The following is a 144,179-nucleotide window of genomic DNA, read 5'->3' as shown; positions in this document are numbered from 1 at the left end:
TGCCTATGGAACAGCATCTCCTTGAGGGCACTCCCATGGCCTTCCCAGAGCTCAAGGAGCTCCTTGAAGAGTGCACAGGTTGTAGATTCTTGTCTCCATTGCCTATGGTCCGAGGTCTTTTCAAACTCATTAACCACAGCCATTTGCCAAAAAGGCCTCTGGGTTTTCCTCAGAAAGCACCTTCTTTCTGCCTTCATTGTTCTCATAACACTCATGCTGCTGAAGTCCTGCCCTGTTGGGTTTCAACTCTCTCTTTTCTTCCTTTCCCTCTCTTTTCTTCTCTCCTCTAAGTTGCTGGTTTGGAGAATATCCCTCATCCCTAGACCTTCTTCAGAGGTTAAAGGAGGATATTCACAGTGCTGGATTTCCAAGAATAACAGGTGATAAAAATATATTTCTGGGACTGGGGAGATGGCTCAGTGGCTAACGATATTTGCTGCTCAAGCATGGGAACCTGAGTTTGAGCCCCACAGCCCACATAAAAAGCCAGGCAAGGTTTCCCATGCCTGTAACAGAAGTGCCGGGAAGCAGAGACAGTTAGATCCCTGGGGCTCATTAGCCATTGGTGGTCTAGTCTACTTCTAGGCCTCAGAAAATAAAAGGTAGAGGGCATGTGAGGAAAGACAGCTGTGGTTGTACACTGGCCTCCACATACCTAAGCACACATGCACACCTGCATACATGAATGTAAACACAAACATCAAAAGTAATAAAGAAAAACACGAAAGAATGTTCCCATTCTATTAAGTGAATGAAAAGAATGGAATGAAAAGAGTATTCAAATTTTAACACATGTGGCGATACCTTCCTATAAAAAAAGCTAAAATAAAAGTTAAGTCAAGAAAACAATTTTGAGCTGGGAGCATGGCTTAGTTGAGAAAGTGTTTGCCACACAAGCATACAGACCACAGTTCAGATTCTTAGCACACATGTAAGACGTGGGAACGTTAGTGTGCTTCTGTATTCCCCAGTCTAGGGAAACAGAGACAGAAGGATACCTAGACCTTGCTGGCTAGCACGTCAAGCCAGATCAGTGAGGTTTGGGTTCTGTAAGAGAAATTATCTCAAAAAGTGAGGTGGAGAGAGATCTTGGTGAAGACACACATCAGTGCTGCCTTCCATTTGCATGTATACATACTGACATGTGCGTGCACACACACACACACACACTCATATGCATACATATCATATATATATAGACATACAAAATAAATAACAAAAATGAAAGCAATGCTTTTTGCAATAGCTGCAAGCTATTGGGGCTGGAAAAGGAAAACCCAGGGAATAAACTTAATCAAAGAAGTGCAAAACCTCTACGGTAGACTCTGTACAACATGGATGGTCTCGTCAGTAAACGAAGAAGGGAAATGGGACACCTACAGACACCTACAGAATTAGTGTAGACTACTGCCTCTCATCACATAAAACTCAACCTCAGATGAATCAAAGGCTTAAATACATGACCCAAAAGTATGAAATCACTAGCAGAAAACTAGGGCAAATGCTCCAGAACATAGTGATTGGCAAGGACTATTTTTTTTTTTTCTGATAAGTCCCAAAAGCACAGGAAACTAAAGCAAAACTAGACAGATGAGATTTTACAAACTTATGAAGTTTATAAAAACAACCTACGGAATGGGAGAAAACATTTTTGTTGTGTTCCTATTAGATTTTAAAAGAAATGTAAAGTATTCCTTTCCCACATTAATGAAAAGCAGCCTGTAATTGTCTGTAGATCCCGGAGCCAATCTCAGCTTATTAAGTTTTAAATACACGGAAAAGAACACTGCATTCAAAAGCGGGAGCTGTGTGTTCTCCTGTAACTAATTATCTGCCTTTGAAGCAAAACACTCATGTCTCTGGGCCGTAATGCCTTATTTATAAATAGAGATTGTCAAAGTTGGGCTTGTAGAGCTTGTCGACATCAAAAAGCTATTTCCATACCTTCGCCGTTTTTTTGCTTCTATCAGACCTTCTTTATATTTTAATTTATAAAAAAAATTCTTTATGCATGAGCATGCATGTGGCATGCGTGCTTCTTTCTGCATGTTTATATGTGTGAAGGCGGGTTGCACATATATTGCCCCTGCATGTGGAGGCCGAAGGTCTACGTTGGGGGAATTCTTTGATCATTCTTCACTTTAGTTTTTTAATACATGGTCTCTCACTGAACATAGACCTCACCAATTTGACTACCCTTGCTGCCTGCTGACCCGCCTCCCTGGCACTACATTGCATGCGCGCATTGCCGTGTCAAGCTTTTATGTGGATTCCGGGGGTTTGAACTCATGTCTTCATACTTGCATGCCAGGCACTTATCAACTGAACCATCTCCTCAGCCCAATCTTCTTTATTTTAGGTAGGAATGTTCACTTGGAAATGAAAAGTAAAATATCATAAAAGGGGAAGCTTTTTTCTCAATTTTTATTAGCATTTTCCATGATTATAAAAAAAAATATCCCATGGTAATACCCTCCCCCCGCACTTTACCCTTTGAAATTCCATTCTCCAACATATCCCCTCCCCATCTCAATCAGTCTCTCTTTTATTTTGATGTCATGATATTTCCCTCCTCTTATGATGGTCTTGTGTAGGTAGTGTCAGGCACTGTGAGGTCATGGATATCCAGGCTCTCTGATGATGGCACAGTGACTATGAATGAATAATCTGGATCCCAGTGAATACCAGTATCTACATTAGATTCCCAACTCCTCTCTGCTATGAAAGACCATCACCACATCAGTCAGACTGTCTTTCCTCTACCCTTCCTCCTTTGACCTGGAGAATGTCCACTGGCCCAACTACAAGGTACATTTTATTTCATCTTTAAAGACTTTATTGTTGTTCTCTTGAGTTTATATAATCTCCCAGAAACATTAAACACAAAAAATTCTGAGTTAACAATATTCAGACCCATTCTCTCTTTAATATACTTTCTCAGATTTTTCTCTTCATTACTCTATTAAACCTCCTCAGCAGGGTCACCAATAGCTTCCAGATTTTAAGTTGAACAATGCTATCTTAGTGGTCCTGAGTTCATTTAATGTTTCAGTCATGTGAGATTTATTAGTGAAATTTTCCATTTCCTTGCTTCTTGCTGTCTTCCATCCCTCCTTTTCTCCTTCCTTTCTCTCTCTTTCTTTCTTTTGAAATATTTTATTTTTCCTTATCTATAGGCCAGCCTTTTCTCCATCATAGTTTTTCCTTCTCTCTACTTACTTTTATTCATGTTCCCAAACTTTAAACATCGGAGGACTGCAACTTTCAATTCCCACACTATTGTCTCTTCCATCTATACTAGTTTCTTAATTGAATCATGCTAATTGCATGCCTTCAAATTATTGCTGTAGATTTCCATATATTTATATATACATATATTCTGAAATTGCTATAACTTCTCTTTTTAGTTCATTAGATCCAATTTAATGTCTAATAAATAACACAAGTTTAATATATACAGGAACCAAATGCATGATCTTAATCCCCAAGATTCTTCTTCAGGGAGATGATAAGACCGTCTCTCAGCATAGATATTCCAGCCAGAGACACTGACGCTGTTCTTTCTTGAATGCCCCACACACGATCTTTGAGTGGATGCTACTGTCTTGTGTCCCTCACACGATTTCTAGTCCTACTGTGTCATCTTTCAGCATACACTCAGAACCTAAGCATTCCTGACTCCTCCACTGCTATCACTCTGATAAAATTCACCAGCATCACGCAGAATTTTTGCTCAACATCCTTATTTCTTCCATGATTGACAGTGACATTTCGGTCAGGAAGTGACTGCATATGCAAAGTGCCCCTATAATACTGTATTGGGACTAACAACAATTATTATTACCAAGAGATGCATTAGCATTTCTCATATTATTTGTATTGCTGTTGCTATTACGAAGACGGCTATGCTTCCATTTACATAATTGTAATACTTGGTAATGTTAATAAGCATCTCAAGACAAGCTTTTAGGTTCTCTATGTGAAGCCAAGGGACTATTTCTTGGCTCAATTAATTTAGCAAGATTTATACTTTTTATCATTGTTTTGGAGTATATTCCTACTTATGAAATACTTTACATATATGCCATGTTATGCCAGAAGCAATCTGACGCATCAGCATTAATGGGGGTACTTTCTGATGTTGACACAAGGATGAAACTATCTGATGCATTTGTCAGTTTTTCCTAATACTCAGTGATGCACAGATGTCCATTTCCCATCTATCTTTGGCATCAGAGTACAATGTAGACATTTTTGCCCATTATTTGATGCTATATTTTCAACATCCAGAACAGTTATGCATATGTGATAGACTCTCCTCTCCGTAAGAACTTCCAGTGCTTACTGTGCTGATAATTTAATTTATATTGTATTTTGGTTATGTATAAATATATAAATATATATATATACATATATACATACACACACACACACACACATATATACATACATATATATATATATATATATATATATATATATATATATATATATAGAGAGAGAGAGAGAGAGAGAGAGACCCTTTATCTTCTGCCTAGGATTGTGTGGTTGTGCCTAATGTCAGCATTCTTAAGGAATCATATTCAACTATGTTTGCAAAATATTCTATAATCATCATGCAAAAATAAAGAAAAAGACAGGAAATTTACTTTTATGAAGATGACTTCTTGATTGTTTGCCCCGGTCATTTCTTGGTGCCCCATTTCTTTTATTGATATGTCTCTGTGAGTTCTCCTACATAGCTTTCTTTCCTTTCATCCTCCTACATTTTAGCTGAACGTTTCAAGGTTGACCAAGCAGAACTGAGAGCACTTGTTAGTCTTTATGGCTTAATCTTATTCCTTAATTGCTGCCAACATTCTCCTTCAACTTGACAATGTGATAAGACATTCTCTGAGATGAGAAGCTCCTCATTGTCCACCTTTCTCCAAACCACACATCTGACACCACATTCTTCATGGTATGGGATTTTTCTTTCTTGATCCCTAAAACATTGAGCACCTCTTCTGAGATGTGAAAACCTGAGAGTAAATTTTTGATACTTAGCTTTGTTAATGTGAACCAGTGGTAATAAGATCTGAAGTTTTTAGTAATAGTATATGTTGGTCTAGAGCTTAAAAGAGTGATATACCTGAAGTACCCTGCCTGTGACTTTCCCACTTAAAATATGAGGAATTATTGAAAATTTCATCTTATCTTTGGAAATATGTGTAAACTCACTGAATACAGAAGCTGTGTCTAGCATTTCTGTGTCCAATTGCAGGTAGTCGCATCACCAGATCAAGCATGCTGAAAAGCTCAGCAAATAGTAGCGTAAGGATTTGACTAGTATTAAGATGTCACAGTGAAACTCATTATTTCACATACTACTCTAAAAATTAAAGAAAATAAACTAGGGCTGGTGAAATGACTCAGTTGATAAATTGCTTCCTGTGCAAGACTTGGCATTCATATAACTCTAATATCCGCTTAAAAGCCGGGTACACACCCACGCTAGAGTGGCAGAGACAAGAAAAATCCCTGGTACTTACTATCCAGCCAGTCTAGTCAAATCAGCAAGCATTAGGTGTAGTGAGGGTCCCTGTCTCAGAAAAATATAAGGTGGGACTGGAGTGAGCTCAGTAGTTAAGGCGCTTGTCTAAGGATAAAGCCAAGGGATTCCCCAGGACCTACGTAGGCCAGAAGCACAGAGTGGCACATGCATCTGGAGTTCATTTGCAGTGGCTAGAGGTCATGGTGCACCCCTTTTCTCTCTCTCTCCCTCTCCCTCCCTCCCTCCCCCTCCTCTCTCTTTCTTTTATGACTTTCTCTCTCAAATAAACCTTTTTAAAAAGTGTACAAGATGGATAATGATTAAAGAAGACAATTGATACTGATCAGGCACAAAGTGCACATGTACCTGTATACATACATGCACCTAGACATATATGAGCATGCATACATACAAAACACATATGCAAAGATAGATTAAATAAAAATAATAAAATAGGGTCTGGAGAGATGGCTCAGCTGTTAAGGTGCTTGCTTGAAAAGCCTAAGGACCTGGGTTCAATTCCCCAGTACCAATGTAAAGTCAGATCTACAAGGTGGCATATGCATCTGGAGTTTGTTTGCAGTGGCTAGATGTCCTGATATGCCCATTCTCTGTCTCTCTCTCTGTGTCTCTGTCTCTCTCTCTCTCTCTCTCTCTCTCTCTCTCTCTCTCTCTCACTCAAATAAATAGATAAAACAGTTAACATATATTTTAAAAATAATAAATAATTTGACCAGTCTATTTTAACTTAAAAGCTATACTTTTTAGTGGAATAGCTGATAAATATTATAGTTACCATCACTAAAAATATTTCCATTATAACTTTCATTTGTCCAGACTCTATATTTCTCTACAGTGACCCACCCCCCAACATTGTTCAAAAGCTCTGGAGTTATTAGTGAACACAAGCTATTCATGGATCATCAAATACTGCAAGCGAGGTCATGCTATTTGTAATAACTTGGACACCCATTAAACCTTTCTTCTAAAAATAGATCTTGATGTGACCGTTTCTCTGCAGTCTGCCCATTCAAACCGTGGAAGATAAACAACCATACCCCCGAGGCACAGACTGACCTGGCTATGCCTGTCTCAGCAGCACTGTGGGTCAGAGGCGGATCCTGACCCTCAAACATGACTCCATGCTGCAAAGGTTGTCACCTTGAAAGAAAAAGCGTAGGGGTCATGCTCAAGCCCATCAATTCCTCTGGCTAGAATGCACACTCTTGATTTTCAGTTTCAACTAACTGTAGCTAGTGGTGGAATGAACCAGATGCTGGGACCACCCCCTTTGTCAGGGACTCACCCCTCAAGTTTAACACACACATGTTAGTTATTATCGAGCCATTTTATTAATACGAATATCTTGAGGTTCAAGAGCAACTGAAAGGCAACCAGAAAATGTGGAGTTCATGCATCCCTAAGGGTTTGCGGCAATAATTAATCAAACTCTTTTCTTATTAAAATTAGTGTGAGTGTGGTGTGCGTGCATATTCCTTTGTGTATGTGGGGTTTGAGTGCATGTGAACTCTTAGACATTTTATGAAGTTCCTGCTAGCCCACTCTGTCTCTCTACAGGAAGGCCCTTTATCAATGATTGCCTTGAAGAAAATTATTTCACTTTCTATGAAGCCTGCACCTGCAAAAAATTGAAAGTAAGGAATGTATCTTCTTCCTGGGTCTAGTTCTGACTAAGATTCAGGGAGCATTTGCTACTTTTTGCCCATTGTTTAGCTCTGCTGAGGGTGGACCTACTTGGCCTGGACTCTGTCTTCAGAGAGAAATTCAAGAAGATTCACATTTTCTTTCATTAAAGCTTCTTCCTTCAAGAATCCTGCTCCTTCGTCCCTACTTGCTAAGGAGATGTCACAAGAAAACACGGTCCGGGACTCTTCCTCTAAAGCCAGGGAGCAGGTTTGAGCAGTGTTTGTTCTCTTTGAAGTCAGGTGCCCAGGTTTACAGGTTTGCATTCTCATCATCAGGAAAAGCTGAGCTGCCTGGACCTTGTTCTGGAGGCAAGAGAATGCTGATGGTCAAACACAAGAGCACTTTTACAGGTCCCTGCAAATCTGAATCCAGGAAGGGCAAAGTTACAAGGTATTTTATAACAACTGTGGACTAGAGGAAATTTATAAAGGATCTGCTCTTGGTACTTTCTAAGGTCAATAATCTGTTCCCACATACACAAAGAAAAATAATGCCAGTAAGATTAAACGCTAACAAAATAAATGCCCAACGTTGATAAACGAGCATGAAATGTTTGGCTTCAGATTACGCCTTCCACAGTAAACTTTTTAAAAGTTATATAGTTTTAGTCATAGCCCATATTTTATTATAGGTGATGTGCAGTGTGGAAAAGGAAGATTCATTTTCCTGAGGATGTATTATGGTTTCAAAGTATTTATGGTTCCTAAAAATATCTATCTGTATTGCATTTTTTGTATAGAAAAGGTAAAATGAAAATTTGGAGGAAAGAAATGAGTAAGAAGCCTTTTAAATAGCTAACGTAATAGACATTTCTATCCATTAGCACAGATGTATATCCTGTATATCTCTCTCTCCCCCTCTTTCTTTCTCTCTTTCTCTTATACATACACACAAACAAAAGGAGCAAAGCAAAAGGAAAAAGAAAGCAAGGGTCAGAGATAAAGCTACTTTCATATTGTGTGACATAATACTACAATATTTTATTAGTTTTAAAAAAGACAAATATATCTAACCTTATAATCAGTCACTTCAGCATTGCTTCAGCCACACATTGGCGCGGCACTGCCTGCTGTGTGTGACCACGTGTGCTCATGAGGGGAAGGGAGGCTGTGCTCCAAAGGGGCACTAAATGACGCTTGCCAAGTGCATTTGAGCTACTCTCCACTTGGTCAGAGGATGATGGTGCCATGGGAAAAAGGAAATCTAGACATTGCATCTGAGATCAAGCAAAGAGGAAAAATAATCATTTACTGATCTTTACAAATACCATCTTTCATGTATTTAGTATCTTCTGGGCCCAGTGCATAGTTGTGAAATAATTTCTCTTAAACCACTAGAGAAGTTCACTGTGCGAATATGACCCCTTCTTCATAATTGGGCAGTGGTGTTGGTTTCACAGAGAAACAAGCCAATTTCACTTTCCACTTTCACACAGGTGATGTGTAATAGCATAAGGATTCTATTTCATGTCTACTCCTTAAAAATTAAATCTTTGGGCTGGAGACATGGCTTAGTGGTTAAGGACTTGCCTGTGAAGCCTAAGGACCCTGGTTTGAGGCTCGATTCCCCAGGACTCACGTTAGCCAGATGCACAAGGGGGCGCACGCATCTGGAGTTTGTTGCAGTGGTTGGAGGCCCCGGTGCGCCCATTCTCTCTCTCTCTGCCTCTTTCTCTGTCTGTTGCTCTTAAATAAATAAATAAAAATGAACAAAAAAAATTAAATGCTTTTTTTTTTCAGAATACTGTATTGTCCATTAAAAATAAATAACTAGCCGGGCGTGGTGGCGCTTGCCTTTAGTCCCAGCACTCATGAGGCAGAAGTAAGAGGATCACCATGAGTTCAAGGCCACCCTGAGGCTACTACATAGTGAATTCCAGGTTAGCTTAAGCTATAGTGAGACTCTATCTCAAAAATAAATAAATAAATAAATAAATAAATAAATAAATAACTATATTACTTTTCAAACCTAGGTCTCTTTCTCCTGCCAAGACTTATCATTCGAAGCAGCTAGAAATTTCACTGGAGTCATAGGAAAAGAAAAAGTAATTGGAAATACATACATCTAGAGAAACCCAAGCTCATTAGTCTCAGGAATCAATATGTGCCCTAGACATGTCTTTTTCTAAAATTAGCTGCAAATCCATTAAGCTTGCTAGTTATTGACGGTTTTTCGGACTCTAAAATGCCATGTTCCTAATAAAGAAATCTGACTTCAACCACAGGCTCTGAGAGAAAAGCACTTTATCTAAAGAGTAAAATTACTGAAAGAGCACTTTCAGTCACCCTAATGAAAGTCTCTCTGGTTTACAACTATTTTGGTTCTCTCATTCTGTAAAGAATATTTTAATTTCCCAAATGGGAGTCAAAGAAAAACAATGTAGTCAGTATTTTTTGAATAAAAATAGTGGACTTGCTTTTCTCATCTCCTTGCTGGGTGTGTCTATGACAGTCTATATGCAGTTATATTTAATCTTTAAGAGAAAGTCAATTAAGTATGAGGTAGTTGATTCCTGGGATTTAATTTTAAAAAAATGGAATGTTCAAGTACTTTACCAGAACTTGAGTCTACTTGTTAGTATTAATGTATGGTATTACGATGTTTTTCCTGTGGCATGAAGAAAAATATTTTAGTGCTTGAAAGTGTGATTCCTTCTGAATAGTTTGCAGTATTTTTAACTCTGGGATAAAAGCAAGGTTTTAAATAATAATTTATTACAAATATATTGGTAGATAGAAGAATCCAGATAAATTTACCCAACTCTAATGGTATGTTTACATTTTAAGGTAAAAATGAGTCCTAGGATCTTGGAGATCTATGTAGTCAGCTAAAGGGGAGACAGTAAGGAAATAATTAGACTTTAGAGTATATATTTATATTCCATAGTGTTAGACTGAAAAGTTAAGATTGTTTTCATCCTGTCTCCAATGATCAAAAATGTTGTTTCTAGTTTGGTTTGTTTTCCTTTTCAACAATATATACACAGAGAAAAATGTTTTTTTCTCTATTCTCTCAAGAATGGGGCTTTCTCCCCTGGCTTTCATTTACTGTATTGGTACCCAAATCTGGATGGCAGAAAGGTGGAAATAGTTACTATTATGAAAACATTAATGTTTCTTTTGGCCCAGGACATCTTATGTACACAAATATTCACTATCGTTATCTACTCCAGATTTGTGTTTTCCTCCTGTGCGTTATATACCATTATTAGTTATGTCATAAACGTTTACACTATGCCACTCTGCTGTACAGGAGCAAGTGGGTTGGTGTAGATCAGACAATAAATTAGATAAGAGACAGAGATAGATACAGAAAGAGAGTCTGGAAAATAGAGCAAGTAGAAACGTTTTCTATCTATGTAGTTCTTTACCAAAGGTGTTTACTAAAGGGAAAAATATAAATAAACGTAACTTAAATTTATGAGTGGTAAATTAAATGTGTGACTCCATTAATTTCAGATCATATTAATTTTAAGTGAAATGAATATAATAATTCAAATTTCCATAGAATTTTATCACATGTTCAGGATGAAGAATTTGTGAGCTATGTTAACAAAGCAACACCAACATAACCAAATTTTCACATTAGAATGTTATGTCAAGAATACTGAAATTTTAAAAGATATGTCCAGCATGTGCAAAGCCCTGCACATCTCAAAAGTATTTCTGATAGATTATTCTAGTGAGTTTTATGAGTTGATAAAATAAAAATGATCCTTATGTGACAGGTTATGAATAATGAAGTTTAGAATGAGGAAGTGACCAGGGCAGGGAATACAGAGAAAATTGAAAAATCTCCAAGTAGAAAAATAAAATGTGAATAGAAAATTGAATGAGAAAATCATAAGAACAGAAGCACATATTTCTATTCTGTGTAAGAACATGAAAGAATAGCCACAGTTGCATAGCAACCATGAAACCTATAAACAATGTTCTCAAGTTAAGTTTCTTCCCAGCCTTGCCTGTAGCAATAAGGAAAGGAGTGTTTTCTTTCTGTGTAGTCTTTGATTTGGGTTTTATTTTGATATAAACATTTCTATGTGGCCACAGCTGGCCTCTTGCCTCAGCGTCTAGAGTTGTTTTGTAGTTTTTAAGTAATCTGTATCATGATTACATGACTTAAACCTAGGCATTTGTCTGCCCAGAACTCAGAAGTCTGACTACTGAGATGAAAATAGAGGTGGGGGAGGGTAAGAACTCAATTTCTGCACTAAAGTATTTAATGTTCTGAACTTAGATCATTGACAACCAGGAAATGGGAGGAACCACAAGTTATGAGTAAGAAAAACAGAGAAATCCAAAACAAGACTTACAGTCAAACCAGATAAGCCCTACAAATAACAATGAATTCAACCTTAAGGCAACTTCCAGAAGGCTGCACAAGTAGAGAAAATACAAGCATAGCATAATTGAAGAGGCAGAAATTCGATTTAGGAAGAGAGCTCAGAAAGATAGGGTTGCAGATCTAGCACAGAAAGTACTCTGAAATTTTGTGCATTAAACCTTTCACAGTATTTGAATTATAATTGTAGATATATAAGGTAAAACTTCATGGGTGGGGAAAAGAACAACTTTGGGGGAAAGTATAAAGACTGTGGAATTCTAAATTACAAAATTTTACAAACTCACCCTGAATCAGTATTTTGTAAAGCTAACTCAAAGCAGAGCAGAGAAAATTTATTAGTTAGATCACATTAAATGTGTAGTTAAGTGAATAGTAGATCATAGTTGTTCTTTTTAAATTTATTTTCCCCCAATGGGCTTTTTATTTTATTTTTTCCTTTTTTTCTTTTATTAACAACTTCCAAGATTGTAAACAATATCCCATGCTAATTCCCTCCCTCCCCCACACTTTCCCCTTTGAAACTCCACTCTCCATCATATCTCCTCTCCCTCTCAATTAGTCTCTCTTTTATTTTGATGTCATCATCTTTTCCTTCTTTTATGATGATCTTGCGTAGCTGGTATCAGGCACTGTGAGGTCATGGATATCCAGGCCATTTTGTGTCTGGAAGAGGACATTGTAAGGAGTCCTACCCTTCCTTTGGCTCTTACATTCTTCCTGCCACCTCTTCCGCAATGGACCCTGAGCCTTGGAAGGTGTGATAGAAATATTTCAGTGCTGAGCACTACTCTGTCATGTCTTCTCAGCACCACGATGCCTTGTGAGTCATCCCAAGGTCACCACCATCTGAGAAGAGAAGCTTCTCTAACCAAAAATGAGAGTAGCATTCATATATGGGTATGAACATTAAGAGGAGTGCTTACTGGGCAGTTTGATGAGCATGGTATATACATTTAGCCAGACAGCAGCAGACTTTACACCCTAGGGCTCATGACTACCCCTATTGTACATTTTCAGTATCAGGGATGTATTCATTCCCATGGAGCGGGCCTCCAGTCAAATTAGAGGGATGTTGGTTTCCCCCATAATAATTGTGCCACTATTGCACCCATTTACTCATTTGGCATGGTTGGCCAGATAGAAGGCTTTCAGTGTCCACTGTTGAATATCTTCACTGGTGATTTCTCTCTCTCCCATTGAACTGCATACAGCGTGGCTTTTTCCAGCTTTCTATCAGGTGGTCTACACTGGAGTATGAGTCAACCAACATGCTAGTAACTTAACTGAAGATCACAGAAAAGTCTAAAACCATTGAATAAACTTGACAAAGACCAATAACCAACAGTATAAATTCACTATATTTGATATGCAGTACACCTTACTAATTGTAATAAAAATGTGACTAACAGCCAGAATAGGATGAGCCAGTAACAGTGCAACTAGAAATCACTAGAACAACCACTATTCTAAATAACATAAAGATTTAAAGGAACATGTGAAGTTAATGAGAATATAAGTTGTCCAAGTATCTAAATTGTCAGTTAAGTAAGAATAAATAACTTAAGAGCAATCAAAAGCAGATTCAAAAAGAGCAAAGGATATGCAGATTTCAAGGTGAGTCACTTAAAATCTCTAAGTCTCCGGAGTAAAATGAAAATACATTAAAGAACATCAGCAGCATGGAAGTGATTCCTGAGGCATCACCAGATTTATCAGTGTAAGCATCATAGGAATTTTAGAGAGAAACTTGGAGAGAGTTTAACTAAGGAAATGTTAGCTAACAACTCCCTAAATTTGAGGAGAGACATGGGTACAACTTCATGAAAGTTTTCACAAACTCAATGCAACATACAAAATCACAAATCCACATTTAGATATAAAACAATGAAACCATCAAGAGCCAAAGAGAAAGTTTTGAAAGCAGCAAGAGAAAAACAATCATCGTATACTATAGATCCCCAATGAGATGATCAGTGGATTTCTTAGCAAAACCCTTTCAGGACAAAAGAGACAGGTCTGATATGTTAAAATACTAAAAGCAGAAAATTTATAAGTGACAATTAAATTTTAGGCTATGCTATTATACAAAATAAGAAGATATTTAGCTATTCCCTTATAAATAAAAGTTAAAGAAATTAATTTCCTGAATTAGATGATAAAATGAGTCTTTCAGGGTGAAATGAAAGTATGCTTAAAAAATAATGTGAGGCCAGTAAGCTAGAAAGGGAGGAAAAAGGTGAAATTAAGGAGAAGGGTATTGTATATATGCAAGGAGATGAACAGATTACTAATGGTGCAATGCCATAAGTGAGGTCAGGGGAAGGGACTGAGAAAAGAAAGGGTGGGAAAAGGGAATAATCAAACTGTAAGATGCACAAATAAGTCATATGGAAACCTAGTTTTTGGATAATGGCGCACCTAGAAGCCATAGATTGTCACTAGAAAAATTTCAGTGCCAGGGATGGGATACCTTCCAGAGAGTTGTTGGCCAGGGCAGTCCCTGATGCTCCCAAAACATTACAGGCCATTGCCAAGCCTGTTGGCTTCTCACAAGAAATAGATGGCAAGACCCTACTGCTGAAGACCCCACATGCTTTGGCTGCAGGTCACTGAGAAATCATGCTGAAGCTAAACTGAAAATCTCTTCCCTGTGAACCAGCTGACAGAAATCTGGGAAAAGCTATGCTGCATGCAACCCCGTGAGTGAGAGACATCATCAATGGTAATAAATAACAGTGGACATTGCAAGCCTTAATTCTGGACAGCCAAGTCAAATGAGTCAACAAGTGCAATAATGGCATGTCTGTTATGGGGGATTTTAACCACTGTCTAATTGGACTGGAGATCAGCTCTATGGGAGGGAACACATGCTTGGAACTGAAAACCTAGTCAAATGCTCATGATTGGAGAGGTCATAGGGGGAGTAATGCTTGCTATTATCTGGCTAAATTCACATATCATGTTCACCAAACTGCTCTGTGTGCACTGTCTTTACATTCATGCCCATATATTAATGATATCTCACTTTTGGTTAGAGAAGCTTCTATTTTCAGATGGCAGTGATGATTGGGATGACTCAAAAGGCACTATAGTGCTGAGAAAAAATGACCGAGCAGTGCTCAGGACTGGAACATCTTTATCACACCTTCTAAGGCTCAGGGTTCATTGTGGAAGAGGTGGTGGAAAGAATGTAAGAGCCAAAGGAAGGGTAGGACTGCTTACAGGGCAATTTTCCAGACATAAAATGGTTCAGATATCCATGACCTTGCAGTGCCTGGTAATACCTACACAAGACCCTCATAATATGAATTAAAGATGATAACATCAAGATAAAAGAGATAGTAATTGAGATTGGGAGGGGAGGAAATATTATGGATTATGGGCCTGTGAAAGGGAAAGTTATGGAGTGAAGGCAATTATCATGGTGTATTGTCTATAATTATGTAAGTTGTCAACAAAATAGTTAAAAAAATTAGTGTGATGCCTCATAAAAATATGACAAGTATATATTTAATTCATTATTTCACCTTTTATTTGCTTATAGAATTCAAAAATAAAAGCATAATACAATGGATTTACAACATTTCAAGATAAAATTTGTGGCATCACCTATATGTAGTGGGTGAAGGGCAGAAAAGTAAAGTTGGTATCAGCTTAAATTGGAATATTTTAACTTAGGAATATCATATATGATATTTAGGAATATATGTGCATATATATATTCCCAAAGAAATTGTTATAGGGCACTCTAGGTGGGTGATGAGTTCAGTATATTTGGGTCTTGTGTGTGTTTGGCACCAGTGTTTGGGGCTCTTGTATTCCTGGCTGGTGAGGATCGGCCTATGCATTCTGGGTGATGAATTGTTTGGTGCATTTGGCGCTGTGTGCTCAAGGTGGGTGAGGTGCTTACTGTGTTTGGGGTCTGGGCAGGGCCTATGCATGTGGAATGCCAGTATGTTTGGGGCCTGTGCTTTCTGGGTGCCAGCTCGTGTGGTGCCAATGCACTCCAAGATGGTGAGCTGCCCCTTGTCTTTGAGGCCTGTGAACTCTGGGTAGATAAGCATTACAGCTTGTTTGGGGCCTGTGTGCTCCAGGCAGGCGAGGGGTAGATGTGTTTAGGGTCTATGAGCCCACTCAGTGCTGCTTGAGCTCTGGAGGGTTCCCCTCCCCTCACTCACCTCCTACCTCAGCAGATCATTTGGGCCGATAACACCTTCTCTGATCTTGCCATGCCTGTTGCTGGCAGCCTCCTCGAACCGATGCTCATACACAGGCTAAATCCTCTGGCCAAACCCTTCTCCTTACCACCCTCCATGTCCCTCTCCACTGCCAGCATCCACGTGCCAGTGCCAAAGCTTATGGGACACAATGAAGGCAGTCCTCAGGGGAAAATTCATAGCACTAAATGTCTTCATAACAAACCTAGAGAGATTACAGATGAATAATCTAACCACCTAATGGTGTTGGGAAAACAAGCACAATCCAACCATGGGAATTCCACAAAGAGACAAATTATTGAGATAAGAGCTGAAATTAATGAAATTGAAAGTAAACAAGGGCCTCTTAAACAACTAGTGATCAATTAAAAAATCTTAAAATATGTTGAGGAAAATAGAAAGAAAATGTAGCATACCAAAACTTTAGATACAAGAAAGGCATTTCTAACATGGAGAGCTATAAGTCTAAGCACGCTAAATATAGGATACTAAATCAGTAAAGGAAAATTTACATCTAAGTAACCAGAAAAGAAAAACTAAATCACAAACTGGCAGGAGAGTATTATACTAACCTCCTTTTTTAAAATAAAAATATAGTTTTTTTTTTCCTTCACCACACATTGATATTGTGATGATTTTTATAGGCTCCAAATCAATAAGCCCAACTATTCAGGAAATAAAATCTCAAAACACTTTTCATAAGTTGAGCATTTCAAGGATCTGTTGTGTCTTGATGCACAAGCAAGAGCACTTGGCTTCAGATCCACTGCACTCAAAGCCAGGCATGGTGGCGTAGGGCTCAAATCTCAGCATTGGGTGGATGGAGACAGAGAATCCCTGGGGTTCACTGGCTCACTGACTGCCTTGTCTTGGTAAATTGATGGGCTCCAGGTTCAGTGAGAGATCCTGTCGTAAAGAACATGGTGGAGAGCAATTGAGAATGGCATCCAACTTCAACCTCTGGACTCCACAAGCAACATGCACATTACATGTATGCCTACTCACACACCTGCACCCAAACATAAAGGAACCCATGGATACACATGCAAACCTCACACAGAGCATAAATGAAGAAATAAGTGAGTCTCTGCAACATTACATTGACTGAAAGATGTGGACACAATGCATATACACTGTATGATTCCCTTTACTTGACAGTAGAAATATATATATATATATATATATATATATATATATATATATATATATATATGATTTATGTATTCAAGCATACAGAGAGAGTTAGAAACTAGGTATAATGGTGATAGTATCAATGAGTTTACAGGTTAGATGGAGATCTGAAAATGTTTATCCATCTAATGGTCACTAAGTTTCTCACTCCTCATCTCAATGTTACAACACAAATACTACTGATTAAACCTACACTTTCAATAATGAGGAAAACAATGACTATTCTCTGATCATCTTCCCCTAGAAGTTCACATTCTGGTGATATTTCTTCCATTGCTACAGGAATAACCTGCTGGAAGACTGAAGGACAAGTTCTCTACTTCCAACAGCAGATGTCACAATTGCCTCACAAAAGCTAAATGTGTTGTATATTTTTTTAAAATTTTTATTAACATTTTCCATGATTATAAAATATATCCCATGGTAATTCCCTCCCTTGTTTAATGCAAAAGAAAAGGGCATTAATCATTTGAAAATATAGCTTTAAAATATATCCATCCTGCACACAAGTAAAGAAAGACATGAAAGTTGAAGAAGTAGGGAGGAGGCACAAGGCTTTTAGGAGCAGGAGGGGATAAGAAAAGCTAAGGGTGAATGTGATCACAACACAATGTATATCAATGTGAAGTTCTCCAAAACAGAAAAGTTTAATGAAAATAAATCCCTCAGTGCCACCAATGTGAGAATTTCTGTGAGCATGTGTACAGCTCCTCCTTTCCCAGGTACCATGTTTTACATAGATTTGGTAATAAGAAAATAATCACTACTCACCTCGTACTGTGTGTGTGTGTGTGTGTGAAAGAGAGAGGGAGGGACAGAAATATATACAGATATAAAGAGCATCCCAGCGTTATAAGTGTTACAATGTGAAAGATCGTTTCTTCGAGGATACGTGATGTGACTCGATGAGCCTCACTTCTCCTGCCTCTGTTCCCAGCATGCCAGCGTCTCAGTGTCTACTTCGGCCAGCTATTGGCAGCATTGAAATCCCCCTGGCATAGGACACCAATTAAGCTCTTTGAGGGGAAGGGCCTAAAGTGGTACAGGGTGATGTTCGGCTCTGATTTTTGTTTTGTTTTTTTTTTCTAATGGACACAGAGGCAGTCCACGTCCTTACAACTTCCACTGTCAGGGAGGCTGGGGCACAGGAGGGGCATAAGGAATTTAGCCCTAGTGTCTGCAGGCCTGCTACTTGCCCACAGCACAAACTCGATCAATGCAGGGAAAACAAGCCAGGTAAAAGACGCTTATTGTCCCAGAGACCATGAGCAACTCCCCCCCCCCCCCCAGCACTCAGTGGAAGAGTTTCCTACTGTGCCTTTGCTACTAAACACTGGGTCTTTCTTTACTGTCTTTTTCTTGTTTCTTTCTAGGTACTATAGGGCTTCACACATGTGAGGCAAACACTCTACCACTGAGCAACAACTCCATACGTGTAGTTTTCTTTAATGAAAAAGAAAAAAAAAAGATAAATTACTACTCAGTTTTATAGCACTGTACCCAACGCAGGCCCTCAGTTCTAGTTAGCATTATCAGATCCTTTCATGGTGGATGTTCTGAGCTAGGGTGGAGCTCAACCTTAGGATGTGTGGCTAGCATGCATAAAGCACAGGGTCCCATACTTAGCACTGAGAAGCAACGGTTAATGTCGCTTTGTAGGACAAGAGTCATATTGTAGGAAAAAACCCCCACAGGGGGTCCCCACGCTCTGCCCGGATAAGGTGACACCCCAAATCACTCACTCACGAGAAGCGGTCTTGATGCAAACTGCAAGAGGATTTTATTCCAAGCGCGCTGGGGCCCACAGTCGTACACCGCACAGGGGTAGAGGACTGCAGAGCCCCGAATGCAGGAATGGGGTAGTTTTTATAGGGTTTCTAACAAAGCCTGTGCCTTAGACCAATCATTTTCTAATATTAGGAGCCCCGCAGGGTGTTAGCCAGTCAGTTGGTGCCACCCCATAGTTTCTAAGCCAATTAGTTTATGACCTTGGTGGTCAGCGTTTGCGCAGGTCCTTGGGTGGGAGTAGCAGAGTGTGGTATCAGTCTCCTGTGACCTTGGAGGTCAGCACTTGTGCAATTCCTTAGGTGGGGGTAACAGAGTATGGTATCAGCCTCCTATGACCTTGGTGGTCTGAGGCAGGCTGCTACAGCCTATGGTGCGAGTTACTAAGGCTTACAGTGTAGGCTACTAAGGCTTACAGTGTGGGCTATTAAGGCTTATGGTGCAGGCTATTTACAGAAACCAAATAAGTGGTTCACTTCATTACTCATTTCCCATCCTTGAGGGCTATCTCATGCCCTTTTACCTAGTTTTATATTAGGAGTGGGCTCTGATACAATGAGAAGAGGGATTCTTTACTTGCTTCTGACAGAGAGTAAAACCTGGAGTTTGAGGTATGCAGGTGGCCCGCTTAAGCTCCCTTTGGAGCGTGATAGTATTTCTGAGCTTCTGAATTCTTGGGCCTTTCAATATAACTACTGTGTACAAAGAGCTGATCTGGGAAATATGCCCTGGCACATGCCAGATGCAAGTACATCTCCTCCACACTTATTTTTTACTCTATGCTTCCACTGAGCCCACAGAGAAAGTAATATTGCCAAAATGAATAAAAAGCAGTAGTATTAATAAAGCAAAAAGTTAATCCCTGAAATCATTGATGGCCAATGAGTGAGGGAGTTTCCCCACACAAAGACAACCTTTACACCAGATAACGAAGCTGGAGGCTCCTCTCTCTACATTGAAATTGAGGGATGAAATAGAAGCCCGAGCAGTGCACAGGAAATGAAGGGGGCAGGATAGTGTTTGTGTCAGAGCTTGGCCTCATGCTTTTCTGCAATTAGCTAGACTAGGAAATGATACAGGTTACTAGGGAAGTCTAAGGGAAAGATAGTCCCCCCCTACCCTCCGGGGACAGGAGGGGCTTCTTACCCAGTGCTGAAATAACTCTTCAGTCTCAACCATTGTTTGTTAAGTTTGGTTTCAGAGACTGTTGACTCTCTAGGTTTCAAGGTGTGGTACTTTGAATGTCTGTCCACCATAGATTCAATTGTTTTATTAAAACTTCTAACTTGGAGGCTGGGCGTGGTGGCGCACGCCTTTAATCCCAGCACTTTGGGAGGCAGAGGTGGGAGGATCGCTGTGAGTTCGAGGCCACCCTGAGACTACAGAGTGAATTCCAGGTCAGTCTGGCCTAGAGTGAGACCCTATCTCTGAAAACAAAAAAACAAAACAACAACAACAAAAAAGAACTTCTAACTTGGATGCCCAGCAGTCTGGCTGGAGGTGTCCCTGGGGGTAGGACCTGGGGTCCATCCCTAAGGTATCACTGGGGGTGGATCTGATTCCCAAACAAAGGTGCTCAGAGAGGTCGGAGGGTTGGGCTGGGGGTCTTGGTTATTGCTGGTCCATGCTTGCTGCCTGTGCTGGCTCTATGAGTTCTCCAGGCTTGGATGTATGGAAGCAGCTTCTTTCACTACTGATGGAACTTCCCCCTGCATCTATAAGCTTGGAATAAACCCCTTTCTCTCATCAGCTGTGTCTGGCTGGGATGTTCATCATAGTGACATGGAGCTGACTGCAACATGAACTCTGTTCTCTTTTTAGGCCACAAGGACTTCTGGCTTGGGAGGGGATTCTAGTAAGCTGCCATCCTTTCAGGGCCAAGTATGTCCATAAGCCTTTGGTAGAAAAGACAGTACAGCTCTCTTATTTCTCATATTCCTCATACTTGTGATCCTCCTGCCTCATCCTGATGGAGACTGAGGTTATCAGGAATATGGACAATGTCATAAGTTGCTTTTCCATTGAATGAAAATAGAGGAAAAGTTGAATGACTCCTAAAATGGGAGTTGCCAAGCTTGGACGACTCCTAATTCTCAGAAGTTCAGATAATGGTGCTGTCTTGGCAATATTTGCCTCAGTAATGGAAATTGGGAAATCCTGTTGGTAGGATACAATGCTGGCAGGTCTTACAAAATCGCTATGCAACATGGCTTCTCTTCAACACTAGCTCATGCTCACCAAGGAGCATGCTGGGAATGAAAGGTGCTGTGGTGTAACTCTACAGAAACAGCAAAGGCCTTGAGTGTGGACTGAGGCAGAAGAAAGAGTGTATTCAGTCCAATGTAGGGGGTATTTCAGTTCACCATGAGACTGATTTAAGAGATGTGGAAGAGCCACAAGACTGCTGGGGTCACAGAGTCATGACCAGAAGTGGTGGAATGTATAAGATCTTGGGAGTTTCGATGTAACGTGACACAAGGTGACAAATGACAATTTTAAGTCCAAACAGCTGGGGACTTCTGCATAGCCTGAAGAAGGTGCACTAAACATTTTGTTCAGCCAGTGTTACTGAGTATGTCATGTGTGTTCAATAAGCTTTAATTATGGTAGACATCTATTAGTCTTTAAGCTGAAGCTATAACTGAGTACACGAGAGCTTCAATTAGTAAAGAGAAGTAAGAGAAGTACTTGCTTCCAATCTCTGGCTCTTCTAGTCTTTCTGCCATTTTTTTTTTCTGCAATATTCTCTGAGCCTTGGGTGTGATGGAGATCTCTCAAGTAGTGCTGAGCTCTGTGGACATGTAGTGGTCATTGTAATATTTTCAGCTAATACTGATACTACAAGACTAACTATTTTCCATTTTAACAATAACATAATGTCAGGCATCTGGGTCAAAAAGTAGCATCTCTAGAAATTAGTCATGCAATGAGCTCCTGTGTGCTTTAAAGCACCCTCCTAGGTGCATTTAGTACCCATTGTGAGAATCAATAAGCAATGTAACCTACTGTAGCAGACAGCTTCAGGCTCACTGAGATGAACTTCTAAATCAGGTGCAGATATGGAGGGAGGGATATTTATTGAAGCTTACAGACCCAGGGGAAGTTCCATCATGGCAGAAGAAGTTGGCCCCCTCTTAAAGGACCAAGCAGAGAGAGAGAAGCTCCAAGCCAAAAGCCACTCAGCACCACACCACACACTTCAGGAACTCCAGCTAGGCACATATCTTTAGACTGGAATTTTAAAACCACCACCACACCTTAGGGCTGGACCCTAAGATTGACCCAGTGACACCGTCTCCATCCAGGTGGCTACAGATACAAACTACAGTCTAATGAAACACTTAGTATATTGGGGTCCACCTATTCAAACTACTACACCTACCAAATGTGGAGTCAGTCTCTGGGTAATGCCATCAGACTGGAGGACTAAACAAACATTGGACATCCTGGATTTAGCATGTGGAATTGAGTTTGTGTTCTCTGTTTGTCCTGGGTTTTCTATGGACCTGTAACCACTCACTCTGTTTAACCACAGATTCTCTGCCCATGAAATATTCCCATGCATTTCGTTAAGTGTTGAGCTAGGTCTGAAAATACTTTGAAAATTTAAGTATTGAACATCTGTATGGTAGTGGTTTTACTTTAGTTGGAAACAAAATTGTTTCCAAATGTTAAAAATACATGACCTGCAACTATTGGATCATCTTCACATTGCTAAACATCAAAAATAAATGATCCAGATGTTTGGTTTGCTATCTGGAAATTTCAAATAATATGCCTTAACTGAAGATTTCAAATAATGTAGCTTAGCAATGATATTTATTTTAGAATAATTTTATGACCCTAGCAATAACTTTTTTCAGTATAATTTTGTAAATTCAATGGAAAAATATGTGTAATTTAAATTGGTTCTTTGGTGAAATGTCAGTTATACATAAAATCTTCATTGCCTATCTCTAAGTTATTTTCTGAAAAAATGGATCTTCATGACAAAAATGTCGCATTTCAAACAGGTAATTTATTTATTTCAAATTTCCTTTTTTTCTTAATTAAGTAGAAACTTTGTATGGGCAAATCATGTGTTGGTATCGTTCCCCTTCTTCCTGTCCCCATTCCGCTGAAGGTCCTCCCCAGGGGTGTTTACCATGGGGTTGTGGGTTATGAGCTGTGAGAGCAGCAGTCAGTCATGGGGAGAGGGGCCAATGCCTCTGGATACTCCTGCCCACCCTGCGACTCCTGCAATCTTTCCACCTTCCGTTCCACAAAACTCCCTGGGTCTTAGCAGATTTTTTTTTTTTAATTAGTTTTCTATTCTGCAAGTACAGGCAGTTTGGTACAGTACCATTGTTAGGCTCACCTGTGACCTACCCCTCCCCATTGGTCCCACCTTGTTGAGGTATATGGGTTGTGCATTGTGGAGTTAGCCCACAGTTACTGGTATGATACAAGTCTCTGCATGTCATGACCCAACATGTGGCTCTGACATTCTTTCCGCCCCCTCTTCCGCAAAACTTCCCTGAGCCATGTTGGGTTCATTTTTGGTCTTAGCAGATTTTTTTTTTTTTTAAACCTACTTTAGTGTTGAGATCTCCACAACTTCTGGGTTTTTGCTTTGGTATGTTTTGAGTGTCCTTAGTGTCTATCACCATCATCCTGGCATGGGTTGTTTAACAGGACATTTTAGTTAAGCAAGTGCTTAGCACATAGATTTTAAAACTACTTGGAGTTTAAGTACCACCCTTCCTCTAAATATAGCACTTTTAGTGGGTAGATGTTGTTAGGTAGTAAGAAAGGATTTTCCTATTCCACCCCTCCACTTGCCACCCACATCCATATACCTGTGAAATTATTCATTAAGGCATGTTTTTAAGTTGGGCATTAACCAGGATCTTGACTCCTACAGAGAAGCTCAAAAATATTCACACAGAAAGCACTGTATTTTCCTGGTAGTTTATTGAATCAAATGAAGAATGAAGCCTTCCTCTCCTGATCAATTAAAATGTAAGCATTGTAGACTACTCAAAACAAGCCTAGTATATGATGGTGAAAGAATGTGGGAAGAATTATACTTGATAAAATGAAAGTATTACAGATAATTAATATTCCCATGAAACAAAATATCAACTATACATACAGGAGCGAGGTAAGGCGCGGGCCAAAGCTGACATGAGACTAGAACGGCGCTCTCTTCCCTGCGCATGCCTCACTCACCAGCTTGTATTCAATCCCCCTAAGCCATCCTCATAAAATGGAATCAGGGTGTAATTTTGATTATAAAGCTTTGAATCAGTTCACTGATTCAACAATACATATTGAGTAACTTTGTTCAGAGCCTAATTTCATTTGCTCTCCTCAGATGAGAGACAAACTATGCCCTCCGTTTTCAAATACACATGGCCTATTAAGCCTTCATATATGTATATATACATGCTTTGAAATTAATTGTTATACAATATGGTTTAGGGGATGACAAAAATCCATGTTAACTACAGACATAATTGTGTTTATCCAGATGATTTTGTTCAGTGGTTGACTGAATCCATGAACACAGTATCCAGCATGCTGTCAGGGTATCTAAGTGCAAAGGTAAAAACATACAAAACTGCTGGCAGGGTCAGCATTCTTGATTGTTGTCCTGGCAAAGTATCCTCTCAATGCAGGAGACTCTTGTTAATTTCTGATTAAAGAAGAAAAGCAGAAGCAATGGTTATTATAAGTGATAAAATACTATGGAACTTTGGAAATAGAAATTCATAAAATTTAAATGATACAAGCTTCCTGAGAAACCATATCATTGGTTCTAATGAACAGGTGAGGAGAGAAATTCAGTAACTTGTCCCACTAAAAGTAAAAGTCCCACTATATATGTGATAAAATTTGGTTGAATTAAGACTAGAATTTGGGCTGGAGAGATGGCTTAGCAGTTAAGGCACTTGCCTGCAAAGCCTAAGGACCCAAGTCTAACTTCCCAGTACCCATGTAAGTCAGATGCACAAGGTGGCACATGCTTCTGGAATATGTCTACAGTGGCTAAACTGGCCCTGGGGTACCCATTTGCTCTGTCTGCCTCTTTCATTTTCCAAGAAAGAAAGAAAGAGAGAGAGAGAGAGAGGAGAGAGAGAGAAAGGAAGGAAGGAAGGAAGGAAGGAAGGAAGGAAGGAAGGAAGGAAGGAAGGAAGGAAGAAGGGAGGAAGAAGGAAAATATATTTTTTGAAAAGACTAAAATTTAATTGTCTATAGTCCAAGTTGAATTTCTGCCCATGATACAATATGCTTATCTTACACAGTAAAGAGAATAATTACCATTCTAACCCCCTATGGAGTGAAATGGACTTTTTTTAGTTGAGAGAGAGGGAGAGAGAGAGAGAGGGAGAATGGGCACGTCACAGCATCCAGCCACTGCAAATGAACACCAGATGCATGCACCACCTTGCACATCTGGCCTATGTGGGTCCTGGGGAATTGAACCTGGGACCTTTGGTTTTGTAGGCAAGTGCCTTACACTCTAAGCCATCTCTTCAGCCTTGAAATGGACTTTTGTTGATTTTTTTTTGTTCTTTTTGATATGCTATGTTATGGGCCTGGGCACAGTTCCCAGGATCTTGGCACAGATTTACATCATGGCTCACACAGGTGCTACTAAATAGAACTTGGTAAATAAATGAGGAATCCTTGTTATCTCTTAATCATATTGTTCCTTGTAAAGTGACTCTAATGTTGTTTGAGTCAATTATTTTCGGTATCCTATCAAAGTTTCCAGGAAACAGGACAAAAAAATAACTCATTTTATATAATGTATCGTGAATCCCATCTTTAAGATTTGTGTTATTGTTGCCCTTTTAATATTAAGACTCCTTTCAACTATACCAGTGCCAAATTCCAAGCAACTGGGTTCCCTAAAAAAAAAAAAAAAAATACATAGTACTGCAAGACACAAAAATTATTCCTGGATTATGTCCCATTGAAATACATTGAAAGAAATAAAATTGTCAAAATATGCATCATTTTCTTGAACACTATTGATTTTCTGACTAGCTTGACAATTGCAACTATCAGCTACTAACAACGAATGCAAAGTTCTCATCAATCTTTTTCAAAACCATGCTTTTCTTCATGTCACCCAAGCTAGTGTTAAATTTACCATCACCGGGTAGGAAGGGCCACATATTTCAGCACAGATTCCATAAGTCCCGAGCTCACAAATATCAAATTTGCCCCTTTTCTCAAACGTGTGCGTACTCACAACCTCCTTTACATGTGTCTATAATTCTCAGTACAACTGAGTTATTTAAGAAGTGTGAAATTGCCGGGCGTGGTGGTGCATTCCTTTAATCCCAACACTCAGGGGTGGAGGATAGGCAGAGGTAGAAGGATTGCTGTGAGTTTAAGGCCACCCTGAGACTATATAATGAATTCTAGATTCAGCCCAGGCTAAAGTGAGACCCTACCTCAAAAAAAAAACCCAAAATAATATTAATCATAAGTGTGAAATTATTTTGGTTTCAGTGTTTTACAGAACCCACTGGGACATCTTTCTCAAATCTTAAAGGAAAAGTGTGAAGACATTTTGAGGACAGAGTGGAGATGTCGGTCTCACATGATATGATTGGAAGTGTCTCCTCCTCTGCAGGCAGTCCTGGGTCTCAGCTTACAGGTCAAGGGCTCACAGCAAACATCGGTGCACACCTTCAAAATGTACACACAGTCACGGACAGTCTGTAGCCTCTTCCCACTTGGATATATAACAGCCACAAAATGAAATTTTACTTTTTAGATTAAATTACTCTGTACCAATTTCAGTGGCAATCACCAGGGGAATTTAATAAGTAAAAAACCTATTATGCACAATGAAAAATGCTTCTTCTCATATTGCAAATTCAATTACCTCAGAGTTATACAAGCAAATTTGTTTTCAGATATATGGTATGTAAATTAGTAGAAAAAATTCAGGAAAGAATTACTTCTACACTGTTGAAATAATGAAGAAAGGTAAAGGAAAAATTTGAACTCCCAAATCATCTTACCAAGCACACATAATTCTGGTATTGAGGCTGAGAATAGTCCCATGCATAAATGTCATGGATGAATATGCATGTAAAAATTTCAATATGATATCAGTAAACATTTCATTTATTCATATAATAAAATTATATTACAGCTATGTGAGTTGTCTCTGCCAAAAATGTAACAATAGTTTGATGATACAAGATTGATATAATCTATAAAATTAAGAGACTTGGGGAAGAAAACAATTCATATTGTTGTAAAGTTTTAAAACTGGTTGACAAATTTCAACAGCCATTATTGCATTATTTCCAAATACCAAGATGGAACTTAAAAAAATTTAAAAAGACCTAAATATATAAGAGGAATAATAACATTTCATGTAAGATATATGGAAAGATTTGGAAAATTATTTATGTTTTATTTATTTACTTACATTTTTTGTTGTTTTTTATAGTGCCAGAGAATAAGCCCAGTGTCTCCTGCATGCTACATAAATAATCTACCACATCTGTCACTGAGATATACTACCAGACATTATAACATCTTGGATATAGAAATAGCCATTTTTTTGAAAAAATCAGTTGTTTACAAGCCTGAACTTATTATTATTATTATTATTATTATTATTATTATTATTATTGGTTTTTCGAGGTAGGGTCTCACTGTAGCCCAGGCTGACCTGGAATTCACTATGGAGTCTCAGGGTGGCCTCAAACTCATGGCAATCCTCTTACTTCTGCCTCCCAAATGCTAGGATTAAAGGCGTGCGCCACCACACCCAGCTCATTAATTTTATTCAGTTACATAAAAAGAAAACCAAGTGGTCATAGAACAATATGGGAGTTGACCAATATATTTCATGAGTGCAGGGTCTTAGATAATCAGTTTTCTCCCTCCTTCCTCTCTCTCTCTCATTCCCCTCAACTCTCACCATTTCTCTTTATGGACATGCACTGAATATGGGCTACTTGCCTGTTGAAATGGCTATGACTGTGTTCCTCACTTGTCCTCAACTCAAGAAGTCATATAAGAATCCGAGCAAGTCAGAATGTAATAAAGCTAAATCAGATTGAACATTAAAGTCAATCCTTTGTAAAATTCCCTCTACAACTATAATCAACAAGATATTTGCAGTGTCCTTCACAAATGATCAGAGAGGTGAAATGATACAAGTTGCTGAGGTAGCAACTGTTCCAAACTCCTGAGTCAATTTGAGACAGAGAGATAGGATGCCTTTCCAGTATCACAGAGCTGCCGACAGTAATGGGCAAACCCTCAGTTACACTTAGATCCACCAATCATGAGCAGTCATCCTTGGACCAGGCTGTTTAGCTTTTCTTAGCTTTGCTTCCTCTTTGAATGAGGATGAATGCAGTTCCTGTAGATTTATTGGGGAGATGCTGTATCGAAAACGTCTTGTGGATGGTCACATATAAGTAACTTCCTTGATTGTCTTTTTTGTCTTAAAAATAAAAGAAGATCACAGAGAAAGCAGATTCTCTGAGACATCTGATACGAGCCAGGCATAGTGGTGCTCAGCTGTGATCTCAGAACCCAGGAGGCTGAGAAAGGACCCTCATGAATCTGAGGCTAACCTGGGATCTATAATGAGACACTGTTCCAAGAAGGAGGAGGAGCAAGTCAACATAATCCTGTGAGTGCACACGTCAGAGGCATCCGTTAAAGAGATGTCTTAACATTTTACAAACATTAGCAAAATTACAGCCGTTATCTTAGATGTTCTATGCTAATAAACTATTTTTACATGTTTGTGTAATTTTTCCTTTTTTCTCCTTTGCTTTATATGCTGTGTGATTTATACACTAATTTGGTGAAATAGAGCCAATCTTTGTGGAGACCTTACTTCTAGATCTGTAATTGTGACTGTTCAACAAACAATTGACTATGACATTAGATTTAGGAATTTCTGAAGAATATATGTAGAAAGAAAAAAATACATGTTATGATTTATTTCTTTACATTCAACTCCATACAGTCATGCTAATAATCAGAACCTGGCTCGTGAAATGCATTTGATAGGATGACTAAAATCAATAGAAAACCACAAAATGAAAAATATCTATTTCTTATTCTAATACCAAGTTAGAATTTAGCAGGAATTTTCCGAAAGTACACTTAAAAAGAGAAAATCAGCTTCATAATTCTTATACACCAGGAAGCTTTATATAAAACTTCAATAAGTAAAATTTTCAACCTCTTAAATTTTCATACCTCTGGAGAGCCACAATCACAGTCTTCTCCCACTTCCAGAAGTTTGTTCCCACACCGTGGTTTTGTTATTATATTTTCAGGATTCGGTGCTTGCAGAAGACACTTTGGTTTTTGAGATAAAAGGTATCTTTGGTAGTGTGAGAGGCTTTTTGTACTGAAATCCTTGGGGAATTTTGAACTGTAATAGACAAAGACTCGGAAATAGCATGATATGCAGTACCGTGGTTTTTGTATGATAAATGGACATGAGAATCTAACTTACTCTCTGTATAACACAGCTCAGTTTACATTCTAAATTTAGTCACTGTTCAGGACTGTCCTGTGTTATGTATAGTAGATGGTAAATTATGCATAATATTTTAGTTATTTTTCTCAGAAACTCAGAAGCAGAGGAAGAAGGATGTAGATTTCCAAAACAGACCCAGTACTATCCAAAGCATCACCGTTTGTCACACACCAAGGAATGATCACTGACAGGAGGTATCATTGACCCAGCGAGGAGACACGACAGCAAGCTTCTAGGATCAGTAGAGAGAATTATCTTATTCGTGAGTATTTCAAGAACAAGGTCTGCTTTCCATTGTTTCTACCTCACATCTTTTCAAGATGACAGATAATTATAAATACACTAAAATAAATTAGTCAGTTGATGATAAGGATATGTGAAAAGATGATTATTACCTTAATCAGGCCCATGTTCTTGCAGAAACTATGATATCACTTTAAGTGAATGCAAATTTAAGTGAAAGCAATGTGTGTGGTCAGCATGCTTATAATTCTATATTGTCATATTTTAAGACTTTATTTTTTTAAGTTAACTTATTAGTTTTCTTTTCAGCAAATACAGGCAGTTTGGTACCATTGTTTAGGCTCACCCATGATCTACCCCCTCCCATTGGACCCTCCTTGTTGATGTAAATGGGTCGTGCATTGTGGAGTTAGCCCACAGTTATTGGTACGATAAATGTCTCTGCATATCATGACCCAACATGTGATTCTGACATTCTATATTTTAAGACTTTAAAAACTAGTCATAAATTTGACATATCTACACAGACAAACTGGAGGTAGAATTAATGGGATTTAAAACCTTTGGGAAAAACACATGCATAGTGCATCTAAATCATATACAATTTGGGATTATTTTTACTGCCAGATGATACCATCTTACCTCAGATACTGATTCATCACACAGCTGCCAGAGGGACACTTGGTGAAATATGGGACGTCAGCCATACCAAGGACATGGCCTAATTCATGTGACATCACTCCTACTAGAGACACATTATTCTTTCTTTTAGCCTGGAAGTACATGCAAACACCCAATAGTCCTTATTTTATTTGGTTATTTCTGAATCCTTGTCAACATGTCCATAAGAATCATACTTTGCACAGTGAAGCACGAAGCTTCTCCACCTCCCATGTCTTGCTGCTCAATGTTGTGAGAACGTTTGGCATGATTGGCTGCTGCAAACACAACCCCTAACTTAGTGCTCAGTAAATGACTGCTGAGATAACAAGTACTAAGTTCTCTGCAAATAATGGTGAAATTAATTGGATTCTTCCTGGAAAGTACTAACGTGTGCCATAACACAGGCTTGGGCCTATTAAAACAGGTTATGATGTCCATGGCATTAGCAGCGAGTGGCCGCATGGTGGCTCCATACACCTTTCTTCACATGTGACCTTTTGATCATAGAAATAGTTACCTCAGGCCACGGGGGGCACTCAAAGTCTCTTTCTGTCACTATACACCTCTCTCATTCCTAACCCCCACTAAAGTAGGTATCCTCCCTCCGGCAGGGTTGACAGTTCACAACCTAAGGACTGACACATTTTTCATTTTTACTTCTTAATGACGCAACAAATGTTCCCCATGCTTATCTTAAGATAGGCCATGATACCGACTTCCCTAGGGATACAGATGTATAAGGAGCATTAGTAGAAATGGACTCACCCCGATAACGGACACGGAAGAGAGAGAACACAAGGAATTCGAAGCTGCCATTCCTACACGTCCATTGAGGAAGTCAATTCCGCTGTGTAGAAAGGTAAAGAGATCTTGTCATAGTCTGAAGCTAGCACCATTATTCTTGGTTCAAGATGTTAAAGGCTTGCCTTGCTTCCCTGCCCTTTTATTTTCATGAAACTGCAGAACAGTTGCAGCCATTTATCAGCATAATTATGGCCATGCATAGTTATCTCAAGTCCAAAAGCCCATTTCACTGATCCTATAGGGACCTTCTGATAACTCACAGATCAGTTGTTAATGGTAGAACATCGGCCTCCCCACAACTGACTAGGGAGATATCACAGAGCAGAAGTCCCTGCCAAGGAAGCTTGGGAACAGTCATGCACTCTGCCCGTACCTGCCCTGGGCTGCAAGCACTCACCTGAGAAGCTGAGCATGGTCATGGATCTTGTTTTTGCCTAGGTTAGACCGATGCCATTTCAAGAAGTTGCCATATGTGGTGGCAATGCTGGGTTCCACCTTTATCTTATCACCATCAGACCAAATTTCCATGCCTACCAAAGCCACTTGAATATCTATAGTATTATAAATCTGTGGAAAGAGCATTTTTCATGAAGGATCTCAGGATTCCTTTAAGGTTTTAGGGATCTTGATGAGCACAAGTGATGGATAAAGGAAGTGTGCTCTAAGTGATTGATTTCCTCTTTGAAAACAGAAACCTCAGAAGAGTTTGCTAATACATATGATTTTGGCTTGGTGCCAATCCTTGTTCTGTCAAAATTGTCCAGACCTGCTGTCTTTGGCACCATGGGGAAGCTCTGGGCTCATGTGTGGAAACATATGTGCACATGACAAATATCTTACCACATTGAGTAGATTGAGCACCTCAAACACAAAGCTTCTCATCAGAGTCACGTTTCCCTTGTATATCTTGTACTGCAAAATACAAGGTATGATTAAACTAGCAAATTGAGTGAAAAGACTAATGGGGTATGGGATTTCACATTTATAGAAATATACATGTGCTAATATAATAAACATCTAGTTCATCAGTGACTACCTTATGCAAGGCTCTGTTTCAACAAATTCTACTTTAAATGTAAGAGGTTTTTGGTGAGGAAAAATTAGAGATCATAAGTATGACAGTGCAACTCATCTTGTTTGTTTTATTTGAAACAAACACTATATCACAGGCTGGGTTTGAACTCATGATCTTCTTTCCTCAGCCTACTGGGAAGCTGGGATTATAAGGGTGTCTCATATACCTGTCTTTTGTTATTCATCTTAGAGTTTAACAAGTCAAATTAGTAAATACATACTTTAAAATCAACTCAGTATGAATTAGAAGTTGATTAGTAAGCAAAATAAGTTCTAGTATTTTTCTCTGTGTATATGTAAATATTTGTAAGTTATGCACAGACTTCTATTTACCATATATATGTGTGTGTGTGTGTGTGCATGCGTGCGTGCGTATTTAATATACGTGCATATTTGGTAGTTTAGCAATCTATTTTATTTATTTTATTTTGTGGTTTATTTTCCAAAGGTATATGATGTTAAATAACTTACTATATTGTGACACATGAATATTAGATGGGATGGGCTAGTAGAAGACAGCAGAAGGCAGAGAAGCCAAGAACAAGCGATGGACAACATGCACGGTTAGCTACAAATGTGTAGAGCTTGGTGCTGCTTTCTGAGTCAGCAAAGAGGCGTATATCATTCATACTCACAAAGGCATTATCCAGCACCACATAGAGATCAATGTATTTCTGTCCCTGGAGAAAGTCTTCTTGCTTTACAAATAACAGAATGATTAATATTGTTAATAATTATTTTGACCATTATGGATTTAGAAGTTTATATTTTTTTTCTCTGAAATAAAATCCATTAAAGAATAAGTAAGCAAGTGAATTACAGTCTCTGCACATACCAGTCATTCCTGAGCATATGCGTATGCCACATACTATGGATTGGACAAGTGACATATGGTGTCAAAAGCTATGCTCAGGGCTGGGGAGATGGCTCATGGTTAAAATGCTCACTATTCAAGCTCAAGTACCCAAGTTTGATCCTTAGACTCCATGTACAAAAAGCTGGAAGTTGTGGCAGGCTTCTACAATACCAGCAGTCTGGCTGAGATGGGAGGCAGAGACAGAATAATTTCTGGTCAGCCCCATGAATGCAGCAAAGAGAAACAAGGGCTGACAGCTCCAGAGAAGGCCTGCCTCAAACCACGTGGAAATGATGGCCTCTGCCCAAGTGCCATGGGCACTCACAATATGTCTGAACTCATAAACACCCAAAATTAAATGCATATGTAAGTTATACTCACTTTTAGGCTTTTGAGTGATCTAAAAGTTCGAATATGGCTTTGTTTACTGCTGACACATCGCTCAGCGCATTTGTGGTTAGCTGCATCTGCTTCCTTCTGGCTGCACCTGAGGACGGCATGCTCTCCCTCTCCCGTGCTTTGCACGGGCTTTATCAGGTATCCTTGGCCACGGTATGTGAAACACCCTCTGTGAGATACAAACCTTGCGTTTCAGGATGCCCTGACATGCTGAGTTACTTCCTGTTGAGAACTGTTTCAATCTCACCCTTCGTCCCAATTTTGCTTGTAGACATGTCACCCATAGACTTGTGACTAACATTTCTTCCTTAAAATCTGTAGTCAGAATTTGTCCAGTACTAAAAGGAGGCCTGTGCTACTTATCCGGGGAATTCTCAGGCATCGCTAAAATGAATCAGCCCCAAAGAATTTGCAATTTACACCATGAACTTGGTAAATAGTTTCCCATAGTTTAGCTATTCATTCAACAGATATTTCTTAGGTAATTATTAGGATATAAACAATCCTAGAGGGAAAAAGAAAAGGTTTGTAGGTTAGCCAGAGTAACAAATTGAGATTCATAGTAGCTTAAAGATTCCTTCTTCCTGGTAAATTTACTAGTGCAGACATAGAAAATAACTCCATGTGTGGCCATAATACAAAGCCAACACAAAAGCCACCAAAAGGTACATTTGTGAAGATGTTTTGTAGTATGGGGAAAGTGATGTCATGTTATTTATGAACAATGTTCGAATGACTATTACGTGCTTTATTTCATATTCCAACCATGTGGAAGACATGCTTATGTACACACAAAAATGGCTACAACCATGATGGCATGTTAGCATGAATGGTCAATCAGAGAAAAAACTTAATGGAATTCATTATTTCTTCAGCTATGTGTTTCTCCTCTGACTTTTCATTAATTGGGCAAGAATTGGTTGTGTGAACAAAAATATACAAGCGCATATCATAAAATGTAAGTTAAATTGGGAAATTGCGGGAAAGGACTTTTAAGAAAATAAGACACAATGTTTCTAAAAGTTCAGTAGTTGAACTTGACAGTGGGCCTAGATGTCACCAAGGTCCAGAGTGCAGCTTGGAGAGAGCTCGGGCTGATGTCTATGGTTGCAGTTAACCAAGTGATTATAAGGGTGATCATTTGTTTTTCATTTTAACCACATATGTTTAGAAATTCGTACTGAAGAAAAAATATCAAAATACCAAGAAGACATAAGACTCAGGGAGGCTCAATTCTATAGCATGTGATGCTACTTCTTATTTAATACTTTTGATAGTGGTTCTCACCTCAACCCATCACAAGTCCTGATGCTGGCAACAGAGTCCTGTTCGTTCAGGATGTGGCCTTCATAGTAACACTGTTTCTGGAGTGGAACATATATGCAATTTAGAAATACATACATGCATACACACACACACATATTCACATACTAACAACACAAACACTATGTAAGTGCATATGTCACAGTTGGGAAGACAAGTGCCATCTTGAATATGCAGAAAAGCTCAAGTGGTTAGTAGGCTTGACCAGCTCCTAGGGATCAATATAGTGAGAACCTTGCACATTGAAACAGCAAGGCAAAATCCTAGAAGCTATCCTAACATGGGCTTATGATGAAGATGGACATTTCCTCTGTGAAGCAGCCAGTCCTCCTGGGATTTAAGGCATGACTAGCATGGACTGACTTTCCAGAATCAGATGCTTTGTATGCTATGCTAGTAAAAGCAGGCATCTATTTTTCTTCCAGTAGAGTCCTTAGGACTTCCACTGTCATTCTGAAATCCTCAAGCTAGAGGTTTCGTCAACCATTTTCTTTCATCTTTTAGTCTAATCTCCTCACCATACTGAGAAACACAGAATATTTACATAAGGGTAGAAATGCATGTGTGATTTGGGGGTCTGTAACAGCAAAGTCAGGGGCCATTTATATGAAATGATTTAGAGGAAATGATGAGCACCTTCTTGCGATTGACTTGCCACAGGGTCTGAAATTGTGTGTGTGTGTGTGTGTGTGTGTGTGTGTGTGTGTGTGTGTGTTATTTCCTTTAGAAGAAACTTCATCATAAACATTTTTTTCATATACATTAACATATCATCAGCCATTAAAACTGAAGCATGGATGATTTTATTAGTTATTCTCCTCTGAGGAAAAAGATTATAAAAATAAAAATCTAGACAGCCATGAAGTGATAATTTGGATAAGAGAAATGAATAAAAAGTGATTTTACTGCAAGAGCCACTCCTATGCTTTCTCAGTGCCGCTGTCTTGCCAATTGGCTTCCAGATACCTGCATGCTTATGGACTTAGGAAGGCTGTAGAAAAAACTCTCCCCATTTGGAAATCCCTTTCAAATGAGCTTATGTTTTCCTCATGCTCTTCTGTAGTTCACTACTCCATAAGTCTCTGTGTTTTCCAGATAGGCTCTGCATTGGTTTGCCAGATGATGGTTTACCCCAAATATTAAATCCATGATCAATATTGCATATATCTCTTGAAATATTAAATAGTGGAAAGAGACTTCAAGAACCTACAGGAAGGTAAATTCCTAACCAATGGATACAATAGTGGGGAGGGAGGTGTAGATTTTGTTTCTTTCTATGAAAGGCAGCACTTAAAAGCTTACCATTGCTCCTGACTAAGAGAAGTTGGCTATAATGTTCCACCTGCTTTCTCAGCAGCCACATATATATGTACCTTGCTCTCAAGGCATTTGATTCTTTAAGAGCTACCCCTAGGCTTATGCATTTAACAAGGTTGCAGATTCCAGGAAGAGGCCCAGGAACGATCCATAACCTACCATGTCCCAAGGGTTTCTGGTGATGTCCTCTCCCCTGGGTGTTCCAGAGTCATCTAGCCTGAGGAGATGCCTGCAGAGAACAGAAAGCAGCATAATACACTGTGGGTAGCAATGAAAGCTGAGGCACCTGCCATGGCCTTTAGCACTAAAGGAACAACAATGTCTAGGGAGAGACTGGGCTGACATTCTGACCACGGGCCTTTCCCAACATTGAACTTCTGCTAGCAAAGTTAATCAAAGCATGGCGTATGAACCTGAAGGAAGAAGCTCACTCAACTCCTTTTAAGCTGCAGATTCTTCCCCCATAAATGGGAATGGGTGAGTGACAATAGAACTGTTTTATAACAAGGATATAACCTTTGAAGGGTACTGGGTCGCAGGTATGCATTAGGACCAGTATCTCCCAGAAGAGACTTACTGACTGCTATGGGAGTTGATGGAGCCCCTTCCCCTCATATCTAGCTCCATGTTGTACATCCCATTCAGCTTCAGAGATATGTTCCCATAAAAACATCACCAGAGATGCCAGAGTGGGAAAGATTTTCAGTGTAGTGAAAAAATAAAATCAAGAAAGACCTTTGTTTGTTTAGTTCTCAATGACTTACACTTTGCTTGTAATTTCCTAGGGAATCTCAACCTTCATACATACTATGAATGCAAATTACCATCACTGAAAATGAGATACAAATCGGGTCTTCTATTTTCAATTATACTCATTAAAGCTCCAAGAAGAAATTGCCCCATGTTCTATTAATTAAGTCCAGTGATTGCACTTTAAGGAAAATACTTACTTGACTTTTTGTAGGTGAAGGATAATTTTTTCTCCATTTAATATAATCTGATATTGAACTTCAGGTGCATATCTTGCCTGTAAATATTTAATGATACTTTTATTGCATATAATCTAGATTTCTCATTCTATCTAAAATGATTATAATAATTGAAATACATGACTACATAGCATATATTATAACCATTATAAATGCATACAAACTAAACCTGATATCTTATATCTTTATTTATTTTCTTTTTTGAAATATTTATTTTATTTTATTTTTTTGTTTGTTTCTTTGAGGTGGGGTTTCACTCTAGCTTAGGCTGACCTGAAATTCACTACATCATCTCAGGATGGCCTTGAACTCACTGCAATCCTCTAACCTTTACCTCCCGAGTGCAGGGATTAAAGGTATGTGCCACCATGCCCAGCAAATATCTATTTTATTTTGATTTATTTATTTGAGAAAGAGAAAGAGAGAGAGAATGATGCCAGGGCCTCTAGCCTCTGCACACAAACACAAGATGCATGTGCCACCATGTGCATTTGGCTTATGTGGGTACTGGGGAATCGAACCCGGGTCCTTGGGCTTCATAGGCAAGCACCTTAATGAGTAAGCTAGCTCTCTAGCCCATCTTATATCTTTATAATGTTTAAAACAAACATGTGCAATTACATAATAATAACAGAATAAACTAACTCTAATATGTGAACTAGGAATTTGCTTTAGTGTGCAACATTGTATCCTGTGTACCCTAATGCAGCAACAGCAGGATAACAAAATACACATTAATATATAAAACGAAATACAATATGAAAACCACCAAGAATTAAATAAGATGAATATTACAAAATGTAAGTTCATAACAAGGTTTTAAAAAATTGTTTGTTTTTATTTATTTATTTGAGAGCGACAGACAGGCATAGAACAAAAGAGGCAGATAGAAAGAGAATGTGCCAGGCCTCCAGCCACTGAGAACAAACTCCAGATGCATGTGCCACCTTGTGCATCTGGCTTACATGGGTCCAGGGAGTTGAGCCTTGAACCTGGGTCTTTGGGCTTCACAAGCAAGGGTTTAATGGCTAAGCCATCTCTCCAACCCATAACAAGGTTTTGTTTATTCTGTTCCTACACTTTTTCTCATCAAGTGAGCCAGGTTATTATCAAAGAGTGCTTACCTCTTCAGCGTACCTCTCTGTCTGGTTGTTCTCAGTGGGAAGCTTTTTAGGATGAACTATTTCTTGAAGCTCTAATTCACGAACTGGCTTTATAGATGTTGCTGGAGAAAAGAAGAACATTGTTATAGAAGATTGAAAGCATTTGTCTTGGTTTTGTTTGGCTGGTTGTTTTTTAGAAGGACATAAATATAGAGAGCAAGCAGCTTCTCCTCAGAAGTTTCTTCTCCTACTTTGGCTTTGGTTACAAAGAGTTTCTTGCTAACTTCCTCCTTTCTAGAAGGTCATGAGATGAGAAAGAAATCTTTGGTTTATGCATGCAAGCTCTGCATCACTGTGGTTGGTCTTGGATTAATTCTTAAGAACAGAGATCAGTGAGCCTTGATTCTTCCTGTTGCTGTTCTTTTTCCTAGTTTCTTCTTTCTCTGGAATCCTCTTCAAGACTGTGATTTCTGACTTCTAAGCTGTTCACATGGAAGTGATTCCTCACTCTTAGATAACGCTCTATTGTCTGTGACTTCCTTCCTCTGTGGGACATAAACCATGATGTTCCTTTGCTCCTTCATCCATTAGCATTTATTCCTCCAAAACTATAAATTTCACAATAAACAATGCTCTTGTTGAAATCTCCAAAATGAACTTTAAAGTAACAAAGAGCAAGTGGGAAAATCATTTGTAGACACAAGGCACATCTTGATGTGCTTGAAATTGCACCTTATAAATAGTTTCTATGTTTACAAATAGTAAGGAAAGAACTGATTTGGGAACCAGAAGAAGAGGATTGATGTCGCAGATAAATGGCACTCTGCATGTCAGTTTGGCTTTGAATCAGGTATTATCTAAGAAAGAGAAGAGTATAAAAGACAAGTGGATAAAATAATAAAGCTGTGTTTACTAACAGTGTAGGGCACTGGTAGCATACTTTCCTCTTCTTTGAAAATTTTCTATTAGGCAATCCTATTTTTAATGTTGGGTTCTCACCCTTGTGCTTTGAGACAGATTCCTATGCACTATGATCGTCAGAGTGCTGGAGAGGCAAGATTCTATCTACCTGGCTGATAAAAAGAGCCTGGGAGGAAACAGACTAGGAAAAATCCAGTCCTAGTGAGCACCCAAAGTTCCGCTGTGGTGCGTTGTCCTGAGAAAGATGCAGGATGTGTCCATTCATAGTCAAGAGCTGCACTACCAAATATGATTTTGAGAGGGAGTCAGGCAGTTAGGCAGTTAGGGTGACTGGGACATGGAAAGTAAGGGCAGAAATGTCTGTTCCCATAGTCTGTACTTGCTGGAGATCAAAGGATTATCTCCTTATCTCTTGACTGAAGGAGATCTGTTTTTCTTTTTCTTTTTCGTTTTTCTTTCTTCTTTTTTTTTTTTTTTTTTGAGGTAGGGTCTCACTCTAGCCCAGGCTGACCTGAAATTCACTATGTATGTAGTCTCAGGGTGGCCTTGAACTCACAGCAATCCTCCTACCTCCACCTCCTGAGTGCTGGGATTAAAGGTGTGCACCACCACACCTGCTTGTGATCTGTTTTTCCACAAACACCCTGAGCCTTCCTGGGATGAAGATCCCCTTTCCTCATCCTAATGTTGGGGTGGTCAAGTTCAGTCCCCAGAACTTTGTATCATGGCTAGCCTCTTCCTGAGACAGCCCTTATCCCAGATCAACTGGCTGTGTCTCTGATTAACCTGAGCCCAGAGGTATGGCCCACCACCATAAAATTATAAATATGTTCTAGGAGGGGAGGCCAATCTCTCTTGGCAGCCCATTCATCATTTGTGAACCTCCAGGTTCTGGAGAGGTTCCCCTCATCTTGGCCTACCTGAGCTGAGATGAAGGAAGAATCCCCTGGCTCCCACTTCCCATATGGGGATGGGCTCTTTACCCCTTCCTGCCCTCCAATGGCAGGAGCTCTTTGTACTTCCTTTTCTTTCCTCTCTTTTTATGCTTTTTCCAGGCCTACCACTTGGGCTCTCAGACTCATGTGGGTGTATTCATTTTCCTTCCCTTGGTTCTGTACTTAGCAGTTAAGGCTCTTGCATACAAAGGCTAAGGACCTAAGTTTGATTCCCCAGGACCCACATATGCCAGATGCACAAGATGATGCATATATGTGGAGTTAATTTTCAGAAGCTAAAACCCCTAGTATGCCCATTCTCTCTCTCTTAAATAAGTAATATAATATAAAGTATTAAAATAATAATTATCCTTCCCAGTTTTATTTGATCCAATTCTTTGGTTAGAAGTATATACAAACCTAGGGTTTGGGGTTCAAGGAGTTTCCTGAACTCTTAACATCCTACTTTAGTTTTATCAAAATGTAATGTGATATCATTAGTGAAAACAGTCATAGTCCTGAACTCATAGTGAGTTTTAAAATTAATCTAGTCCCAACTCCAGTGTTAACTGTAGGTTTGGGAAAGGTCTCATAGTATCTTATTTTCTATCTTGTTACTCGTCATATCTGTTCCAGTCAGATTTAGGGACATTAGATAATAGCTTTTAACTTTATTTAGCTAATTATTTATGCAATATTTATAAATTAAAAGGAAATCCAATAATGAAACTTTACTGAATACGAAGATCAATGTTAAACAATGTTTTTCCAGAAATGGATATATTATGTTATTCTTAAACTTTAAATTGTAATTACTATGCCTATCTTTTTATATTATCAAAATAAAAGTTAAGGTAAGTACAATAATTCTTCATTTCTAGACAGCACACAACTTACTACCTGTGATATTTCTTGGATATAAAATACAAATATTCATTCAACAGTTATGCATTAAGTGTTAGCATCATGCCATGCATAACTTAAGGCTATGAGGTGTCTATAAATAGAATACACAATGGTCACTCACTTTGTAAAGTTCACAATCTATTGGGAGAAGAGTACATATTATATACAGCCTACATAGGTTCCCTATGTTATAAGTAAACCACCTGTAAGCTGGAAGATAAGTATTATGGTGCTTAAATATATTGGAGCATAGCAGCGTGTGAACGCTGGGGTAAATTGTTACTCTTTCAACAATGACAGTTTAGCGTCATTTGAGTCAGGTGTTCAAGGAAATAAAATTATAATGCCAGAGGTGTAAGTCTATGGTAAAGCAATGTGGCATGAAATATGACTGAGATTCTGGATTAATTCTCCAACAATGGGGTGGGGGGAAGGAAGAAAGAAAGAAAGGAAAGAAGGAAGAAAGGCAGACAGGAAGGAAGGAAGGGAGGAAGGAAGGAAGGAAGAGAGAAAGGAAAAAATGAAATAAGAGATGAGAAAAAAGAAAGGGAAGGGAGGGGAGTACAAATGAAAGGAAGGGAAGGGGAATAAATGGAAGGGAAGAGAAAGGAAATAAGAGTAAAAGATCATAGAATTGGTAGGATTATTGAATGAGAGATAAAATTTGTAGTCATAATTGCTAAATTATATACATCACAAAGTAATGAGTAGGAGCACACAATTTATAATATGGACTAAATGCATTTGAAAACACTTCCCTTAACTGTATGCATAGTGGCATTATTAGTTTAAAACTTATCCTATGTTATCATTTCTTTGTATACCTTACTAGAGCTTAATGTAAGAAACATATCAGAAATACAAAGTATATAGTCAGCCCAAGATTTGGAACTTTTGCACAGTATTATTACACAACTGATAATTTTCTGATGATCTTAAGTATGTCATTAGCTATGTCCATTATCTGTTTTGATATACATATATGTTTATGTAGGGAAATATTCAGGTTCCCAACATTTAACTTTTAACGTGATTACTATGTAATCTCTAGACAATTAACTAATGATGATTTCAATGCACTTTATATGTGCTAGGATAAAGAAGCAGATAGTGTTTATTAATAATTAACCTTAAGGAGAAAATGAGTTATTTTTTCAGGGCTAGTCCCTTTGGACCATGTCACTCATTATACTTTTTAAAAATCTTTCTCAGGGAAATATCCTAAAATGCAGATCTATATAATAGCCTCTATCAATGATCACATCATAAAATAATTGTACTTACTAATAAAAATGTAAATACAGAAATAATCAACTTTGAGTTCATCTATTTTGAAAAAAAAATACTACGTTTTTTTAAAAACATGATTTTAAATTAAATATATAACATTTAAAAATATAAGTGCTAGAATACATGTTTGTTTTATTTTTATGAACATTTGATCATAACATTAAAAGTCACTCTCTAGTGAGTACATTCTTCAAATAGTCTAAATTTTAGATGAAGGGCCAATACATTCATGCTTACCTTGGGTTTGGATGGTAAACCAGAGTACTGAAAGCAGGACCCAAAACATGTTGGCTTCTGCAGATAGCTGAGATGTCCCAGGCAGTTTGAAGTTATAGTCTCCCCAGCTGTCACTTTTATCTTCCCCTAATTTTCTTTGGAAGTTGAAAAAGGAAATAAAGCCTCAAACTTTTCATGTGAGATTAGAAGATATTTCCTAATTGTGTTGAGAAATGGCCAAGAAACTGTAGTGTCAAGATCATGAGATGTTCCTTTCTTATGAGTACTATTTCCATCTGTGGTTATGCACATCAGGACTCACATCTGGACACTACTGCATACTGGTGGGAATGTGTAAAGAGACCAGGGTGTCTACATGTGCATTTACACACATGTTTGCATAGACACACATTTATAAAATACATAGTGCTGTATCCGTATTGTAAGAAACTGTCATAGAAGACACAGAATCTTAAAAAAAATACAAACAAAAACCTATAAGGGCGAATATTGTCTCGGTTTCTTATCAACTACTTTAATCTTCTGCCAAAACTGCACAGAAATGCACAAATATAAATGATCTGGACAGTATTAGCCTCAATACACCACACTTCATAGGAAACATATTTAAACTATCCATGAGTTCTGTTTCATCAAACTAGTATTATTGTTTGATTATCCAGATGTTAGATTTTTCAGTCTCATATATACAACAGAAACTTACTGCATGATAAAACATTGATCAGTATGACCAACATCAAGAAGGGAATTATATTAACATTCTGATAGTTCATTTTCACCTGTCTTTATGCAATAATAAAAAGAAAGAGGTACTAGAGATATTGTTTAGTGGTTAAGGCATTTGCCTGTGAAGCCTAAGGAACCAGGTTTGATACCCCAGTACCCAACATAAGCCAAGATGCACAGGGTGGCACATGTGTCTGGAGTTCATTTGTAGTTGCTAAAGGCTCTGACATGTCCATTCTCTCTCTCTCTCATATATATATATATATATACACACACACACATATATATATCTTCCTCTTTCTCTCCCTCAAAAAAAATTAAAATAAAATGTTTAAAAAAAACATAGAAGCAGTCATCCCAGCCACAGCCCAACCTGTCACCTTGCCCTGCACGGACAAGGTCCTCCTATACTTCCTGCAGGCTACTTGGACCCAGGCCAGCAGGCTAGCATTCCCCCTCCTCCACCTAGATGAGACCTAATAGAAAAGAACCAAGTAGGGTTCCAAACAGAGTTAAATGATCCAGAGGAGAGAAAAAAATAAAAGAACATCAATTATCTAAGCTGAATGAAGATATAAATAAATGCAAGGATGAATCAGAAAATAGCATGAAAAGGGAACTTGACAGAGGGTGGAAACTATACATCAAAAGGCAGCAGAAAATACAAACCAAATTGAACAAGTCCAAAACTTTATAGAAGCTCTCAAGAATAGAGTCAGCCATGTGGAGGATAGAAACTCAGAACTGGAAGACAAAACAGAAGAAACAGTTAATGGGCTCAAAAAGTTTTGTGAACAGAACATGAGGGAAGTGAGGATACCCTTAAATGTCCCAATATTCAAGTCATGGGACTTCCAGAAGGGGAAAAACTTCAGACCAAAGGCATGGAGAACTTATTCAATAAAATTATTGAAGAAAACTTTCCCATTCTCTCAGAAGAAATTCCCATCAAGGTACAAGAAGATAACAGAGCTCCAAATAGGCTGGACCAAAGGAGAAATTCTCCAAGATATATTATTAAGACTCTAAACATTGATAACAAAGAGAAAATAATAAAAGCAGCTAGGGAGAAACAACACATTACATACAAAGGTAACCCCATCAAAATTACTTCAGACTTCTCAATGGAAACCTTGAAAGCCAGAAGGACCTGAAATGGAACATGGCCAAGTCTAAGTACTTATGGCTTCCAACCTAAACTACTCAACTCAGCAAAAGTATCCCTCATAATAGATGGTAAAAGAAAACTTTTTAAAAGTCAGCTTTACAACTACATGAACAGAAAGCCAAACCTACAGAGAGTACTTCAGGGAATTCTCTACACAGAAGAGTCAAATAACCAACCTCATATGCCTACAAGAAGCAGATCAAAATAACAAAACTGAGATATGGAACAAAAAACTACAAAGTCCAAGAAAACTCCCAACCACATAAACTACCACAATACGGCAGGGACTAAATCAAACCTCACAGATATTACCTTAAACATTAATGGCCTTAATTCACCTATCAAGAGACATAAGCTAAGAGAGTGGATCAGAAAATTAGACCCCTCAATTTGCTGTCTTCAAGAAACCCACCTGACCACTAAATATAGACACCTCCTCAAGGTCAAAGGGTGGAAAATGATATCCAAGCAAATGGAAATAAGAAACAAGCAGGCATAGCTATACTAATAGCAGATAAAATAGACTTCAAACCAAAAGTAATCAATAAAGACAAAACAGTTACTTCTTACTTATCAAGGGAATGATCCAACAAGATGATATCACAATTATTAATCTTTATGCACCAAACACAAGTGAACCACAATTAATAAAACAAAACCTACTTGACAACAAAACAGAAATAGCCACCAATACCATCATAGTAGAGGACAATACTCCACTATCAGCAATACATAGATCATCCAAACAGAAAATTAACAGAGAAGTAAGAGACCTCAACAACATTATAGATCAATTAGACCTAACAAACATCTACAGAACATTCTATCCCAAATTCACAGATTATACATTCTTCTCAACAGCCCATGGAACCTTCTCTAAAATAAGTCATAGGGCCAGAAAAACTGCCTCCATATACTTAAGAAGATTGACATAATTTTTTGCACGATATCAGATCACAATGCTGTACTGCTACAAATTAACAACAAAAAAATGCACCAGGAATCCCACCAGCTCCTGGAAACTGAACAACACACTTTTAAAAAATAAATGGGTAGTGGATGAAATCAAAAATGAAATTGCAAAATTTCTAGAATTGAATGACAATGAGAACACATTGTACCAAAACTTATGGGGCACAATGGAGGCAGTCCTTAGGGAAAAATTCATAGTACTAAATGCCTTCATAACAAAGACAGAGAGACCCCAAATCTATAACCTAACCATCAACCTAAAGGCATTGGAAAAACAAGAAAAATAAAACCAAAAAAGATTCAGACAAAAGAAATAATTAAGATCAGAGCAGAATTTAATGAATTGGAGACTAAGAAAATAATTAACAAAATTGATGAAACAAAGAGCTGGTTCTTTGAGAAAATAAACAAGATTGATAAGCCCCTGTCCAACTTGATCAAATGAAAAAAGATAAGCTTCAAATTATAAAAATTAGAAATAAAAAAGGAGAGATCAAAACCGACATAAGTGAAATTGGAAGAATCATCAGGACTTATTTCAAACAACTTTATTCCACAAAACTATATTACATGGTGGAAATGGATGAATTCCAGGACATATACCAACTACCAAAGCTAAACTCAGAACAAATTAATTTTCTAAACAGACCTATCACACCCATTGAGATTGAAAAGGTAATCAAAAACCTCCCTAAAAAGAAGAGTCCAGGACCAGATGGCTTCTCAGCTGAACTCTATCAAGTCTTCATGGAAGAACTAAAACCAACTTTTCTCTAACTGTGCCACATAATTGGAGAACAGGGAAAGCTCCCAACTCCTTCTATAAAGTTAGCATCACCCTAATGCCAAAACCAGGCAGAGAAGCCCAAAGAAAAGAAAACTATAGTCTTATTTTTCTGAATAATTTAGACACAAAGATCCTGAACAAAATCATCACAAACTGAATTCAACAACACATCAAAAGCATTATCCAACTTGATCAAGTAGGCTTTATCCCAGAAACACAGAGTTGGTTCAACATATGAAAATCTGTTAATGTAATACACCACGTAAATAAGGTTATGCACAAAAACTACATGATAATTTCAATAGGTGCAGAAAAGGCCTTTGACAAAATCCAACACTTCATGATCAAAACATTGGAGAGAATAGACATGGTCAGTTTATATATCAACATAATAAAGGCTATATATAAAGCTCCTAAAGCCCAAATAATGCTTAATTGGCAGAGACTGAAAGAATTTCCACTCAGATAAGGAAGACAACAGGGGTTTCCACTCTCACCTCTGCTCTTCAATATAGTAATGGAAGTTCTAGATCAAGCAATAAGATAGGAGAAAGAAATAAAAGGGATACAAATTGGAAAGGAAGAAGTTAAGTTAGCCCTATTCACAAATGACATGATTCTGTACATAACTGAACCAAGAACCTCCTTCTCAAAACTCTTTCAGATGATTCCTTCAGCAAAGTAGCAAGATACAAAATCAACGCACAAAAATCAGTGGCCTTTCTATTCACAAAAGACAAAGATACAAAGAAAGAAATTTGCAACATTGTCCCATTTTCAATAGCAACAACAACAAAATACTTTCACATAACACTAACCAAGGATGTGAAAGACTTATATAATGAAAACATTAAAACACTCAAGAAAGAAATTGAGGAGGACTTGAGAAAATGGACAGACCTCCCGTGCTACTGGATAGGCAAAATTAAATTAAAATTAAATTGGCAATCATACCAAAAGCAATATACAGATTTAATGCAATACCAATAAAAATCCCAACATTTTCCTACACAGAGATACAAAAAAATGATCTCAAAATTCATATGGAATGGCAGAAGGCCTCAGATATCCAAGCATATCCACAGCAAAAGAAACATCTCTGGAGGCATCACTATACCTGATCTAAAGCTATATATATTGTGAAAATGGCAATCTTACTAAAGGAAATATACAGATTTAATGCAATGCCAATAAAAATCCCAACATGTTTCTTCGCAGACATAGAAAAATGATTTCAAAATTCATTTGGTATGGCAGAAGGCCTTGGATATCCTCAGCAAAAAAGACACCTCTGAAGGCTTCACCATACCTGGTCTAAAGCTATATTACAAAGCCATATAGTAATAAAAACAGCATAGTACTGGCATAAAACAGGATTATAGTCCAGTGGAACAGAATCAAGGACCCAGACTTTGGGTCAAGTAACTTTAGCTACTTGATATTTGACAAAGGCTCTAACATTGTAGGCTGGAAAAAAGACAGCATCTTCAACAAATGGTGCTGGACAAACTGGAGAACCACATGCAGGAAAACGAAACTCGATCCACACATCTCTCTATGCACAAAAATCAAGTCCATATGGATCAAAGACCTCAATATATGATCAGAAGCTCTGCTACCACTGGAATAAAAACTAACATATACAGAAGTTCCATGATATCAGAATGGGAAAAGTCTTCCTGAAAAAAATGCCGGGAGCTCAGGAACTTAAACAATCACTCAAACATTGGGATCTCATGAAGGTGAAAATTTCTTTACAGACAAATATACAATAATCAGAGTCGATAGATAACCCACAGAATGGGAGAAGATTTTTGCAGGCTATACAACTGACAGAGGTCTAATTTCTACAATCTACAAAACCTAAACAATAAGTCAAACAAAATGTGGCAAAGAACTTTACAGGGAGTTCTCAGAGGAAGAAATACAAATGGAAAACATACATGTAAGAAAATGTTCATCATACCTAATCATCAGGGAAATGCAAACTAAAACAACTATAAGATTCTACCTTACCCCAAGAAGGATAGCAAATATTAAAAAAATCAAATGAAAACAAATGCTGGTGAGGATGAGGAGAAATAGGAACCCTCATCCACTGTTGGTGGGAATAAAAGATGGTAGCACCACTATGGAAATCAATGAAATTTGAAGAAAAATTGTCAAACTTGAAACAAATCATTCTCAGCAAACTCACCCAATCACAGAAAGACAATCGTCACATGGTCTCACTCATCTGTGGCTCCTGAGCTGAATCTGCCTGAGATGCTGAGATACTGAATAGGCATCTAGAGGACCAGGCCATAGGGAGGGTGGGATGGGAGGGTAGGTTAAGGATGGGGGGCACAAACTTGACCCAAATGGAACTGGCATTATAAAATCCTATATCTTGAAAGACAGACCAAAAGGCTGAACCTTCATCAGGTCCTCATAGGGAACACTTGAATCAAAGGGCCCTGGGGCCCTGGAGGGTATGGTAAAGACTAACCTTAATATTCTCTCCCTCTCTCTCTCTCTCTCTCTCTCTCTCTCTCTCTCTCTCTCTCTCTCTCTCTCTCTCTCTCCTCTTTCTCTTTCTCTTTTATATTACCTATCTTTTTCTTCTTTCTTTTCCCTCAGCACTGGCCTGTAACTCCAAGTACCAGGATATGGTTAACATCCAAAATGAGCTGTTGATCAGAGAGAACTACAAGGTTTCCCAGAAGAAGATAGAGTACTTGATGACCCATCAAAGGTTAGTGGTAAGACCCTTCTTCCAAAGACAGCATATGCTGTTGGCGTAGAACATGGAAATACCTGGCTGGAATCTAGAAGACAGTCAGTCCCTACACAGTTAGGTGTCTAGTGCCAGAAGGTGCTACATGAGTGACTGGGGAAAGTGGCCACCATCTATCCAAACAACTATTGGTCTAAGCTACTCATCAGCAAACAACCTGACATAATGTTAACCCAAGTGCAACAGTGGCACACAGCCACGGTGGGTAACCAACTGCTCTTGAATTGGTTAACGGATCTGCTCAGTGAAACAGAACCTGTATCTGGAACTGGAAAACAAGTCAGAATCACATCTGAAAAATAAGTTCATTCTCCAATATTAATCTCCCACCAATCTTGGGCTACAAGAGGGCCTACACCTACTAAATTCTCGCTAAAATAATAATGGTTATTTCATTTATTCAGTGATAACTTCACTCTCCGTTGGAGAATCTGCTTCTCTTTTTCAGATGGACACAGAACCTGAGGGGAGAATCAGCCCATTACACTTCACCAGTGCCCCAGCTGAAACCACAGTGTAATTGAGGAAATGAGCAAGACTGCTGCTTTCTTGGTGAATCTGGTAGCAGCACAAGGGTGAAGGGGACAGATACAGCAAAGACTCAACGCCTACCAAACCTGATCTCCAGAGACACAGAGGCTCCTAAGACCTCATCACTGAAGTAGACCTAAAATGAACCCAACATGGCTCAGGGAAATTCATGAAAGAGGTGGGTGGAAAGATTGTTAGAGCCACAAATTGGGACATTATGCACAGAGACATTGCATCTTTCCCATAACTGATGGCTACTCCCACAATGCTTGACCCACAATCCCCAATGAGGATGGACCCTTTGCAAGGGTGAGGACAGGGAAGAGGGTAATGATAGTACCATCCTGGCTGTTTACACATTGAATATGTACATAACTAATAAAGAAAAAAATAAAGGATAAAATAAAATTAATCTTATTGCAGAAAGGGTGTGAAAACATGGTTTTTGCAGGGCATTATAAGATTGTTTGTGACATTGAATAGTAAGACATTCTTTTAAGGACCTTAGACTATTGCCTTGTATGCATATGATACATAGGGCCATATCTGTTTCTTTGATAATTTGGCTTAATTTCTAGAAGCAATAGTATGTAGCTTAAAAGGATAAATCAATATCAGTTGTTAATATACATTGACCAACTGATGTAAGGAATTAGTCTCAAATTAAACTTCTACTACAAGGTTTACTCAGTCTACAAACTGATGTTGTCAAACTTCTGGAGTTACTTTTCACTGAATAGTAGGGAATTTACCCCATCAGTATGTTCTTATTACTTTCTTTTGAATTCAGAATGCTCTGTAATCCTGCAATTTTTGGATGGTCCAGAAGACAGGCATTCCACCTATATCCTTTCTGACTGTCATTAAATTTTAAACAATGAATAATATTAAATAATACCTTGACTATGTAATGCTGCAAAGAAATCTTGGACTGACTGCACTAATTCCTCATCAGCTTACATGTTATTGTGCAATATGTTAGTTTTAATATGATTTTGACAGCTCTATTGCTCATTTTTACAATTGTGCATTTTATACCATTGGGCATTGTTTGAAATTACTTGCATATTTACCAAGTTTTTTGCTCAAAAGTCTTGTTGGTATCTATACTGCTTGCTAAAATTGAGCTTTCTTCTTTATGTTTTATTTTTTTAAATAAAACCTTTTGATCAGTTAAAATTTTTAGTAAATCAAGTTTTCTTGGAGTAGACACCAATATTTGTTTTATTTTTCTGAGTATGCATTTATTTTATCCTATTTTTATGCTGGCTTAGCTGAAAGTATAGTTTTACAATATAATGAGTGACTCTCAGATCTTTGGAGATATTATTTTACTTTCTATTGTCAGCTATTGCTGTTCATAATACTGCTATTAATGTATGTAGTTAAATTAACTTTGCTTATCAATTAATAATAAAACAAGTGCAATTTACTAAGTCAGTTTAAAAAGTCCTTAAAGCCATGTTAAATTTGTTTACCCTTAATTCTATGTATTCCCTAGAATGATCTGAAACTATCCTTACTATTGGATTATCCTGAGATAATTTAATAATGGAAAGAGATCCAAAATTATATGCAGTCTGTAGAAATAGGAATTATTGTGTCGAAGTCTGCGTGTTGTTCACAAACATATTTACTCAAGGTACCATCACTATGTGAAAAGGAAAAATAAAATAATACTAGCTGGAAAAGGAATAGCAGAAATTGGTATATAAACAAAAAAAAATGTAAGAAGAAGAAGGGGAAGAAGGAGGAGGAGGAAAGGAGAACTCCAAAGAAGTTGTCTCTACGTAAGTGATATGTGCATCAATATCACCCCTTGTAAAATCAGAATTGAGGAATTAGAAAAATCTTATTTCATTAATATAGTTGAAATCAATGACAACAAATTGTTATATATAAAAATATGGATATGCTGGAATTGAACGACTACATTCCCTATGACTTGAACATAACATAATATCATGTAATAGGGCCTGGAGAGATGGCTCAGTGATTAAATGCACTTCCTGAGCAAGCATGAGGGCCTGAGGGAACCTGAGATCACCTGAATTTGCATCTCCAAATCCCATGTACGTAGTTGGGAGTGTCCACATGTGACTGTAATTCCACTCCCATATTGAGGAGCAAAGGTTGGGGCAGAGGAGGGTATTGTCCTGGCTTCTGAAAAACAGCAAGCTCCAATACCAGTAAGAGACTCCAGCTCAAAGTAAGAGCAGGCGGAAGAGTGATAGAGCCCAATACCAGATATTCTGCTCTGGTCACTAAAAGTGAATACACGGGGCCACTGCCAGGGCATAGACACACACACACACACACAACTATATATATATATATATATATATATGTAAATACTGAGTTCTGGTTTTGGGGGAAAATGAATTCTATTTGAGAAATACTTTTCTCATAAAGTTGTCAGACTTGCCGATTAGTTGGAGGTGGCAACTGAGGGACACCGAGATCTGAATCGGCCTCAGCTTCAGCAACTATGCAGATTTTAAAGATGACAACTTCTAATTTGATAGAATATTGAGAATCCTTTGGCACCCCCTTGAGGAGTCAGCATTGGAAAATAATCAGTGTTTAATCATGTTCAATGAACATATATACCATAAAAGGAATTTGAAATCAACTTCTGGGAAACTGATACTATTTATTGGATGAATGAGTAACAGTCTATAAATTAAAACTGTGAAAATAACAGTGAAGGAACTGTTTACATAATGCATCTGGAGAGAACCAGAAATGGCACATAATACAAACTATCATTGCACACAGTATTCAAGAATTGACTAAACACAGGACTTAACTTATGACCATAAACCATGGAAATCCTAACCAGCATACTCATTACAGAGAATTTCATTCCCATAATAGCTTGCACTTAACATTTTGGAATATTTCATGATAGGGCATTTTGTTGTGGTTTGACGGAAATGTCTAAATATTATCCATCTAGAAATGGAGATATAATTCCAACATCTTCAAAAATTGTGATAATCCCCTGTACATTAAAATCTTATTTTAGTTAACCATTATAACAATAGCTATCAAGATTACATTCAAAGAGTATCAACTTTATTTTATAGGAGACACTAAGAATTTATAATTTATTACAATTTACTTTGAAGCTCTTTAATAAATATCTCCTAATTTACTAAAAGGATTTCAAATATTTAATGGTGGTCAGATTTCATGATAGTTTTAATTATCTCAAGGAAGAAGTCTATTCCAAGAACATGAGAGGTCAGGAGTTGGTGTAGTGAGTGGCAGGTTTGGAATGGGAAATAACATAATCCCCTCCTTGCTCTTAGGAAACTTTTTCTGCCTAAGAAATTGCTTTCTCATGACCAGCATTAGGACAAAGGTCAGGCCCTTGTCTTGATTGATATTTCAGTTGAATCATGTAGTGATTAAGCTGAACTTGTCACTGGTAATCCCTGGTACCATAAACTGTGTTAATGATAATAAGAAACATCAAGTATCTTCCTCATTCACTCCCCACTTTGTATTTTGAGACAGGGTTTCTCTCTGAACCTAGAGAACCTACCAATTCAGCTAGACTAGCCGGCAAGGAAGGCCTAAGGATCCTCTTGTCCCTGTCTCTTTACTAAAATAACAGGTGTGTGTTTCAACATGGGTCCTGGAGTACAGGTTCAGATCTTCATGCCTGCAAGGCAAACACGTAATCCACTAAACAATCTCTCTAGCCCCTCAACAAAACTGTTCTCAAGGGAGTTTTTCCAATTTCACCTAAGTTGCTGGGCTTAACTTGCCATTTTTGCATTACTGTGCAAGTAGCTTTTCAGTGTCCACAGATCCTTAATATCATCCATTCCAGGTGTTAGTTATTCTGATTTCTCTTCGTGGTTGATGTGTTTTGGTAAATGCTTGTAAATTTAACTTTTCTTTACTAATAATATACAACTTTTGTTAATTTCTTTTATTATTGTACTTTGAGGCAACTAGCTCTACTTTTTTTATTTACTTTTTTAAAATTTAGTTTACTTTTTTTTTTTTAATTTGAAAACGTGCACTTTAAACTCATGGAAATAAGAATTGGGAGTAATACAATTCCCAGAACTATCCAAGGGATTGCTATTTAAAAAAAATTTGGGTTTGTTTATTTTTATTTATTTGAGAGTGACAAAGAGAGAGAGAGGAAAAGGCAGAGAGCACGAGAGAGAATGGGCACGCCAAGGCCTACAGCCACCGCAAACGAACTCCAGACGCGTGCTTCCCCTTGTGCATCTGGCTAACGTGGGTCCTGGGGAATCGAGCCTCAAACTGGGGTCCTTAGGCTTCACAAGCAAGAGCTTAACCGCTAGGACATCTCTCCAGCCCAAGGGATTGCTATTTTTAATAATTATTATAAAATGTTTAAAAACACTTCCTTACTCTGATTAACACATTTCTAATGTATTTTTTATTTTCTGAGAAAATATTTCATAACAGTCCTATCTCTTAAAATATATAAGGCATGTTGTTCACCATGCTATCTATCTTTTGCAAATAATGTGCTTTCTGTGGTTACTTAATGCAGAACTTTAAAAAAAATATACTTTCAAGCAGAGAGAGATAGAAGAGAGACAGAGAAACTGGGTGCACCAGGGCTTCAAATGAGCACCAGATGCATGTGTCCCTTTGTGAATCTGGCTTTACATGAGTACTGGGGAATCAAACTCTGCTCATTAGGCCTTGCAGGAAAGTACCTTAATTGCTGAACTATCTCTCTAGTCTGAGAACTTTTAATTAAAAAATAAAATAAAATAAAAGTTACATAAGCCTCCAACTTCATGGTTTTGTCCAAATTATATATAACTGTAGCATTGATATTTTTCTTGCATATTTTCTCAACTCATAAGAGAGATATATAAAATTGACTATTGAGAATTAGTCTATTTTTCTTAATATTTGGTCAACATATATTTTAGGTATTTTAGGTATAATATCTAGTCATACAATGTTGAGATTGTGAATGTCTTCAAGGTGAATTGATTTGCAAGAAATGTCTCTCATCCAGGGATGCAACTCAGTTGGTTAAATGTTTGCCTTGAGAGTATGAGAACCTGAGTTTCATGTTTCATCATCAAACCCATGTATGTATGTATGTATGTATGTATGTATGTATGTATGTATGTATGTATGTATATATATATATATATATATATATATATATATATATATATATCCATCCATCTAGCTATATAGATACACATTATGTAGAAAACATATTTCTTATGAAGAGTATTTGTATGGTAGGCTTTTTAATATTCCCTTTTACACTGAACATTCTTAGGGTAGAGTCATTTTTTTGGCTCTGTAAGATATATGAACCACATGTGAGAATTGATTTACATATAGGGTTTAGTTGATTATTGATATAGAATGAAAAAACATGGTATTTCACCTTGCTGTGTCTTTTTGTGTGTGTTTCTGCTTTTCCTTCTCTTTTTCCTTTGGGGTATTCAAATTACATTCTGTTTCTTTTTTAAATTTCTTGTTATTTATTTGAGAGAAAGAAAGAGGGGCGAGGGAAAAGAATGGGCATGCCAGGGCCTCTAGCCACTGCAAACAAACTCCATGCATGTGTCACCTCATGCATCTGACTTAGGTGGGACCTGGTGAATTGAACCTGGATCCTTAGGCTTTGCAGGCAAGTGCCTTAATCTCTAAGCCATTTCTCCAGCCCAAATTCTGCTTCTTTTCTTATACTTTTCTACATAACCTTGAGACATTTTTTGCAGATTTTTTTTCTCATGTGTGAGTGTGTAGTGTGGTGTGTACACACTTCTGAACCTCACTACACCCCAGGCGTGAGCCTGTACAGGCTGGGCTAGCCCATGTTGGCCTGAGTAGAATGGGGTTGTCACTCCATGGCTCCTGTTCTTACTGTGCCTGTTCTTATTTCAGCCGGGGGTCTTTCTGATTCTGGAGCTTGTAACTGATTTTTGAAAGCTCCAGAAATTCTTGAGTCTTTGCTCCCCTATATGGCTGAGGTTACAGATGTATGTTGCTCCTTAGGGTGGTACTCTAGGGATCTCTCAGGCTTCCTCACAACTTCATGCTTTTACAGGAAGAGCTCTTAACAGCTGATCCATCTCTCTAGCCTACTTTTGTAGACTTTTGCTGTTGTTAAGTATAGAAAGCTAAGTAAAGTATACCAGGTCTAGCTTGATAATTTCATTATAAGGTCACTTAGGTATTCTTCATGATTTATTTATTTATTTATTTTGTCAAATTGAGCCGCTTGTTATTAAGAGAGAATGCCCTATACATTTTTAAGGCATAGCATGTAAAGCACTAATTTCCTTTGTGAAGAATACACCTTGAAATCACTCAGCAACATAATGCACACACTGTCCCTTAACTCCTCCAATCCTAATAACACAGGTAGCCATGGTGGAATATATTTCATAATTCTATTACTGTCTCTTCATTCTAAGTCTTGGTATGAGTTATTATTTCACACAAGTCACTGGTAAACAGTCTATACCTACATTTAGCTTCATTCATATTGATTGCATTTTTGAAATGTTTTCATATTGCTTAGTTGATATCTATACATTCTCCATAATGTGCATATTGATCATGCTTTCATACCCTTATTTTCCCCCAAGCCCACTATTGTATGGATATAAAAATGTAGGCCTATAGTGTTTCCAAAATAGCCAGTAGCCATATCTAGCCATTGATTAATTGATTAAAATTATGTATAATTTACATTTTTAGTTATCCAGCCATAGTAACTGCATTTTAAATGCTTGGTATCATGCAGATAGTAGCTTTCATGCAGCCCAGTAGAGACATAAAATAAATAGAATGTTTCTATCATCACAGGAAGTTCTGTTGTATGGAAATGATCTAGACTTTCAATCAAAGTAGTAGTGAATATACTTCCTACTTTTAGTTGATCATAAGGACTTTGTTTTAGGACACAAACTTTATCAAGGATCTTGGTTTTCTTTATTTGTTATGCCTTTTGCAACATAATATAGATTTTCTTACTCTTACTAAATTAACCAGAAGACTTTAAAATGAGTTTTTAATGTGGCTAGGTTTCTATAATCTTAAGTATAGGAATACTGATCAGTCAAACCCTTATGTTTGTATGGCATTTTGATTAGACACAAAATCTTAGATTTCAAACTGTTTTGTTTTAGTACTTTAAAGGAACATGGACATATGAATACATTTACTATAAATACATAAATTTACATAAGACATTCTGAAGTTTGTCTAAAGATACAAAGACTGAATATAAAGCTATGGTAATACCATGTTATTTTATTTTCCTTTTGATCTCTGTGAACAAGGCTGAGATTTTTATTGGTGTTGCATTGAATCTGTGTATGAATATACTGCTCTGGAAACTTTTTTTTGGAGGGGTGGTTTGAAGTAGGGTTTCACTCTAGTCCAGGCTGACCTGGAATTCACTATGTAGTCTCAGGGTGGCCTTGAACTCATGACGATCCTCTTACCTCTGCCTCCTGAGTGCTGGGATTAAAGGCGAGCGCCGCCATGACTAGCTTGCTGTGAAAACTTTAAGGTCAATGAGGGTCTTAAATTTGTCTCTGCAGTATACTGTAAGTTTTAGAATCAGAGTTTCTCTCTATTTTTTATGTTACCAAATTCACCTTAATGTTCTTAAAGGGAATTCTTTTGCTTTATTCTTTTTCTTTCTCTCTTCTTTTGTTTGTCCTATTGTTTTAATACTGAGGCTTTTTATTAAAGTGAAGTTAATTCCTCTCTACCATCCAAGTCTTTTTTTTTCATATTTCTTGAAATGTTTATTTTTCTAGGACTCTTATTACTTGAGTTTTCCTATTTCTATTTCTATTTCTATTTCTATTTCCTATTTCTCTATAACTTTTAACTTTTTAAGAAAATATCTTTTTTAAAAAATTATTCATTTATTTATTTATTTGAGACCAACAGACAGACAGAGAAAGAGATAGAGAGAAAGAAAGAGAGAGAGGCACATCAAGACCTCCAACCACTGCAAAAAAATCCCAGATCCATATGCTATCTTGTGCATTTGGCTTACTTGGGAACTGGGTTATAGAGCCTTGAACTGGGATCTTTAGGGTTCACAGGCAAGTGCTTAACCACTAAGCCATCTCTTCAGCACTAAAAATACCTTTACAATATTTTATTTTGTGAAGATAATTTTTATGTATACATCCTTCCAATTTGCTGACTTGTTCTTCAATTTTATTTACACTACTATTATCCATCTATTGTTATTCTTCATTTCAATTATTCAATGGGCAACTTGAATTTGCAATGTTATATGCATTTGAAAATAATTTATAAACAGAACAGTGACTTCTTCATTTTTTTCAGTGATTTGAATAGCCAAGGTATCCTTTGGATTTGAAATTCCCAATATATACACATATTTACTAACATGCTGCTGAGGCCAGAACTGAAGTAAAGGCTGGAGGTTCATCAGTTAGAGACCAGCCTGAATTACATTGCAAAATGTAAGAAAAAAAAATAATAATGATGAAAAGAAAAGAAAGAAAGCAGAGAAGAGAAGAGAATGGAAGGGAAAGAAGGGGAAAGAGAAACCAATATATGTACTCCATTTCTGTTAGCAGTGAGAACTTACTGGTGAAAGGTTGTATAATGCTCTAATTTGAGACTCTGCCATGCTCGTGGCTGGGGTTCCTTTCTGAATGGCAGTGACCTCTGTGAGGTGGAGCAAGGAGCCAATTGTCTGCCTATGTGAAGGGCACCTAGGGGCTACTAGGGCTCTGGGTAAAAGGAACAGACAAGTCTCCTAGTTTGATCAACAGCAACACCATCTTGAAGCATTTCTGGTATTAGAAGCAGGAAGAGCTATGTTCCTGATGTTCCTCAGATTTAAGTTTTAATTTATTTCAGAGAGAGAGAGAGAGAGAGAGCGCACCAGGTCTCCAGATACATGTGCCACCTCATGCATACGGCTTATGTGGGTCCTGGAAAATTAAAGCTGGGTCCTTAGGCTTTGCCAGCAAATGGCTGAACCACTGAGCCATCTCTTCAGCCCTGATTTAAAGTTTTGGACTCTGATTTTACTTTGCTTCTGTGGTTTTTCTCTCTTTGATTGTGGTGTGTTTATTTTCGCTTTATGGACACTTTGAATCTAAGTTCTGTTTACTTCTCCGGTCTGTTTATCTCTGTTCTTGAATAGCTTGGCTAACACTTCGGCACTCAGTCTTCAACATGGAGTGCTGTATGTTTTGCATTTCAAGTGTCTCATCAGACTCCTGGCTTTATGATTTCTGTACCTTTCTGTTATTTTTTTTAAGTTTTCTTAACATTTTTTTGTTTACTTTTCTAAATTTCTTAAATTTACATATGGGTAAGTGCATATGTTTAATGAAGAGCAGTGTATATACATACATAATGGTACCCCAAAATAAATAAAACCTTTTGGTTCACTGTAGTCATGATGATCTGATTGAAATATTCTAAATATACCATACCTTTTTATGACTATTATTTAACCTTGTTTCTTATTAAAATGACCTCTCCTTGTTTTCCTTTTGAGGTGTAATAAACTATTATTCAAGATGCTACCAAGAACACCCTTGACAAGCTTCTCTTGCTTTCTTCTGATAAACGTTTCCTCTGTATTCCTATCCTATCAGTCACATTTAAGCAATTTCTCTTTATTTTAGCAATTAGTTTGTCTCTATGATTATTGATATCAGCCTTTATAACTGGGCTAGATAATAGGGAAACATAGATTGATCCTTCTTCCCTTAACATCATCATAGAACATGGAGAAATTGAAAACGTTTATATTATAGAACTAAATAAAACAGTGAAATAAGGACAAAGTGCACCACATGTTAAGCCCAGAATCTTTACAAAAAACATTTCCTTAGTGGGCTTTTGAATGTTTATTACATTCTCAGGCCTGGCACTACTTAATCATGGGTAACAAAGTGGTAATGAGGGATGAGAAATGAATTTCAAGGGTGCTGTCAAATTGAAATGAAGCTTGGTGCCACATCATAATTTTCACAATATGTACATAAAATTGTTGCTGGAGATATAATGATAGAATTTCCATCCTTAGCACTACAGTATGGCAAGTGCTTTTATATGCAAGATACTTTTTCAATGGGTAGTGTGTTAATATAAAAGGAGCTAAGAGCTTGAATTGAAAGATGCGGTTTGATGGTAGAGTTCTTACCTAATATGTAGGAAGTCCTGAGTTTGATAACCAGTATTGAAAATCATTTTATGCATTAAGAGTAATTAAGTGCAGGTCCCTGTTCCAACGCTTATTGATGAAGACGTAAACCACCTACTTTGCATCTCAGTTTTCTCACATGAAAAATTGTGATATATGTTTTCCCATAGGGCTGTCAGAAAGACTGAAAGTACTAGAGAAATGTCCTAATACACTCCTGTATATTTTTAACCACTTAGCAATCTCCACAGCCCAGCTCCTACATGTATTTTGTTATTACCTTATACTATTTAGAGATTTTTTTAATACCCAAAGTTATAATTGGTTGACTTGATTTCTCTAAAAGCTTTGTGAATTTAGTGCCTATTGACTACTGCAAAAGTTCAATGTCATTGCACCCCATTGGTCTAGCACTTGATATATTGGTGCTGATGGATGTGGATTTAAGTTGAAAGGAGGACCCTGACTCAGGGTGTGAGGGTTTGTATGTAAAGTGCCCTCAGGCTCCTGTGCTTGAATACTTCATCCCCTGGTGATGGCAGTATTGGGAAAGATGGTGGAACTTTCAGGACGTAGAGCCTTGCTGGAGAAAGTGTGTCAGTGGGGGCCAGCCTTGAGGTGGTAGAGCTAATCCCCATGCGTTCTTTTTCTCTCTGCTCCCTGTCTATAAGGGTGACTATGGTTTGTTCATAACTGCCATGCCCTCCTTGCCATGATGGACTCTTTCCTCTGCCACTGTGAACCAAATTAAACCTTTTTATCTTTTATAAGTTGCTTAAGGTCAAGTATTTGTTCCCAACAATGAGAAAGTTACTGACACACAATATATGTGGCGGGGGGAGTCTACCAGCATATTAAAGTGATAATACATGATAGTCAAATAAAACCTCGCCAATGAAATATCACAAAAAAAATAAGGATGTATTCCCCCAAGTCTTCCCCCTCTTTTAATATGTGGGATCTGTACAGAGAGACTTTATCTACTGACTCTTAACATATGTGATGTTCCTGAAAACATCACTGATAAATACATATCATCTACCTGTCTAGGCCAAACACTCTCTTTTCTTTCTTGCCTTATATTTTTATACTCCCTGTACACTTTTAAAAAATTCCTTGTTTATTTTTATTCATCTATTTGAGAGTGACAGACAGAAAGAGAAAGAGGCAGATAGATAGAGAGAGAATGGGCACACCAGGGCCTCCTGCCACTGCAAAAGAACTCCAGACACATGTGCGACCTTATGCATTTGGCTTATGTGGGTCCTGGGGAATCAAGCCTCAAACTGCTCCCACTACATTTTTTTGTTTGAAAATTTTCTGTGTTAACAAGAGGCAGCTATAACAGGAATTTGAGACAATCAACTAATGCAAAGCAAATTTCTCCTTAGGAGGGTTCAGTTTTATAGTCAGTTGGCCCCATTGTTTTGGGCCCTTAATGAGGCAATAATTTATAATGGATGAATCAAAGCTGCTCACTTCATGGGTTGGGAGGCACGAAGGGGGCCAGGGTCCTACACTTAGTACCATCAGAATTCTCAGTGACCTAGCGTTCTTCCATTAGGTTTTGACTCTTAAAGGTTCCACCACTTCCCAATAGTACCATGCTCAAGACTAATGTTTATAACAAAGATCCATTCAGCATCCAAATTATAGAATCCTCTTTGGAAACCAAAACAATTATCATTTTTAATCTGTTTTATAGATGAGTAAAGATAAAGATATCCAAAGAGTTTAAATTATTTTCATGAAGCTGAAAAGTTAGTTATTGGTAATACTGGGGCTGCCAATAGTTTCATCCTGCATGTGGTGTGATGTCTTAAGAGGGAAATTTGTTTTTCTATGCTTTCTTATGTTTTTGATTCATTATTTTTCCATTACATTTTCTCTGAAATTTCTTTCTTTATTTATGTTTTCTTATTTCTTTCTTTCTTTTTCCTTTCTTTCTTCTTCTTCTTCTTTTTTTTTTTTAGCAATATGAGACCATATTTTAGCAGATGTCAATAGTAGTATAAAAGCCTCTGTAATAGTATGAAAGACTAAGGGATCTTCCTTGAAATTGAATCTTGGAGGCCCTGTGTCAGGGATGAGCACAGAAGACATGTCTCAGCAGGTCCCATGACAATCGAACAGTTTAGAGGGTCATTGTGGACGTGCATTGCCTTAAAGGGATAAATGCTCTCTGCTGACTCGTAATACTTTGTCTGTGAATTGAGGCTTTCTCTAGAAGAAACACCATGGTTTTTGCTGGCCGGCAGCTGACCTCTTCTTTCCCAGGTATTATTAGGACAGCAAGAGGAAGCTGATAACCACAGTCATATTTTCATCACTTCATTTTTCCTCTCTGAACTTCCTGAAATTTACTTTCCCATAAGAGTTACACATCTAAGATGTCAACATGAAACTGACACAGATACTTGGTGAATTGCTCCCAAAGCAACCACAGATATGCTTCTTGTTAAGAAGGGGATCTCAATAACCAGGAATTTAAAGTTAGGATACACAACAGTAGGAACAGACTATGCAAAATCATCCACCTGAAAATTTTGTCACCAAAATGTACAAGGTACAATGAACAAGGACAGAAGCAATGTTAGTGTGTACCAGATTATGGAGCCACAGAACTTATCTCCAGACATCTCAAGCAGGAACTAAATACATGAAGAGTAATTTGATTATCCTGCTTAAATAATAATGAAATCCAGTAATGAAATCCTAACAAATGCACAACAGAGATAGAACCTGAAAACCCTGTGCTAGGGGAAATGAGGCAGGCACATCAAAGGGAAATGATTATCTAGCCATATTGATAGAGATGCTTAGAATAGAAAATTCATAGAGACAGGAATTGTAATAGAGGTGTCCAGGGGAGGTGGTGTGAAGTGATTGGGAGTTACCATTTAAGAGATGAAGCTATTCTGCTTGGAAAGATGAACAACTCCCCCAAATTGATGCTGGTTATGGATGTGCAGTACCATGGGTGTAATGTCACTGAATTACACACTGAAAACTAGCTAAAATTTTATCTCTTGTAATATGTACATTCTTACCACTTTAAAAATTGTAGGGGAAAGGGCAGGCATGGTGGCAGATGCCTTTAATCCCAGCACTCGGGAAGCAGAGGTAGGAGACTCTCTGTGAGTTTGAGGCCACCATGAGACTACATAGTGAATTCCAGGTCATCCTGGGTGGGCTAGAGTGAAACCCTACCTCAAAAAATGAGACAAAACAAAATAAAATAAAATTTAAGAGCATCTAGAGTATGGAGAACCAGGCTGATGGCAATCCTACCAGAAATTCTGGTTTATGTCTAGAGTAACTAACGCAGACCACTTGTCTCATTCCTGCCACTGTCATTCAGCTGATACTGCTAACGTTAAACCACAACTTGAGCCACCGTGTCACCCTATAGGCAGGACTTCGTAAGGAACTCAGACATATCACACCGACCTCTATCACCAAAGGGAACTGTTTGTCTTTTCAAGGTTATGCTACAGGATAACACTTACTTACACACCTAATTTAAATATCTGGAAGGGGCATCTGGACAGCAGACCCTTGGCTGTGGCTACAGCCACTACAATGAAGGCTGGGAAACAAGATATGGGGTATGTGAAGGAGCTCCGTCTTTACCAGATCTCTTGTGGGTCTCCTCCATGCCTGGGAGAGTGTTAACAGAAGCAGATGTTAAAAGAGAATGTCCGTTGTTGTGGCAGATGCTTGTCATTATCCTGATTCTTGTGAATCATGGTCTTTTAATTATAATTATGCTTTGGTGGTACTAACTCTAATCAGGGCTCTATCTTGTGCTATCAGTCCTAACTTAACCAAGTGGATGGTAGATAGACACTCTTGAAAGCTGTCTGTCCACGAGCCCGATCTCTAGAAACTGAGATAATATATCTCCTAGGACTCAACTGCTTGTGCCTTCAGCCTGCCGTTAGAGACTGATGCACTGGCGTCCCCACTCATTGCTAGTGTTTACTTTGAAAGCCATCTTCCCTGCCAAAGTGAATAGTCTTAGGACTTCACTATGGGTGGTGTGGAGGTGGTCTGGACTTACAAAAGGGCCTTCTCTCAAAGCATTCAGGATAACTTCCTCTGCAGATGCCCAGAGTTTGATTTGTTACTGACTAGCTTTCTTTAGCTCACCAGAATTTCACTTACCTATATCTTCCTATATTCCTTTGCTTATTCTGCCTTTGTGTGCATTGAAATAAACTGGGTCATTGGACACCCACTTGCCTCACTTCACTTGCCACTTTGCTGGCCACTGAGTGAAGCAGGCACCCTCAGAGTAAATTTGTACATAAATATACCTCAAAGTACCCTTTCCTTTTGCTCAGCTTTGGAGAAACTTTGGCATGACAAAAGGAATTCCTTTCTACCATCTTTGTAATGCAAACCCAGTGTGCTTCCCGGCTGCCATCCTTAATGATCCAAGATGAAAATGGTCAGACTGCCATTTTTATGGTCCCAACTGAGCATGCTCAGAGGCATTGCTGTTCATCAACTTTTGGTGCAAGCCCAGCACACCCAAAATTGTTCCTGTCTGCCATTTTAACCCTTTAAACATGTGCTCCATAACCCTGTACCAAGCATGTCTCAAAAATGTGTCCCTACCTTTTCTTAAACTATGACTTTAAATGGACCATGATCAGGAATGTGGCCAGCCCCAAAGTGAATTTCTGTATCAATATTTATAGGTGCCTTGAACAAAAACTCTACAGTCTCTTAATTTGAGGCAGGAATTGCTTTAGAAATAACTCTGTGTTCCTGTTTCCCACTGCAGGTAATAAATCTTTCTCTGCTGTTTTATATCTTGGCTGTACTTGCTGGTTGTGCTTGTTTTTGGCTTTGCACTCACCAGAATGCAAACACGTTGCATCCAGTCACAGTTTCATTAAAAGGATAAAAGGGCCTGACTCTCCTGGAGGAAGCATAATGGATAATGCTTGAGGTTAAAAGTATCAACACGTATTTGAGAGGTGGTCCATTGTGACTACAATGTAGGAAAATTTAATAGAAGTTTTAATTCAAACAAACTTTTTAGAGAAAAAAAAACTCAATTCATAGCAAAACCAGCAAATTTACAGAGCAAACATGCAGTGTGTAAAATATCAAAGGAAATAAACAGAATTAGTAGACCATGTGTCCACTCACCACGAATTGCATTCCCCAGTTGCTGTCCCCATGCCTACACATAAGCTTCACCCTTTCTTGGAAAACATTTCCACTAATGTCATCTTCCTGAAGCCACCTTCCTGCCGTGAGCAGCTTGTACCTGTGGCTAGCTGACATAAGAGAATGAAGTCTTTTTTTCTTTGCCCAAACGTTGCTACATTCTAAGACTCATTCCGCATTCAGGGATGGAGTGGCGCCGGCTAACTCCTTCACTGAGGCACATTAAAGGCCTCTTCTACCTCTACTCTATCCTGCTTCCTCCCATTCCATCACGCAAACAAGATGCATATATTCCTTAATCATTCCTCTTAACCTTTGAAAATCATACCAGCTACAGCACAAGAAACTCCTGGAAGATGAATGAAGATGATGATAGATAGATAGATGATAAAGATATGACAGAAAGATAGATATATTGGTGTGTCATTGTTCATCACTGCATTAGTTTTAACAATAAGTACTTTTTAAAGCCTTCATTGCTGGAGAGGTAACAGAGGGAAAAATGATTAAATATCTTCAAATTAAGAAAGATTGACAGTATAAAACAGTAATATTGAAGATAAGCTAAAAAAATTAACCAAAAATACCAAGTGTATAAAAACCGAGAAACAAGGGCTAGGGGAAAGGCTTAGCGTTAAAACATTTGCCTGCAAAGCTTTTGCACCCTGATTCAATACCCCAGGACCGACATAAGCCAGATGCACAAGGGAGCACACGTGTCTGGAGTTCTTTTGCAGTAGCTGGAGGCCCTGGCTTGCCTATTCCCTCTTTCTCTCTGCCTCTTCCCTGCCCCCTCTAAATAAATAAATTAATTAAATAATTAATTAATTAGATTGAAAGAAATTGATAAACAAAAGTAAGAGATTTACTTTAAAATGAAAAGCCAGGCTCATAGAGATCTCAAGTAGTCAATCAGTGCTCATGAATAAAGAAAAAAAAGTGAGAAAGAAAGAAAGAAAGAAAGAAAGAAAGAAAGAAAGAAAGAAAGAAAGAAAGGAAGGAAGGAAGGAAGGAAGGAAGGAAGGAAGGAAGGAAGGAAGGAAGGAAAGAAGGAAGAAACAAAAGGAAAACAAATGAAGTGAATGAAAGCTAGTGTGGGGAAAGTAAAAGAGACTTACAATGATTATAGCCTTTTGACAAAATTAAATAATATTACCTAAACCTATCAGTATTATGTGAGCCTTTCATTCTTGTACCAGTTACCTATATCTACATAAAGAATTATCCCCAAGCACAGTATCCCTAAAAGAGACAAAACTCATTTATCATCTCACAGTTTCTGTGGCTGTAGAATCTGGGCAAATTCTAGGTGAATCTTCTACTTCAGAGGCTCTTACAGGCCACAACCAAGATGTATTGGGAGAAGAATCCGCTTCCAAATCCACTCAGTTGTTGGCAAAATCTGCTCCCTCCAGGCTGTCACCTGTGAGGCTAAGTTCTTCACTAGCTGCTGGCCAGAGGCCAGGGTCATTTCTTCACCATATGGGAGCCATTCTGAACAATGTGAATTATCCCATATTAGTAAAAGCCTTTTCCAAATTCTCTGATTGCAATCAACTAAAATTTGCTCTTTTCATATATGCATTACTTTGGACAAGGTTAAAAGCATTCCTAAAATTCACTTCTACAACAACAAACAATAACAACAACACAGAAAATGAAAAGAAAAACAGTAATTTGGTGAGGTGCCAAGAAGTATTTGAAGAAACCTCATGGTGCCTCAGTCATGGTGGGTAAGAGCATGGTTTAATCGATCAAGAAAACCAAATTCAAAAATAACTAATGAGGGCAGGTTCACCAGAATACATGAGTTGGTTTAGTGGCAGATGAGTGGAATTCCTACATGCTTAGTTATTTGCAGAAGTAGGTGAATAAGGGATCAAAATCAAAGTCAGCTCTAAGCTATCTGAATTTCTCTGCAGTTGCAGCTGCAGCTTACCTCAAATGCTGGCATTGTGCAGGAAGCTTATCACCAGAAAATGGTGCTCCTGTCTTTTTACCCAGGTTTCCCATCTCCATAAAAGACCTAGGATGCCTCTGCATCAGGGTCAGAGTGACATCATTTAGGAAACTATAAACATGTCCAAACACCACTCCCTGTGATTATATGAATTAGTTCTAGTTCCGGGCATGACAGGTGGCTAGCTGAGGAGTCCTAGGTTTAAGATTTCCAGTTAGTCAATATCAAGAGGGGGGTAGTGGGCTGGGAAGATGGTTCAATGGTGAAAGGCACTTGCTTGCAAAATCTTCTGGCCTGGGTTCAATTCCCAAGGAACCTACAGCACCAGAAAGTGGTACAAGGCCTGGAGAGTTGACTTAGTGGTTAAAACTCTTTGCTGAGAAGCCTAAGGGCCAAGATTTGATTCCCAAAGACCCACATAAACCAGATGCAAAAGGTAGTACCTGCATCTATAGTTTGTAGTGGCTGCAGGCCCTGGTATGTCCATTTTTCCCTCCCCCTCCCAAATAAATAAAATATCTTTTTAAACAAAAAAGTGGAACAAACATCTGGTATTTGTTTGTGGTGGCAAGAAGCCCTGGAGTGCATGTGCGTGCACATACACACAAACACACACAGACACACCCACAAATACACACACATATGTGCAAATAAATAATTTTAAAACCCAGAAAGGATTCAAAGATTTCTGTCTCACACAATAAATCCTGAAGAAATAAGGATATATTTAAAGGCCAGCTAGGGTGTTCTGAGAAGTTCTGATGCTTCACATTGTGGATTTAACAATTACTAAAGATGTTCCATAGAAACTCCTGCATGCAAAGAGAGGCTCCACCCACGAGTGATCTCTAAACTCCACTATTGAGAGAGAGGAATTTGTTTGTGAGGAATTTGTCTATAACTTCATGGGAAGCATGGGAAACAGGCTTCTTGTGTGCAAAGTTTCTCATGAAATGAAAAGCCTATAGAGGAATCATGATGGCAATGTGTGAAACAAGTAAGTGTAAGAAAATGTCTCCATGATAAGGGGAAAGCCGGCCCCTTGACAATGAAAAATACTGCTCTCATCATTACGCTGACTGCAACTGCAAGTGGGAGAAAACCCAACTCAAAATGCTTTGAACAAGAAGGAAAATTTATTGGTTGTACAGCAAGAAGTCCCAACAAAATGTGGGCCAAGTTCCACAGTTATTAATCTACCAGTTTGATAGCAACATTAGGGAGAACAGTTTATTCTTTTTATACTTCTGCTCAATCATGTCCAACACATCATTCTTTTCTTCAGAACACATAACAGCTGCAGCAGCACCAGGTGCCAATATCCAGAAGAAAAAAAAAATGAAATGTTTATCAAAAATCTCCCAACATACCTTCTCCCTCATCCCATTGGGCATATAAAAGAAGGGTTACCCATTCACTGACATGGAAAATAGATCATTATAACTGACTTGGATTGACAGATAATTATACAAAATAGAATCATATTTTGTAGAAATGATCATCTGGATAAAATTAGGGTTCTGAAAACAGAGAATGGAAAAGGGACGTTTGGGAGCCAATCAACAACATCTATTCTACCATCTGTCAGCTCTGCTGAGGTTGCTATGAGCGCTGTGGTTCTGGTGTTGACAAACCATCTGATTACTTTTTTAAAGCAAGCACTTGGATATTTTTCAAGCAATCACAATATTTAAATGTTGCTAATAAATTCAAAACATTTAAAAACATTATTTGGCCACATATTCTATTTAGTCCAAATAAAACAATCTGAAGTCCAAACAGGGCTTGGAGGTCACCAGTTTGTAGCCTGTGGTTTATGCTACTTTAACTAAACATTCCTCTACTTAGAATGCAAAGTTCACTTGAACCATCCCAGTAGTTAGATAATATAAATATCTATGAAAAATGTTTTTCTCAATTGTAGAAAACCCTGAAATATCACATCTAATATGTATCTCATAAGATAATGTGGAAGAGAGATATAACATATAGGACAGAGAGCGTTTATGTCATTTTCTTTCTTGCAAAAGGTCTTAATTTGACAGTTAATGTTAAACTTATCATGTTACAGTTACTCATTTAGTAATAAATGTAGAGTTTTTCTCATTGCTCCCATTTCTTGTGATTTCTGCTGTGCTCTTCTCTTTATTGGGTGCATGAATTTCTTCCTAATCAACGTGTTCAATCTATTTGTCACTATCATAATAAAAAGAGGAGGCTGGGAAAATATCAACTACTTAGAACCAGAGCTTTACATTTTACATTCTTTAGCTGCTTGTTTCTATAAGTTTGTAACATTGAAAATTATTAATACCAAGATTCTCAAACATACAACTCTCTTGAAAAATTAAACTTAATCTCTTCAATGTATAGCACAAATCAGAAAATGGATCTCTGAGTCTTAAAAACAAACAGTAGTGAGAAAGTAAGCATATTTCTCTTCCATCTAAATTGTCCAGTCTTCCAATTTGATCATTTGCTCATCAACCCTTGCTTAGCTGCCGCTTCAGACTTTCTCATTTGAGACCCTGAAAAATAGACAACACTCTTAAGTGATGAAATTTCCCTAAAGAGTTAGATAGCTAAATGCTAGGTAGATAGGTAAGTAGATATACAGATAGATGACACAGATAGATGATAGTTAGGTAAATGGATAGAATTTGAAACTATTAAGAATTTTCCAACAATTTCCTGAAATCATAATGATGTACTTGATACATCAGCACTGAATAAATAGAAAAGCCTAAAAGACCAGAAGGGAAGGGAAGTTAAGAAAACTCCCAACTATGAATACAAATGTTGATTTAAGTAATTAGCATAGTAAGAGGATGGGCGGGGGGTCCACAAGGAGTTGGAGATGTGTGTCAGTTTTACTACAACTATTCCCACTGCTTCTATGGACTTTCCTGAAGGGTCATTATACCTTTCTAGCAGAGACCCTTCCATCTCCTTTTTCTCAGTTTCTCAGTAGAAGGAAGGCATCCATGCTATACGCTTCTCCACAACCAACCATATTGTTCTCAGTGAATATCTTCTGAAACTATGTGGCTGGGAATTTTCTCTTTGACACTGGGAGAAGTACCATACTATAATGGTTTGACGAGAGATCTCTACATTAGGTGTAGAAATTGGCTTGTTTTTAAAAGAAGAGTAGGTACTACATTTGTGTCTTTACAGTAAAATTGAAAAAATAATGATAGGTCATCAGAACTGCTATTCCTACTTTTAGAAAAACTAACTTTCTTCATAAAATTATTCTTTACCTCCTCATCATTCAGTGAAATGCTACCTAACTTTCATTCTAGATACTTGGTTGATAGTCTATCTCCTTCTTTAACCACTCTCAACCAGCTCATGTTATCTTTAAAACAGACATTGGACTTATACAACAAAATATTTATTACTTATCACTAAGCCAAAAGGAAAAGGACCATTTTTCATAATAAAACTCAGTATCCATATGAATTCATATTCAGGAAGGAGACCTTACTGTTTCAATTAGCTCAGGAGACATGTGTTAGGATGTCTGGTTCGCCTCAGGAACACTGAAAAATCCCACATATCTAGAAAGACTATGCCCATGGGATTCAATTTGTGGTGGTTTGCATGTAAAATGTCCCCTTAAAGTTCATGTGATTGTGATTAAGTCCCATCCTTTATCCCAATCTAGTGGAGCCTTTGGGAGGTGGAGTCCTGCTAGAGGAGCTGTGTCCACTGGGGGTGGGCCGTAGGATGTTATAGCCAAGCCCCACACGCCACACTAAGCACATTGTCTCCACTTCTACCTCCCACTGTGGAGACGTGACACCCACCTCCCTGCGCCTGCCATGCTTCCCCCCTCCATGATGAAATGTCTCCTGGAAACTGTAAGCAAACGTAAGTCCTTTCCTTCCATAAACTGTTCCTAGTTGGGTATTTATTCCCAGCAATGAGATGGTAATTGCTACTCAAATCCCACAGAAAATCACCAATTGTCATCTGATACTTACAAGGAGACAGGAATTGGTGGTGGTGGAAAATTTGGCTTTGTGATCAGCTAGTAAGAAGAATAAAAAAAAAAAAACAAACAGTTCAGATATGCACTTGTGGATTTCCAGGAGAATTGATAACCTGAACCCATGATAATATTCTAAACTCATGCATGAATTTGATACTTTAAGTATGTACATATAAGTCCAGTGCCAATCACTATGTGACAATAATTAATATCAGAGACTCAGTTTTGTGCCTCCCACAAATTCATATGTTGAAGGCCTAACCAACTATGTGATTGTTATATTTGGGGCATTTTGGTGACTTAACTCTTAAGAGTCATAAGAGTATAGTTTCAAGATAGAATTAAATCCCTTACCGACAAACAAACAGAAAGGAGATGATCTTTGTGTTCCTTTCCTCCCTTTTCCCGACTCCTTCCATTCTGCCTCTGCCTCGCTCTGTTCATCTACCTTTACCCCTTCCTGCCCTTCTTGTTGTTATTCTCTGGCATAATCTATAGACAGAAAACAGCCCTCACCTGACCTTGGGGGGGGAGGGGTGGCTTCTAGAACCTCCAGCTGGACTTTCAAGTCTCCAGAAGAGGAGGAAATCAATGTTTATTGTTTAAGTTACCAACCCCATTTCTCTATGTTTGCTGCAGCAGCCTAGACTGGCTAAGAATGAACTCATGGGCTCCACGAAGCAAGACATACTCTTCTAGCATTAAGTTATATTTAAGAATATTGTAGTGGAGAGGTTTACATCCTAAATTTTACATTTTCAAAATATTCTGCATATATAATAATAAATGAGTAAGTATCATAATTTTTCCCAATAGATAAGTGAGCACTGGGGGTTCTGTCTTTCAGTAAGTAGCATCTCCTTGGAGCTGTAAGAGAGAAGTCGCTAACTCACAACGTAAGCTGGATGGTCACTGCCTTCTTCTGACAGGTCGGACACGTGGAGCTGCTTTGCCTGGTTCATCTAAGAAATGAAAAAGGAAGAAATAGCATTTTCCATTGAAGACACCGGGCTCTTAATCACAGCTTCTAACTAAATAGTCCTTTCAAGCCTCGAGGACTTAGAATGAGATCGTGAGACCAGACAGATCACACCATATATGCCTGACTGGTGCATCGATGGAATTTCTCCACGGTTACAAGGGAAAGTTTCCATGAGAAACATTACCACCAATATTGCATCACTGATATATTTCACCTAAAGTCTCTACATTTGTGAGGTGTGACAAGGATATTAAATGTTATGCGTATTATATATATTGTCATGCTAACATATAGCACTTATATATTGGGAAAATAGCTAACACAGTAAGTGGTTAACATATAGTAGCAAAGGAAAGAGAGAGAAAGAAGTATTTCTCCATTATTCCCTTTATCCTCTTTGTACTTCAATGAACCCTAGAAAAAGAACACTTGCAATTTACAGTTTTTCTTTGCATTGGCAAAAACAATGGAGAATTTCCTGAATATATAGGCATGGAACTTAGAATTCTTGCTCTATATTAATTATGTTAGCAGCTTTCTGGAGAAGAAATGATAGGTGTATCATAAGCATTCAAGAGGGAAAAATTACAGACTGAAGCCATGGCAAAACAGCAGTCAAAACAATTCACCTCTTGAGGCTGAATGGTCTTCACCTTCCGGGATTTAAGCTTCTGTTTTTGTGTCTTTGCATTAGTGTTGGACAGTGGCCTGTAAGTAAAAAATACATCACATAAATTGAGCAGAGCTTTCAGCATGCTATAGAGAGAGACCCATCCGAAGATTGCAACTTTCTTTGCTCACTGTGCTATGCTGTGCTCTTGACTAGGTTTCTGTCTGCACTCATCCATAATGGGGAAGATGTAGCTAATTCATGAACTTCTTGTGATTTTTAAATGAGATAATGGATAGAAAATGCCTCCCCAAAATGTCAGACATATAGTTGATAATCAAAAATTCTATATCTTGTATTCTTATAAGAAATGTGAGCATATTAAATAATGACAGCAAATGCCACTCATGTCATTGATCATGAATATAAGGAATAAATTAACGTAGATATGTAATAAAGAGAAGGCATATTTCCTGCTACGGATAATTTCCCACTAAGAGGAACACTCAGGCTCTGGTCCAAGGAGAATGTACCTATATATAAATATATTCCTGAATATTTGAAATAAAATAACTACAACTTAAAAGATATAAATAAAGCGGGGATTAAAGAGTCCCCCAGCAAGATAAAAGCTTACCTCTGTACTTTCTTCTGCCTCCTTCTTACATTGTGGTGGCGGAGTACTATAGCAAGCACCACAAATATGACTGCCAGCGGGAAAAGCACTCCAACCACCATGGAGAAATCTACAAGAGGAACACAGGAGCTTGTCTGTGATCAGGGAATTTATATCATTCTTGCCCTTTTGTTCCCCCTCTCAGTCTCTTCCTTCTTTTAAATTTTTTTGGAGACAAAACTTTGCTGTACATCCTAGGCTAGCCTTAAACGTACTGTGCAGCCCAGGTTGGACTCAAATACTTGCTATCATCCTCTGGCCTCGGCCTCCTGAGTGCTGGTATTATAAACAAGTGAAACCTTGCCCAGTTTTATTTCTCTATGTGGCATAAAGCTCATCTACCTTTTTGCCCAGTGAAACTGTCTCCCCTGGAAAATCTCTCACAGCTATCTTGCCTGATGGTTAACTTGCTTTGCTAACCTGGCTGGATTTTAGAGTCACCCTAAGAGAAACAACTCTTGGTACGTCTATGATGGCATTGCCTGAGAGGAGGGAAGACTGGGCTAGATGTGGGTTGGATGCCCAGACTGAAGAGAAGGGAGGAGATGAGCATGACCAGCTGATGAACACTAGTATTGATGTCTCTCTGCTTCCTGACTCCAGGCACAGTAAGACCGGTCACCTCACACTCCCACCACCATGCCTCCCCATGTATCCTCTCAGACTGTGCATCAAAACAAACCCACCCTTAACTTCCTCAAGTTGATTTTGTCACAGCAACAAGAAAGTAATACAGCTATTAAGCTGAAAATGTATTTGATTGTGCTTATTGTGTAGAAACACAATTTATAAAGAAGAAATATAGGAGAAGTCACAGGAAGTGTTTTATATGAGATTTGTTAACATGTCAGTAATGAAATTTATTTTTGAAGGGTGGATGCCTACAGTGACATGAAAATAAATACCCAGAGTATTTCTCACTGTGGCAACTGGAGGCAAAGGTCTCACTCTCTCATGACCCATAGGGAGACCTATCCACCTACTAAGAGCCATATCCCTCACCTACAGGAGATCAAAAGGCACAAAACAAACAGCTCAAAATACACAGAAAACCTATGCAGGCTAATTTGAGATAAACTAAATCCATAGTTCAACAAGGATCACACATTCTGAAGAAAAAGGACACAATGATATGCTCATACATGTGAACAGGACAGCCAACTTCAAAAGAACTGGAGATAATTCTGAGAATAAAAGCAAAGCACATGAAAATAATCTTAGTTACAGTCTCGGAGAGCTTCATGAAGTTATTTTACCAAGACATAAAGTTGGGTACTGTGAAAATGAAAAAAATGCCATAAGTGGCCAAGATGGCGACCGCCTAGCTGCGCTACAAATACCTGGGAAAGAAAGGCAGACCAAACGGCTGAACCTTCACCAGACCCTTACAGGAAACACCTGAACCACAAGACACTGGAGAGGGTAGGATCAAGTCTAACCTAAATCTTCTACATCTTACTTCCCTCTCTCTCCCCCGCCTCCCTTCTCTAATTCTTGTATATTAGTTATCTTTTTCCTCATTTTCTTAGTGGGCACTGACCTGTAACCCCCAGTACCTGCATGGGGCTAACATCCACAATGAGCTTTTGATCAGAGAAACCTACAAGTTTTCCTAAAAGAATGACAGATTTCTGTCTGTCAGATCACTTGATGACCACCAAAGGTCAGTGGTAAGACCCTATTGCTGAAGACTCCATATGCAGCTGACACATAAAATGGAACAGCATGGCTGGAAGCCAGGAGAGAGTCAGTCCCCAGACAGTCAGCATGTTTAGTGCCAGAAGGTGCTACATGGGCAACTGGGGGAAATGACCAATATCTGTCCAAGCAACTCATGGTCTAACCTACTTAGCAACAAATAACCTCTTGTGATGCTCACACAAGTGCAATAGCGGCACACAGCCATGGTGGGGAACCAACTGCTCTTGATTTGGCTAAATGATCCCCTCAGTGGTATGGGACCCATAGCTGGAACTGGGAAACAAGTCAGAACCATATCCAAACATAAGCCCACACTCCAATATCAAGCTACTATCAATCATGGGGTACAAGAGGGCCTACAACTATTAAACTCTCTATTAAAAAAAAAAGTAAGGGCTATCTCATTTGTCCTGCTGCTAACCTACTCTCTGTTGGAGAATCTGCTTCTCTTTTTCAGATGGATGCAGATCCTAAGGAGAGAGTCACCCCATCATACCTCAAAAAGGCCCAGGCTCAAACTAAGGAAAATTGGTGAAACAAGCAAGGATGCTGTTTTCCTGATGAACTGGATACCAGCACAAGAGGGAAGGAGACCAACACAGAGAAAAATCAACTCCTACCAAATCAGCCTCAGAGGCCCTCAACACCTCATCACTGAAGCAGACCAAAAATGAACCCAACATGGCTCAGGGAAATTTTGCAGAAGAGGGGGTGGAAAGAATGTCAGAGTCACATGTTGGGTCATGATATGCAGAGATATTTATCGTACCAATACTGTGGGCTAACTCTACAATGCACGACCCATATACCTCAATAAGGAGGGGCCATTGGGACAGGGTAGGTCACGGATGAACCTAATAATGGCACCAAACTGCCTGTATTTGCTGAATAGAAAACTAATTTTTAAAAAAAGCCATGGGCTGGAGAGATGGCTTAGGGGTTAAGCACTTGCCTGTGAAGCCTAAGGACCCCGGTTCAAGGCTCGGTTCCCTAGGTCCCATGTTAGCCAGATGCACAAAGGGGCACACGCGTGTGGAGTTCATTTGCAGAGGCTGGAAGCCCTGGCGCGCCCATTCTCTCTCTCTCCCTCTATCTGTCTTTCTCTCTGTGTCTGTTGCTCTCAAATAAATAAATAAATAATTTAAAAAAATTATTTAAAAAAAAGCCATAAGGTAATACCATTTTGGAAATAAAATAATATTACCAATGTAAAATTTGAGAATATCTATTTGTATACAGATTGGAATGTCAGAATGTGAAAAATATGGTTTGAAAGTCACTAAGGAGGCTTTGGATATGGATATATTGTATTCAATAGCTATGAGCCAGGAATCACCAAGGATAGAAAAGAGCCAGTGAAATACTGTATAATACTGTGTTGGTTAATATTGTTACCTTGATGAGATCTAGAACCACGTCTGGGAATGTCTGTGAGTAACTTTCTATATTGGGTTACTGAAACACATGGACCGAATAAAAGGAAAACAATGAGCTGAGCAGCAGCGTTCATCTCTCTACTTCCTGACTGTGGGTTGGATGTGCCCAGCTACCTCATACTCCTGCTTTCGTGCCTTCCCTGACACAATGAACCGTGATCTCAAGCAGTTGGAGATATAATGACACACCTTTTAAGCATCCTGTTTTTGTCAGGCACTTTGTCACTGCAAGGTGGAAAGTGACTAATACAAAGAAAAAAAGTGGGCAGAGGAAAGGAGTCTTTTGAGCCTGGACGTGTAGTGTTACCTACGGAAGACTGTGGCGGAGTCCTCACAGTCAGGAGGGGCCCATCCTTCTTTACATTGGCACTGAAGCTTGTGGTCACACACCTGGGAGAGAAAGGGTCCAATGAGTGTCCCCACTAGACTGACCACACAATTCAAGGCCATGCCCATCTGCAGTAAAGTCCATTCCTAACACGAGTGGCCCTTGCTCTGTGGGCTTTCATTTTTATTCATATGGTATGAATGAATCATAGGAATTCCTGAGTTCGCATATTCTATGCTACTGAAGGTGAAATGAGTTTCAAAACTATCATCCCTGAATGCTAAAAGTATTGATTCAGCTTCATCACAACTGGATTGATTGTTAATGTTCCCCATGACCTTGTGTGTTTATAATCAAGCCTCATACTCTATTCCCAGCTAGTGGAGTCTTTGGGAGGCAGAGCCTTGTAGAAGGGGGTATGACACTGGGGATGGACCTTGAAAATCATTAGTCCAGCCCTACAGGCTCTTCCCTATGTCACCTCTACCTCCCAACCATTTTAACAAGATGTTACGGTAGGCCACGCTGCTGATGTAGCTTCCACTCAGAAGCGTAAGCCTGAGATAAAGCTTTTCCTGCCACAAGATGCTTCTGGTTGACTGTTCTGTCTCCATAATAACAAGGTACCTGCTACTGAAAATTATAGCAGAGTCAGCACATCAGGGATGCCCATTTTCAAAACTTACAGAATGTCCTTTGCACTTAGAGGAACAATTGGTTGATTTATATGCCTTCTCAATATCCACACATTCTGCATTAATGCACACCTGGAAGGGATGTGGGAGCATGAAGTTGGTGGAGATTTCCAAAGGGTTCAGCTCTGTAAACAGTTGCTGTCATTATGAAAATATTATAATGTTCTTGAAATCATGTCTCTCGCAATCATTTCCAATTACACCATACTTTTGAGAATTTTGGTCTCTGTCACTCTCATTTCTTAAATTTTGTAATAGTTTTCTAAATTCAAATTCCTAGCTATTTTATTAAGGTATGATAAACCACATGAATGAATACCTGTGCCCAGAAAAATCAAGACACAAGCAAAACAAACACTGTTTCCATGAAAATCACAATGTCAGCATACCTTGTTTTTTCCACACTTGGTTCCATTGGCCACCATGTCTATTCCTTGACTAGAGTCTTCAGGATCAAATATTTTGCATGTCATGAAAGATATTGTAAGACCTGTCCAGGGCAAATTTCTTGACCCACCTTCACAGAACAACTTCCCACACATTATATCTCTGAAAAAAAAAAAAAAAAAAAAATAAAAACATTTATTGCTATGGCAATACTCAATTGCAGTTTTACACAAATGAAATCAGCCTATGGCTATCAATGTTTGTTGAATAGTACGTTCACTTATATAAGAGAGTTCTAATCATACTTTCCATATAATTTTGTTTTCGGCATTAATAGGACCCCAGCAAAATAGAACCTACATTTTTAACCTCACAAAGGCATCTAAGAAAAGTTATAAATCTTTTTTAATTTTTTTTTGTTCATTTTTTATTTATTTATTTGAGAGCGACAGACATAGAGAGAAAGATAGATAGAGGGAGAGAGAGAGAATGGGCACGCCAGGGCTTCCAGCCACTGCAAATGAACTCCAGACACATGCGCCCCCTTGTGCATCTGGCTAATGTGGGACCTGGGGAACCGAGCCTCGAACCGGGGTCCTTAGGCTTCACAGGCAAGCGCTTAACCGCTAAGCCATCTCTCCAGCCCAGAAAAGTTACAAATCTGTTGCTGTGACTTGTGGCAGAAAAATTCTAAAAGATACCAACTTCTACTCTCTACTATAAATTTATCTATATAAAGCAAAGCTTCCTTCAAGACTACAAATCTCATGGAGTGTGATCTTAGGAAGTGTTTCTCTGCATCCACAGTGAAGCTTCTCAATGCTGAGGAAGGCATTTACTGACCACCAAAAAGTAAACCAAGCTAAAGCTAAAAGCATTGTGATTAATGGATTTATGCACAATTCCGAGGAAGGCTGTGAAAAGTATTCTGAAAGAAATAAGATTTTTTTTCTGAAGTCTGTAGTGGCTGTAGAAAATATGGATGAAGCTATATTAGCATTTGGGAGGCAGAGGTATGTGGACCTCTGTGAGTTCGAGGTCACCCTGAGAGTACATAGTGAATTCTAGGTCAGCCTGGAGTAGAGTGAAACCCTACCTCAAACCACCTCCCACCAATAAGAAAGAGAAAGTACTGATGAGAAGCTGAGGAAGGCACACAGCTCCTCTAAGCTCAAGAGAGTGTCTGTCATGACATTTAGGCAGCAACCCATAAGGGTAACCTGGGCACAGTAAATGTCAAGATAGGTCTCCACCATAGGCAGTGACTTGAAACAAGTTACTAGGAGGGGAATATTTTGGATAACGAGATCTTGAGAATCCTATCAGGAGAGCACCTTTAGTGGTGGATGAACAGACGATGGAGGTGAGATAACCTGTCTACTCTCTTCCCACTCATCACCTATGCATTCCTCTTCGGCTGAACCCTACACATTGCCTTCTACATCATTTATTTGCCTTTTTTTCTTTGCAGAGTCATTGAGTTCCAATAAAGGAAAGAGCGCACTACAATTTATCCTTTAGGCAAAAATATTACCCAATACTCCCTATAGCCAAATAGATTGTTAAGTATTATCATCTAGCCACGTTACTCTTCAGTTAAACAAATCTCTGGGAAATTCTTAAGTTGTTCAACCTTTTATTATAAATTACATGCATAACAGACTGGGGAAATGGTTTAGCAGTTAAAGGAACTCACTTGCAGCATTCCAATCTGGGTTTAATTCCTCAGTACCCATGTAAAGCTGGTTACACAAAGTGGTACATAGTTCTGGCATTTGTTTGCAATGACAAGAGGCTCTGGAACACCCATTCACTCTCTCTCTCTCTTTCTCTCTTACTCTCTCTCAAATAAATAAATAAATATATAAATTTTAATAAATTATATGTACAAAATTTGGAGCAGGTACAAAGAGTTAAATGTATTATAATTTGAATTTAAAGGTCATCTTAAAATCCCAGAATAAAATATATAAAATATTCTTCTCTGGGAGTGATGTTTTATGAATTTTTTCAAGATATCAAAAAGAAAAATACAATGAGCTCTTTGGGTGAATTGTCAATCATTTGTTTTACCTTCTCCATATTTCATGTAATTTCATGGCAAATATAAGTACAATTGTGCACATCCTGGGTTGATTATTCCTCTGGAAAGATGAATTGTTCTACTCTGAGATTTATAATGAAATTATTCGATTGAAAGGTGACTAGAATGTGCTGGAAAATCCTTGGACTGATGTCCAATAAGGCCCATTTACTATGGCACATTAACCTCTAGCATTAATTACTTAATGGCACTTGGTACAATCTGCAATATCTACTAGAAAGGTATTGAAGAAAGAGATAGTTTCTGATATGCATCTCAGAATCATCATCTAACCCAAAGCATGGCACAATGTCATCACCCAATGCATGTGTACCCAAACAGTAATGGCTGAATTCACTTTCCCTTTAAGTGCAAAGGACAAAATGCACAGCTAGAAACATCCCCCACTCTGGCCTGTTGGGCAAGAATGTTCAAACAACAAAGCCACTTACTTTGCTTTGCATGGGACATGTGTGCCATTCACAATGTGGCAGTACCCATACTTGGACCCACCTTCATTCTGCTGATAACATGACTGATTTGCAACCTTGGTTTCTACAACAAAAAAGGCATATTTAAAGAGACAAGAAAAAAGATAAAAGAAATTTAATGCTACAAAACATTAATAAAATAACAAGTTATCATAAGTACAAATAGGGTATTCCTTGTTTAAAATCCTTGAGATTAGAATTGGCTTATACAAGCATTTTTCATATCCTGGACTACTTGCATACATACATTAATATAGCTATGGGTGAGATCCAACCCTAAACATAAAATTTAATTCTGCTTTCATATGTAACATATACACATACTATAGGTGATTTTGCATGTTTAGAGTACCTGAATTTTGACTGTGACCTGACACAGGAGGTCACAGGTGGAATTTTGATTTGTTACATCATATTGATGCTCAACATAATTTTAGATTTGGAAAAATTGGATTTGATATTTTCAGATAAAGGGTACACAATTTGTTCTACTTGGATGTAATTCTATTGACCATTCTCAGAAATGTAAGCTGCAATAATTTGGTAACAGAGAAGCTAGCTAGAAGTTAAAATAATCTTTTAGTCATTCTGTTGTTGGGTAATAGCCAACAACATCTATTTACTGAATATGAAGATGTGGCCAGAAGAGCTGCCATTATTATTTTTGTAGCCTACAGGTATTGGTTTCCTGTATGACATACAGCCACAACAACCAGCAGTCATGTTCCAACAGATGCCTCCCAGGTACAGTGACAAGCATCACATATTTTACTCTTCATAGCATCTTCCTTATGTATCCTTCAGATAGGTGCCCAACACTATGGCTAAGAGCTCAGGCTTAAAGGGCGACTGACTAAAAGTCTGAATTTTGGAAAATGTCTTATCCTCCAAGTTTTCTCCTCTATAAAATGATGATGATGCCATAGTCCCTAAGTTGCAGGTTTGATGAGAGAATTAAATGGATTTATATGTCATCCACTCAAAGTGGTGGCTCAGTAAGAGGTTGGTAAATGCCAACCATGCTCATTATCAGCTCTTGCTGTCAATAAGAAAACAGAATAATTGTGTCCTAAAAGTGAAGAAACCAACTTTATAAACCATTCTACTTGAGTCTGAGATCTATGCACTATCTCTGTTCTGGGATGCTCTTCTTAAAGATCACTTAAACACTGGGAAATTTTGAATAAATCTTGGATGGATAGCAAGAAAAAATAAGCAAAAACCTCTATGATTATGTTTTCAAGGAAAATATACATTTATAAACTAAAATATTTTAAGTGAACTTCATGTTTTAACATTGAAGACAATAAAATTTTGTTATCATATTTCCTTAGTTGTTTGAATCTTATTTCTATTTATTAATTCATAATTATAATAAAATAGCTACATAATTTAAAAATAATAATTAGGCATGGAAAAGCTGGATATTCCTAATCCCAAACTTTTGAGTTACTGATACTAATATTACAGAAAGTATCATTCATCTACTTCATATCTTGCTGCTGCTTAACTTGCCTTATTAAAATTAATAATATGCCCATGCTTTCCTCAGACATCTGATATAATTCACATATAAGTAGGATCACTTTTGTAATCTAAACTTGATTGTCTAGGGACTGGTGAGATGGCTTAGTAGTTAAAGGTGTTGCTTGCAAGGCATGTCAGCCTGGGTTTGATTCTCCAGAACCCATGTAATAGCAGATGTACAAAGTGACACATATGTATGCAGTTAATATGCAACAGCAAGAGACCTTGGAGTGCCCATTCTCATTCTCTCTTCTCCCTCCCTCCATCAGTCACTCCCTCCCTGTCTTTTTAATCAGAATTTGCATTAAATTTAAATTGTGTCTTAAAAGTTTTCAACCTTCTTTGAGTAGTATTTATTTTTAAAGCTGTTATTATGGCTTAATCAGAATATGGTAACAAAAATTTCAGTGGACAAAAATGACTCTTTAACACATTTCATGTTTTCTCATTGCTTTTCTGTATTCCTTGGGCCAAGTTTTATTTTCTTTCTTTTTTTTTTTTTAACTCTTAGCCATTTGACCAACAGTGCTATTACCCCTTGCATGCTTCAACGTGCACACAAAGGGACTCCAGGCATTTACTTGCCCAAGAAGGACTTTAATTATGGTTGATTGATAAAATATAGACAGTTTGATTTGGCTTTTTAGATAAGGACTTAAAAAAAACATAACTAAATGGCTACAGGGACAATAGATACTAAAGTGAAAAGGTGTTTATCTGCAAGTAAAATTTAACTGCTGCATCCTTATCTTTATGTGCCATGTTTACTCTTTAGTCTTAAAATGAACTCACCCATGATTTTAAGTAGGGACAGTTTCTTATAAAAATGGGACAAGTTGTTCCTTTGGCCAGGATCAAACACCTTCACCAGAATGACTTTTCTTTGTATGTGGATTAGGAGAGGATTTTGCCACTGTGATAGTTAATATGTGCTGACAACTGGAGGGTGTTTAGAATCAGCATTGACACATACCTCTGGGTGTTTCTATGCTAGTATTTCCAGAAATCCTTAATGGAGGAGAGAAGACCCTTTCTGAACTTGGGTAATATTTTCCTATGGGCTAGGATCATAGACTGAATAGAAAGGAGACAGTGGAATGTCAGCTGAGTGCCAACATTTATTTCTCTCAGCTTTCTGATTGTGAATGTAAGGTGATTAGCTGCTTCATGCCCCTGCCACTGTAATTTTCCCACCATGACAGACTGTATCTCCTTACACTGTGAGCCAAAATAGACCCTCCCTCCTTTCCCCATGCCATGTTTGTTCGGGTGTTTTGTCACAGTAACAAGAAAAGTAATTGATACAGCCCCTACCTGGGCCCCACATCTCCATGCACTGCTGCTGCAAGGTAGGGCAGGTGCCCATCAAGCAGTAGCCCCGCCCATACTGGCAAGGGAAGCCATTGACTCTGAACCTGTCATCTGGGCAGAGGCCAGATTTACCATTACACATTTCAGGCAGGTCACACTCATTTTTTGCTGGTCTGCACACCATCCCGGCCTTTTTTAACTGCAGGGAAACAGAAAGAGAAAGAAGGCTGTACCCCTTCCCTAGCCCAAGCATAGAAAACAAACACAAAATTACCTCCATTTGGCATTTTTTTTCAGCAAGCAGTAGGTTAAATTTGGACCACAGACACTGAAGAAATATAAGCTTGAAAAAGAATTAAACCAGGCAGCATATCAGACACAGGGAAAAAACTTATTTTTCCCTTGTTGAATATATGTTTACTGAGATGCTCAGGATTTAAATCTGCAATTTTAAAGGTTTACTGGTGATGTGAATCTGCTGTGTGAATAAAGATAGTTTTACAAACAGCAGGTCAGCATACCTTACAACTTTCCCAGGAATCAAGTTTCCTTAATTCCTTTTATTGTAGATTCAGACATTTCTGTTCATATCTTATAGAATGGTTCATTATGAAAACAATAATCACTTGCTGTAATAACTCTTTGGCTATGTATTACTGCAAATGTAGCTCTTATTTCCGCAGAACAAAGCAAACAGTGACACTCAGGTGACATCTGAGGAGGCCCTTTTTTCCTGGGCTATGTGAGGGGGTATGGTCTTACTTATATCAAACAGCTTCCATTCTCTTCATACCAAACCCACACTGTAATTGATGCATAAGAAATCTCCAAGTTCGGGCTGGAGAGATGGCCCAGCTGTCAAGGCGCTTGCCTGCAATGCCTGACAACCCAGGTTTGATTCCCTAGTACCCACATAAAAGCCAGATGCATAAATTGGCACATGCATCTGGAGTTCATTTGCAGTGGGGGGAGGCCCTGACATGCCCTTTATCTCCGTATGTCTCTCTCTCTCCTCTTTGTATCTTTCTCTGCTTGCAAATAAGTAAAATATTTTTTTTAAATCTTCAAGTTCTCCTAACTACAGCCCAGCTAGCTGTGTGACCATCTGCCACACAAACCATGCATGTCCCTTCACTGCCCTTCCTCTGGCCTTATTTAATATTTTCTCTTTCTATCTGAATCTAAAGGTAAAGTCAATTCTTTTTTTTTTTTTTCACATAAGTTGAATGCCTTTCAGATAAAGCATCCTCTGACCTTTCCAGTAGGCACTGCTGCTCTCGACAATAGACCTGATGTTAGATTTATTTATTATCATTTCTTTCTCTCTCTCTCTCTCTCTCTCTCTCTCTTTCTCTGTGTGTGTGTGTGTGTGTGTGTGTGTGTGTGTACGTGCACGCGTGCATGTGTGTGTATTCATCAGGGCATCTAGCCTCTGCAAACAAATGCCAGACACTTGTACCACTTCTTTTTGTGTTCATTTATGTGGGTGGCTTGGGAATTAAACTCAGGCCAACAATCTTTGCAAGAAAGCATCTTTGCAAGCCCTGAATTTAGATTTAAATAATGTGATCTTGAGTCTTGGCTCTGTGTGTATCTAGGTGTTTAAAGTAAGAAAATGGATTTAATCCCACTTAAAATCTATTTCCTCATGTGGCATATATATTACAAGGTCATCATGAAAATTAGATGAAAATATAAGTAGAAAGCATTCTATGGCATCATATTGTTGATGTGGGTATCTCTTCTTACATTGTATTTTCATCTAGTTCATATGGGTATATGAATGTGCAAAGGCAATAAGTACCAAGTTCTTTCAGATGCGTGAATGTTTTCAGTGAGCCTAACAAATAATGCTTGATAAGCACTTATTGGATGTACTTTAAATTTTTGAATTTTCTCCCTTGTAACCTCTTTTTTTAACATTTATTTTTTATTTGACAGGGAGAAAGAGGGGAGAGAGAGAGAGAGAGAGAGAGAGAGAGAGAGAGAGAGAGAGAGAGAGAGAAAGAAAGGGAGAGAGAGAATGGGCACACCAAGGCCTCCAGCTCCTGTAAATGACCTCCAGATGCGTGCGCCCCCTTGTGTATCTGGCTAACATAGGTCCTGGGGAATCAAACATGGGTCCTTTGGCTATGCAGTCAAACACCTTAACTGCTAAGCCAACCCTCCGTCCCCCTCTCTTTTATTTCTTTTTTCTTTCTGACATTAATATATATATATAATGTCATCTACAAATTAGCTCTGTGAACATTGTGCTTTTAAAATATATGAAAATATGCACTATATTTCACTTTGTGTATGGATGTTTATACAGAGAACACCTGAGATCTATCCACTTAGCTAATTTCTATCATAACATTCAGAATCGTTACTCATAGGCACCAACCTGCACAGAGTATCTCCAGCTTTTTTCATCCTCTATAGTTGAAAATTTATACCTTTTGCCAGCTTCCCCTTATTTCTCCATTTGTGCATCACAAGTAACCACAATTGCACAGCTGTGTCTACACAGTCAACAGCCTCTACATTTATTTGAGGAAGGGCTCCTGTAGTCCAGATTGGCTTTGAGCTCATGATGTACCTGAGGGTGGTCTTGAACTTCTGATCCTCCTCCTCTACCTCCTAAGTGCTAGGATTACAGGAGTATAATACCACACCTAGTTTATGCAGGACTGGGGGCTGAATCCAGAGTTTTATGCAACTAAGTAAATACTTTCCCAACTGTATTGCATTCCCTGTCCTATAGTCAACATTTTTAGGTTCCACATACTCAAAAGATCATACAGCATTTGTCTTTCTTTATCTACTTTTCTGTTTTTTTTTTTTTTCCACTTGGCATAACAGGATGATCATCTAAGATCACCCTGGTTGTCACAAATACTAGATATATAAATTTCCCACCTTTTACTACTCTAAGCTGCTAGTCACTCAACAACAAAAGAACATAACACCTTCTTTCTTTAAATTATCACCGGGGGACTTCATAGTGATGTATATAAAGTGCTCAGTGAGTGCTTGATAATGCTGCCATTATTTTATATAAATGAAAATATGCTCTGCCTAATTCATTGAACACAGTCACTAAGATGTTAACATATGAAAATTATCATCATTATTAAAATGAAGCAAAGAAATCTCACATTGCATTTTTCACAGCATTCTCCCAGGGCACACTGGAAGCCAGCCCTGACTTTACAGGCTTTAGCATCACAGCAAGGGTTGGTACATTCCTAGAAATACCAGAAAAAAAAAGGCAAATAGATTTTTTTCTCTGTCCTTATTCAGCATAAACCATAATATAATTCATTTTTCAAATAAATAGACTTTGGTAAAAACCAAAAATGAGTTTTAGGAAAACAAAAGACTTTAAAAAATATTAGAGAGAGTCTGTTATCTTGCATCTATTTGATTTCTACTTACATGTTAGTTTAGTTTAAATATATTTTTCTATTTTCTCAACTTAAGTTAAATACCTTTTCCCTCCTCTGTCATATCATTACTATCAAGGTCTTGCCAGGCGTGGTGGTGCACATGTTTAATCCGAGCACTTGGGAGGCAGAGGTAGGAGGATAACCATGAGTTCAAGGCCACCCTAAGACTACATAGTAAATTCCAGGTCAGCCTGGACTAGAGTGAGAACCTACCTCAAGGAAAAAAAAAAAGAAGAAGAAGAAGTTCTAATTGTCTTGATAAAATATGAGGGAAAATGACAAAAAGATAGCTTTAAAAAATAAAATTTATTTAAATTGTTATAGAATTTAATGAGTTCAAATCATCAATTATATATCTCTCTCACCTTAAATTCAACCCTCAAAGTATGTACTAAAAAGTTAAAGCTATAGTTCTTTATTCCATTGACATGTGATACAATTTTATTTAGAGCTATGTCATTTCCCTGGGTGCCATTGCTGTGTTTCTAAAAGATCAAAAACTTAGCTTGACATGGAATTGGAGAGGTGTAGGCGGTTTCCATTGTGCCCATCTACATTTGTATTGAAGATGATGGAAGACTGATAATATTTTTAGAGTTGACTTGAAACTTTGCTCCTTAATATACATGTAAACATCACCCCAGAAAGAACACTGACTCACTTAATGACTAACTCTATACTTTTATTTTGAAGTCATTATGAAGCCAGCCCTCTTAGGGCATCACCCACACTCCTATTGAGTATTATTAATACAATAGGAGCAAAGGTGTATTCAGAGTCCTGGATGAGACTGGGGCAGGGCCTTTGGTGATTACAACTTCTGACAGCACTCGTGCAAGATATAGCAGTCCTTTGTGATGACTGGTCCTGGGACTTTAGAAGCAACACACTTGGACCTAACGCTGAGCTCTTACACTAGCCATCTCTGTGAGCCCAAGCAAGCAAGTGACTTGTACTCTCCAGGAACTGACACAGTGGTATACCTAACATAAGGCTCAATGAGTCATAGTCACTTGAGCGTATTGAAGTACTGCAGCCAGAGTGGTAGCCAGAGTGGTAGGGACAGAGACACAAAGTCAAGCTGGAGAGGGGCACCTCACAGTGGTTGACACTACTACAGAAGACCTGCATAATAGGAGGGAAAATGATGACAGCAAATAGAAGACAGACTCATTGGGAAGAAGAGGGGATTAAGTGGAGAGAGGATTTGGGAAGACTACATGGGAGTAGTGGGGAGCGGGGGGTTTATAGTCGCAGTGTATTGTCTATACCTATGGAAGTTAAAAATGCAAAATAGAAAAGAAGCGATGCTATGAACCCAGCATGATCAGCCCTCTAAAGGATACTGGTTTCCTCCAGGAATCCTCCAGGCCTGCAGTGCCAAACTGGAACTGATGAGGCATCCTGCCTTGTGGACTAAGCCAGCTATTTTGTTCTCTGACTCTCCAGCCTGAAGACAGCCATTGATGGACTGCCTGACCCATATCCTGTAAACTAATCCAATAAATCCCCTTTATAATTGAGGAAAAATAAAAGAGATACTATGAAATAATCAAGGTCTTTTAAGCTATGCACACTCTTCAGCCTTGCCTGATAAATACCTGCAAATGAATATATTCTAAACCCCAAGAAGCACTCAATTTTATGGCAGACTACATATTTTTGTATACTTCATCTCTTAAGAAATCGATAAATAAGCAAGGTCATTTTAGAAAGTGATTAAAAGCACCTCAGGGGTCCCACAATCACAGTCCTCTCCTATTTCCACCAACTGGTTCCCACAGGTTGGGATGGATATGATATCTGTAGGCGATGGAATGTTAAAGAGGCAATTGGATAATTTCTTTTCAAGGAACTTTTCGTAGTTGACACGGCTGCAGGAACTGAAGTCTGTAGGCATGTGATATCTGTGCAGATTAAAAACAACATTGAATAGAACCATTTTTGGTATGTGGAGAACAACAGCTGACCCTGAGCACAGTTATATATTTACAATTTGGCCCAAAAGCCAACCAATGCATTGAAGAGTTGTTAAATGGTAAACTCACTTTTATTCTTGAATTTAGCAACTTACTGGACATAAATGCCTTGATGTCAATGAGAAAATATGTGCATATCTCAAAGAGTAGTGTGCACACTTCTTTTATTAAAACAAAATGCGTTTTGTCTTTTTCAGATGATCTTCCTTAGCCTTAGATCATTTTGTAGAAGCAGAGTCATATTTATTCATGTGTATAAGAATTCACTTTTGCTTAGGTATATTTCATTTCAACTGACAATGATTTCATCCCATAAATAAAGGTGTGGCTGAAGAAAGAGGTAGTACCCGGGAGAAAGCAAGCAAACTATGTAACTTGCAGAAAGCCAATTCCTGTTTTGTGAAGAGGCATGTGAAAATGACCCTATCTTAAGTGAGGTGGGGGATAAGAATACAAAAGAGAGAATAACTTTCAAAACGAGATTGTGAGATTTTTAGGAAAAAGATTGTCAAGGCAAAGTAGGAACATGTAATCTCTTTTCACAGAGTACTTTCATCTTTCTTTAACATCCTTCTTAATTACATGTTTCTTCAAAAACCCTTTCTCCCTGACCACTTATCCTGAGATCATGGCAATTTGACAAAAGTCTACAAATGTTGTAACATCAGGGTCCTATGTAGATACATGAGGATATAATTATGACCAGCACCAATGGCAAAGGCAGAATGTATTTATATCAGTTAAAATATTACATGCAGATGTAAGGTGATATGCCTCAGATTCCAAAGGATATGCTTTAAAAAATCAATTAGCATGCATGCATAGGTTTCATTTTGATATTTTAAAATAAAACTTTTTGAGCCAGGCATGGTGTTGCATGCCTTTAATCCCAGCACTTGGAAGGCAGAGGTATGAGGATCACTGTTAGTTTCAGGCCACTCTGAGACTACATAGTAAATTCCAGGTCAGCCTGGACTAGAGTGAAACCCTACCTCAAAAAACCAAATAAATAAATAATTTTTTTGATTCTTCCCCCATTTCTCTTTCCCCTTGTCATCTTTGTATCATGCCCCCATCCCACTATAGAAAAAAAAAAAAAAAAAACTTGAGCTTTTTGCTGCCCATGACCTAGACAAAAGCAAACACCAGAGTGAAACAAACCAGGGATTCAGGGTGTGCTCAGAGAGCCTTACCTGAGCAATTGCTCCATCACGCAGACTTCGGAAGGGCATTTGCAATTAAAGTTGTCATGGACCATCCCAAGGTTGTGGCCCATTTCATGAGCCATTGTTCCTGCCACTCTAAGATGATAGTTACTGTGGTCCTAAACATAAGAATTTAGAAACAGCGTCTCAGCCTTGTCTAGAGTGATACCCTACCCCAAAAGAAAACTAGATAGAATATTATCATCTAAGAATATCAATTATATATAAATGATCAAAATATGCTGAATGAAAGATATTTTTATATTAGATCAAAAAGCAAACTCCAAGTAAATACCACTTACCAGAAACCTCTAGATATAAAGATATGCATAGATTAAAAAGTGCCAGGGAAGAAAGAGCTTTATTATGCAAACAGTAGCAATAAAATGTCAGAGTGACTATGTGTATATTAGACATGGTAGACTACAGAGTAAGTAGTATTTCAGTGATGTACATATCAGGTGATTAAGAGATGATAAGGGGCTAAATTTTTATGTAGACACCTATTATTTGAGTTTCAAAGCCAATAAAGCAACAGCTTATAGAAATGAAAGGAAAAATATACAAGTATATAATTATGCTTGGATATTTCAGAAATCTTCATTAAGATTCAATACTGTTAACTAAGACTGGGAAGACCTCAAATGAATCTAGATGCAAAGACCCTGAGGACACATTAGCATTCTGAATTTAAAATACTGCTTTTTGCATAAGTTTACCCTGTATTTATCCTGCATTGCAAGTTGAGTTCAACATTTGTAACTCAATCTATGCTATACAATATATTGAGAGAGAAGAAAAACGATAATGACATTCTCTGTAAATGAAATGAAGGAATCTGGCAAGTGTACATCAAAGAATGAATAATCGATCTTCAAACAGACCTGCACAACACCAACAGAATGATATGGAGAACACATTGAAGACATGAAAGCAAGACCCACTGTGGCTCCAGAAAACTCTGTTGAGCTATAAGAAAGGAATAAAATGATATGAGAATAATGATTCTGAGATGTGTCTATAGAGAATTCTACGGCAACCGGAGAAATTCATATTGTAAACTATTGAACTATCATTTAATTTTTTCCTTCAGGTTTTAAAATACCAACTTTCTTTTCTCTACAATATTTTCCATATCACTTGAAATCTAAGCATTTGGATATAGTAACATTTAATGATTTATATATGATTATCCATTATTATACTTTTCATTTTGTAATTATTGTTTGCCAATAAAAGAAGCATATTTGATTATTATTGTTTTGATCCTAACAAATGCTTCTCTTTAAATCTTGTTTTGTTATTAGTTATTGCATGTTTTAGTGATTTTTATCATATATTGTTATGTCCACTTTTTTTTTTTTTTTTTTTTTGCTTTCATTTATCCTTGTTTTAATTACAGCATGATTTGGGGTTTGGGCCCATTTTGAACCTATTTTTGTTATTGAATTTTCTTGTGATTGGAACATCAGTTGTGCTGAACCAAGGTTTAAGCCAATTGCATTTATTTACATAGGTGACATGTTTGATCCTTCAGAATTTTAACTTTGCTTTTTCAGTTTCTTTTTGTTAGCAATGATATGTTATCTCCTTGGTTTATGCTCTTTGCTATTTGTATAAGATTTCAGCCTTTGTCTATTTCAAGGTACTTGGTATTTATTATGTTTTTAATTCTTGTGATAAACACATGTACATGAAAATTTTAACTTATATTTTTCCACAGAACAGCATCAAAAGCATAGAGTATAGATTCTGCCATGAGAAAATCTTACAGCTTTCCCCTACTTTCTATTCTCCATATATGTGATTTTTAAAAATATTTTTAAAAATTATTTATTTGAGAGCGACAGACACAGAGAGAAAGACAGATAGAGGGAGAGAGAGAGAATGGGCGCTCCAGGGCTTCCAGCCACTGCAAACGAACTCCAGACGCGTGCACCCCCTTGTGCATCTGGCTAACGTGGGATCTGGGGAACCGAGCCTCGAACCAGGGTCCTTAGGCTTCACAGGCAAGCGCTTAACCGCTAAGCCATCTGTCCAGCCCCGTATATGTCATTTTTTTATTCAATCTGATTTCAAACGTTTATTAAGAAAATATATTTTTTACATTTTTGCATATTTAAGGATCTATGACATTATTATTCTACAAAAGGTTTTGTTCTTTATTATATATTACTATACTATCAATTCTTACTCCCAGTATTTATAAAAAAGAAAAAAGAAAACATCCCCCATTCTCAAGTTATCTATTTTGGCTTCTGTTTTAAGTGAGTAAAGTACCATTGGATTCTCATATTCTTAACCTGGATATATCCAAGTATTGGTATATTTTCTTAATTTTTCTTGTAAATGATAAGATTTGCAACTGATAAATGAATGGACAAGTATTTCGTTTATGATAATTAGTGCTTTTATCTTGTTTACTCTTATCCCTTCAAGAAATCTGTTCTCATCATCACATGACCATATTCCACGTACACATTTACCACCTCGCCTATGATTTTTCTCTCCCCACTACATCATTGTACAGTGTGAAAGTGAAAAACATTTTGACTGACCAGAGAGCCAGTCTGGTAACGGTTGAAATCCCTTTTGTTTGCTAGCGACAAAAGACATCACTTGTAAAATCACAAAACCTCTCCGGAGGCGTTTCTGGATATAAGACGCCTTCTCAACTAAGGAATTGCGCCACCTATCGTCCACAGCCTGCCCTCCAGCGCGCCAGACCCGCGGGGTTCACAGCCTCTTTCACACCTTCCCCTAAAATTGGGTTGGTCCTATGTGTCACGCCTGCTGTGGAAAAAGCTAGCCGCTTTGTAAGGACTCCTGAGACTTCCATCTTGGGAGGAAATCGATTTAGCCACACAAAAAGTCGGTGTATGACCCCAGCCAGATTGATGACAGATGTCAGACATATATGTAAAGCTTCCTTATATTACAATTCAAGAAGTTGGGGCTGATTTATTATACAAACTCAGGCAATCAGTACAAAATGTAATCAATTCTGACAGGATGTAAGCCATTTATTTTACACCATTTCCTCAGGAATCAGATACTCCAAACCACCTCATGGCAACTTCTGCAACGTCCTCCTCTCTGCTTCTTACTGAGAATTGTCCAGCTACCCAGCCACAGCTTGTTCATTTTCTTTGAAGGATATTTTCAAATCTTCTCCTATTTATAGAACTTTGATCTATTTGTCCCCTTGTTTTTAAAAATATTTTATTTTTATTTATTTATTTGAAAGAAAAGGAGGAGATAGAGAGAAGGAGGGAGAGAGAGAATGGGCACAGCAGGGCATCCACCCACTGCAAATGAACTCCAAACACATGCACCACCTTGTGTATCTGCCTTACGTGGGTCCTGGGAAATCAAACCTGGGTCCTTTGGCTTTGCAGGCAAGCTCTTTAACTGCTAATCCATCTCTCTAGCCCTGTCCCATTGTTTTTAATGATCATTTCAGAATAGTGCAAATGTAAAGTTCAAATGCAATACTCAATTTTACTTTGATTCTAGAAGTTTCTCCTGAGGACTAAAGTCATCCAGCTCTTTTAAATGTCAAGTCTAAGTCCCTCTTTTGATTGTCTAAACATGTCCTTCTTTAGTATATATCCAATGAAAACATTCATATGAAAGGTGGCCTTCTCTTAGAGACACTACTTAAATCCAAAGTGAAAACACATTTGACAAAGCCCCAAGTATTATTTTTATTTTATTTCATTTTGTAAATTTCCTCTTACCTATGCTCTTGAGATACTACTTTCACTGAGGAAGCTTTGAAACCACCCTATGCTTCCATCTACATGGAGTGCAAAGTGGGAAATCTATACATACGAGATTAGCTGAGCAATATCATGCTGCTTTCTTCTAAGTAGGTCGCTCCCTCTCCACTTAGAAAAGTTCTTCAAGGTGGTGTTGGCATTCCTAGTAATATTTATCTTATCCTTATCAGTCCAGATTTCCATTCCAACGAGGGCCACGTGAGCATCCAGCTTTCTGTAGAGCTGTCCAAAAAGAATGCACAGCAAAGCAATGACTCACACTGGTGAACTTATCTTTAATAATCTCCACATATTCTAACTTTCAAAACATAATAGCACTGTAAAAACGTTTCAAACATATCTGTCAACTAGACATTGAAATCTCCCTCTTCTTTTGAGCGTGCGCTCGTGCGCGTGTGTGTGTATTGCGGCTTGTGTTGTATGAACATGTATGTGCCCATGCAACACCCCATGTGCTCATCTGTGGTGGCCAGAAGGGAACATCAGATGACCACAATCTATTTGAGTCTCTTACTAATACCCGAGCTTGCCGGGTCCCCCCCCACCCCCGGGCTTGAGCGATTCTCAGGTCTCTGTTCCCCTAGTGGACTGAGGTTATAAATATGCTCAGCTACCATATGTGGGTCCTAGGGAATGAACCCCAGTAGTTTCTCGGGCTTCCACAGACCCTTGTGATTGCACAGAAAAATCTTTTTAGCTATGGAGCCATCTCTCCAGCCCTACCATCTCATTTTTAACACTGAAATTCCCATTCTAAAAGAAAGGCAAATACCCTTAGGTATTCTTGAGAATTCAAGAAAACCTTTAATTTTGTGTTAACAGCTCATTGCTATGGCTTCAAGTATACCGGCATATCTGTTGTTCAGTATTCAGAATCATAATATTTAAGAATTAGTAGCTGGACATAGTGGCTCACACAAATAATTCCAGTACTTGAAAGGCTGTGATAGGGGAATTGACATGAGACTGAGACCAACCAGGAATAAATAATGAGACCCAGTCTTAAAAAAAAAAAAAGAAAGAAAGAAAGAAAGAAAAGAAATGATGCTGGCTCTGTCATTTGGGGGTGAGAGCATCAACACGTTAGGAGACAATGTACTGCATCTGGGAATGTCACTATGGTAAGTAGTCGCTGTGGTCTGAATGTCATTTCCCTGTGTGAACTCACATGTTGAAGTACAATCCTCAAGAAGAATGAATGACGCTGGGAAGAGAAGCCTCTGGGATGTGATTAGGTGTGAAAGTGGATCCCCACAGGTTCAGAGCTGGATAAAAGAAGCCCCAGAAAGCTGCCATGGGAGAGATAGCAAGAAGACGTCCGCTGTGAACGAGAAAGTCTGTCCTCACTAGACTCCAAGTCAGCTGGCACCTTGATGATGGACTTGTCAGCTTCCAACGTGTGAAAAACGCTTGTGTTGTTTATGAGCTATTTTTTAATGGGGCTTTATAAAAGCAGCTTGAATAACAAAAACAGCGATCCTCTAGTAACTTACACTTGGACTCATTGAAAGTTTGTAGCCACTGACAGGTAAACTTCAGAAAGAAAAAAAAAAAAAAAACGGGCCATGTGTGATGGCGCACGCCTTTAATCCCAGCAGCACTCGGGAAACAGTAGGAGGATCACAATGAGTTCAAGGCCACCCTGAGACTCCATAGTGAATTCCAGGTCAGCCTGGGCTAGAGTGAGATCTACCTCCAAAAACCAAAAATAAAAAAACATAAAAAATACTCAGTTTATGAGACAATATGTCTTTGCTAAAGATAACGGCTTGAATTGATACTCCAAGTCCTAACAGTAAACGGACAAGTCTTCTCACGGGGAAAGTTCTGCCAAGAAACCTGAACAAAAGGTTTGGTTGTTGCCTCCCAAGTGTTGGGATTAAAGGTGTCACCACAACTGGCACCCTAGTTAAGGAAGTTTTTCTCACAGATTTTCTAACTTTCCTAAATGATGAACATTTAGGCATCCATGGAATTATTTCCATCTTAAAAAATAACTTTATTTAGACTACTAAACTTTGTTTAGGATGTATATATATATATATACACATACATACTTATATATATGACAAGTTTATTAAAATACCATGTTATATACTTTAAATATTCACAATAAAAAAGAAGAAAAGAGAAACTATAACTGACCCATCATGGAATGACCTTGCTGGTCTCCCTGACAAGAATGTAAGCTTGAAGCAAGACTTGTATGTCTATATTGTTTTTTAACCTGTGTTGTTAGCATAGAAAAGTATCTGTCATACAAAGGTGCTCAAAAATATGACGAGGGGCTTCCTAAGAGGACTCTATGTAATGTTTGTGGTGGCAAGATGCTCTATGACCTAGGTCACTGTATTCACACTCATTTCCTTTGTACCTTTGGAAGATTTTCAGAGCATTATTAAGAAACGCATTCATATCAAGTAAGTATACCAATTCAGAGAGTTAAAAAAGAGAATTCAATTCAATCTAATGACATCAACAAATAGAACCCATAAATAGAATAGAGTAATAAATTAACAATGTTTAGTTAAATAAAATAAACTAAAATGTACCTATTTTATTTATTTAGTGAAAAGGGATGGATAGTTACTGTTTAATGTTGAGGCAATTAGATGGCACGCATCCAATAGTTGTGTGACTGAACTGAGCACTGAAGTCTAACAGGGTCTACCCTTAAATTTGCCATTATTATTTTCTACTAAAGTGTCATCTTAGGCACTGGTTTGTTTCTCATACATTAGGCTTTAGTAATACTTGTGATTGTATTGAGGCTGGAATTAGAAGAATGTGATAAGTAGGTGGGGAGACAGTCGTGTGATATTAATTCAGTATAGCAGCAAGAGTCATGGGCATCCCTCAGGAACCAGTCAGCCACCTCCATCTCAGCGGAACTAGCTGGATCCTTTTGCATCCATAGAAAAACCCTAGAACAACACCTATAAAAAATGTTTAAAAATACATTTGATAAAATATATCCTACCATGTTTACGTGATTGGCCATCTCAAGTACTCTCTTCCTTATTTCAGCTAAATTTTCATTGTATTTCTTAAACTTAAAAAGGGACGAAATAGAAAATATAATTGGAAGGTTAGAAAGACAATGTAACTTACTTTACTTATCAATAATGTTAAGAATCTGACAATAATGATAACACTTAAGTTATAAGCAAATTGACTCTAGCTAAATGAAAGCATTTTGGGACTCAATGCTGTTTTCTTCCTTTAAGTTGTAGGTCAATGTAAAGCTCTTAGGAATTTCAGCCAAGCGTGGTGGCACACCTGAAAGCCCTAATCCAAGCTCTTGGAAGCTGCAGGAAGAAGATCTTGGGAAATTTCCTGTCTCAAAATTCAAAGAGGAATTATTTCAAATATTTTCATTTAAACTTTATGGTTTCCTAAGCTATGCAGAATCAGTACAGGGAATCACTATTTCTAAATGTATGACTATGAAATGAATTCAATACAATAAGTGAGGCCCAATATTTGGAGCCTGAACTAATTAACTTACTCACATTTTAGAGTCCAAGTGTTTTCTATTTGGTATTAAATACATGGACCATGTGCCCAGAAACTCGCTATATGAAAATTCACCCTTAGTAAAGGTCCTATCATCAAAGATTTGCTTTTCTCCAAAAAGTCCATTCACCAAGCATTTAATGTGTTGTTCACAAGGAGCACAAACCCTAATTGACAAATATTTAATGACTTCACAGAAGACAATATGATGAAAGAATTTACTTGGATACTAAATTTGGAGCTCTTAAGACAATTAGAAAAGAGAGTTAAGGGATCAACAACTCTATTTATTTGTAAACCTAGCAGTCACCTGCTTGTGAAAGGAGAAATCATATCAGCCTAATTCACAGGTTTAGAATTTGTCACTACAGACAGTATTGATGTTTCCAAACTGATCCAAACTTGTACTATCTCAGATAATAAATTAAGTTACACAGAGTAGGTTTTAAAAGGATACATTTAGCTGATATACTTACTTCACCATTATCCAGGACCACATAATATTCTATGTATTTCTTGGGTTTGTGAACTTCACCACCATCCAACTTCTGAAATATAAGGACAAGTATTAAGACAATATATTTCTCTGTTAATATTTCTTCTGTTTGACTTATGTGATTTTAAAAGAGGTTGGATGATGTCTGGGAATAAAATATTACCATTTTAACCTATCAAAATAGCTAGGCTTATGTACATTCAAGGCTCAGAATGATACAAGAAAGGACATTAGTAATATGCTAGTACAACCCTTTTAGTTTTCAAATAAATTACTTCATAGGTAATTAACAGATGATATGAAATCAGTCTTCAGATTTTTCTGGATAGTAGAATTTTCACTCTATCTTGCCATGAAATAAACTTTGACTTCAACATGTTTCCAGTATTTCTCAGTCTTTTAATTCTTATTCTGGTTGATACTTTCTCCTTAACAAGAGCCCAATGCTCAAAGCTATCATTAATTTATTCTGCCTTCCTCTCCTTAGGCATAGTTGCAAAAAAGAATCCTGTGCCTATTTTGCCAACTACTATCTGGAAGCCCTTAACATCCTTAAAATGTGTTGAATACATTCATGAAGACAGCTCACATTCAATCTCAAAAGAAAAACCAGGGTTCACATTTGTGTGCATTGTTTTAAACTGCAGAAAACATTTTAGTGTTGCTTGCTCCTAGAGGGCATATGTTATGTTTCAGGCTGCTCTTTAACCCTTCCTGATGATAGTTGATTGGTAAATTTTTGAGTGAATCATCAGTACACATCAATGCTTCATTACTGTCTATAATCTAATTTCAACAATGATGAACAAATGTTAAGTCACATTCACTGCTTAAGTTTAGAACCCAGGGCAGGATACACAACAGAATCACAAGTAACAGATTGAACTTATACATACGACCAGTCTGGTGGCAGGTGGGACCATATTCTGATGTGGCCCATGTGACCACAGCGTGTCATTCACCCCACAGCTGCTGTTAGCCTGATCTTCGCTGGGGTCATCCTTGAAGACAGCATGTTCCTGCTCATCCTGACTTGTGGCACTCAGAGGTTCAATGAAGTACTTTTCTTCTCCTTGACTAAAGTAGCCCCTGAGGAACAAGAGAATTTAGGCTTCATCACCAATTGCTCTTCAGGGTTGTGTAGACATGGTCCCTAAAGAGACCTCATGGACTTTCTAGCCAATGCCAAAACAGAGTAATTTTACGGGTATAGAATAAGGGACCAAATTATGTTTTCTTGTTCTCATTTTAGGGGTAAGAGAAAGAGAGAGGGAGAGAGAGAAAGGGAGAGAGAGAGAGAGAATTGACATGCCAGGGCCTCCAGCCCCTGTAATGGAACTCCAAATGTGTATGCCACCTTGTGTGCATGTGCAAACTTGAACATGGATTGCCTGTGTGTCTGGCTTACATGGGATCTGGGGAGTCAAATATGGGTCCTTAAGCTTTGCAGGTAAGTGCCTTAACCACTAAGCTATCTATCAAGTCCAACCACATTATTTTTGATTCTAGAAGAAAGATTTCTTGACTAAACCCAGTGTTCTTCTTATTTTCATACTTTTTTCACTCTCCACATACCATGAAAATGACAGACACTTTAAAGTTAAAGGATAAAAATCCAACATCTATCTCTGATTATTCGTGAAGCCATAGAAATATTATTTAAATGAGTTTATCCTCAGTTTCTCACTCCATAAATTAGAACTAATAATAATAAGGACTAAAAATAAAATATGTGAAGCATCTTATCATTAGATATTATGAACTTCTCAATTGTGTTAAGTAAAGATTCATGGGACACCTTACATCTAGTCTTCCCAATTAATGACTGATTGTTAATTTTTTTTCCTGGAGTTTACTACCTTGCTTGCAATTGATAAGTCCTGAAAGTTATTTTGACTTTTTATTTATCTATACCTCCATCAAATTAAGATTACTTCACATCATAATTATTAATTTGGAACTATTTATTAATTAATCAAATATTCAGCCAATAATGAATAAGAAATCAATGATTTATTAATTAACTTAATGGCTAATTAAGCATTAGTTATTATTAATTAAGCTTGGGCTAAAAGCAGGCTATAAACGAGTGATATTCTTTTCTTTCATAGATTTTGCATTCAAGTGTGAAAAATGAATGTCAAAAAATCAAAGAATATATATATATGTATGTATGTATGTATGTATGTATGTATGTAGTAAATACACAGTGTATATAATTGAAATAGATAATTAGTCTAAAGAAAAAATGCAAGAGTGTATAATAGAGACAATAAATTATTATTTGTAGAATTAAAAGACATCTATGGTGAATGGTTTACTTCAAATATATTTTTAAAAGAACATAGGTTTTGGAATATAATGTTGCAGTAGAGACAGAGAGCAGAAAACAAACTCAGGAAATAATTAGAATCTATACTCAATGGGGTTTGAGAAGAAACTAAAACTGATGGTTGAGGCAAGAAGACCACCAAGAATGAAGAATTTATCACATTGACTATGCTGAAGATCACTGAAAAATATGAGATTTGTGAGACAATAATTATCTTGGTTTATAGCAAATTGAGAATGAGATTCTTTAAGGTTTCCAACTGAAAATAAAGCAAAGGAAATTACTTAATAAATTGTGGACATTGCATGAGATACAGAACTCCAGAAAGACACATGAGGAGTCATTAATAGACAGAAGGAAGTAGTTGCCATGTTCATAAAGAAAAGAAGCTATGTAGAATTCAGAGGGGAGAGAGGATGTAAAGAGTCCCCATTTCCTAAAGATTCTGAATCTAAAATCTAAAACTAAGTCTCAAACAAATTCATTTTTAAAACAAACAAAAGAAATTCAGATATGTAACTTATATGCCCTAAATATGAATAGCATTTATTTAAAATTTTAAGTTGTGGCCCTTGACTATAGTATAGCTAATTATAATGAAGGATCTTCAGATCTGTGAAACACACACACACAATACAATCATCAGTACATCTAAACATCCACAAAAGCTTACCGCAGACCTCTACACGTGCTGATGCTAGCATCAGAAACTCTCTCATTGATGATGTGTCCTTGGTAATAGCAGTCATCCTAAATGAAAGGGAATGGCGGTTGTAAAGACGATTAGTCACACTACTTATAATTCTTAATAAATCTGAATTTGAATTTCTAAAAGGGGATATATAATGCTTTCAAAATATTTCCTGTGGGGCCATACTTAGACATGTTTAAAAATTCATCAGCTGGGTGTGGTGGCGCATGCCTTTAATCCCAGCACTCGGAGGCCGAGGTAGGAGTATCATCATGAGTTCGAGGCCACCCTGAGACTACATAGTGAATTCCAGGTCAGCCTGAGCTACAGTGAGACCTTACCTCAAAAAAACAAAAAAAACAAACAACAAAAAATATAAATCAAATAAAAGCTTTCTAATTATTACAACTGTGAATGTTAACAATCTAAAATGTTTATAAAGTACTAACTCCATTTTAGTGCTGTAGAAACAGCAAGAAAGAGTTGCATACCATTTACAAGATATATATTTAGTTATGCAAGTTTAAAACCTGATCAAAAACATTTGACTTTCCTTCTTTCCCATTAATGACTGATTTCTCATTAGTGTTGTTTTTCCAAATCAGAATTACCAGACTTTTTAACAACAATGTTTTTTTTTTTTGTTTTTAACAGTCTGTTTTGCCTATTTTCCAAAGTGTTGCGCAAGATGAAAAAAATGAGCCTGTGTGCCATGGAGCAAGGTGCAAAGCCAGCATTCTCCCATGTGGATGTTCCATGACACCACTCTCTATGTGGGACCTACATAGAGTCGGCACATGTAACGAGGCTTGAAGTCAGTGGAGAAAGAATCTCCAAAGAGCAGGCCCTGCTGCATACTGTTAAAGACCCCATCAGCATCTGAGATTAAGAGTAGAATTACTTAATGAAACACAGAATCATACAACTGGTATTGAGGATGTAGTTTGGAGTCACAGATCATGCTTTTCAGGAAAGTGATCTGAATTGACTAAGAATGCTAAGCATTTTAAGTCCTCACACGAATGATCTACTCGGCAAAAAACAAGTCCAAATAAAACGCATGGTCCTTCTGCTCACTTCCCACAAAGGCTAGAGAAGTGGTAAGAAGCCCTGGCATCACGCCTATTTCTCTTCCTCCTCCTCACCTTTTCTTCATCCTCATTTTCTCTCCTTCTCTCCTCTCCCTCTCTCTCTTTCTCCTAACAAATAAATAAGATTTTTTTTTTAAGTTTAAGGCACTTGTTAGCGAATGCCTTTATTTTAGCAAAATTTAATAATGCTCAGAGGTCAATTAAGCAATTGCTGCTGTTGGAAATAAAAGGACCAAGGCTATCATGCAGTTTCACTCCTATTTGCCTGAATCTATATTATGTCCACAGGACACACCCCATTACCAAGGAATCTAGAAGAATCTGTATACCATGATTTGTGGGCTTGTAGTGATTTCCTTTCCAGAGGAATTATAATATGTTTCTGTATAGCCTGGTGAAAGGAGATTGCTAAAGAAAGAAAAAGAAAGGATGTGGTTACTCATGTAAATTATACAGTCCAGCAAACAAAGTAAGATATTTCCCTGGGTGTGCAGACAACTTTTCACTCATCAGTTGATTTCCTGCTTCTTCTTACTCTAAGACATGTCGAAGCATGAGGTGGTTGTTTAAAATGGTGAGGCTGAGTGGGGCAGGGACATTCCTTAGAAGTGTGAGACAATGTTATCAAGCAATGACTGTATGGTTCTGAAGGTTGTGGAGAGAGAGAGAGAGATGAGATGATTAAGGCTTCCTATTTTATGTATTGAACATATATATGTGTGTGTGTGTGTGTGTGTGTGTGTGTGTATACAATTTGAAATTATTAGCATATGTAAATAAAATTAACATACCCCTCACCTTTTTTGCATATGTGGGTGTATGTATGGTGAGAATGCATATGATCTGTTCTGTTACCAAAGTTCAAATTTAAAATATATTATTTCCTATAATCATTATTCTGTACTGAAGGAATTAAGAATTTGTTTCTGCTCTTACTGAAACTTTGCCTGCTATGACTCACATTTCCCAGTTCTTTTTTTTTTCTATGAGTTTGATTCTTTTAAATCCCATACATAAGTGGGATTATCTGGTGCATGTTTATTTTTCTGTGACTGGTTCATTTCACTAAGAATGATGTCATCCAGGACAATGCATGCTAAATGATAGGCTTTTCATTAAGTGTAAATAGTATGCCACCTTATATGTGGGTACAAAGATCCCACAATCTATCCATTCACTCATTGACAGACACCTCGGTTTACTCCATATCTTGGCTGTGGTCAATAATAATGAGTCTAGTGTTTTATTTTAGAGAGGAAGTGTAAGAATAAAAGAAGAAATGTGTGCATGGAAATGTGTGTGTGTGCATATATGCATGCATGCATGAATGTGCATGCAATGCCCTCTCTAGGAGGCACTGTGTTTGCAATGTAATATGCATCATGTTATTAGTTTCCAATCCAATGAGCCTGCGAAATATATATGTTTGGGCTGGAGATATGGCTTATCAGTTAAGGCACATGCCTGCAAAGCCTATGGACCCTGGTTCTGTTCTCTAGGTACCACATTAGCCAGATGCACAAGGGGGCACATGTGTCTGGAGTTTGTTTGCAGTGGCTAGAGGCCCTGACATGCCCACTTTCTCTCTCTCTCTCTCTCTCTCTCTCTCTCTCCCTCTCTCTAATTAATCAACAAATAAAAGTAAAATCTTTTAAAAAAAGAAATATATATGTTTGTCCTATTGTCAGGTGAGAATAGATATAGGAAATGTGAAAAGTCCTATCTAGATTGGTCCAAATCCAATGTCTATACTGTTTTTGTTATACCACACTGTTTCCAGACTTCTGTTCATTGTGATTTCTTTGTGGATGTGCTAAATATGACAATATGTATTGGAAAGAAATAAAACCTCACTGACTTGTAGAGAATAGTAAAATACAGATGTGGGAAACATTACTTTTATGTAGTGTAATTACAGTTTGAGCAAGATCTGGGTGAGAAATATGGGAAGGAACATGTTCAGCTTGAGCAATGAAAAAGTGATGGAACCAAGGGACAACATTGTGTATGACAGAGATGGACAGGGCAGTGAAGAGCTTTGTGGGAACACTCACGCTGGGAAAGGAAAGAGCTTGTCCTGATGTCAGCGCTGGATTTTCATTTTGCCCGATAATTTTACCTGACATACATACTTGTATAGATATAAGAATAAGTGTAGGTGTAGGTAGGTATGCGCACACACACAAATATAGTCTTGTTTCTTATGTTGCAAAATGTTTTAATATATTGTCTTTCAATCTTTGAATAAACATTTGTAGTAAGATAAAGGAAATTTTAAAAATTACATAGGGAATATTGCTCACATTTGTAATCATAGCATTCAATAATGCTGAGACAGGAGGACTACCACAAATTCAAGGCCACTGTGGAATACACCATAAATTCTAGGCCAGCCATGGCTATGCTCTGACTCAAGCAAAAAAGAGTTATAACAAAATGCCCTAGAACTACTCCTCCCATCATTATATGGAATAAATGAAATATGTGAATGTATACTAACTGTGCTTATTTGTAAGGTCTTGGATGCTCATAAACTCATTTTTGCTTAATGCATTCTACTACTTTAGGAGAACAAAATAGTCAATGTTTCCTTGGATCATACAAGAACAAAAATCAATGAGCCAAATTTTCCAAGATCTATAAGCAATAACAGCATCATTTATCACACTTTCCACACTTATCTAAGATCAAAATACTTACTTGTTCTTTTTCAAGTAAAGTATTGCAACTTTTCCATTAATTGTCATTTTATACTTTAGTTCAGTTTCAAATGGTCCCTGCAAAAATGCACAAATATTTACTGATAATTAAAAAGAATTAATTTATTCTTAATCCTTATTGAGTAACATTTTCTTTCTTTAATAATAGACTACATGATACCAAAAGTTTACCCTTCATTGCAGATCAAATAGTTTGCCAATATAATAGACAAATTTGATGAGAGGTTTTTGTTTGTTTACTTGTTTTGTGCTGTGGTTTGAACCCAAAGAATTACATATGTAAAACAAGGAGTGCACTGCTGTGAAACATTTCCAGACTCTTATCTGATATACACCCTTATAAACACAGAATTGATCAATCTGCTGAGATAGCTGGTGAGTTCCAGGTCAGTGAGAGGCTGTCTCAAAAAACAAGTGGGTGGAACCTAAGGAATGACATCTAAAGTTGTCTTCTGGCTTCTATAGGTATGTGCACATGCACACACATACACAAACACATAAAAATAAATAAAATAAAATATAAAATTGATATTGCTGTTTAAAGTTTAGTTTGAATCAACAGGTATTTCTGGAAATAAATATTTGTATCCCAGGACAGAATTATATCCAGGATAGGGTTAGGAGATGAGGGCAAGAAGTGGTAGGTTCAGGTCAAGAATATAAAAAATACCTTTTTAAGCTGGACCTAGACAGCTTTAAACCAGAAAGGAAGACTGCATTCACACTCACAGACACATACATGTATGCATTTAAATGTGTGGTCACCATTCCTACATATATGAAGTTGATATCTTTAAATCAGGAACAAAATTGTATAATACTGACCATAAGTGCAGTATGACTTCAGGAATGAGATTTGTTAGCATACACATGAAGATACCACATTGGGTTCACCAAGAAAAGTATGAGCTGTTCTTCAAGTCTAAACATTTTAAGTATCAAGAAATATCTGTCCAAGCAACTCGTGGTTTAGTATACACAGCAGCAAACAACCTGACGTGATGCTCACACAATTGCAATAGTGGTGCACAACCATGGTGGGAAACTAATTGCTCTTGATTTGGCTAACTGATCTGCTCAGTAAAACAGAAACCATACCTAGAACTGGGAAACAAGTCAGAATCATATCCAAAAATGAGCCCACTCTCCATTATCAAGCTCCCACCAATTGTGGGCTACAAGAGGGCCTGTAACTATTAAATTCTCTCTCTCTCTCTCTAAAAAAAAAAAAAAAAAAGCAATGGTTACCCCATTTATCTGATGCTAACTTTACTCTTTGTTGGAGAATTTGCTTCTCTTTTTCAGATAGATGAAGTTCCTAAGGAGAGAACCAGCCCATCACACCTCAAAAAGGGCCCAACTGAAACTAAGAGTAATTGGGGAAATAAGCAAGAGTGCTGCTTTCTTGGTGAACCTGGTACCAGCACAACAGTGAAGGAGATAGACACAGAGAATAATAAATTCCTACTTAACCATATATCCAGAGACACAGAGGCTCCCAAGACTTCATTACTGAAGCAGACGTAAAATGAACCCAACATGGCTCATGGAAATTTGTGGAAGATGGGGTGGAAAGAATGTCAGAGCCTCACGTTGGGTCATAATACATAGATACATTGCCTTCAACCCATAACTGATGGCTAACTCCACAATGCACAACCCATATTTCCCAACCAGGAGGGTCTCTGTGGAGGGGGGAGGATAGGGAGGAGGCTAAAATTGGTATCACCCTGACTGTATTCACTGAGTACAAAACTAATAAAAAAAGATAGAAAAAGCATGGAAGCAGAAACAGACCTTATTAAGAAAATAAAAAAGAATACCAAGGTAGACTAACATTTTATGTTAAGATGCAGAAGTGCAAAAAAAAAAAAAAGGCATGCCACAGAAGCCACAGGAACCTTTGAAAATTAACCATAAGGAAGTTTAACACAATTCATTCCATAGGGGCCACTAAGAATAACCTTGAACATGGAGTTAATGTTTGCTTCTGACTTCACTTTTCAAACATTAAATCTATCTCCAAGTATCCATGTAATATAAGTACTACCATTTTGCCTCCATTTTAATGTCAAAAGTTATTTCTAATTTCTGTATTAATGTACACAAGCAAAATTGTCAGTGCTAGAATGTAAACACAAATTCGTTTTGTAAATCCAGATCCCATACACAGTTTAACTGTAGATCATGAAGAGAGATGTCATCTGAAGCTACTCAGCCTTGTGGTGAACTGGACAAGGAATACACCCCCTCAAACACCAACCACGCCCCTCTACACAATCATTCCAAAAATTAATATTTACCATCACCATAGACAGTCTATGATTTTATATCAAAGGATGTTTTCCAATGAAAGCTTGAATTTGTTTTTATATGTCTGAGGAAATCACTTTATAGCTGATAAATCACTTTAACTTGGTGTAAGTTTTTCTCAGTTCAGTGAATAAAGCAATTATCTGACAGTCTTTTGAGACTTCAAGAAAATATTTGAGGAAAGATACATTGAGGAAGAGTCCAGTACATTTGGATTATATCCAAGTAAGTGGAATATATTTTTTGATAAGGCTGTTTTGAGAAATTGGCTCTATTTAGCCTTCTGCCATCATATTTGCCCTGGAAGAAATGCAACGAGACCCTCTAGCCAGTAGAGGAGGACACTTCTGCTGAGTTACATTTTACAATGTCTCTCTCACCAGTTCTGTCTCATTTATCTGTATTTTGCTCTACCCCAGTGAAAGGCTTCAGTGCACAACATTGCTGCGAATGGACATTATTTCTTGTTCTGTAATAGTGTCTCACTTTGTGTCCCAGGTTGACCTGGAACTCCCTAAGTACTTCAAGTTGGCCTGAAAATCTCAATCCTCTAGCCCAGTTCCCTGAAATTACATGTGTGCACCATTAATCCCAACTTTTAACTTCCCTTTTGCAACCACTTAAAAGTTTGTTGTATGACTGTTGACTGAGGATGTGTTATTCATTAAGTTGTAAGAATTATATAGAATTTAATTTAATATAAATTTCAGGTTAAATGCAAGTATAGGGGCTGAGGAGACGATTCAGTGGTCATAGGCGTCTGTTTGCACAACCTTCCAACCTGGGTTCAATTCCAAGCCACTCATGTAAAGCCAGATGGGCATTTATTTGCAGCAGCATGAGAAACTGGTGCATGTGCATGCACATGTCCACACAAACACACACATAAATAATGTTTTTAGAATGCAAATGTAATTCCCTTGCAACATGTTATTATTTTCTTCTATTTTAATAACTATAGCTCTATGATCATGAATAGATGATAATGCAGAGATAATAGAGACACAAATGATAAATAATACAAAAAAATAAATTTATCTAATCTTTGGAAGTATATAGCACAAATTATCAAAAAATATTAAATTTCATACTATTTTACAAGGGATTTCATTTTACTTCTCAAAACTATGATTTTGTAAAATGAAACTAATAGTAGAACGTTAAATTATAGTGAAGAATAAAATGTTAAAAAAAAAAACAGACACATATTATCATTCTTTTTTCATCTAACTCCAAAGCATGGTAGCTGGACTTTCATCAAGTCCACCCAACACTTCATTTATACCTGACATATGAATGTGCACACACACAGCAAATCAGGATTGGCTGAAGGCTCATATACTGTACCTGCTGTTCTGGCTCTTCGGCCTCTCTTTTATGTAATGGATGAAGTCTTATGGGATAAACCACTTGATAATTCTTTACTGTGGGGCATTCTTTCATAGTGCTTACTGAAGAAGAAAAGGAAAAAAAAAAAAAAAGAACAGACTTAGCCACAGAAAGGAAATCAGCACTGGTGGCCATCACATTGCCTCCCAGTGGGTAATGCTACATGAAGGCTTGAAGTGGTTTATGTCTGAGCTTCCAGTCCTGACGCCAGGTGAGACAGTTGGCATTAGAAACTTGCTCTTCCTTTCAAATCTTTAACCTGCCCCTTCAAATGTTTCTCAATGACATGTTTCCCAGTGTTCCTCTGCTTGCTGAAAATCTTTCTTTTTTAGTTTTTCCATTTGTCCTTGCTGTCTTGGATCTGTGCAATGGCTTACTAAGAACAAAAGAAATGAAAGGTAAGCAGAAACTAACCTAACCCTCCCAGAAACTCATCAGTCCTCTAAGAACAGAGTAGAATCACTGTTATAAAAAAGAAATAATCAATACACACCATTTCTGATTTGAGTTTATATGTTTACTTGGGTTTCTTGTTAATAATATTTGAAACTAAGTCACAGTAAAAAAAAAAAATCCAATACTAGGATCACAAAAGGACCTGGGATGAGCATTATTAATACACTTTCACTTTCATATACACAATTATGAATGAAATGAAAATTAGAAGCAGAGAATAAAGAGAATCACAGAGCAGGGCAAGGACTGATTTGAGCTTGCAGTTATTGTGAGGCAGAAATGGCACATTGAGACAATAAGACAGATTTCCTTTTAGTTGCTTAGAATTTTCTCTCAAAAGTTCAAACACCTGCAAAGCCATGTTACTTATATTAGAATATGTTAATTTTGGATTTGAGAATTTTTTTAAGTTTTTATTTTTATTTATTTGAGACAGAGTGAGGAAGGGATGGAGAGAGAGAGAGAGAGAGAGAGAGAGAGAGAGATAATGGGCATTCCAGGGCATCTATCCACTGCAAACAAACTCTAAATGCATGTGCCACCTTGTGCATCTGGCTTACATGGGACCTGGAGAATTGAACCTGGTTCTTTAGGCTTTGCAGCCAAACGCCTTAATAGCTAAGCCATCACTCCAGCCCTGAGTTTTGGATTTTCAATAGTTAGAAAAGAGAGGGCAGGTTAAATGCTCTCTAAGACGAATTCAAGTAGTCCACAATTTTGTGCAAATAAACAAGGAACCCTCTAAAAGCCTTTAAGGATGCCATGATCATTTGGACACATTCTAATCAGTAATGAAAAATATACCACATCTTATTGTGATGCTTTAAGAACAACATTATAAAGTCTTTTTTAAAAAGCTATTATTAAACAGGTTACCACTTGGCACCCCAGGCTGACCTCAGACAGGGTATCCTCTGACCTTCACCACCTGAGTGCTGGACTTAAAAATAAGTGCCACTATGCCTGTGTAACAAAGTTCCCCCCTTATCCTCTTCTCACTGGCATGCAGGTGTTATTCTGCACCTTTTGTCTTTATTGAGTTTAATAGAAACTATTTATTTAATCTATATTGAATTTAAATTTTGGAGAAGATAATGTAAATTATATATAATATAATATAATTATATATAATATACAAAATATATTATATATAATATAATTATATATAACATAAATTATATAAATATAATATAAATTATAAATATTTTAGGCCAAACAAATGTTTAAAACAAACATCATTATTTCCTCCCAGTCAAGTTTTCATTATGACCAGAACTAAGAAAAGCACTCTTGCTATAAGTTAACTGATGGTGTTGACACAATTCCCTACTGCCTCCTTTAATTTTGTGATAGAAAACAAGCTTGCCATAAAGTGCCAACATGCCACCCAGTGCATTACGGGGTCTAATAAGCACAATTAGTACCATTGACATTGAGTCATGAAGCCATATTTCACTGATGATTATGAGGATGCAATCTTAGCAACTTATTTTAAAATGCCAAATTGATGGTTTCCAAACATAACACATGTGATTGAACAGGAAATGTCAGGCTGAGTTTTCTTTCAGTTATAAAATAATAACAATCACCCGCCCAAGTGACCCTTTATATCAACACAGAAAGTTATACTACACACTCCTCATTCAGATCAGATGACGTCAATGTACCCAGCACCAGTTTCCATGGTTGTTTATGCTCATTTCCACCCTACCAGTTAGTCTTTGAATCCAAATGTTTCATCAAACCAGAAGTTTTCCACTTATATATGGATTCAGAATATTGAATTTCTCTTAAAAGGCTCTTATTTTCCGGCCCCTGAAATAATGAGATCTGAGATATAACCACTTACATAAGTCACATAGGGATGGAAGATACCTAACTATTATTTAGCTCACTCAGCCTTGGGTTTGAGAGAGGCAGGCCAGCCTCCTCCCAGGTGAACAATTTCAAGTTAATTATTTGGAAGCCTGTGGAACAAACAGAGCTAACTGCCATCCAGGGATTATACAAATCCATGGTGTAACACAATATGTTTCCACTGATTTATTTTAATGCTTGCTTTCTGTCTCCCACAGAACTCATTGTAGGATTAGTCTTGAATACCAAAACTGGATCAAGACAAAGAAAATTGTATTTTGGTTTCATTTGAAAATATCTTTATATAATATATCATACATACTGCCCATTCATTTTAGATATCAAAGCTCATGAACAGAACTTATATAACAGACCCTCATCTGGTTTTCTGTTCGATATTTTTTCCATTCGTTTTTCAAGGCTCTAGCCCAGACTGATGTGGAATTCATTCTGTAGTCTCAGAATGACCTTGAATTCACAATGATCAGGCTAGCTCTGCCTCCTGAGTGCTAGGATTAAAGGCATGCACCACTAGGCCTGATTCTATTCCATTTTTACTATATTTGTATCCATTTTGGAAGTTAGAATATTTGTACTTAATATTGACATATTCATTTTGTTTCAGATCTGTTAAAAGTTGTTTACATTATTGCCCTTCCAAATGTGGCATTAAGCCTTGAGTTAAAGTTTGCAGTATCCCCTCCAAGTCTCTTGAGCTTCTAAGCTTTTTGTAGTAAAAATAAGTGCAAATGGGCTGAAGAGATGGCTTAGCGGTTAAGCGCTGGCCTGTGTAGCCTAAGGACCCCGGTTCGAGGCTTGTTTCCCTAGGACCCACATTAGCCAGATGCACAAGGGGGCGCACGCGTCTGAAGTTTGTTTGCAGTGGCTGGAAGCCCTGGCGCGCCCATTCCCTCTCTATCTGTCTCTTTCTCTCCCTCTTTCTCTGTCACTTTCAAATAAATAAATAAAAATGAACAAAAATAAAAAATTAAAAAAATAAGTGCAAACTTTAAGCAGGGAAAGTTCACATACAAATTAAGTTTATTATTCTGGTCATTGAGTGTGAATTATGCATTATAATTTGATTGTTTTCACAGTTACTTTAGAAATGCAAAACTAACTAGTTATTTTATTTTTTTAATCACTATATCACCTGAATACACACCTTAAAAAATACCATAAATGTTTCTCCTTTTTGGGCACACAGATTTATTTCCTCCCTACAAAACACTTGTCATATCCTTTTGAATATTTTTTTTTCCTATACTGAAATCCTGTGTCATTTTCCTCAAGAGATCATGAGGCTCATTATAAGCATCAGACCTTATTTTATAAATTTTCTGTAGTGATGGGTCAAACGCTACTGATGGAGAGGTACATATCTATGGTATTGCTAATGGGGGCAGAGAAACAAGAAAAGAATTGAGAAAAGAAAAACTGCTTTCCTTACATTATGATTGGAAAACAAACCCTTGTGGGAATAATAGCAGGGGTACTTCAGTGACCAAAGAGATACCATTGAAAATATATGCTGGAGGGAAAAAGGGAGGGCAACTGCCCATTCAAGATAAGAGGCTTTTTCTCACAAGAGCAACTTCAGAGCCTCTGCTCCTACTACTGCACACTTGGAATGATGTCACACTTTTAGGCATGACTTTCAGGGCACTATACCCCATAGATATATGCTGTAAATACAGTGTTTGGGGAGCAAAAGCCGTTTGGGTGCCCAATTTCCCTAAAGACTAGAGTGTGCATGGGACCCAGTGTTATGCATGAGACTGCCATTGGATCCAACCTGACCTTCATGATCTTGGAAAAAGCTAGAATGCAGACCATTCTTATACTCCCCATGAGTTCTAGAATACAATGTTTTTAGAAAAGTTGTTGGGGGGAGATTCTGGTCAACTTTGACTCAAAAATAAAAATGTTAAGTCATTTTTATGAAATAAATTGAGGGACTAGCATCAATTCTATAATAATATTAAATAAAATATTTACAAGTCTGAAAAGTAAATGATGAACTGTCATCAGTGACATAACTGAGTGGGTGATCAGACTAGAAGACTATCCCAGTTTCACCCCCATAACTCTTTCACTAATTTGTTCATTCCCAGATCCCAGCAAACATTCTAAGACCCAAGAAAATATTTATCATCCAATGTGTGGGATCAAGACCTGGAAATAGAAATGAGTTCAAGAATTATGTTACCACATCTCATTCATCCAAAATATCTTTAAGAATGTATGAAATGGACAAACAAGCTTGATGTAGCATGTTACCAGGAAGTAGTTTTCCTCTATTTCTAAATTCTTAAATGATTGATTATCACCAGCAAAAGGAATTGAATTATTAACCTACATTGACCTGAAACATTTCTCTATCAAGTTATATCACAATGGTCTATATGGTTGGCCACTGTTTGTTACTAACTAGTTATATTCCTTACTACCAATATGGTTTCCAAAATGCTAGCAGATATTTTCCATAGCCACAACCAGTCAAATCTGCTACTTTTTCGGCATATGACAAGAAGAATTTTGATAAATTCTGCTTTTTGACCCAAGATCATATTCATTCTTTATGTTATACTGTATGAAATCATCTCTTTTATTTCTAAATCTGTCAAATCTGACATGTAAATGTTGGTTCAAGAAAACCTGTGGCTGTTCCCTTGGACATGGACCCTGCACATCAATCAGAGCCTCAAAATAAATAAAAATGGACTAAAACCAGCACAACTTGGCAAATTTGGTTAGGAAGGGGGATATCTGGTCAAAACATTTGATGCAATAAAAATACCTGGAGCTAATTAACTGCATCTGGTCCTGGGATGAATTAATTGAACAGAGCCCAATAAGGAGTTAACACCTACCTGGAACTGGAGATAAGAGGAAAGACACTACCAGAAGACTCCCTTGTAACATGCTGTGACTCCAGGAGCAGGACCAGAGCCTGCCTCGCTCACACCCAGACACCTGCCTCTGCTCCTGCCTCCTCTGAAGTGAGGCAGAAAGAAACTCCCTGCTTCATTGTGTACGCTTCAGCAAGTGTTTACCGAAGGTGTTGCACAACTTGGGCACTGTGGTCCTACCACAATGGCAGCGGAAGCGGAAGTCCCAGCTGCCCCTGGGCTGGCTGTAAGTTTTCTTGTGTCATAAGCTATTGTGTCCTCCTCTTTCTTCTTTAGGATCCCTATTCGAAAGTAGCGTGTGGATTGTTATAACTCAACAGGTCACAAGGAGGTGATTGCCTTGAGGTAACTTGATACATGTTCCACTTGTCTGTCTATCACATATAGGCACATAATCTACAATGTATGTGTATATGTTGCATATGTATGAGTTGTATATGATGTGCAAATTTAAAATTGTATTTGCACATTAAAATTTTAGCTATGTCAATGCAAAGTTACTGAGAATGTCACTCTTTTCTCATATTCACACGTTGTTCAGTCGAGAAATTTTTAACCGTACTGTCATGTAAAATAGTCAGTCTCCACTCCTCGTATAATGATGCCCCCAGGGAGCTTGAGCTATCCTGAAATAAGAATCTGTGACAACGCAGATGAAAGGATTTCCATATCCCCAGTGCTCATGTCCTAACTGATGACCAGGAGGAGGTAGGGGCAGAAGACTTAATGATGCAAACTGGCCATTCTCTGAAATCACACTACATAACAAAATAACTAGTATTAGTTGATCCGATAATTTAATTTCAGATGATCTCCCAAATCCACTATGCTTGCTAACTTAGTCCTAAATAAACATCTATGTTTTAGAAATATCACTTGCTCTCATTTGGCATATGAAAAAAAAAAAAAAACTGAGTTTAGAAACATAAAAGGTTTCAAAAGATTAAGATTCCACTTTCTTAACTGTACCCAGTAGGAAGACTAAGCTACCTGCTCTAGTTACTCATGCAGAAAGTAGCAGAGGTGAAATTTGATCTAGCTATAGTCTGAATGCTTAGTCACACAGTTTAATATCTCTCAACTGCAGAGCTGGCTTGTCCAAACAGTCTTATTTCTACTGATAAGATTCCTATGGGACAGAGATCACTCTGAGGATAATTTGTTACTACAAACTCCATAGCCAGTCCACTAAAATCATCCATCACTGTATGGATTACAGAGCACACCTTCATGGGATTCAGTTAAAAGCAACTAGAGAAAGAAAATATGGGTATGGACTACGTATTCCAAAATCCTGGCCTGAAATGCTACATTAGCGTTGCTTTGAGCATCCTGTACAGAGCAGAGTATCTGCAGTAAGGTCTGATATTATTTCGCCCCCTTTCCCCCTTTCTGGAGTCCGTCTCAAAAGAGAAATTCCTGGAGCTGGGTGTGGTAGCACACACCTTTAATCCCAGCATTTGGGAGGCAGAGGTAGGAGAATCGTCATGAGTTCAAGGCCACCCTGAGACTACATAGTTAATTCCAGGTCAGCTTGGGCCAGAGTGAGATGCTACCTTGAAAAACCCCCAAAATAATAATAATAAATAAAGAGAAATTCCAAGAGAGAGACATAAAAGACTGGTGAGGAGGGTGTTCACAGTATATTAGTTACTTCTCTTGTTGCTGTGACAAAGTTCCTAACAGAGCAACTCCAGGGAGTAGTTCAGAGTATGCACAGCCCATCACGGAGGGAAATGCATGATGCCTAGAAGAGGCAGCAAAAGCTTATGGCATGGTTCACATCAAGGTAAAACAGGAAACAGAAAGCCCAGGCACGGAAGTGGGGCTGGGTTATAACCCTCAAAAGGCCACCCCTAGAGTTCCATGTCCTGAACGTTCTACAACCTCCCAAAGCAAGGCCACAAGTCAGGGACTGTGTGCAAACATGAGCTATGGGGCGATATTTCACATTCAAGCCACAGCAACGTCTAAGCACCTTATACTTGTAGTATCTGGCCCCTCCCTCCTCAGAGTGAAGGAGAAGGAAGGCTGAGAGCAGGAGGATGAAGGGGAAAGAAATGACTCAATTATGGCCATTTCCCCAAGACTCAAAGATTGGCTATCATTGAATAAACATGATCGCGCTGTGATCTCTGAATATTTGTCTTGTTTAGAGCTTTAAACTATTTAAAAAAAAATTACTTGGAGTAATCACTTTAGATGAATAAGAGACCTTTTCTGAAACTCTGACCAAAATTGGGTTAGGAGTGAAGCATCAGGAGGCCTCACCATAACTCTTTCATGTCTTGTAGCCATTCACAAGGGTCAGAAGAATCGCACAAGCGTTCTCTGTACCTTGCCTTCTTATTTGTGTCGTTTATCCAGTTAGTGAGGAAAGGGCTGCGGGGGTGGGCTAAAACATGGCTCTGCACACTGAACAGGGGAAGCTGATCATTGCTGTCGTCGCATAGACTCACAGCCAGTGGAGATGCCACCACCCATTGCACTGGGAACCGTGAACAACCAGGGTGGTGGCAACAGAACTCTGCATCAAAGAGGGCGGTAGTCCTGGTTCCTGTGGGAATATGTGATCGAGATGAGCAATTCTGTACATGGCCTAAAACTGAATTTGGACACTCAGGAGTGAACAGGAGCTGGTGAGGATAGTTGTATGACCAGAGCATGACTTCTACGGGAGAAGAGTGGGCAGGGTAACTTGTGCGTAAGCTAACCCGGTCTCTTGGTACCACTTACCAACAGCATCGAGACACGGGCCTCGGCTGTATTCTTCCTGCCACAAAACTGGGGAAGGGAGGGCCCAAGAAAAAGTGGAAGTACCACAGCTCTGTGGATGGACAGTGTCTACTCTCACTCTAGGTACCTATGTTTGCCAAGCCTGGTCCACTTGACAAAACCTCAGCTGGTGCAAATCCACGTGCTCACACCCAGAGCATTTCTGATGAGGGCTGCTATTTAACTGAGATGTTATAGGTTAGAGGAGAATCTGTTCCCAGCTTCAAGGACCAAACGCAACAGAGCCCAGTTATTAGCTTTGTAACCCAAGGCCTGAGGAGTTACGAACGGATCACAAAGTGAAAAATTGCACAGCAAATAAAGCCTTGTGCAAATACAGTACTTGGAAGGTGATAGCAAAATCACTTGGCTTTCTTTTTAAAAAACATATTTACTAAGCTGAAAAACAAATAGCTTACTTTCTTCAGTCGCACTGCCTGCTTACCACAGATAGACCATGTTAGAACTTTGAGAAAGAGATGTGGGGGAAGAGGACAGGAAAGAAAGGAAGGAAGGGAGGGAGTAAGGAAGGAATGGAGGGAAAACAGGATACAGAGGAGAAAGAACAAAGGAAAGAAGGAAGTGAGGGAGGGAGGAAGAGAGGGAGAGAGAAAGACAGGGAGAGAGGGGGGAGGAAGAAGTGTTGGTTGGGTGGTTGGCTGACTGATTTCAGAATTCCAGAGTGGAAGATTAGAGGATTTAGAAGAGCTGGGGGTAAAGATTGTTTCATAAACAGTGTATCTTTCTCTTTTCCACTGAGAAAATTAAGCATCCTTGTTTCATGAAATAGTTCTTTAATAAATAATATATGCACATGGAATGAAATACTGTATATTTAAAAATAAGTCTCCCTCTAACCCTTGCCTAGCTTGTTCAGTTATCTTTGCAATATCACCATTTCCTACCTTATTAAAATTTATTTCAGAAATAATATATATGGGAATAACAATTAAAATATATTTTAGTAAAGTCTTTTTAAACAATTACTCTTTAAAAGTTTAGTATAGCTTCTTCCAGTTTATATTTTATATAATAATATACTATTACTTAATCCACATTAAATATTTTAAGCCTGTCAAGATATTCCTAACTTTTTGTCACCATGATTTTCAAATATATACAAATGGCTAGCAGAAGTTTCCATGCCCATGTTGGAGATTCTATTGACATTTCTCTAGAAGTGCTGTACCACTTATCTCTCAAGCCCTCTATCATCAAGATTATTTTAAGGCAAACTTATTTACCCAACGGGTCAGACATCTGCCATCAATCTTGTATTACACATAATTTAATGTACTTTAAATGATTGATAAATCTTTTGCTCCAGGTAGACTTTCCTAACAAGGAGACATTGACCCCATAATGAGAAGTGCAAGAATATATCTCCATGAGCAGGGTGCCCTCCTTACTGGAGGTGACTCCACTGTTTTATCATGCACTGTCTCTATGAACAGGGTGCCCTCCTTGCTGGAGGCTCCACTTCTGTACAGGCAGCATCTTTCTCTGTTGCCCATTGGAGTGACTCTTTTACCTGATACTAGAATGCTTGAGCTACAACAGCCATCAACCTACCCCAAGTCAGGCCACCACTCAGCTACTGAGGGCAGTATGGCAAACACATTCTTGGCAACTAATGTTTGCACAGAAAACAATTCCATGCTGTGTAAATACAAAAAGATGACTGTTTTCACTTGGAATGTAAAAATTTGGTTTAAAGAAAAGGAACTCCCCAGGGAGATCGTTTAGTGGTTAAAGGTTCTTATTTGAAAAGCCTGCTGGCAGTACTGTCTTAAAACCAGATGCACAAAGTGCCACATGTGTCTGGAGTTCCTTTGCAGTGGCAAGAGGCCTTGACACATCCATACACACTCTCGCTCTCTTCTCCTTGCAAATACGATAGGAAAATAGCCAAGGCCTGTTAAGGATGTCTTATCATTACCAATTCAGGAAGCAATTCATCTGCATCCAAACCTCTAGCTCAACTCTGGAAAACAGATACATGGATGCCTTGGATGCTTCAGGAAGTTCAAGGTTTTGAGCAGAAAGAAAAAAAAAATCCACCAGAACAATAAGAATCTGAAATGAGAGGGTGTTTTGGAAATAGGGTATCCTTAGTGAAGAAAAAGATCTTACAAATAATACAAACATATCGAAGATGACAGTATCAGCTTGAGTTTTATAATAGGATTCACTGTAACTATAAAGCCTGGCTTGGTGATATTGAACTCTTGTTGGTTCATAAAAAACCCTTAAAAAAAAATCAGAGGAAAGTTGTGGGCTTTGTCCCACACCCATGAAAAGTGAGTACTTTGTGTACAAAGTCATGCATTTGTAGATCATTTCCAGCTCAGTTTTCTGGAACACACACGGATAGCTGGTACCAGAGGTATGTTCTGACAGCATGAAAGCACAAGGCTGCTTCAGCTGTGCTGCAATTGCCACCATCACCCCCTCAAACCAACCAGCCAGGACAGAGTGCAGGCTCACCTCCAGCAAGCCTCCCACTTCCACTTCCTGTGCCAGGGATACCTAGCAGGCCAGGGCACTGGTCCTGGGTCATTCCACCCATTTTCTAGAACATTACCTTCCTAAGCAGGACTCAGTAATGTTCATGGCTTGAGAAATTCACTACAGTGAGAATTCATGAAGGTGGGAATCAATTTTTACCTAAAGTTTTGATTTGAGCGCAGAGCTGCTGTATGACCTGGAACAGTTCACCCAACCTCCCTTTGTTTTGGACTTCTCTTTTGTAAATAAATACAGCCTAGATAATGTGACTTTAAATTTACCTTTCTGCACATGAGTGTCTGCAGAAGAGTTGCTGAGGCTGGGTCTCAAGAGACTGGTAGTACTAAGCAGCAGCGGGTGAGATCAAGTTGACTTTTTGATGAACCTTTGTTAAGTTGCCAGAGTAAACAAGGAGCTGCAGTTAAGATTTTCTTTAAAAAAGACACTCAATTCTCACTATCAAGGTGATGACAAACTTGTGTTAGCATTACTTTTTTCTGCTTCTTTCTAAAAATCTGTATCTCCATATGTTTGTATGTGTGTGCATTTATGTGCGTGCAAGCGTTACCTTCCTGAAATGCTACGAAGATAAAACAAAACATCTCTCCTGGCCCTAAGATGTCTGAGAAAGAATTAATGTATTTCATGAACTGATCAAAATTGTATAATATTTCTATAGATGATTTTACATTATATGAACCCTAAGGTTTATACAGCCATATGCAATTAAAAAGTTTTATTGCTGGCAGATCTTTATTTAATTTGATCTATGTTTATGGGGTACATGATTGATAATGAATTCTAAACTCACTCTCTTTGAATAGCCTAGAAGGGATCATGAAAATCATAGACAAGTCCAATCACTTATCACTTCATTTCTTTAGTTTTTTTATAAATTTCTTTCCCCCTTTATATCATTTCTGGTAAGAGAAGGTATCATGTATAAATCTAAGAAGGCGAATATTAGACATTCCATTGTTAATGCTACGAGACATATTAAAATTAAGATTAAAACATCTGCACGGGCCTGGAAGATGGCTCAGCAAATAAAGATGCTTGCAAAGCCTGTCTACCTGGGTTCTAATCTCTAGCGGCCCATATATGCCTGATGCAAATAGTATGATAAGCTACTGGCATTTATGTGCAGAGGTAAGGGTCCTTGTCATGTGTACACATACATACATGCAATGTTATTTAAAAAATAAAACCCTTCACTGTCTAAGGTTGCTTATAACATGCTTTCAATTTCATACTCTCCTGATATAAGGAGAAACTCCTGGCAGCTCATTCATGTTCAGCAAGTGTATTGAATACTCCAATGTGAATCCAATTTCCCCAGTGAACACAGGCTACCTGCTTCTTGACTGGGCATTCCCTGAGCATACCATATGTTGACACTAAAGGCAAGAAACTGGATTTTCAAGTCAGGCCCATACCTTGAATGAAGTCACTATAGCCAGCATCAAATAAGCTGACGAAAAGGCAATTTGAAACCAACCATCAAACCACAAAATTCTAAAATAATCCAGTTGCAAGACAGTATTGAAGGCAAGAATTTCATAAAGATATTTCACAGTAGTAATTTGGAAACTGCATGCAGAAGTTCACAAAGTTGGAAGTTAGTTTTCCTAAGTCTTGTAGCATGTCCAGGGTCCTTGGGTCAGACAGATCTCTAAGGTCTACACCTCATTTAGGAACTCTCTTGACAGCTCTCTTGTCATATTTCTGGCAGGAAGTGAGTCCCTGGAGCTACGCTTGCTCTGAATCAGTGTCTGCATTTGTTAATTCATTGCTGCTATTAGTAGTTATGAGCACAGAGTAAAATCACTAATGTTCCCCAAGTGAACTAATTGCAGGATATTTCTGAAAGAACTGCCAGAATGCACAAAGAAACAAATGTAGCAGAGCTGTGGAGATGGCTCAGGAGGCAAGAGTACCTACTATGTAAGCATGAGGGCCTGAGAGGGCCCAAGTTTGATCCCTGGCACCCATGTAAGCAGCTGGGTTTGGCCATGCCCATCTGTAACCTGAGTCCTTTGGGAGGCAGAGACGGGAGCATCACTGGGGCTCTGAGGAGCCAGTCTGAACAGAATTGAAAGCTCCTGGTAAAGTAAGAGCCTCTGTCTCAAAGAATCAATGCTAATGCGTCATTGAAGAGGACATGCAGCATTCTCTTCTGGTCTCTTCACATGTGTATGGGGGAGCGTACTCATTTGCACACACATGTGCATAGACTATATACATCTAGACACACCACATCACCTGAACTGCACACACCACACAAGCCACACCATACACACTGGACATACCCACATATGCCAATAAGTAAATAAATCAAATTTAAGGCTTGCCAACCACAAAGGAAAAAGAAGGCATAAAGGAAATACATGGTGGTAACATAGAGTAAAACTATGCCTTCTTGTACCTGGTCCCTTGCTGAAGATGCCATTGCTATGTTTGAGTGTAGAAATAATGTATAAGTATACAATAACTGATTTCTGCAATCTCTGTGCTCTGGTAGCAGTTGTTCCTCCTACAGTTCAATTGGATGAGGAGTTTTCCCCACTCTACCTCAAACACTGAATAATGCTTCTGTGAATTTGGTGAATGTTCCCTGGTTATCTACTACCCATGGGGAATGTGCTAGAGACTTTTGATGAAATAAAATGAATAGGTCATACTCCTTACTAAGCAATAACATTAAGAAAATCAAAATTTATTGGGATGGAGAGATGGTTCAGCAGTTAAGGTGCTTGCCTGCAAAGCCTAAGGACCAGGTTTGGTTGCCCAGTGCCAACATAAAGCCAGATGCACAAAGTGGTGCATGCATCTGGAGTTTATTTGCAGTGGCTAGAAGCCCTGACATGCCCATGTTTTCTGTCTCTCTCTCCCTCTCCCTATCTTTCCTTGCAACTAAATAAATATTTCAAAAGAAAATCAAAAATGACACTTAACAAATCCTAAAAATACATTAAATTAAATGATATAATCTTACTAGCAAATGTGAGTAATAAAGTTATTAAAAGAAATGCTTGACATTTTGAGGCATAAGACCTCAACTCTTTCCTCATCATGCTACATATACAGAAACAATCCTACCTACCAGTGTCTCTCAACTGCGTAGCTAATAGCTGACATGCTGACTCCCCAGGGTCTTCACCCACACCTGGCCCAAGGACTATGAATGACATTCTCCCTGGGGAAGGCTAGCTGGAGCTGCATCTAACTCCACACCAGCCTGTTTCAATTCCCACGTGTTACCACGCAGGCCTTCAAGAGGAAATGGATGATGGGGCAGTGGGTAATAGATTTGTATCTGTTCTGCCGTTGAAAGTTTTGGCTCATGGCTAATTTTAGAAGAACAAACTGTGCAATCCTATTTTTATTAAAGACCAGTGATTATTACTGAAACCAGTATCCCAACATGGAGAATTTGAGCAATAGCATGTTACCAAACCCCCTGAATTGACCTAAAGACCCGAGTCAGCTTAGAGTTTTACTGTGTTTGTGTATTTAACAACATCTAACCACATCATTTACTGGAACTGAATGATCAATTAAGCTGCACTTTCACGGGGAAAAAGAAAACACAAATAAAGGGTAGTCTGATTACTTTATCTATTTATTTCACATGAACAGTTGAGACAGTTGAGGCCAGTATTTCTCACTCCTGACCTCATATTTGATTTGTCTGGAGAGCTACTAAAAAATTCCAATGGCCAGATGTCACAGCACATCAACTAAATCAGACAGTCCAGGCTGGGGGTGAAGGGAAGCCCAGTCTTCCATATGTGTTTAAAGCTCCCCAAGTGAGTTAAAAGCTCAGCCAGGGTTGGGAGGCCTCGATTTCACTCAAACTTTTGGTCTATAAGTCCAATTTGGCTAAAGTGCCTTGCTTTGGAAGTGTTTTCCATTAGAATGATTTTCTCGCTTTGCCAATTCTTCACGTCACTTTGTGAACCCCCCCCCCCTTTCTCCTTGACTCAGTGGTTCTCATTTTCCTGCATCATTGCAGCTCCTTGTCTGGGTAGTGCTACAGAACTCTGTAAAAGGACACGACTCGTAAGAGCTGGAATAAAGCAAAAGCCTGACCTTTAAGCCTTCCCGAGAAAGCCGCCAGTTGGAAATTAAAAACCAAATGTAAGGCCATCTGGCCTCTGGAGGATAAAGAAAGACCAAGCAGCGTTACAGGAAGTTGACTAACACTTTGAGAATCATCTGGCAAGGTCCAAGGATCGCCTTCTGTGACTTCTGGGACTGCTCAGGTCAAAAACGTCGTGGCTTCAGCATCCACGGCAAAGATGAGCACTGAACCAGCTGGACGAGGACTGTTCATTTGAATTTGCACTGCGCCTCCCACGCTGGTCGGTCTTCATCACTTTAAGGAGACGTGTCAGCTCATATCAAGGAAGGGGGGTGGGGGAGCTATCTGAGATTTATGTAAAGCCTTACGGAAAATGGAGGAAGCGAATCTAATTTGATTCTTAAAAGCCATTTTCTCATATTTGACTCCAGTCCACCGTGCTTCCTGTTTAATGTTTTGTGTTTTCTTTGAAATCAGCGAATCCACGAGACAGAAGGTTATCTTTGAGAAAGTGGAATAGATAGGAAGCTCAAGCTCTGACCAAGAGTTCCGGTTCTTCGTCTCCACCGACGCCCCCGCCCTCACCGTCCTGCAATGGAAGGCGCCCTGTGGAAGAGCGGTCAGGAAGAAAAAAGGAGGAACTTGACATTGTCTCACTCAATACTGCTTTTATGAGTTCATGTTGCACTTAAAAGACACTGTTGTGCCTGTCACGATACCAGACACATTCTCTGGTGATTCAAGCCCACCCTGGCTGTCCCTGCTTTAAGGATCTCTACACTAGTTCCTATCTCCAATACTCATAGAGTGTTTGGCAAATTGTGTTCGACATCAGGGACCTTTGCATGGATATCTCTAACTGTGGCTACATTGTATAGGAGATACAGTTGTATCCCTTGGCTCTGCCTCAGCTTCCTCATGGTGCTTAAAAGTGATATGTATCTCATTAATCTACTGAGGAAGCTCCATGAGTGATTCAGCTGATTCGGGCTCTTAGAACAGCCTGTGGTCTACGTTGCCCAGCATAAGCTGTAGCAATACTATAGAATGGTGGCACTATGTTGGCACAGCGTACTAAAGTCCTGTGGCATCGTAATGGATCACAACGAACATATTTCACGACCTTTCACTACCCCGTAGTGCTTACCACTGCATGGTTCATTGGTACATATTTGTTCATTTACACGGCGCATATTTCAATCTATCCTCTTGGCATCTAGAGAACTCAGAAGAATTAATGCACGTGTAGGATTTTCAACCTATTTCTCACTGTGAATGAAGCACTGCCTAGAGAGAAGTAACCTTTGATGTTGTATCCCGTCAAAGTGAACAAAAATGTAACAGTTATTACCCCTATATCTGTAAACATTTAAACTTGCATGCATTGGTCTGTGGCTGGCATCCCTGGGCCATAGTAAAAGGGGAACGCAATACCACAGCAGATGACAAGTTACCACGGAGAAGAAAAAGAATGGAGCTCAGCTATGGATCTGTGCTGCAACAGCCACTGCCCTGTATCCTGAAAACAGGTTAGGGAAAAAATAAAAAAAAACTAAACTAAACTTCCAGCAGCAATCGAATATTTATATTTTCAAAAACCTTTTTATTATGACTTATACCTAACATACAAATACCAGTCCTGCCCTGCCTGCCTGTGCTAGTACCCATTCTTTCTAAATTTAGAGATTAAATAAAGGGGAAAAAATTATATTAGGAAGATCATAGAGTTAAGAAAGCATCAAGAAGAGTCACGCATCAGGAGAAATTCTTAAGCGTGTGGTAAAGACAGTATTTGTATGTTAGGCAAGTAGCAATCAAAATCCCAAGGTGCATGGGCTAAAGTGATGGCTCCCTGGTTAAAGGTACTTACTTGCAAAGCCACCCAGCACAAGTTTGATTCTCCATTATCCACATAAAGCCAGTTATACAAAATAAAGCATGTGTCTTGCAGTGGCAAGAAGACCAGAAGTGCCCATAAGCTCTCTCTTGTAAATAAACCGTGTGTGTGTGTGTGTGTGTGTGTGTGTGTGTATTTCAAGAATTCCAAAGTGTCTTGTTAAATTGTACTGGGAGAAATTAAATGAGCAGAATGCTCAAAGCCAATGAAGACATGAGAAGCAAAGGAAAAGAGACTGTGCACATTGCAGAGGTGGGTGGAGAAGGAGGATATCAGGTAAGAAGTCAATTATTAATTGTGTGATAACTAACTGGTGGCCTACGGCTTGCCTGCCACTGATTTAAGGGAGATTTAGAGAAGCCTTTTCTGATCTCTGATTTCCTTCCTTCCTTATGAAATAAGACTGATACATTATTTACGTATGTGCTGTGTAGTAGAGAATAAGGGAGTTTTGAGGCTCAATGGGGAGTTACAGACACCCTGGAACTGAGCACTCCACCAGCCTGCTGTGTAAGCTGACATTTTCATTCAAATCACAGATGACTGAGACTTGGAGAAGGAATGAACAGCATTTTCAAACAATTTGGTGAATGTTTTCCAAATTCTAATTTTTAAACTATTGTCAGACCCATAATTCCACAAAATGCCCTTGGTGAAGCATCCTAATCCTTTAATTTTTTTTTTTTTAATGGCCAAGTTTTTCTGAGGACTTCATCCTGTCAGCAATCTAGCATTTCCTATAAAGTTCAGTAAGTGACTCATCACACTAGAAAAGAGTGAATATCAGTGAGAAGTAGCAAATATGGCCCTTGGTTTGTGTTTCAGCCACGGGAGTTGCTTTCCTAATAATTGAAAAATATTTGTTTATGCCTTATTTCAGTAGTGAAAATGTAAATAGTGTGAATTTATTTCTCAGTTGAACTTTAATAAAACTGGAAGAGATTTTTGTTGACACTGATAAGACCTATAAGCTATAGGAACTGCTCAGTGCCTCAGCCTCTTAGGGCTCTTGGAGAGCACCAAGTCTGCTTTCCTACGTGGCTGTGAGCTCAACCACTGTGTCTTAGAATTGCTGGTTAGCCACTTAATCATTTCATCTACCAGGCTACCATAAAAACATGTCTCTTGGGCTGGAGAGATGGTTTAGTGGTTATATGCTTGCCTGTGAAGCCAAAGGACGCTGGTTTGAGGCTTGATTCCCCAGGTCCCATGTAGGCCAGATGCACAAGTTGGCAGCATGCATTTGGAGTTTGTTTGCAGTGGCTGAAGGCCCTAGTGCACCCCTTCTCTCTCTCTCTTTCTCTCTCCCTCTTCTTCCCTCCCTTTTTCTCTCTCTGTCTGTCTGTTGCTCTCAAATAAATAAACAAAAAAATTTTTAAAAACATGTTTCCATTAGTTTTCTTCACGAGCATATCTCTCCTTCTTCCTCTGTTCTCCCAACCAGAGCCTCCTACAATTATGAGAGAGCACACACACTCACAAAACACATCTCTGACCCCTTTTTCCTCAAAGCAAAAGGAGAAGTCTCACTGTACTAGTGAGAAATTATCCGTTATAGTTTAAAAATTTTTATCTGAAGTTCTAATTTTTGTAGGAAAGAAAAGGTGCTTCAGGAAGATGGCTCAGTGAGTAAAGTGCTTGCCATCTAATCATGAGGACCTGTGTTTGGACCCCTCAGAACACACATAAAAAGATACTACATTTGGCGATGTGTGCTTGTAATGCTAGAACTGAGGACGCAGATACAGAAGGATCCCTGGGGTTTGCTAGCTAGATGGTCTAGCTAAATTGATGAGCTCTATGTTCAGCAAAAGACCCTGTCTTAAAGAAGATGGTTTAGAGTAATTGAAGAAAATTCCCAACATCAATTTCTGGCCTCCACATGCACGAGCGCACGTACACACACACACACACACACAATACATATACACCTGTGTACCTATGTGTGCCACACAGAAAATGATGCATATGTGTGTGTGCATATATATATTCATTCATATACATACAAAGTAATGAGATATTTTGAAATCAAAGTAAGACTGAGTTGAATATGAAAAGAAAGTTCTAAACAAAGTGAAATCAATTTCTTGTTTTCTCCTACAAAAAGTTTCTGGCTCTGGAACTCATGTCTGATATTGTGTTTATAAATTGTATTTAGTGGAAAATATCACAAAAAGATGCTGAGACATGTAGAAACCCTGTGTAATGAGTATTCTACCTTTTATTAACCTCAGTGATCTCATCAAGAAATGAAACGTACATGAAAAGACAAGTTGTTCAGATGGTGAAGTTGAGCTGAGGCTTCCAAAAATAGAACCTTTGAAAAGTTATACTGAACTATGTGCAAGAAAATATCAGTAGGTATTTAGTTTATGTTAATTGTGTTTTCTGAGAAAATAATACAGTCATGTCTTTCTGAAAGAGGGAAAACCTCAAAGAAGGAAGGCTCTAAAGATAAAACTATAATATCTACTAAATTAGATAGGAGGCACATATAATAAATTGTATGTTGGAAGAAATTTTTAAAGACCTCTAAGAAATGTTGGAATTCAGACAAAAAGTATTAGAATAAAATATGCATACAGGGACATGAGATTTATGGATGCAACATGGATAAAATGAGAATATATCATTACTGTAGCCAAAACTATGTAGCTATGACAGAAGTTGAAATGAAAGCACAATTACCCATTGTTAAAAGATTAATTAAAATGAAAGGCCGTGACGTATTGTAATATTACACAAACATTTTAGTAGATTGTAGAACATAAGAAGTGACATGATATTATATGAACAATACATTGCTTAATTATAAAGCAAATTATGAAACGGTACTTTTTGATCCCACTTCTATATAGAAATTTGTTATAAAATTTTTCAAGAAAAGCTGGAAATACACTTAATAGTGATTCGTTACAGATGAATGGAACTAAGACAGAGGCATCAGGTAGCTTTTATTTTGTTTTGTTTTGTTTTCTCAAGGGTCTAGATCAGGACTTCACTACAACTAGGCAAGCTGTCTTGCGGTGAGGTGAGATCTCATCACCAAGTGCTTTCTTAGAGTTCATTCTTTGTTTGCTTCTAAGTGATCTTTCATGGGTTTGCATTAATTTTTTAGTAAAAATTTGTGAGTCTTTTATCCTCTTGTTAGGATAGAAAAGAAAAATTTGTGAGTCTTTTTTCCTCTTGTTAGGATAGAAATGTGAGAGTGCAGTGACTTATATAAATGCCAAATTACTCCTTGACAACCTCAAGCAGGGAAGCCAAGTGCCCATATTTCTGTCTTGTTACTGTTCTCGGGATAGTCAAGAAAATTACTAACGTTGGAAAATAGCACCTCAGTAATTAAGAGAGAGATGTACGGCATAGCTTTGCGGCCATAGCTGAGTGAACAGTCAGTGTCTGCTAGGGTGAATGGCTCTAATACCCCATCCTGGACATGTACTCCCACTTGCTCTCCAGCTGGGTAATGGAATATTAGAGAGAAGGCATCTGTCTATCGGTAATGGAGGAAGCGAACACAGTAATGCTATGTGTAGAGAAACATGGAACAAGAGAGCTCAGCCATAGACTCTGCTCATTCCTCATCCCCCGAAACCACCCACATGTGCCTGGAAACTTAGGAGTTCTGGAACACTCAGCACAGATTTATCCTGTGGACACTGAGACCCTTTTTCTGACATCCAGCCCACTTAAGCATATGTTACTTTGGCTCTCGGGAAACAAATTTGACTGGACTATACTTCTTCACAATTCTGGAGTTATTTATTCATTTGAACAAGAAACTCTAAGGAATATTATGTGTTTTTTTTCCCCTTTAAAAATTCAGTATGTAAGTTGATGCAGTCAATGACCTCAATTTTTATTAAAAGATTGCCATTTAAAATGTTTTGAAAATGGTGGTTAAAAAAAAAAAACCTCCATTGTGTATGTGAACCACATCTTCTTCATGCATTCACATATTCATGGGCATATAGCTTGAAAAAGAGTTTACCAATTCATCTATATTAGCTAGCCAGTGAGTCCCAGGGATTCCCTCCCTCTGCCTCTCTGGCACTAGGATTACAAGGCATGCCACAATGCCAGGCATTTTACATGGGTGCCTTGAAGCTGAACTCAGATCCCCACAATGAACACTTTACCCCTGGGCCATCTCTGAGCCCACTGGACCTCTCCTAGTCTCTATCTAGATGTTTTTCAGATCTTCAATGAGGCAATGGTACCTGAACAATAATCTCTGAATGAGCTAATGATCAGACAGGTATTAATACACTGCCCAAAACCAATCCTAACAGATTCATTATTTGGACTGAAATTATAATGTGTTTCTTCTAATGCTCCTTGGACTGCCATAAGCATACATGTTTTCTGGGAAAGTTCATCAACTCTATTTCTCAGATCTTGGACTAATCCAGAAAGGAATTTGTTATTTTCTCTCCGGTAACTCTTTCATGAGGCCAGAAAAAGTCCTGCTCTTACTTTTTCTATGTTCTAAGAGGAAAAATGGGAAGTAAACAGATGATAACTTAGCAAGTTAGGCGATGGAACAAAATGGAAGTGATAGCTATATGAAGAACAGACAAAATGCCAGGTAGGAAAGCAAAAACTAAGACATCACATCTCCCCAGTGGAAGAGCGGTAACACTCAAAGCCCTGTAAATCACAAATGGGAATTTCACAGGCACAGAAGACACTAAATAATTAACATATTAACAGTACCAAGCAGCACACAGAAAATGAGCAAGCATAAGAAACAAAGAAAATTTTGGTAACTGAAAAAACTAGGTCTGCTTTTCAAACTCCTGACAAAAAGAAGTTAATTCAGAGAGATCAATGAGTCCAGTTAGGCCAGGCAGCTTCTTTCTACTGAAATGTTTTCCAGCTTTGCCTCTGACCACCTCACTTGTCCCTAAACTCTGCAAGCAGCTGCCAGTTGTCATCAAGGGGACTGGCGAAAGGCTGGTCTGCTCCTTACCTTTGAAATGTTTGAATATATCGGATTTTATTGAAGGATTAGGAAAGTTTTAAAAGCTAGCAACAAAAGGAAAGATACTTAAAACTGCACTTTAGTCTACGGCTAAAGAATTCAAGGTATGTAATTCTACCTTGAAGGACTACAGTCACATGAGGGTGTCAGGCTGCTGTGGGGTTAGGATGAGAGGAAACAGCGCCAGCTAACCTGACAACAGCTATTGGTTCACACTCTTCTGAGTTCCCAGGAACTGACACTACCAAAAGTTGGGACATTAGTGTTTATGCATAACATTGATTATTGTTTCAGAATTCTGTTGCATGACATTTCCTAATCTTTATGGATCACTGACTTGCCCACAAAGTACGTTTCCATCAGTCTCAAGTATATTTGGAAATCTCCAAGTGGCAAGTCAACAAAAAAAGGATTGGTGTATACCACTTTCCCTGAAAGCATTTAGGGAAAACAGTGACGTTTCAAGTCTAACACAGTGCAAAATGCTCTCCCCCTAATGTTTCATGGGCATATTGCTTTGTTCTGTTATTCAACAGGTGGAAAGTTGAGAAACACCACCTCAAACATCTTATTCCTTTTTTTTTTTTTTCACTGTAGTTCAGGCTGACCTGGAATTCACTATGTAGTCTCAGGGTAGCTTTGAACCCATGGTAATCCTCATACCTCTGCCTCCCAAGTGCTGGGATTAAAGGCGTGTGCCACCACACCCAGCTGTAAACATCCTATTCTTAAGCATAAAGAGAACTCCTTTGTAGTAGGTGAGTTTCTCCTGCTAATTCAGTTTGCAAAACTGTAAGTATTTGGGGATGCATTATTTTTGATGGTAAAAACCTTTGAATCAGGGGCTATGTGATGTCTCAATCACATGGTTAATAAATGTTTCATCAAGGAGCCACATCAGATATGAATTCTCATTAAAGGTCCTGATACTGGGCTGGAGAGATAGCTTAGCAGTTAAGGTGCTTGCCAGCAAAGACTAAGGGCTCAGGTTTGATTCCCCACTTCCCACGTACATAAGAAAGATATAAGAGGTAGCACATATATCTGGAGTCCTTTGCAGTAGCCAAAGTCCCTGACATCCAACTTTGCTGGCATCACACTCCTGGACTTCCAACTCCCAGAATCAACTATGGAAAACAAGTCACTTTTCATTCTAATAACCTATCATACGCTGTTTCTTTCACAGCCCAAGCTGAGTAAAAGTCTCCTGTACTTAACTCATTGCAGGAAAAATATTTTCTTGTGCCATTATTATGAAATTTAAGTGTTTGTGGAATGGTGAGAGTATACCAGGTTACAGACAGTCCTACTACCCAAAGAGAACATGAGAATTCATTTCAATAGTTTCTGAACTTTTCTATAAATATGAATTTATTCCAAAAACATTTTTTTAAGTCCTACCTGGTTCTGTACTATGTTCTTTTTAGTTAAAGCAAATATCTTCCATGTCAATTATGACTAAATTAGGGGAGGGTGATAACACAGGAACAACAACAACAAAAAGCTGATAGTTCAAAGGGAAATATCCTCACCACTGGCTCATGATATAACTACAAAAAGCAGAGAAACAAAGCAGTAGCTTATTCTCAGCGAAATAAGGTGGTCCCAAGCTCAAGGAGACTTCATTACATTCTTACATTAGCTCACATTCTTCCTCAGTCATGTTTCTTTAAAATTCCCAGGGGCTGGCACTCCTCCATGGGGTGTGTAAGAGGAGAACCGTGGAATTTCTTCCTGAGCGTCAACTATAAAGGGTGTTTTTCCTGACAGGAAGTAATGAAGTTGACCACCTTAACAGCCAGCCTTGACTGTGTCACATCTTTGGCATGTTGCTGCCACCTAGTGCTCAAACATTTCTGTGACAAGCCAAGAGAATCCAAGCACCTTTAAATCATCTTTTAATTGTATACTTATGTGAACATCGCCAAGTGTGTGGTGAGAATGTGTGTTAAGTAATCATCACATACCTTGGTTCTTTTTAACATGAATAAACTTTAAAAAGCTTGAAATTTACTGACTCACAAAAATGAAAACAAAAAAATGAGTAGGCCAAGAATTCTTAACGTTTTACTGTTTCTTAACAGTTTAGATACCACTGCATATAGAAACAGCCTCCATTTGTGTATGTCCCCACTGTGTATGGCAGTGGGATTTGTACCGTAAATTGCATTTTCACTCTTCCAATCTCACTTAAAAAAATATATCTTTACTTTATTATTTGAGACAGGGAGAGAGAGAAAGAGGGTGAGAGCATGGGCATGCCAGGGCCTCCTGCCCCTGCAAAAGAACTCCAGATGTATGCACTACTTTTGCATGTGGCTTTACATGGGCACTGAAGAACTGAACCTAGGCCATCGACTTTGCAAGCAAGAGTCTTTAACCATCTCCCCAGAAAAAAAAATCACACTTCTGAGAAAGATAATATTAATTGTTTGAGTCTTGATGAAGTTCTGAGACTTTCTCAAGATGGAGTGACTATAAGTGATTGATGCAGAAGACCATCTCAAGGAGCTGAGCTCAAATCAGGGAAATTTTGGACAAGACTATGTTCAAAAATGAGGATTTAAAGACACAGAATTTGCAAAGTCCAAGTACTATGATTTCAAAATAACCAGCATAAGAAGAAATTCTCATCCTTAATTTTTCTAAGGAGCACTGATATTACCTAAGCAACTGGCTTCAGAATTAATGAGAGGGGGGAGGAAATCTTACTATTTTAGTAATCTCTGAGTGTATATTTTAGGTTCACACATTTTATTTTCTGAATAAATCTGAGTAAGAATGAGTGGGATCCTGAAATTAATGCCAAACTATGCCTGGTAATAATATAGACATCCTCAGTGAATTTCACAGTTTCAACAATAATTTGTTCCAGTTTCTTCTACAGGGTAGCTGGAAAAACATTTTTATAAGTGTGGTAGTTTGAGTGTCCCACAATAAACTCAGAAGTTTTAATTAAAATCCTGTCTCCTGCTTCCAGGCTTGAGGAAGTGTCACTGGGGAGGATCCTGGGGTCCATCCCTAAGGTATTATTAGAAGAGATTGTGAATTCCAGCCTAAAGTATTAATTTTGTACCTAGAAGGGGGACCAATGTTGATAGAAACCTATGAGGCTTTTAGCCTTTTGGAACTGATTTGGAAAGTGGAAGGACCTAAAACCTTAGCCTGAGAGATACCTTGCAATACTGTAAGTACAGCTTGATAGGCCATTCTAGTCAGAATTGAAAGACCTGAATACAGTAAGAACTATGGAGTGTGAGGTTTGACTTATGAGGGTGAGAAAGAGTGTTGCCTGGACTGGTCTAGAAGTAGTTTGTGTGAGAGGGTCCCAGTTCCCCAGCTCCAGGTTTCCTGAGTGATGGTGTAAGGTGGCTTGGATCCTGTGCACATGAGGTGTGAGCAGGCTTGAGCCTCAGGCACTACAATCCAACTCCAGACACTTCCGCCACCTAGTGGGCATGTCCGACCTTGCGCTTGCCTCACTTTTGTGCATCTGTCTAATGTGGGATCTGGAGAGTTGAACATTAGTCCTTAGTCTTCACAGGCAAGTGCCTCAACCACTAAACCATCTCTCCAGCACTAGTGTGTGTGTGTTGTGTTTGCTTTTGGTGGTGCTGTTGGTGGATTTTTCTCTCTGGGTGGATTTGTAAAAGGGGACTAGCTTCTTCCACCATTATGGAAATGCCCCTGGATCTGTAAGCCTGAAATAAATTACATTTCTTCCTGTAATCTGTGTCTGGTTTGGAGGTTCATCATGGAGCAAACTACAACAATCTTGTTCCCTGGTTCCTCACTAATCAGTTCCCCTGGTCCAGGTTCCCCTGTTGTTTGTGTGGGTGGCTGGGATCCTACACACGTCTGCAGCAACGGTAGGCTCTGGCTTCCTGTTCCAGGGTAGGGAAGGTAGGGAGCCACCAGATCCCCACATGTGTTTTTGATGCAGAATTCACTGTTGTTGGGAGCACAAAGTGCTACAACCTCTATGCAAGTCAAGAAAAAGAGCGTAGAGCTACCGTTTGGCTCAGCTATGCCACTTCTGGGGCATATGCTCTAAGAACTCCACTCTACCACAGAGATACCTGCTCAACCATGTCTGTTGCAGTTCTATTCACAATAACTAAGAACTGGAACCAGCCCAGATGCCCATCAACTAATGAATGGATATCGAAGATGTAGCACATATACACAATGGAATACCACCCAGCTGTAAGGAATAATGAGACAAGGAAATTTGCAGGAAAATGGATGGTGTTGGAAAAATTCATTCTAAGTGAGGTTATGCAGACACAGAGAGACAAACTCTGCATGTCCTCTCTCATATGGGGGGTTTGGGGAGATGGCTTAGTGGTTAAGGTACTTGCTGCCCAGCTTATGGACCCAGGTGGATTCCTCAGTACCTACATAAGCCAGACGCGCTTGGCGGTGCTTGTGTCTGAAGTTCATGTGCAGTGGCTAGAGGTCGAGCTGTGCCCATTCTCTGTCTCTCATCAGTAAGTAAACAGTATGCAGAGGAGATTGATGGTAGTGTCAGTCATATGTATCACAGTCCGAGGGAGAGGACACCGAACTATACAGGGCCACCTAGGGCATGAACTCAGGAAGAGTGGCAAGCCATGGACTGTAAGAAACAGACTTTGGCATTGGGGAGAAGGCTCAGCAGTTAAAGGTGCTTGCTTGCAAAGCCTACTGGCTAGTTTTAATTTCCTCAGTACCCTCATAAAATGGATGCACAAAGTGGCCTATGTGTTTGGAGTTTGTTTGCAATGGCAAGACGCCCTCACTCACCCATATTTTTTTTTCTCTCTATCTCTGTCTGTCTTTCTCTCTCTGTCTCTCTCTCTTTCCCCATGAATAAATAATTCTCTCTAAGAAATAAATGAAAAACTTAGAAAAGCATGAAAAGAAACAGAGTGTGCAGTGCAGGGTGTACATGAGGAGTCCCAAAAGAAAACCAGAAATAACTGGGCAAGAAGAAAAGTAGAATGTGCAAAGCTTGAAATAAATCATCAGTGTGAATATCCAAGAAGCTCAGTCACTTCTGAAAGATACACTTTGGATGCTCAACCTCTAGAAATGTCCTAAACTTCAAAACCCAAGATGAAAAGATCATTGACGAGTCAGTTACTTTTGGCTCATCATGTACGAAAGACATCACCATGAAATTAGCAGCTCATCTTCATCAGAAATGACAAGGCCCGAAGACAACAGGAGAGGACATTAAGTGTTGAAAGAAACCCGCCACATCTGACAAAACTGTCCAAAATGTTTGAGAAACTAAGACATTTCAAGACAAGGGGAAAAAAAGAAAAAAAAAAACCATGATATTCCATTTTACTAACAAAAGTGATCTACAAAAATACTAAAGACTCTCAAGTCGAAATTCCAGAAAACCAGCTAATTGTGCACTTGCAAATCAATAAATACATGGCACATACAAAACAGAGCTGGGCCACTCTCACTCCTAGCTTGGTTTTTACCTATAGAAAGCCTAAATATAGAAAGAGACCGTAACTGTTAGAACAGATTATATTGCAGCTATCCTCTAACAGTTCTTGTGTACAGCATGGACTCTTTCAGCCTTTTGCTTGCAGTCATGTTTTGTTAGACACTTCATGTTTTAAATTGAACTTTAAAGATTACAAGTGCTTAACTGCTAAGCCATCTCTCCAGCCCTTTTGTGGCTATAAACTCAAGTACTCTTTAAGACCTTAGGGGCTAGGGGCTAACATTTTATCTACTGAGCCATCTCCCCAGAGAAATGTGTTTTAAAAGTCACTATCAGCACCAAAAAGAGCACATAATAAATCTTAAATGTTACCAACTTCTTCAGTGGGAAAGTTGTTGACTGCAATCCTCTCCAGGGCTAACTTGCATTTGCTTCCTGTGTGCTGAACTACAGGTGGGAGCTGCATGTGTGCTCAAAGTAATTTTTTGAGTTTCCTGGTAGGGACACTATCTACAGATAAAAATTCTGTCTCCTGCTTTTAAATATTTAAGTCCTTTCCCATATAAAACAACCTCCTACTTATTAGAATATGTTTGTAATTTCAAGTCTATGAAAATACTTTTTATATATGGATATTGAGATTTTTTTCTTTCAAATATCATTCTAGTATCTAGGTGTCACTCCTTGTCTTTCCTTTGACCTGATCATGATGATATGTTAACTGACTTTCTATCTGGGTTTTTTTTTTTTTTTCTTTCTTTTTTTAGATTAGGCCACACTGTCTTGTCAACAGCAAATCTCTTCCTCAGGGGACAAACTTAACTAATGTGTGCAGATATCAGGAACTGACTTGAATACACACCTCTACATCCTCAGCATTTCCTAGAGCTGAGCTGGCAGGAAACAGGGTAAGCAAAACAATGCTTCCTGTTCTCACTTCACTCCCTTCTGGAGCCAGAAGGCACGTGAGCTCAGACATGAAATAAAAAAAAAAAAATAGAAGTACCTATGGCAACTTGAAAGGAGAAAAACTATTTAAGTCAGCATTGTTATGAGAAGGGTTTGATTTTACGGTCCCTTCACCAAATAAGATATCTGATTATTTTGTAGGGATCAAACCATATCTAGCTGAACTTGGTCCTTGATGGTGGCTCTAAAATAATGATATAAGGAGACCCTTCATCTGAGCAGTTTCACCTACCATCTCTGGAAGTCTGGTCTTTGATGATCTTAGCTGTTTTTGCAGAGCAGCTCTAAACTCACATGTAGAGGCATAGAGAGCTGACAGGGAGAAACTTTTCATATAATATATGCACTTATGTTTGAATATTATCACTTATCTACATGTTAAAAATGAGTATCTACCACCTCGAAAATTTTGTGGTCATTGAATGGGAAAAAAAAAAAAAACTCTATGCTCAGAGCAAAGGTTAAAATGTAAATGCTTCTAAATATATGTTATACACTGATAATAATTAGTGCTTGTTCATATTGTCCTTTAAGAAAAGAGAAAGAAACACATGGGTCTTGAAGCCTGATTCTGTGTTCATTAGATTCTTCCATTCACTCACAGGCTAGTACCTTGATCCATCCTCACAGGTCCTAATTCTGATGCCCAAGGGCTTCAGTTTCCAAACAGCCTCAGAAGGCAAGGCTGAGAATGGCTTCCTCACCCTCTGATCCATGCCAGCTCTCCAAAGCTGCTACTCATTCTTCTTCTGGTCTTCATTTTCACTTTTATTTTATGTCTTTTTAGTGAAATTTTTGCTAGTTCAAAATGTATTAGGTTAAATTATGGTGTTTTTATTTCCCTTCCCCTTCTTTCCCACTTCCCTGTTTTCGCTCCTTGTTTCCCTTCTGCTTCCATACTGCATTTCATCCCTTCTTATCACTGCTATGGCCCAGCTACACCACTCTTGGCCGTATACCCAGAGGACTCTGTACACTACCACATAGAGACTTGTGCACCATGTCCATTGCTGTCCTATACACAACAGCTAGGAAATGGAATAAACCCAAATTTCCATCTACTGAAAATTAGTAATAATGAAAATGTGGCACATATTTACTACAGAGTTTTACTGACCTGTGAATAAAATTAAGTTGAGCCCCAGGACCCATGTAAGCCAGATGCACAAGGTGGCACATGCATCTGGAGTTCATTTGCAGTGGCTGGAGGCCCTGGTGCACCCATTCTCTCTCTTTCCCCCTCTCTCATAAAATAACTAAATAAATAAAACTTAAAGAAAAAGAAAATGAAGCTATGAAATTGGGAAAATTTGACTGAGGCCCAGAAAGGAAAAAGTAGTATGTTTACTCTTGTATGTGGATCCTCACTTTTAATGTTGTGTGTAAAGAAGGGGGCATAAGAATTAGTTTGGGATATGATTCTACATAGGAGACCTCAAGGGAAACAAAATCACTTATTCCTCAAGGTGAGGATTATCTCATTTTTCCTTTCCCTGTTTCACACCAAATCTTCTACTAACTTTTACCTCTAAAAAGCTATAAAATTGAATGGCTTGTCCAGTTTCAACACTCACATACACTTCAGTGTCTCCCAGGCATACTTTGAAATAGTCCTATGCAGCTTTGAAAAGTTTCATCAACTGGGTTGTATTTCAGGCAAGGCATTTGACCTGCCAACACATAGCATCAAGTTCAGTATCTGGTTCTCAGCAGTATGTGTGCTTAAACAGAACAATTTGTAAATTCATCAAATCTCAAAAGCATGAAGAAAGACAGGCAATTTGAGAGTTCATCTTTTCTACCTCACTGAAGTTCACAACTCAAACAATTTCACTTGAAAATGATAGAAAATTAAATTTAAAATATCATGAGGGTTGGAGAGATGGTTTAGTGATTAAGACACTTGATTGCAAAATCGAAGGACTCAGGTTTGATTCTCCAGTACCACCATAAGCCAGATGTACATGATGGTACATAGATCTAGACTTATTTTGCAGTGGCTATAGGCCCTGGTGTGATCTCTCTCTCTCTCTGTCTCTCTCTCTCTCTCTGTCTCTCTCTCTCTCTCTCTCTGTTTCTCTCACATAAATAAATAAAAATAAAGTATCTTGAGCAAGTTAATAAATACTCAGGCATTTTAATTGAATCTTTAATAAACAGTAAAGATAGTTAATACAATGATTTTCAAATAATTTATTATCAACCCTCACACATATACACAGTGGCCTCTGATCATAATCCAATCCCCAAACCAAAGGAGGAGAGGAGAAAGCTAACTTGTTAATGGCACTTTCAGTTACAGATTGAAGCCCAAAAAGAACAGGAGATGCCACCCCACATACCATCTTGCCCTGGCACAAGGACGGAAATGAAACTCGTGTATGATAGAGACTGATCTACCAATACAAGACCTAAATAAACAGCCCAGGTGGGCTAGCCCAGGGATCTGCCCTCCAAATCTACAAAGCAACCGGGTCTTCCTGTTGCATACCTGCATCTGACGCCAGAAAGGCTGGGGCTTGCCTGTGCCTCTCTCTAGGTGTGACCCTCGGTGAGAGTGTCTCCCTGGCTTTTACCCTGTGCTGATTGGACACAAGTGATTCTGTTCTCAACCTTCACTCCGCCTGGGTGGGAGCATAGTACTGTTTCCTGATCTGAACTTTTCTGCTTGCCTCTGTTTTATAGTTTGGAGTAATTTCTCCCTTTGATCGCTTGTATGATTTTCCTCTGGTCTCTGAATCTACCACATGTGCATTTCCCTTGCACTCCAGATCTACCACGTGGGTGCTCTCACCAACTCTAGGCTTGCTACCTATGTAATTTCTTTAAACTCATGGTGACAGTGAGTGTAACTCTCTTCATTATTCATTTCCCCTCTGAATCACCTGGTCTCTGCATTGATACCTGCTCTCTTGTTTCTCCGTGGGCCTCACCTTTTGCCCTCTTAACTTTCCTCCACGGGAAAGCACATGGCTGATGCCACGTGGGTCCCTACACAAGTTTCTAGATTCAACTTTTCTCTCAGTTGAGGCTCTGCTCTAATCCCTCTTTAAAAGCCTCAGTTTCTCCCAAATGAGCTTATGAACTGCCCTTCACATGCTTGCAACTCTGCTCCAGTCTTTCTCTCAATCCTCACATTTCTTGAATCTTATAAACTATGCAGTGTTTCCACATTATGTTTCTTACTTCCCACCTGTTTATGACTGTGTTCTAGCCTTCCTTCCAAGATCCCAACCTCCCTTAAATAAACTCCATAAGTTGTGATTTCCCCCTAAAGAAACTTATCCTTTTGGAGTCAGTCTGTCTTTATTATTTAGTTTATTAAAGGTAGGGCAGAACCCAAAACTTGGGGTTTGTGGCTTCTGGGCAACCCCTTCTGGACCCCAATCTCCAAAAAATACCTTCCTCTGAAATACAGTGATTTTGTAAAAAGATGGCATGCAGAGACTTAGGTATCATTCATTATGACATTTTCAAACACAATTTATGCCTGTTGATTCTCAGACTCCCTCCTATCTCTACTCCCCTCTCCTCACGTGGCCATCTGCCGCCAATGTCCTCAGCCCTCGGCTCACAAGTCCCATGTGTCCTTTCACCCCCATGCCTTTTCCAGATACCCTCTTTTCACAGCAATTTCTAAGCTGTGCTCCCTCATGCTATAGGTTCTGCATGATGCACCTGGGCTGTTGAGGAAAGTTCACAGCAGACCAAGTCTCTAAGCTCCACCTCCTAAGCCCGGCTCCAGCCACAATGGCTCCCCTGTCATTTGTGTTAAATTTGTGGTTGTTGGGGAATATTTATTCCACAAAAGAGACTCAGCCAATTGAACTAATTGATAAGATTAAAAGGCATTTATAGGACTGGAGAGATGGCTCAGAGGTTAAGGCACTTCCCTGCAAAGCCTAAGGACCCAAGTTCGATTCCTCAGAACCCACATAAGCCAGCTGCTCAAGATGGAGCATGTGTCTGGCATTCCTTTGCAGTGGCTGGAGGTCCTGACACACTCATTCTCTTTCCCTCCTCCCTCCCTTCTCCCTCCATCTCTCATAAATAAATAAAAATTAAAAAGGCACTTATTAGTTCAATGTTTTCCTTTTGATAATGAAGAGATGTTGTGTCAGTAGACACAAATATCTTATCAGACCTCACTCAGCTGGTTGATAGTGGATTTGACACAAGATCCAGATTCATGAGAAAGTTAGAAAGTGATTATTTGCTGAGAAGTATTTCCACATACCCTTAAGTATCTTTTCCAGACCACCTCTAGTTTAGGGATAAAAAGATTTTCCTTAATAATTTGAGAAATTAAGGAATATATATCTATATCTATCTATCTATCTATCTATCTATCTATCTATCTATATCTATATCTATCCTCTATACCTCACAGAAGAGATGCTGTTATACTTGAATAATAATGAATATTTCGCAGTATTTTCCACATGGAAGTAACTTTGTTTAATAATTTTACCCTAAAGGTATTTATGTTTGTGGTATAACGTGTGGTACGTACATCACAAGAGTGAGACTCCACTATCCAAATGATTTTATAGAGGTAGCCTCTAGAGGGCAGCAAAGAATTTCTCTCATGTATTTGAAGGAGGCGGCTGGCCATGTCTTTGTCAATTTAGAGGAAGTGGGTGGGAAGCTCAAGGTCTGGGAAAATGACCATAATAACAGTACCTAGTGTTTATATAGCACCTTTCTTCAATTAGCTCAGCATGTTTGGATATGATTATTCAGCTGGGACCTTCCAGTTGTGGGAAATGAGGCATAAGGCAAACACGTGGCCTCGGTGAGAGAGTGTAAGACGAATTCTTATTTCTTTCAAACGCCCATTCATTATTCTTACTCAGAAAAGCTGATGCATGATCTTTCCTGGTCATTTAGGAACAGTAAGCTGAGATGTCTTGAGTCCTAGACTAAATTCTACTAAATAAAAAGACTCATGAGTTCTACAAGGGATCACAGAGGGAAGAGGTCACACTCCTCAGCACCAAGAAAGAAGTAAAAGAATTTTTAAAGCAATGGAAGTCCACTTATAAGATGTCAAATGGAATGTACCATTTTCGAACCTGGCTGTATTTGACTTTTATTTCTGAAGCAAGTATACTCATTAGTAACGTAAAATACTCATCTTTCATCCATACACAGCTAAAAACTGACCAAAAAAAAAGGTGTACAAAATTGGACTTATATCTAAAATGCTAAACCCTTATTGCACAAAGAAAATACACTATGCCAACATGACTAAGAGTCATTATGACTATGTGTTTGATTAATAGCTCTGTGGCTCAGTCATCAAATGAGAATATTGTCCAAGGCATGTTTCCAGTGGGATCATTTACAACTGATGTGTGGCCCATGGTTGAAATACTTCCCCCCTCACCCAAATAGTTTAGGCTCTCACCTGCTGATAAAAAGTCTTGATTTGCTGTTTTTTATTGTTTATTTTTAAGTACTAAATATGTGTATTTCTACTTTAAAATTAGAATGTACACACATATCATTGAGGATGACTCTGCCTTTATAGCTTTAACTTAACAGGTTATCTGTTTTGCCAAATCTGTATTTTCTTTCATCTTCAGAATTGAGTATGACTTTTTTAATAGTTCAATTAACTTAATTAGATGTGTCATATAAAGTGTTTGTACCAAAGTGTAGAAGATCAGTTTCTATGATGAGCTGATCTTCACTTTATGGACACATGCAGTTCAGAGATTCCATTCCTGAAATGTAACCATGTTTATTTTTCTCTTATTTTTATTTTATCCCTAACATTTTACTTAACTTCAAGTGTAAAAGATTTAGTGGGTTTTATGGAGAAATTCTTCATTTATCTAGCACTTACCACAGATATTTGGTTTTCTGAGAATGGTGAAGACTGATCCCTATAAAAATTATGCTTTCTTCCTTTTTAAACTTTAAAATATTTTACTTATTTATTTGAGAGAGAGGAGGGGGAAAGAGAGAGAGAGAGAGAGAAGGAGGGGGAAAGAGAGAGAGAGAGAGAGAACATGCCAGGGTCTCTAGCCACTGCAAGCAAACTCCATATGCATGTGCCACTTTGTGCATCTGGCTTCTGTGGGTACTGGGGAATCAAACCTGGGTCCTTAGGCTTTCCAGGAAAGTGCCTTAACTACTAAGCCATCTCTTCAGCCCTATTCTTCCTCTTTCCATATCTATCTATATATCATCTATATCTATCCATCTCTACATATATTTACATACATGTAGGATTTTGCTTAGAAGGGTTATGATATTTATAGAGGCTAGACCCTGAACAACTCAAACACTTATAAATATATAGCTACAGAAAAACTCACAAAGTGTTACTTTAAATTCTTTTTATTACTATTAATTTAGGTATTGTCAACAATAATCTCATAAATTTTAATGCTAGAAGAGCAAGCCACAGTAATACAGTCATGTCCTCATACAAAGCCAGTTGAAGATCCAGATATCTTACCAAGGTCTATTAAAATAACCTTTTATTTGTTAGTTTTTGTCATATTTGTATTCCATATGGACTTTTTTCTTTTTTTTTTGCTTTTGAGACACAGTCTTACTGCATAGCTATGACTGACCAAGTACTTGTTACATAGGTCAAGCTAACCTTGAACTCATGACAGTCTTTCTGCTTCTGTACTATCATGCCTATTTCTATGGGGATTTTTCTTAATTAGATTTGTTTTATCTGATACGTAAAAATAAAAAATTGCATATATTTATAGGATACTAGGAGAGGTGTTTTTAATTATTTTTATTTATCTATCTGCTAGCAGACAGAGAGAAGGGAGACAGACAGAGAGAATGGGCATGCCAGGGCCTCCTGCCACTGCAAACAAACCCCAGATGTATGTGCCATTTTGTGCATCTGGCTTTATGTGGGTACTGAGGAATGGAACCCAGGTTATTAGGCTTTGCAGGCAAGCACCTTACCCACTGAGAAATCTCTCCAGCCCCACAGGATAGGTTTTGATACATGTGTATGTCATGGGAGGTTTCAGTCTGGTTAAACCCCTTTACTTCTTCAAACATTTTTCACTTTTGTGTGGTAGAAATACTCAGAATCTTCTCTTCTTTCTGGCATATGGCTTGCATTACTATTTCCTATGGTCACTGTACTCTGCAAAAACACATTATGACTTCTTTCTCTATTAAAATATAACTTTAATTACCAATGATTAGTCTCCGTTTGCCTGTCCCCCTTTATTTTCCCCAGCCTTTGAAAACACATGTTCTTATTCTTCTTAATTTCCTGTCACCGAGGACAATGAGCAAGCTGATGCTCTTAAGGCAGCAGGTATATCAAATTCACTTTATTTCACAGCTATGTTGAGGCACTCCCTTGATGTATTCTAATTAATGTTCTAACAGAAATGAATTGAGAGAGTGTTCAACATCCAACAACCTAGAACAAGTTGATATATTGTTTAATCAACCAAGATATAATTCAAACAAAACTAAAACTTGGCACCTGCCATTTCAAATTTCCCAATGAAAAAGGTTTTCTCAGAAAGGAAATGATGACATGCAGTTTTAAAACAAATCATAACAAATGTCTGGGACTTCCTCATTAAGATGTTTGTCCCCCCAGAGTTCTTACATGTGAACATTTGAAAAGTAAATCTTTAAGAGATCTCACTCAAGTTTTGAGAACTATTTTTCTTTCTTTTTTCATTTTAGGTATAATTTTATGGGAACAACCTAAATATTGACAGGTTACAAATTCCTTGGTTATTATTTTCATTGAAATTGCAAGTTTATTTGATATTTGTTGCTTAAGAAAAGATTTTAGCCTGGAGAGATGGTTTAGTGGCTAAGGCACTTGTTTGCCAAAGCCAAAGAACCTAGGTTTAATTCCCCAGGACCCACATAAGCTAAATGCACAAGGTGGCACATGTGTCTGGAGTTTGCAGTGGCTGGAGGCCTTGGGGCACTCTATCTATTTCTCTCCTTTCCTCGAATAAATAAAAATAAAATATAAAAACATATATTAAAAAGATTTCACTTAGACCATGCTGGTTCTAGCTCATATTAATCCTCCTGCATGAGCTTCCAGATGTTGTAATGTTTTACATAATATATACCACACATCTTTAAAACACACAGCTCATTTTAGTGAAACTCTTCAGCCTTCATATTTCTAACTAATTTCATGAGATTTCCATGAATGTGGATTCATATTATTCATATATCCCATAGATCAAGTAAGACAGAAACTGTGCAGTAAATGACTAAAGACTGAGTGGATATGTGGATATATGAGTCCAAGACGAGGGTCAAGCGAGGAGAGAGAAAAGACAAAGTGGAAAATGAGCAAGAATAGGAATTTAAGAATCAATTGCACTTAGGTCATAGCAAAGAAATAAACAGAGTTTAGACAAAAATATGATAAACAGTCATTGAACTAGAAAGAGAATCCATTGGTACTTTCTGTTGTGGGAAATAAAGGGAATTT

General features: G+C 38.2%; 1 protein-coding gene across 2 annotated transcripts; it reads right to left on the bottom strand.

The window, feature by feature from the left end:
• Positions 1-23,732: 23,732 nt before the first annotated feature.
• Positions 23,733-113,122, bottom strand: Adamdec1 (ADAM like decysin 1). 2 transcript variants are annotated; one of them, XM_004665816.2, is made up of 36 exons: positions 113,011-113,122; positions 107,783-107,886; positions 104,103-104,179; positions 101,732-101,810; positions 100,294-100,370; positions 98,185-98,377; positions 97,269-97,340; positions 96,257-96,328; positions 93,329-93,498; positions 90,379-90,463; positions 89,483-89,613; positions 88,040-88,217; positions 86,020-86,109; positions 82,883-83,078; positions 80,003-80,105; positions 77,470-77,629; positions 77,072-77,152; positions 76,369-76,447; positions 72,882-72,990; positions 72,264-72,342; positions 71,546-71,614; positions 70,645-70,691; positions 42,363-42,496; positions 38,095-38,195; positions 36,932-37,008; positions 36,141-36,210; positions 34,629-34,705; positions 33,324-33,510; positions 32,722-32,784; positions 31,853-31,924; positions 31,410-31,579; positions 30,974-31,055; positions 30,188-30,318; positions 29,017-29,194; positions 26,375-26,463; positions 23,733-24,454 (listed from the first exon to the last, which is right to left on the bottom strand). In XM_004665816.2, exons 1-36 carry the CDS (start codon positions 113,060-113,062, stop codon positions 24,448-24,450), a joined length of 3,741 nt encoding a protein of 1,246 aa, XP_004665873.2. In that variant the 5' UTR covers positions 113,063-113,122; the 3' UTR covers positions 23,733-24,447. The 2 variants fall into 2 exon arrangements, with proteins under 2 accessions (XP_004665873.2, XP_012805918.2); XM_012950464.2 differs by lacking the exons at positions 70,645-70,691; positions 71,546-71,614; positions 72,264-72,342; ... (17 more) ...; positions 107,783-107,886; positions 113,011-113,122 and adding an exon at positions 65,970-66,081.
• Positions 113,123-144,179: the final 31,057 nt, after the last annotated feature.

The sequence above is a fragment of the Jaculus jaculus genome, chromosome 12 (assembly GCF_020740685.1).
Source record: "Jaculus jaculus isolate mJacJac1 chromosome 12, mJacJac1.mat.Y.cur, whole genome shotgun sequence".
Classification (NCBI taxonomy): Eukaryota; Metazoa; Chordata; class Mammalia; order Rodentia; family Dipodidae; genus Jaculus; species Jaculus jaculus.
This window is presented reverse-complemented; position numbering and strand designations above follow the sequence as displayed.

Coding starts and splice junctions, on each gene's coding strand:
- Adamdec1 (XM_004665816.2), bottom strand. CDS start 113,062: ATGTTACAAGGGAGTCTTCTGGTAGTGTCTTTCCTCTTATCTCCAGTT. Junction 101,811..104,102: donor CTTTACTTGAAAAAGAACAA/GTAAGTATTTTG, acceptor TTCTTTCTTTAG/CAATCTCCTTTCACCAGGCT. Junction 96,329..97,268: donor TGGTCCTGGATAATGGTGAA/GTAAGTATATCA, acceptor TCCCTTTTTAAG/TTTAAGAAATACAATGAAAA.